General features: G+C 43.9%; 3 protein-coding genes across 7 annotated transcripts; all 3 read right to left on the bottom strand.

The window, feature by feature from the left end:
- Positions 1-6,912: 6,912 nt before the first annotated feature.
- Positions 6,913-15,830, bottom strand: LOC140120720 (cysteine-rich venom protein kaouthin-2-like). 2 transcript variants are annotated; one of them, XM_072139674.1, is made up of 7 exons: positions 15,784-15,830; positions 15,642-15,707; positions 12,442-12,561; positions 10,971-11,061; positions 10,749-10,846; positions 8,380-8,474; positions 6,913-7,187 (listed from the first exon to the last, which is right to left on the bottom strand). In XM_072139674.1, the coding sequence occupies exons 1-7, from the start codon at positions 15,826-15,828 to the stop codon at positions 7,169-7,171; spliced, it is 534 nt and encodes a 177-aa protein (XP_071995775.1). In that variant the 5' UTR covers positions 15,829-15,830; the 3' UTR covers positions 6,913-7,168. The 2 variants fall into 2 exon arrangements, with proteins under 2 accessions (XP_071995775.1, XP_071995776.1); XM_072139675.1 differs by lacking the exon at positions 15,642-15,707 and having other exon boundaries at positions 15,784-15,829.
- An 8,932-nt stretch (positions 15,831-24,762) lies between these two features.
- LOC140120721 (cysteine-rich venom protein ophanin-like) lies at positions 24,763-70,300 on the bottom strand. 4 transcript variants are annotated; one of them, XM_072139679.1, is made up of 11 exons: positions 54,859-55,032; positions 46,597-46,754; positions 41,526-41,593; positions 40,841-40,885; positions 39,530-39,574; positions 35,568-35,687; positions 35,151-35,241; positions 33,835-33,980; positions 28,588-28,682; positions 26,037-26,122; positions 24,763-25,368 (listed from the first exon to the last, which is right to left on the bottom strand). In XM_072139679.1, exons 3-11 carry the CDS (start codon positions 41,583-41,585, stop codon positions 25,244-25,246), a joined length of 813 nt encoding a protein of 270 aa, XP_071995780.1. In that variant the 5' UTR covers positions 41,586-41,593; positions 46,597-46,754; positions 54,859-55,032; the 3' UTR covers positions 24,763-25,243. The 4 variants fall into 4 exon arrangements, with proteins under 4 accessions (XP_071995780.1, XP_071995777.1, XP_071995778.1 ...); XM_072139676.1 differs by lacking the exons at positions 46,597-46,754; positions 54,859-55,032 and adding an exon at positions 70,263-70,300; XM_072139677.1 differs by lacking the exons at positions 46,597-46,754; positions 54,859-55,032 and adding an exon at positions 43,242-43,374.
- A 25,366-nt stretch (positions 70,301-95,666) lies between these two features.
- On the bottom strand, positions 95,667-124,839 carry LOC140120719 (cysteine-rich venom protein-like). The gene is made up of 8 exons (XM_072139672.1): positions 124,583-124,839; positions 118,957-119,020; positions 116,927-117,046; positions 115,392-115,485; positions 112,570-112,715; positions 108,464-108,558; positions 105,901-105,986; positions 95,667-96,188 (listed from the first exon to the last, which is right to left on the bottom strand). Exons 2-8 carry the CDS (start codon positions 119,008-119,010, stop codon positions 96,061-96,063), a joined length of 723 nt encoding a protein of 240 aa, XP_071995773.1. The 5' UTR covers positions 119,011-119,020; positions 124,583-124,839; the 3' UTR covers positions 95,667-96,060.
- Positions 124,840-144,179: the final 19,340 nt, after the last annotated feature.

The raw sequence follows: 144,179 nt of genomic DNA, 5'->3' as shown, positions 1-144,179 counted from the left end.
CCCCCGATTTTGTTAAACTTTTCCATCCATGGGAACATAGAGAGGACGGAAGAATCTATTTCAGACCATGCCCTTACATGAGAAGGGAGCTATAATTCAGAAGATACAAAACCTTACATCTCTTTGGAACTGCTAAAGATGATGAAGCCCTCTGGTCTTCCCATACAGAAGTGACAATCAGATTGCATATGTAGCGGATGGGAAGTTGGATGCTTCTCTTACCTGAATTTGGATCCTGTTGGATTTCGGAGGTGAGGATGTGGTAGAAGGAGCCTCTGGTAATGTACATGAAGCAGAACAGGACGGTTTATAAACCAGGCAGTGCCTGGGAGGACGTTCTGTTTGACTTTTCTTTAATCAAATATAATGGTAAATGCCATTGTGTGAGCGCCCCCTAGCTGTTGTGCTGACAGAACCCCATCTCCAACAAATGTATTGCCATCTATCCCTCAAAGGGTGACAGCACATCACAATATGGCATAACATCCGAAATTGTGATTATTTCCACCTTTATGCTTCCTCCATGTGTGAAGGGGGAAGGGCCTTGCAGAAAAGTGGGCCACCATTGGGTGTTCAGGTGCGCCTGAACACTAGCTGCAGCCAGCGCCTGTTCAGACCTAAACAGACGCAGGTTAAAGTGCAATTCTACGGCAATCAGCCACCTGCCAGATACATCAGGAGGACCAAGCCTACTCATACAATGGGTAAGGAAAGTATTTTTTTTGCTCATTAATGTGCACTCTGCCCCCAACTAAAATGTTTGATAATTTATTAAACTGAAAAGAAACTGAAAAATATCTACATTCCTTTTTTTACTGTCACGATGGGGGCAGAGTGCACATTTATGAGAAAATTGGTAAGAGCAAAAAAGCTCTTACCAATTTTCTGCAATGAAGCAAACAACTCACTCTATATCCGATGTGCTTGGAGCAGAGGAACATCTCTGGTGCACCTTGTGCCAGTGTTACTGGTAAGGTAGTGTTCAGGTGAGGCCAAACTTAAACGGGTCTGTTCATCACTAACCACTAGATCAGGGAAGGGTCTTATATTTATTAATATCATGATAATTATCACAGTGTCAGTGCCTGTACTGGTGTCTAGGAAGCCGGCAGCAGTTCTGAGTGTTGGGTGCCCTGCATGTTATACACATGAGGCTTGACAACTTCATGTCCAAATTGGTATATAGCCCCCTGTAATCCTCTAAAACGTTCCTTTTTTAATGAAAATGTCCTATTCCAGATTTTTAATTTCCGTCTCCTGTCACCCCTCCCTAAGCTCTGGGATAAAGGACAGTGTGACGCGGACGCACACTGGACTTGTAGGGTGTTGTTTGTTGCCTGATGTGCTTCAGCAATTAGTCCTCTGAGTGGTTGCTCTTACCTAGGCAGTTCAAGTCTAACACTGAAGCCCTTAAAGGGCATCTACCATCATGTTCACTAATGGTAGACTATTCCCACTCACAAGCCCCTTTGGAATTCCTCTTCTTGGAAGTTACAAACTCGTCAAGTCCCGCCTGGTGCCTGACGTCACCAGCTCTCTGCAGTCTCAACGGGTGAGACCAGAGGTGACCAGGTGGGACTGGACGAGTGAGGGGGAGTGAATAAAATATGAGGTCAAAGGCCTCAGGTGATGTAAGCCTCTGAATAATTAGCATATTTTTTCTAACTCTATTTCGTTGTTATCGCACCATTAAGGATGATCATAGTAAATAAGGTAAGAAAAAGACATCAGTCAAGTCATAAAGTCCAGCCCAATACATCATACTGCGTTAGGCTATATTCACACTAACGTGTGCCTGCCGTACTGTAGCACGGCGGGCATGCATCGGTGTCAGATGAGAGGAAGAGGGGATGAGTGCCGCTCACCGACGTCCCTCTCCACAGAGAAACATGGGGCACAACGCCGTATTCCGGGGAGAGATAGAACATGTCCTAGCTTTCTCCCAACTATGGAATGGTACTGCTACCGTACAGCGTCGTTCGCCCATTGCCGTCTACGGGGGGCATATATACATTAGCCGTATATACGTCCCTCATACGGCAGTGTGCATGCAGCCTTATTCCTTAATTCTGAAGGAGCTTGTGAGTAGGACTAGTCTACCAACAGTGAAACTCATGGTAGAGGTACTTTAACCTGTCACATGTGATAGGACAGAGAGGGTAGGCTGGCAACTCCGTTACGGTTACTGTTCATTGAGGAAGTTAATGCCACCTGATCTGGAATTCAGACTGACAAGTGTGTGGAGCACCGGGCAATGTTGCCGGGGTGTTGCCTCACTACCATAAACATCCAGCCATAAAGGACACGTATAGTCTCTGGCCATACATAAGCCGACTCTTCTTGGGGTAGCTTGCAGCCACCTTGGTCTTACAACAAAGACAACACTTCAAAGGTCATGAAAGGATCGGGCTTAAAATATTGGCCCCCATTTATCAAAAACAGTGCAGTGTATACTATGTGCAGTTTACCTCTGTAGTGTGCAGAGGCACCAAATTCATGAATTGTGGTGCACGTTCTTCATGAATCTGGCGCCCCCTGCAAAGCTCCGGAAGTGTGCGCCATGGGGGCCATTTATTATATCCTTAGCGCCTTTAAATTTGTTCCAGTTTTGCATTGAGTCGTCTCTAGAACGCCTGTGCCTTATTTTCGTGTTTGTTGCGCCGCTTTTCTTACTATTCTACAAACCTTCTGACTCTTTCCCACGAGAAAAAGGGACACGGCTTATTGTCTTCGCTCTCTTTATGTTGTATTTTTGTTTAATTTATGCCTATTTTGGGCACAATAATAGGCACAAAATTGGACAAGCTAAAACCTGGTCTAAAACAAATATTCCAAGGCTTCGATACCAAATCCATGAAAACCGTGGGAAATTAATGTTACGGCTTTGCTGCTTATCTCCAACAAGTGACGGCTACATTCCAAAGGCCTTTCGATTTCAAATATGCGCCATTCTTTATTGTGTCCTCGGTTGGAATGCAAATCATTTTGAAAATATGTACATTCTTCAGTATATTGATCATTGGAGAGACGGAAAAAAAGCTCTGTAAAGCACTGCTTAGTGGATACAATGTTTTATTCATAGTTCGTGTACAAGGTGGACTACACGTTTCGGGAATGGACCGTTCCCTTCATCAGGTCCAATGATATATTCCTTAATATAGGAGATAGCTTTTCGGGTAACAGGCAGTTCTGTCCCAGGGGATAGTCACATGATCTAGTCAGGAGGGGACCTTCCGTCGTCTGAGAGTCAGATGCCGCGTATACTGATTGAGGATGCAGCACGGGATGAAATGTTGCTCCCGCCGCGAGTCAGCTGGAACGCTGACTAAGCAGTAACAGCCCCTTTAGGTGCACATTTTTTTAAACAAATTAAAGGGGTACTCTCATTTTGGCATTGACATTTAATTCTTCTGTTTGAAGATCATTTCCCATAAATGTAGCCATTACGGTCGCTTAGAAGCAAGAGTATTGTCCTTGGATACGACCACAGCTGCTGAAGTGATTGTACAAAGAAACAAATTGTTTATGCATATAAAATGTCCAGGAGATACTACATATCCCACAGCCTTCCTGTGGTAATGAGCATTGAATCTAGTTGATCTGTCTGGCCCCAATAGCTCATGTGCTTGAAGAGTGCAGGGGTGGTTGTATCCAAGGACAACCAATGACAACATGGCTAGTGTTATTTATGTTAACACTACTACATTTATAATAGCATCCGATTGAAGAAATGTCTGTTTATGGATGAATTAAATTAAATGTGCCCAGATGAGAATACACCCTTAATGAATTCAGATCCTGTTACTTCTTGGAAGTTTGTATGTGGTAGAAGGAGCCTCAGGAAATGAAGCAGTGTAAATAACACAGGGTCCGGGAATACATCCTGGTTGACTTTACTTCTTTAATTAAATCTTCAGGTACATTGTCATCAAATTATCTCATCTCTAGGTAACACTCCAGGAGGAAAGACATTGGGGGTTATTTATCATATGATAGCCCCCGACCCTCCGGTGCGGCCGGATACATAAAGAGGCTTCGGCGTCGCAAGGAGCTGGCATCCAGGGGTAAATAATTGTGATTATTTCAGTGCTACCCTGTGTGGGAGCCCCATGGCTCACACTCTAGCTCCATCAAAAACAGTGCAAACTGAACTATGTGCAGTTACCTGTGTACAGTGCAGGGGGCGCCAGATTCATGAATTGCGGTGCACATTCCTCATGAATCTGGTGCCCCCTTCACTGTTCGGGAAGTGTGCACTAATTTTTTTTTTGGTGCACTTTGTTCCTACCACAGAATTGTACGTTCTATGTAAAAGGAGCACCAAATAAAAGTTGGTGCACTCTGTCGGGGCAGTGCAGGGGGCGCCAGATTCATGAAGAATGTGGGCCTGAAATCCTGAATCTGGTGCCCCCTGCACATTGCACAGGACACTGCACATAGTACACACTGCACTGTTTTTGATAAAGGTGGGCCATTATTCAATCTGCTCAGCTCCACCTGCTCTATAACATGCTGCCTGCAGATAGGACACTATGTACAAACTGCTCAGCTCCTCCTGCTCTATAACATGCTGCCTGCAGATAGGACACTATGTACAATTTGCTCAGCTCCTCCTGCTCTATAACATGCTGCCTGCAGATAGGACACTATGTACAATCTGCTCATCTCCTCCTGCTCTATAACATGCTGCCTGCAGATAGGACACTATGTACAATCTGCTCTAGTTTTCTGCAGAGTTCTCTGAGTTATCGTCTGTTTCCAGATATTAACGTCAAACTATTGTAAAAAGTTGCCAAAAAGTTGCAAATCCATTCCTGCAGATGTCAGGCGTAGGAAAGCTCTTTATGACTTTTTGAGGACTTATTGCTACTTTTGTTCAAATAAGTCACAAAATCACTAAACACTTTTACTGAGGTTGTTTAAAAAGGCAAAACACCTAATACACATCTGACCTGCAGAAAAGTAGAAAAAAAAAAAAAAACAGGAGCACAAAGCCAAAACTAAAGCTACATGTGCTCCTATGCATCATTTTCTTGGATTCTCCTTCCCTATATTATTCTGCTGGAGATGACACATCCTCTATAGAATTAGCAATAGCAATCTAATATTTGCAACTTTAACACCTAAAATAATAATAATAATAATATATCCTCCTATACAGAACCTGTGTGTATGTAGGAGATGGGGCCAAAACAGCAAAATGGGGAAAGGTCTTTAACCCCTTAAGGACAAGGCCCTTTTTTGTTTTTGTGTTTTCATTTTTCATGAGACCTTTTGATCACTTTTTATAGAATTTTTAATATATTGATATTACATTTTGATAGATTGGGCATTTTCAGAAGCAGCGATAATTAATGTGTTTATGATTTTTCCTGTTTATTTATATCAGTTTTAAGGAACTCCCTAGGTTACTTTAACCCTTGGTTGTCTGATTGATCCTACCATTTCCTAGCATACTACAGTATGGCAGTATATTGGGATTTTGCACACCATCTATTACAATGTGCAAGTGGAGAGCCTGCTTCATACTCCCCCATACGCAACAAGACATACAGTAACATCTTTTTGCGTTTTGGGGTTAAAGCAAATCTACCATCAAAATCCAACATGATAAACCATTCAGGCACCGTCACTGCGGTATCTTCTTATATTTGTTATTCATGGCCTTGTTCCTTCTAGAATCAACTTTATGCTAATGAGCCTCCAAGTTGTAGCTTCACAGGCTTTTACACTGTGCAGGAGTACTTCCCTTTCCACTGTGTGAGATTAACATCAGGCAGAGAGAGGGGAAGTGCTGAGGGAGGGGGAGGCAGTGCAACAGCCTGTGAAGCTGCAGCATGGAGGGGCTCTGGTAACCCCTTCAGAGCCCTTTTGGTGCCCCCTGCACACTACACAGGTAAACTGCACATAGTACAGACTGCACTGTTCTTAATTCATGTGCCCCATTGTGTTCAACTGTGTTTTGGATGGGACAGAGTTAAATACCAGGGCATACACCCCACTGCACAGTATAAATGTCCATATTAGAAGCTTATAATACACAGAGGTAATTATATACAAATATATCTTGCATATATATATATACTTTTATTTTCTAGATAAGAAGACATCCAGGTGACAGAGGTAGCAAAATAGGTAATAAAGAGTTAATAAAATAAAATGTAACTTGTACAAACTGTGTGTACACAAAACAATTCTGCGTGCAGCTGGTCACAATGCAGGCAGAATCAGTGTCTAAAGCAATTTGGGGGGCCCAGGAGCGCGAGGCCCTGGGCCACCTCCCATATCATCCTAATGAGAATCCACCATGTGTCCGGATGTGTAAGTTCTGTATTCTCCTCTCAATGTCCTACCGATGGCCATATGGACCTATAGTTCTGGTTAACTTATTAAGAGAATAGCCGAGGAGGGAATTATAGCTTCCGGATGTACCAACATTTTCATCTGCTTCTGTCGTATGATGAAGCAGCTTTATTATTAATTGAGATCTTATTCAATAAAACAAAATTAACAAAAAATAAGAATTGACCAAAGAACTGATTTATTTCACCGCAGTAGAGATATATGAATTATACAGATCATCACAACCATCCTGATTAACATACCGTATATACTCGAGTATAAGCCGACCCCAGTATAAGCCGAGGGCCCTAATTTTGCCATAAAAACCTGGGAAAACCTATTGACTCGAGTATAAGCCAATGGCGGGAAATGAATTGGTCACAGCTTCTCCAGTATATAGCCTGCCGGACCCTGCCCCATAGTATATAGCTAGCACCTGCCCCCCAGTATATAGCCTGCCAGCCCATATCCCCCAGTATCTAGCCAGCAGTGGGGGAATTTTGATATATATATATTTTTTTACTTAAGTATAAGCCGAGTTTGGGTTTTCAGCACATTTTTTATGTGCAGAAAAACTAGGCTTATTCTCGAGTATATATGTAATATAATACTTCCCACGCAGTGAGATACTGATAAGTTTTGCATAAATTGGTTGTGATATAAATGAAATCAAGTGGAATCCGGGGACACAATTTACTTTAGAGATGAAGACACTAAAAATACATCACATCTTCTGATCCCAGATGGTTGATGGGAGTCTTTGTTTTTCAGACATGGGTCAGATGTTTGTTTTTTTTATCGATCAGTGAAGTTTTTATTGAGATCGTCATATGGTGGAAGATTTGCTAAAATAAAAATGTTAAAAGGATGACTTCATTAACATAGAAGAAAGTGTTAAGCTGCATATTGCCTAAAATATAAATGAAATATAATGAAAAAAATTACCAAAGACCAACATTTAAGGGAACCTGTCATCAGCAGTTGGCCAATAAACCACTACCACTATATTGTCAAACAGCGTAAAACCTTCTGGTATTTGTTTCTTTCATAGTGCAGTATGATCGCATCATCTAGAAAATCACCTTTAAAGTGAGATGTAAATTGGTTGTATAAAGTCAAGGAGGCGGAGAGTTAAACATTAAAGTCACAGTGGAAACTCTGAATGCCTCCTCCTCTGTGATTGACATCATGCATCGGACTTCAGGATATCTGGTTAGTGATGCCTCTGGATGAAGGACCATCAATTACAATGAAGGGGCTTTCTGAGGCAGGGAGAGCTTGACTTCAGTGTTAAACTCTCCACCTCCTTGACTTTATACATCCAGTTTACATCTCACATCAAAATTGATTTCCTGGATGATGCAGGCACACTGGGTCATGAAAGAAACACAATCTTGAAAGTTTTCTGCTATTTGGACACTTATTGGAAGTGGTTTATTAGATCAATTTCTGCTGACGGGTTCCATTTAAGGGAAAACTACCAGTAAGAATTACACAAAGCAAAATACACATACTCAGCTAAGGTCCTCTTCATGTGGGAGGTGATGTCATGTGGGAGGTGATGTCATGTGGGAGGTGTGAATAATTAGCAGCCCTGAGTGTCGGACAGCGCGTCCTTGCACTCCGGCCTGCTTTTTAGAAGTCTTTTTTTCCAGGTAATGCCGGCGTGAAGAGGAGCGCAGATGAGTGTGGGTAGTTTGTTTTGTGTAATTCTTACTGGAAGTTTTTCTAGGAGTTTAACAAACAATAGAAATGTTCCTTTCAAAACTGTATGAAGTAAAGTCAGATCTTGGGGAGGATAACCCTGCCGTGAATTCACGGCATAGAGTGTTGTCATCAGCAATTATTCCCTGAGCAGTATATTACGATACAGTGTAGGATCGGAACTGGATCCGGGAGGGGGGGGGGAGGTGAAGCCTGGATACTACTATGTACTTATTATAATGTCATCCAGAAACGTTATATTTTCTCTGGTTTGGAGTCTGAGCTGGATATGAACATGTGATACTTTGATCATTTCAACTTTTTCATACTTACAGCCAACAATAGTTGCAAACGTATGCGATTTTTCTTTCTTCAGTTGTGCAATCCTTTATGCCACATCCAAGTGCAATGGGGAGATCCCATGGCAACTGAAATATGAAATAATTCAATCAACATTGGGTACAGATAACTACTTGGCCTGATTTACAGGGTCATAACTTGAGGGGGTGCAGATGGCGCAGTCACAACTGGGCCCAAATGCTTAGGGGGCCCTTACATTATAGTCAGGGGCCTGGCACAGAGTTTGCACTGGGGCTCATAAGCTTCAAGTTACACCACTGCTGATACATGTCATGGGGTCATCCTGATATATATCTATCTACAAGATTTGTTCACCCCCCTCATGTATTTAGAACTGGTTTCATTAGAATTTGGAGTCCTTTAGGCCATGTGTACACAGGTGCATGTAAAGTCAACAAAAACGTATTGTGCTCCGTTCTTGTAGTATAATAAGATGCACTCAACTGTTTTTGCCTTGAGCTTTCCTTCATAAATCACAATTTCTGTAAAGCAGCTTTGGCTACATTCAGAGTATTGGTCATGGGGTCTCTAGCTCTGGTCACATGATCTCTGATGTTTGTTGTATCTCACACGCACCAACACTCAACTTCCTCCCTCGTCTTCGTTCACACTACTCAGCTTCTATGTGAATACATAATAGCAGAAGGTTTCGCCTCTCCCCTAAGTTACACTTACGAGAAGAAGGGTAACAATGTTTTGCACATATGACTTACAGGCTCCATCTCACCATTCACTAGAGCTCGAAACCTGAGACTACAATCATTTTATAGACACCCATCTTGGCTTTCTCATACATAACTCTGAGTGTATCTATTAAGGATATGCTTAGTTATGTAGATTCATGTCATGTAACTTCATAATTTTTTTAGTATTTTGTAAATCCACCTTTGGCTTTCAACCTTCTGAGCAGGCTCTCAATCCCCATGATCTGATTCCAGCTTCCTTCTACACATTCCCAATGTTGGTGTTTAGTGGTCGACCCACATGGGTACGGATATAATTTTTTCTTCAACTCTATCCACACATTTATGATTTGGTTGAGGTCTGGGAACTGCGGGGTCCAATCCAGCAACTGTCTTCATTCTCATTGAAACATTTTTTTCACCTTTCTCGATGTACTATTCTGGTCATTGTCCTTCTACAACGCTATGTCATCCTTTTTATACCCATACATAAATAAGCTTTACGAAAAAACTCCTCTTGTATAAAGTGTCCAAAACTTTTGAATGAGAAACACTGATCCCCTTATCACGTATTTACATCCATCAGACTCTTCTGAAATTCGACCCATTGGCGGTTATTATAATATCACGGCCCCTCCAGCATGACACCTCTTGATGCTCCTGCCATGCTCTTGATGTATTTAGTGGCTGTTTGCGCAAAGTGGCCACACGCCGACCCACTCCACCGCCAGCCTTGCCCCTTTCACACCCCTGCATGCCTCCATGGAGTGGAGCTGGCATAAAGGAGGAAACAATTGCAAGCGCCGGCGGATCGCGAGTATTTCCGATTATTTCAGGTAATATTTCAGGATAATTGAGGAATGTCACACTGAGCTTTCTGGTGTGAGATGGGAGGGGCATGACTGAGAGTGCTTCACTTGTTAGTGATGGGAATTACGGCTCTTCTAAGTGAGCTGGCTCATTAGGCTCAGCTCACTAAGAATAGCTGACTCTTCTGGCTCCTTAACGGCTCCCTATATAATAGGGAGCCGCAGGCCAGTCAGTCACCCCACATCACACCACATCAACTCGAGTTTATTGGGTTAAAGAGGGCGTGGTGAGCCGGTCTGGTGGCAGGGTTTAGTGAGCCATCGGCGAACGACCCATCACTATGACCTGTATCACACTGAGCTGTCTTCTAGAAATGAGAGAGAATAGGGAGTGACCAAGGGATGGATTGAGCTGTGTCACACTGAGCTTTCTGCTGTGAGATGGAAGAAGACATTGCTGAGCTCCCTGACTTAATCGGAGCACCAGACTGTAGTCGTTTGGAAAAATGTATTTTGAAATTAGTTTTAAACCATGAATTTAATATATCTATAGTCATCATGCCACCTCCATCACAAAGAAAGCTAAGGTTTCACATAGCTGAGATGTGCCATGAGAGTCCTCTATCAGGTCCTTACCTATAAGGGTACACAAAGGGTCCCCCCCTGTCCCATGTGAGGAGCCTAGAACTACAAGTTATCTGTCATATCTTTTTGTTATCATCTCATGTCAGACACCTCATTATATGTCAAGTCAAAGTAAGAAGAGAGATATCTGTAGATATTATAAAGCAAAGATATTGTCCTACCTAAAGTCAGACTCATGTAAAGGATGTAACCAGAAGACACTTACCCTGCTGTAGTGGTTGATCTCATAAGACCAAGTATCTATTACATAATCCCAAATGAGTCTCGATTTAGAGTGAAATACATTGTCGACACATTTGAGTTCTAAAGGAAAAGATGAAATAGTAAATATACATGAAGGAGATTGGGATTCGTCCTCTGCAGTGTAGAATGGGGGTAAAGTGAGAGATAGTTACCACACCTGTTACTGGCTAGAGGTAAAACTTACTCTTTATTTCACTAAAATTTGGAGGACTGTGTCCTTCTTTGCATTGTTTGGCCCATTCCTCAGCTCGGTCTGCGGCGTCTGTGCTCCATATCTGTAACGGGAAATTTTACAACTTTATTATTTGAACCGACACATGGCAAAAAAATAAGATTTAGGACCCTAGGTGTGCTTTCAGATGAAGTTTTTGAAGCCAAAAGCAGGTGGGGATCATAAAAGGTGAGAACATATTGGGGCTCATTTACTAAGGGTCCGAATTGTGCATTTTCATCGGGTTTCCCGAATATTTCGATTTGCAGTGAATTGCTCCGGGATTTTGGCGCACGCGATGGGATTGTGGAGCATCGGTGCCGGCTTTCACGCGACAGAAATGGCGGGGGCGTGGCTGTCAGAAAAACCCACAGATTCAGAAAAACCGCAGAATTTAAAAAAAATTTGTGCCACAAGAATAGCACTCACATACACCGGGATGAAGAAGGTGAACTCCGGCGGACCTCGGCGCAGCAGTGACACCTGGTGGATATAGGGCGCATGACCTTAGTGGATGTCGGCAAACTCAGAATCAACGTCGGACAACGCGCCGCGAGATTGCGAATGGACCGGGTAAGTAAATGAGCCCCATTATTGAGAGAAGCTGCTCCTCCTCTTATTTCACCCCACTCCTGGTTTGGACATCAAAAACTGCATCTGTAATACTGAACATGTGAACGCACCCTTAATCTCAATTTGCTCATTTTTGTAGATATAACATATATCACAAATTTTTCATTTTGCCATCTTCTGATGCTAATAACTTTCGGTACAGAGCTGTGAGGTGTCATTTTTTGTGGGATGAGCTGAACTTTTATTTGAAACATTTTGAGACTGTACGACCTTTTGATCACTTTTTATAAAACTTTTATATGTTGGATGGATAAAAGTGGTGTTTTTTATATTTGGGTGCCATTATTATGCCTAGAAAAACCGCTATTAAATTTTGATAGATCAGACATTTTGGGACGTGACGATACCTATGATGTTTATGATTTTATTTATATATTCATATATCAGTTCAAGGGTAAAGGGGGCGATTTTAATTTTAACTGTGTATTAGACCCCGTGATTGATCCCACCATGAACTGCTATACTAAAGTATGTAAGTAAATGTGGATTTTACACATCATCTGTTACAATGTGCCACTGGCAAATTGTAACAGATCTACTGAAAATACACAGCCTCACCAGCACCAATCCAAACCAAGATGGCGACTCCCAAGTTGATCAATGCTAGTAATATACAGCAAACACCCAACAGCTTGTTGGAAGAGGCCTTGAGCCCTCTACATACTTCAGTAACCAACATGTGGAGTACTAATTCGTCTCACATTGGTTAAGTGGTCAAACAATGCAAAACACCAAATAATGGTTACCAATCGCATGCGTTTTCTTGAAATACACAACGCAAGGGCCACGTGTGGCTGCAGCCCTTACTTACCATCTCTTGCACATTCCCATCAATTGGATTTGCTTTTCTTCTATATTTATTATGATCATCAAGAATGATTTTCTGTACTTCTTGGAGTTGGGGAGACAAAGCTGAAAGTGGGGGTTCAGACTGGAATATAGTGAATATACAAAGTCATTATCTTTTATTCTACCCTATTTAAAGACTGTTACACTCTATAATAAAGCAAAGCTATAAATCATCTTTATTAAAAACCAGCTACGTTTTTGTGTTCCCAGCTCCAATACTGAAATATATGTCTCCATGGTAACAGACTACAAATAAATCCTGTGTAGTCTGATCCTGGAGTTGTGTGTTATGCAATTACCTACTTATACTCTTCAATATTCTTCCAGGAATCCATAATAACAATCCAAGACGTGCCAGGGGATCCACAGGTGGATAACTCTCATTACAAGTTTTGGTTGGATAGAGATGGCCATTGGAATTAATTTGTTATTTTTGTGCAAATAATTAGAAACATCAGAAGATCTACCATCAAAATCCATCATAATAAAAAATATCATATTATATATGGTTTCCAACTACAACGTGATATTTAAAACTTAGAAACGAAAAAAAATAATAAACATTGTTTTGTAAGATAATTTTCCATCTTGTACAGTAAATTGTGCTAAGTAAACATAATATATATTTGTTACATTGTACAAATATCAACCTTAACATTATAGTAAATTTCATAAACACCTTTTCTCTTGATGCCATAGTTTTCGTGTGAGCACAGGTTTTTGCCAAATAATCAAGGTACTATAAAGTGGCGCCACCCCAATTTTTCTATATTGTCTATATTTTCTATATTGTACAGTGTGGCTACTACTATGGGGGCACTGTTAGTATATTGGATAGTGTGGGGGCAACGGTAATATAAAGGATACTTTCAGGGCATTGTTACTGTATTAGATACTGTGAAGGTGCTGTTACTGTATTAGATACTGTGGAGGCACTGTTACTACATTGGCTACTGTGGGAGAATTGTTATTATAAAGGATACTCTTTGGGCATTATATACTATATTGCAGTGATGGCGAACCTTTTAGAGGCCGAGTGCCCAAACTACAACCCAAAACCGTGCTTATTTATCGTGAGGTGCCAACCAAAAATTAAAGCAGTAACTTATTGCTCCCTGTTCAACAACTTTCATATTGGCCTCCCGAGGACAGCAACACAGTAGAAAGATGGAAAATTTTCATCATTTTAGCCTCTTTCCAGTTTTCCTCCATACACAGAGAATCGTAGGGCCAGCAGGAGGTCCTCCAAAATAATTTGACAATGTCTAATTCTCCCTCTTCCTACAGTCCCAAGTAATGAAGTATCAAATTATGACTGAAAGCAGCATCTTTTAAGTTGCTTGGAACTGCAGGAAGATTCTTTAAGTTTGTCTGGTGTGCTGGGGCGATGGCCCGGGTGCCCCCAAAAAGGGCTCTGAGTGCCGCCTTTGGCACCCGTGCCATAGGTTCGCCACCACTGCTATATTGGATACTGTAGGGCACTGTTACTATATTGGATAGTGTGGGGCACTGTTACTATATTGGATAGTGTGGGGCACTGTTACTATATTGGATAGTGTGGGGCACTGTTATTATATTGGATAGTGTGGGGCACTGTTATTATATTGGATAGTGTGGGGGCACTGTTACTATATTGGATAGTGTGGGGCACTGTTACTATATTGGATAGTGTGGGGCACTGTTACTATATTGGATAGTGTGGGGCACTGTTACTATATTGGATAGTGTGGGGCACTGTTACTATATTGGATAGTGTGAGGGCTCTGTTACTATATTGGATAGTGTGGGGCACTGTTACTATATTGGATAGTGTGGGGCACTGTTACTATATTGGATAGTGTGAGGGCTCTGTTACTATATTGGATAGTGTGAGGGCACTGTTACTATATTGGATAGTGTGGGGCACTGTTACTATATTGGATAGTGTGGGGCACTGTTACTATAATGGATAGTGTGGGGCACTGTTACTATATTGGATAGTGTGGGGGCTCTGTTACTATATTGGAAAGTGTGGGACACTGTTACTATATTGGATAGTGTGAGGGCTCTGTTACTATATTGGATAGTGTGAGGGCTCTGTTACTATATTGGATAGTGTGGGGCACTGTTACTATAATGGATAGTGTGGGGCACTGTTACTATATTGGATAGTGTGGGGGCTCTGTTACTATATTGGAAAGTGCGGGACACTGTTACTATATTGGATACTGTGGAGGCACTGTTACTATATTGGATAGTGTGGGGGCACTGTTACTGTATTGGATAGTGTGGGGGCTCTGTTACTATATTGGATAGTGTGGGGTACTGTTACTATATTGGATAGTGTGAGGGCTCTGTTACTATATTGGATAGTGTGGGGCACTGTTACTATATTGGATAGTGTGGGGCACTGTTACTATATTGGATAGTGTGGGGCACTGTTACTATATTGGATAGTGTGGGGCACTGTTACTATATTGGATAGTGTGGGGGCACTGTTACTATATTGGATAGTGTGGGGGCTCTGTTACTATATTGGATAGTGTGGGACACTGTTACTATATTGGATAGTGTGGGGCACTGTTACTATATTGGATAGTGTGGGGGCACTGTTACTATATTGGATAGTGTGGGGGTTCTGTTACTATAAAAGATACTCTTTTGGCATTGTCACTATATTGGATAGTGTGGGGGCTCTGTTACTATAAAAGATACTCTTTTGGCATTGTCACTATATTGGATAGTGTGGGGCACTGTTACTATAAAAGATACTCTTTTGGCATTGTTACTATATTGGATAGTGTGGGGGCAGTGTTAATATAATGGATAGTGTGGGGGTTCTGTTACTATATTGGCTACTGTGGGGCACTGTTACTATATTGGCTACTGTGGGGCACTGTTACTATAAAATATACTCTTTTGGCATTGTCACTATATTGGATAGTGTGGGGCACTGTTACTATATTGGATAGTGTGGGGCTCTGTTACTATAAAGGATACTCTTTTGGCACTGTTACTATATTGCATAGTGTGGGGCACTGTTTCTCTATTGGCTACTGTGGAGGCTCTGTTACTATATTGGATACTGTGGAGGCAAAATAATTTTTTCTAGGGAAACAGGAGAACAGTATTTAGTCTGATTGTAGCTTAATTTTTGTTAACTTTCCCTGAAGAAATGCTCACCACATCTGGGACATTGTCAGGAACTTCTTTATCTGTGTCTTCAGAATTTGTTTCAACAATCCCCCCCTATGAATACACAGTGTTACATTGTATCAGGATCTACACAGAGGAGAACTTGTGATGCAGATTATGTACAACGCACCTGTATTAGGGGCAGGAAAAGCAACTTCACAAGACACAGCTTCATCTCTCTGTAACACAAGACAAGGTTTATAACAGTTTTGCTTTTTTATTTGTTTTGTTTTTTGTCTTGTAGTAAGGAGATGTTTGTGGCAGACGAACTTTTAACAGAATTGCATAAATGATAGTGAAAGTAACTATAAATGATGATAATTAACTGTAAAATAGAATTTATTAAAGAAACGATTTCCTGTGTCCTTTTTTTTCCCCTGCCTTTCTGCCTCTGTGAAAATCAGCTTTATTACCGTCATCCACCAACAGCTGAGAGATGGACGTTCTATCTGGTTTGTACTTTTAATATCTTATACAAGCTGTCCCCTACTTAAGGACACCTGACTTACGGACGACCCCTAGTTACAGACGGATCCCTCTGCCACCTATGACCTCTGGTGACCTCTCTGGATGTTACTATAGTCCCAGGCTGCACTGATCAGCTGTAAGGTGTCTGTAATGAAGCTTTATTGATAATCCTTGGTCCCATTACAGCAAAAAAGGTTGAAACTACAATTGTCACTGGGGCAAAATTATTTTTTGTCTGGAGCTACAGAATGTCAGCATTCTGAATCATTTCAGTACTTTATAAAACTTTATTTCACATTACCTGGATCTCCTTATTAGCAGTATGTGGTAAGTCTTGGGGGGGGGGGGGTTGGGGGCTGCTTCCTGTGAGTGCCTATGTCAATCTCCTCTCCTCCACACTGATGCAGCTTCCTTCCCATTTACTATAGGGAAGAGAAAGAATGCATGGGAAGACTAAGACACAATGGCTGCTGCAGCTGCTCCCCCAGGGCCGTCCCCATATGCTACTGTCAAGGAGCCAGGTAATGTGAAAGAAAGTTTTCTACTGTAGTGATTCAGAATGCTGACACAGGCATTATTAAAAGTGGCATAGTGGTGACAGGTTCACTTTAAAGGGGTTGTCCGACTGTTTAGCAGGTTGGCTGGGGAGGGCTTTTAAAAGAAAATTAAGCTTTACTTACCGTTGTCCCGCGCCACTGGTCTTTCGGAACCGTGCCCCTTTTTGCTTAAAGGGGCATGACAGCTCCGCTTCGGCAACTCCCTGGTACTTGGCATTGTATCAAGCTCTGGGACAGGAGACGGGTGGGTGTGCCAGGCCACTGGAAATCACCAAAGCAGAGCTGTTGTGCCCCTGTAAAGGGCACGGTTCCCACAGACCAGCAGCGCGGGACACTGTGAACCTTGGAGGAGGTGAGTAAAACCTAATTTAAAAAAAAAAAAAATCCCTCTCCAGCCCACCTGCTAAATTTTTCTAATAGTCGGACAACTCCTTTAAGTTCTGGACCTGATAGACCCCGAGAGGAGTCAAGTATCTGGTCAGTACTGTAGGAATACACTGACTTACCTTCTACAGATGAGACATTGGGGCTTATTTACTATTTTTTTTTATTATTACTATTATTTTCCTCGGGTTTTCCGACTTTTGAAGGATCGAAAATTGGTCCATATGGGACCCTAAAATTCCTAATGGTGGTCCATTCTGAACTCTCTGACCTCCGGCTTTTCCCTTGGATTACTCCTTTCCCTATATTCCCCTGAGAGAGAGACTGAGTAACTTGTGGTCATTGTCCTGCACACCACATCCCAGCAAACCCTGACAATGGTGAGAGTTATACTTAGAGGTGAAGTTTTACACCATAAAATGTTACATCGTAAGGGCGAACACCCAACGTCCAAGTCATATGTTTTATATTACAGCAGGTGTCATTTTTCACACAAAACTATAGGCAGTCATTTTAGACACACCCCTGGGTCGAAACCTCGATAGATTGAAAAAAAAAAATTGCTATTTTCTGATCAAACTTTAAAAAACTTGACACTTTCTATGTCAACAAATTCACAACAATAATAACCCATAATAAGTAAGAAATGTTACATTATTGCATTACTTCCTCATATTTTCAATCTCTCACCTGTCTGGAGTCTATGGTGCCTGGTTTGGGTCCTGTTACCTCTCGGAGGTGTGAGCGTCGGAGGAGCCGCAGGTAATGTACAAGAAGCAGGACATGTAGGGTGAGTATATCGGGCAGGGAACGGGAAGTTTGGCTTCTTTTTGTTGCAGAATAATAAACTGTTTCACTGCCAATTAACATGGAATGAGGAATTTCTATTGTGTGAGCGCCCGAGGCCATTGTCCTAACATAATACTGACTACAGATCATCTCTTGTATCTATATCTCACTGCAATATACGGGGTGACAGCACAATATTGTAATAATAATAATAATAATCTTTATTTCTATAGCGCCATCATATTCCGTAGCGCTTTACAAATCATTGGGGACATATACAAATATAATACTACATTACAGAGTAAAAACACAGTCATATGGAACAATAGAAGTGAGGGTTACGTTGCAATATGTTGTGTGTAACAGAATAAGCGTGCATAAACCCCCCCCCCCCCCACAAAAAAAAATCACAATTTATTCAAACACAAAAATAAAAAAAATCCCTCACACCATGTACTTTTCTCTAGGTACATTAAAAAAAAAATATGATATAGTAAGCAGCGTCCAATTCACGTGCTGAATTTGGAGAAAAGACTTGTGGTGTCTATGCTCCTTGCAGTGTTTAGAATCGCATTATCTGATTGTATCAGCGACTCAAGAAGAATCCATTACTATTGCATCGAAATGAATGGTTAATGTTGGTATTGCAACACAAAGGGGCTTATTTACTAAGGGTCCCGGGGATCGCACTTTCATCGGCTTTTAGTAATTTTCAGGATTTCTGACGCGATCGGGTTTTGGCGTAATCGTGCCAACTTTAAAGAGAACCCGTCATGTAAAATAACCCCCCTAAACTAAATATATTTTCATAAACTGCCATTAGAGAGCATTGCCTCTATCCCTTCATTGTTCCTCTACAGGCCTGTAAACCTAAGCAATGAGGTCCTAAAGCTGTATGCAAATGACCTGTGAAATGTCCAATGAAGCATTATCATATTCAAGCTGTCCACTCTATTCATGAGTGGGAGGCACAGCCACACCCCCAGTGCATGACTGACAGCCTGTATAATGATGTGAGGCTGTATAATGATGTGCTTGCTGGTGGCCACGCCCCCTGCAGCCTGTGTGTGTGTATAGGAGAGATACAGCAGCTCCAGGCAGCCATGTTACAGCAGAACATGTCAGGTACTTGTGTAGCTGATGTCTGTGTCTCTCACCTGTATATTAGGAGGATGCAGCACACACACTAGCAATGCTTTACTATACATTACACACAGACATGAGCAGGGGGAGGAGAGGGGAGGGGTAACAGGGGTGACATCACTGCCTCTGACCATGTGACCAGCCTCATTTACATGATAAAAAATAGATGATTTTACAATGAATAATGTATGAAATAACTAGATAAAGGCTGGGATGGGATCCTTGTGAGCTGCTCCAACAGGTAGTAGTGACAGGACAAGTGACACAGACCTGATGACAGGTGTCCTTTAATGCGACGGAAAGCGGAGTGCGTGCCATAGGACGATCCAACGGATTTAGACTGAGCGCAAGATTTAACTTTAAAGTTGTGTCGCAAGACAATACACTTCTATGCACCAGGAAGAAGAAGGTGATCTCCGGAGGACCTGAGCGGGGAAGCGACACATGTGCACAATCTTAGTGAATCACGGCAAAGTTTATTTTCGCCGGACAATGCAAATCAGGAAAAGCTCCAGGGACGGGTAAGTAAATGTCCCCCAATGTGGATATGCACAGATGTCCTTAGTGTCGTATAATTATATATTTCCAATTTAAATTATAACGATATAAAGCAGCACATGCTAAATTACAAAAAAAAAAGAGGCTGAACCTGAATGTACAAACTGGCTGTGTCCTGAAGGGGTTAACAGCATTTGTGTAAATTCTCAAGTTTCTTTTGTTTTGTTACTAGAACTTAATGGGGGTCATTTACTAAGGGCCCGAATCGCGTTTTCCCGACGTGTTACCCGAATATTTCCGATTTGCGCCGATTGTACCTGAATTGCCCCGGGATTGTGTCGCACGCGATCGGATTGTGGCGCATCGGCGCCGGCATGCGCGCGACGGAAATCGGGGGGCGTGGCCGAACGAAAACCCGACGTATTCGGAAAAACCACCGCATTTAAAAACCGAAAAAGTGTCGCTTGGGGAGCGCTCACCTTCACCTGGTCCGAGGTGGTGCATTCCGGCGCGTGGAGATGATTTTCAGCGCAGCAGCGCCACCTGGTGGACGGCGGAGGAACTGCCTTCATGAATCCCGGCCGGACCCGAATCCAGAGCAGAGAACGCGCCGCTGGATCGCGAATGGGCCGGGTAAGTAAATTTGCCCCAATATGTGTTACTGTGTCTGTATTCAGTGCCTGTATGTGTTACTTCTAGTCCAGAGTCTGGATCTCCTGCTCAGGTGTGAGGTGTGGTGCTGCCCTCTGGTGTAAGCTTATGTGTATTACAGCTTTTTATTTTTGATTTTTTTTTTATGCTTTTGACCTACACCCGAGCTCCAAATTAGAGAACAATAAACGATGATCACTTGATTTTTATCGAAAAATAATGGAATTTCCAAGAATCAAAATGTGATGGGTTTTTTTTGTAAAGGATCAGGGTTTTATAAAATTACCAAAGTATCAGGATAAAACTTTTATTTTGAAAAAAACAAAACAAAACAAACATGATGATAAACATTAAAGAACATCAATTATTGTAACACAGATGGAGAGATTAAAATGACATTTTCTGCAGGTCCCAGCAGTCACCGATCAGTATGGAGAGCACAGGACCTCTGCACCGGCCACAGGACCTCAGCCCCAGCCACAGGACCTCAGCACCGGCCATAGGACCTCAGCCCCGGGCACAGGACCTCAGCCCCGGGCACAGGACCTCAGCGCTGGCCACAGGACCTCAGCGCCAGCCACAGGACCTCAGCACTGGCATCAGGACCTCAGCATCGGCCACAGGACCTCAGCACTAGCCACAGGACCTCAGCGCCAGCCACAGGACCTCAGCACTGGCATCAGGACCTCAGCATCGGCCACAGGACCTCAGCACTAGCCACAGGACCTCAGCACCGGCCACAGGACCTCAGCACCGGCCACAGGATCTCAGCACCGGCCACAGGACCTCAGCACCGGCCACAGGACCTAAGCACCAGCCACAGGACCTCAGCACCCGCCACAGGACCTCAGCACCGGCCACAGGATCTCAGCACCGGCCACAGGACCTCAGCACCGGCCACAGGACCTAAGCACCAGCCACAGGACCTCAACACCCGCCACAGGACCTCAGCACCCGCCACAGGACCTCAGCACCCGCCACAGGACCTCAGCACCCGCCACAGGACCTCAGCACCCGCCACAGGACATCACTGGTCTCTCATTCGGCTCTGCCAGGATCTGCTCCGCTCTTCTTCCAGCCTCATCCCCAGTTCTGTAAATGCTGTGGGTTTCTTGGCCATAAATCCAAGGAATAAAGAGGAGCTGTCATTTTAAGTGCACAGTGAGAGGCTTAAAGGGTTGGTCCATTTTTGGCAAATTAATGTTATTGTTTGATGAAAAATGATACAATTTTCCAATATACTTTGTGTATATATTTCTTACATTTTTCTAGATCTCTGCTACCTGTCAGGAAGCTTCAATGTTTATTTCCAGTGGACCAAAATCTGTCCACGGTCACACAGGTGGGCGGCTCGTTACTATCATAGGACCACCTGTTTTTAACACAGAGGCAGGCAGGCGCACCAGTCCACTGCCACCGCACTTTGATAGAGTTGTATTAGTTGTGGTGGCAGGGGACAGGTGGGGCGTAGCAGGAGGGCGTCGACGAGAGGCAACAGGAGCCCCTGAGAAGGTAAGTATTTTTTTTTTTACAGTCCCCTAAGTCAGCTATATATTTTCTTTTTAACACTCAGACAACCCCTTTAAAAGTGATTAACAGTGGGAGGGGTTAAAAATTGCATTTTAAGGAAAGACATTACAAGCAAGGGATTATGGGAAAGGGAGGCATTACAAGTAAGGGCTACAGTAAAAGATAGGCCTCCTTAGTTAGTGGGCCCCATGGGGCAGTATGTGACCTCCATTACTTTTATATGAATTATGTAGCGTTTTTATTTATTTGCACATATATAGTATTATTACCAGGCATGTTTGGCATTGTTCTGAATGTTTGGTATGGCACTGTTATTTATGACCAGTATGGTACTTTTATTTATGTGTACTGCATGGCAATGTTATTTATATCGGACTCTATTACTATTATTTATGTGCAGTATAGCACTATTATATATGCGCAGTATGGCACTATTATTTATATGCAGTATGGCACTATTATTTATGGGCAGTATAGCACTATTATTTATGTACAGTATGGCACTATTATTTATGTACAGTATGGCACTATTATTTATGTGCAGTATAGCACTATTATTTATGTACAGTATGGCACTATTATGTATGTACAGTATGGCACTATTATTTATGTGCAGTATGGCACTATTATTTATGTACAGTATAGCACTATTATTTATGTACAGTATAGCACTATTATTTATGTACAGTAGAGCACTATTATTTATGTACAGTATGGCACTATTATTTATGTACCGTATGGCACTATTATTTATGTACAGTATAGCACTATTATTTATGTACAGTATGGCACTATTATTTATATATAGTAAGGCACTATTATTTATGTGCACTACAGCACTATTATTTATATACAGTAAGGCACTATTATTTATGTGCACTACAGCACTATTATTTATATACAGTATGGCACTATTATTTATGTACAGTATAGCAATATTATTTATGCACAGTATGGTACTATTATATATGTGTAGTATGGCACTATTGTATATGTGTAGTATGGCACTATTATTATATGCAGTATGGCACTATTATTTATGTACAGTATAGCACTATTATTTATGTGCTGTATAGCACTATTATTTATGTGCAGTATAGCACTATTATTTATGTGCAGTATAGCACTATTATGTATGTGTAGTATGGCACTATTATTTATGTACAGTATGGCACTATTATTTATGTACAGTATGGAACTATTATTTATGTGCAGTATAGCACTATTATTTATGTGCAGTATGGCACTATTATGTATGTGTAGTATGGCACCATTATTTATGTACAGTATGGCACTATTATTTATGTACAGTATGGAACTATTATTTATGTGCAGTATGGAACTATTATTTATGTGCAGTATAGCACTATTATTTATGTACAGTATGGCACTATTATTTATGTACAGTATGGCACTATTATTTATGGGCAGTATAGCACTATTATTTATGTGCAGTATAGCACTATTATGTATGTGTAGTATGGCACTATTATTTATGTACAGTATGGCACTATTATTTATGTACAGTATGGAACTATTATTTATGTGCAGTATAGCACTATTATTTATGTACAGTATGGCACTATTATTTATGTACAGTATGGCACTATTATTTATGTACAGTATGGAACTATTATTTATGTGCAGTATAGCACTATTATTTATGTGCAGTATAGCACTATTATGTATGTGTAGTATGGCACTATTATTTATGTACAGTATGGAACTATTATTTATGTGCAGTATGGAACTATTATTTATGTGCAGTATGGAACTATTATTTATGTGCAATATAGCACTATTATTTATGTACAGTATGGCACTATTATTTATGTGCAGTATGGCACTATTATTTATGTACAGTATGGCACTATTATTTATGTACAGTATAGCACTATTATTTATGTGCAGTATAGCACTATTATTTATATGCAGTATGGCACTATTATTTATATGCAGTATGGCACTATTATTTATATGCAGTATGGCACTATTGTTTATGTCCTGTGTGGCACTGTTATTTGTCGACTACTCTAGCTTCGGTATGCTATACAGGACACACACCCCAACTAACCTCTCAAAAGGCCAGTCCTTGCAATTCAGTCAACCAATCCTTAGTAGGCTTTCCTAAGGCACTTTCTCCCATGGGATGGTGCCTGAGCCAAAGGTTCTCAAGCCTTTTGCTGTTGGAGTAGTGTATAATAGCCTCCTAGTCGGCCTATTTCCTGACATTCCGGTCCACATCTTCTCTAGTACAGTTTGTGGAGGTCATGTAACCCACTTACGAACAAATCCGGTGAGTTTTATCATCTCAAGTTCATCTTTATTTTCTCTTAAAGTGGACACAGTGGGCAGGGGGTTTATCAGTGAGGATGACTTATATTAACATATTCAAATAATATGTAAGTCATTCAATTTTTTACTTAAATTATCATGTGACTCAAGATGGGATGTTCCACGGCACGGTGGGGGGCACAATAGGAGGGGTATGATACAGCGTGGGGGTCGTAAGGGATGTGGACACACTATTGGATGGTTTCTCTTTCTGTGAAGTAAATGTTAGGAGGTATAGTATAGTAATACTCATAATGTATTTATAATCTATACAGCCTGTGGACGTGAGTATTGTCTCATGGAAGCTCCTTGGAGGGGAATCGGGCATCAGGTCGGCGTGCCTACACATGAGATACTTCAGGGGGACTTCATTCCCTTATTCTACTTATCTCTTATCTATGGTGGTCCCGGTGGCCGACTCCCATTAATCAGACATTTTTCCACAAAGGAGAGGATTTGGTATGTCTGAGCGTCCTTCCCCTTAATTTAAGGTTCTGCAGAGAAAGTCCAGTAGATGGGCAGCTCCTAGACCTTGTGTTCCCTAGTAGATGGAGCACAGACCACTATTGCCTGGACTTTGTGTGGTTACAACCGGTGTGTGGCCCCCAGTAACTGGAGTTCTATATAACTGCATAACTTGTGTGATCGAGAAGATCTCCCCTGGGGATAATTGTCTTTAGGGACTCTACCACTTTAATAATTTACACCTCTGTATAACCTCCTCATGGTGTGAAGCCAATAATCACACACAATAATTGTTCTTATTTCCATGTAGAATTGCTTTTATTTAGTCAAAAATGAACAAAATGTTATATGGACAAAGTCAAAGCCTTAAAGGGATATTCCAGGAGAACACAAGTGAGTAGATATCCATGTAGTACCTTTTCTGGCCACTACATGATCGAGAGAGCTTTGTTAGTTAGCACTACTGTAGTAGTAGGTTGGAACCTTCAAATCTGGTATTGATGAACAGTTTAAGATAAGGGCTACTTGGGCCCACCCACTAAAATGATTTAATAGACCCTCTTTCTATAAAATGTAGCCCAGTTGGGTACATTTTGGGTTGTCTCTTTCTAGACCTCTAGGATCCAGTAGTGGGGTAGAGTGTGGGCCCACCGGAGGATCCTATGATCCTCCTGTGGGCCAGTCCATGAATAAGGATAAGTTACATGAATAGTGTTATACCAAGAATACCCTTTAATTCACCCCCACCACTTGAAAATATGGAGGCCGACTTTAAATAATTTTGTTTTTGCATCGGCACGAGGCCTTGCATTTAGCGCTAATATGTTCAGACCGCGGGCAGCTCTGCTTTAAGTCTGGACAGTTTGTGTACTTGTTATCATATAGACACGCGTTAGCTGAAAAGAAAAGAGAACAGAAGAACATTGTCAGACTTCGGTGTAACACATCAATTTTTGAGGATTCTATTGGGGGAGATTTATTAGAAGTGTCTGAGAGCACAACTGTTCTAGTCCCCCATGGCAACCAATGAGAGCTCGGCTTTCATTTTCCCACTGCTGTTGGTAAAATTAAAGCTGAGCTCTGATTGGTTTCCATGGACAACTAGAATAGTTTTACCTCACTTCTAAAAAAAAATCTCCCCCAATGTTTTTAGATACTTTTATATCCATTGAAAGGGTTTCCCGATTTAGAAATCAGAGTATTGGTATAGAGTATAGAATATTGGTCACATTAATGAATAACGTTCATATAACGTTCATATAACGTTCGTTATACATAATCATGTAATATCAATAAATTACAACAAAAAATGTGTGTGTGGTCAAAAAAAATGTAACAAATGTTATCATTAGATTTGGACACAACATGCAACAGCTAAAAACAATTAAAAACTACTGCATGTTGTGTCTAAATCTATTAATAACATTTGTTACATTTTTTGCCTATTTACACATTTCTTGTTGTAATTTCTTGATAGTTGAGTACAGTGGTGTTGGCTATACCAGTGATTTTAACCAGCTGTGAAGACCCCCTGTTACAATTCTCATAGTCCTGTAATACTCACTGCACATGCCGTCCTTACAGTCGTTCGGGCACTCTGCACAGTTAGGACCGGATTTATAAGGAAGATTTATAGAGTTCACATTTCCCCTGAAACAAGTAACATACAAATACTGTAAATATCTGAATGTTCAGGTAAGTGATAGATAGATAGATAGATAGATAGATAGATAGATAGATAGATAGATAGATAGATAGGAGATAGATAGGAGATAGGAGATAGATAGATAGGAGATAGATAGATAGGAGATAGATAGATAGGAGATAGATAGATAAGAGATAGATAGATAAGAGATAGATAGATAGGAGATAGATAGATAGATAGGAGATAGATAGATAGATAGGAGATAGATAGATAGATAGGAGATAGATAGATAGATAGATAGATAACTGTAGGAAAGAGGCAGCACTCTGAGGTATGTGGAAATAGGTGAAGCTTTATTTCATGCACATGGAATAAAGCTTCACCCTTTTCCACGTACCTCGGAGTGCTGCCTCTTTCCTACAGTTACCTAGACGGACCCCGGCCAAGGGACCTACGGCTGCTGCACCCTTGCCTACCTGTGCTGCTTCGGACTCTCCTTTTTGTAGATAGATAGATATGAGATAGATAGATAGATAGATATGAGATAGATAGATAGATATGAGATAGATAGATAGATATGAGATAGATAGATAGATATGAGATAGATAGATAGATATGAGATAGATAGATAGATATGAGATAGATAGATAGATATGAGATAGATAGATAGATATGTGATTGATTGATAGATAGATAGATAGATAGATAGATCGATAGATAGGAGATAGATAAATAGATAGATAGGAGATAGATAGATATGAGACAGATAAATAGATAGATAGATAGATAGATAGATATAATATAGATATGAGATAGATAGATAGATAGGAGATAGATAGATAAGAGATAGATAGATAGATAGGAGATAGATAGATAGATAGATATGAGACAGATAAATAGATAGATAGATAGATAGATAGATAGATAGATAGATAGATATGAGACAGATAAATAGATAGATAGATAGATAGATAGATAGATAGATATCACCTGAGTGAGCCCCCCCCACCTTGTTCAAATCAAACAAAATTGGTGTCAAACATTTGTGCTACGTTTGTGCTGGTTTGTGCAGCAGAAATTTTTGTTTGTGCCGCTATCGTTTTTAAGATTTTAATGAAAGTTTCCAGAGGTCATCAGAGGTCAACCAGTCCCCCCACATTGCCCAAATCAAACAAAACTGGGACCGAACAACTCTGCTACGTTTGTGCTGCCCAAATTTTTGTTTGTGCTGCTTTTGTTTTGAATATATGAACAAAAAATTTAAGTTCAAAAGTTCAAGCAGCCCCCCCACATTAACCGAATCAAACAAAACTGGTGTCAAACGTTAGTGCTACGTTTGTGCTGGTTTGTGCAGCAAAAATTTTCGTTTGTGTCGCTATCATTTTTAATATATTCAGACTTTTTTGCAGAGGTCATCAGAGTTCATTTCTTCCAAAGTACAATGTGTTTGCTAGCTCCCCCTGGTGATCAAACCAGGGAAGTGTCACTAGGTTTGTTTTTTACCAGTTCATCCTAAACACCTTAAACACCTGAACATACCTTAAAAATGATAGCGGCACAAACGAAAATTTTTGCTGCACAAACCAGCACAAACGTAGCACTAACATTTGACACCAGTTTTGTTTGATTCGGTTAATGTGGGGGGGCTGGTTGAACTTTTGAACTTTAATTTTTTGTTCAAATATTCAAAACAAAAGCAGCACAAACAAAAATTTGAGCAGCACAAACCAGCACAAACGAAGCAGAATTGTTCAGTCCCAGTTTTGTTTGATTTGGGCAATGTGGGGGGGGCTGGTTGACCTCTGATGACCTCTGGAAAATTTCATTAAAATCTTAAAAACGATAGCGGCACAAACGAAAATTTCTGCTGCACAAAACAGCACAAACGTAGCACAAACGTTTGACACCAATTTTGTTTGATTTGAACAAGGTGGGGGGGCCAACTTCACTCAGGTATAGATATCTTCTATCCTGCTTCACCGGGACACTTTTCTCTTCTCTCCTGCTCTGAGCTGCTAATTTTGCAGATTGTTTGTAAATAGAAGGCCATGAACTGTAAACAGAGGCTGCATGTAATGTCTGTAGTGTCTGCTGAGCTCTGCTGCTGGGGATGAGCTGTTCTGCACAAGAGCTCAGTGTTGCTTCTCTATGCCACATTCAGGCTGGAGTGTTTTTGCACCTAAATTGAACCTAAATCAACCAGTTGCTAATGATGAATGATTATTAGGTGCAGAAAAACATCTAGATTGGTAGAATAAATAAGACAAATGTGGTTATTTTTGCAGCGCGGCTAGTTTGGTGTTAAGGGCGACAGTATGAAAAGGCGCAAAAACAACAGTGGTGCATCTGGCCTTTGGGTTTTCCTGAGGAAGCTTATTTGAATTTGATTGTTTTGAGATAGATAGGAAAATATATACATAATATGAGAGATATGAAAATTAATTCGATAGATAAATATTATATTACTCACGCTGGGCAGTACTGGCATACGTAGAAGTAAAGGTATTCTGCATTGGGGCAATAAGACACCCAGCATCCCACTTGCGATGAGCTGTACCAGACGAGCTGAAAAGAAATTCACATGTGTGACCAGCAGTGATACATCCAGTGTATGATGTCCTGCTGCTGCTATAGTGAGGGGGGAATATATGATGTCTTGCTGCTGCCATAGTGAGGGGGGAAATGTGAGGTCCTGCTGCTATAGTGATGGGGAATATGTGATGTCCTGCTGCTGCTATAGTGAGGGGGATATGTGATGTCCTGCTGATGCTATAGTGAGGGGGAATATGTGATGTCCTGCTGCTACTATAGTGAGGGGGAATATGTGATGTCCTGCTGCTGCTATAGTGAGGGGGGATATGTGATGTCCTCCTGCTGCTATAGTGAGGGGGGAATATGTGATGTCCTCCTGCTGCTATAGTGAGGGGGAATATGTGATGTCCTGCTGCTACTATAGTGACGGGTAATATGTGATGTCCTGCTGTTACTATAGTGAGGGGGAATATGTGATGTCCTGCTGCTGCTATAGTGATGGGGAATATGTGATGTCCTCCTGCTGCTATAGTGAGGGGGGAATATGTGATGTCCTCCTGCTGCTATAGTGAGGGGGAATATGTGATGTCCTGCTGCTACTATAGTGACGGGTAATATGTGATGTCCTGCTGCTACTATAGTGAGGGGGAATATGTGATGTCCTGCTGCTGCTATAGTGATGGGGAATATGTGATGTCCTCCTGCTGCTATAGTGAGGGGGGAATATGTGATGTCCTCCTGCTGCTATAGTGAGGGGGAATATGTGATGTCCTGCTGCTACTATAGTGACGGGTAATATGTGATGTCCTGCTGCTACTAAAGTGAGGGGAATATGTGATGTCCTGCTGCTTCTATTGTGAGGGGGGATATGTGATGTCCTGCTGCTATAGTGAGGGGGAATATGTGATGTACCCCTACTGCTATAGTGAGGAGGAATGTGTGATATCATCCTGCTGCTGCTATAGTGATGGGGAATATGTGAGGTCCTGTTGCTGCTATAGTGAGGGGGAATATGTGATGTCCTGCTGCTGCTATAGTGAGGGGGAATTTGTGAGGTCCTGCTGCTGCTATAGTGAGGGGGAATATGTGAGGTCCTGCTGCTGCTATAGTGAGGGGGAATATGTGATGTCCTGCTGCTGCTATAGTGAGGGGGAATTTGTGAGGTCCTGCTGCTGCTATAGTGAGGGGGAATATGTGAGGTCCTGCTGCTGCTATAGTGAGGGGGAATATGTGAGGTCCTGCTGCTGCTATAGTGAGGGGGAATATGTGATGTCCTGTGAGCGCGGAGCCTGCTGCAGGTGGGTGGAGAGCGGGCATGACCGTCTGGGCTGGAAGGAGCCATATATTTGTGGGTGGACTTATTGGGGGGGTGGAGAATGTAGACCAGGCGGATAGGGGGTGTCAGAAGAGGGGGTGGAGCTAGAAAGCTTTTATAAGTGGTAGTCAGGGAGCTAAGCCTCATTCTGGCTATAAAAATTTTGTCCCGCCCTCCCTCCCATTAGTTTTTGTTTTGTACAGGGTGCACCAATGTGCTGTTGGGGGAGTTGGGGATACAAGTAGCATTAATAATGATTGTTAGGTATGGGTAGTCAGGTTAGTTAGGATGCAGATTGTGAGGTGGCGGGTTCTTGGCAACAGCCAGCTGGAAGGTAAAGCTGTGGTTATACTATGTAGCCACTATAATTCAAAGATGGTGGTCTTGTTTAAAACAAGACATGTTTTACCCAGGGTTTAACCGGGAGGAAGGTATGGTTTTCTGTCTCCAATGGTTGGTCTAGGGCCACATCTTCGTTCGCCACTCAGCTAGGAGGTTGGCCGCGAGTGGAGCTGGGGGTGTGGTCCTCGTGCGCTGAGCGTGCAATGGTGTTTTTATGGAGACTGGTTTATCGGTGAGTTTGTTACAATTAAGTATGACAGGATAATTTTGGTTGTTGCCAATAGCTCTGCTGCCAAAGAATTTATTGTTATAATAATTGATGTTATGTTTTAATAGAGAATTTTTATCCTTCAGATTGTTTTTCAAGAACATTAATAAAGCTGTGACCATTCACCTTTCCAACAAAAAAAAATGTTGTCGTTGTATTTTATTAGTTAGGTGGGTGGTTAAGCTAAGGGGTATATGGTTGTTTCCTGCGTCCAGAACTCAGCCATGGACTAGTCATGCTGCTGCTGCTATAGTGAGGGGGGATATGTGATGTCCTGCTGCTGCTATAGTGATGGGGAATATGTGATGTCCTGCTGCTGCTTTAGTGAGGGGGGATATGTGATGTCCTGCTGCTGCTATAGTGATGGGAAATATGTGATGTCCTGCTGCTGCTATTGTGAGGGGGGATATGTGATGTCCTGCTGCTATAGTAAGGGGGAATATGTGATGTACCCCTACTGCTATTGTGAGGAGGAATGTGTGATATCATCCTGCTGCTATAGTGAGGGGGAATATGTGATGTCCTGCTGCTGCTATAGTGAGGGGGAATTTGTGATGTCCATCTGCTACTATAGTGACGGGTAATATGTGATGTCCTGCTGCTATAATAGTGAGGGGGAATATGTGATGTCCTGCTGCTATTATAGTGAGGGGGAATATGTGATGTCCTGCTGCTGCTATTGTGAGGGGGGATATGTGATGTCCTGCTGCTATAGTGAGGGGGAATATGTGATGTACCCCTACTGCTATAGTGAGGAGGAATGTGTGATATCATCCTGCTGCTATAGTGAGGGGGAATATGTGAGGTCCTGCTGCTGCTATAGTGAGGGGGGAATATGTGATGTCCTGCTGCTGCTATAGTGAGGGGGAATATGCAAGGTCCTGCTGCTGCTATAGTGAGGGGGAATATATGATGTCCTGCTGCTGCTATAGTGAGGGGGAATATGTGAGGTTCTGCTGCTGCTGTAATGAGGGGGAATATGTGATGTCCTGATGCTGCTACAGTGGAGCACACACTCAGGAGGAAAAAAAATAATCTGTGGAAGATTTTTCTCCAAAAAGGCCACTGGCATGATGGTTACAACACATGGGGGCAAGTTTGTAAATCTCAGTCCCTACCCAGTTCAATCCTGACAACGTCAAAAACTAGGTTCCCAGGCAGATCAGCCATTCACAGAGAGGATTTGGGTTGGTATTAAGGTCATAATTTGAGGGGACACAGATGGTCTCAGGAGTCTTGGGTGCCCCACATGGTGTCTCTTTCTCAGATGATAAGACTAGTGCTATAGCTGAAACCTTACAGAGATAGCAGATTACCCCACTGTTACCCCTCTTTTTGATATGTATTTTTATTGTACTCTGCTTCTCCTCCACCCAAGACTTGAAGACCTCTAAGAGTCAGAAAAGTGGTCAAGTTCCCGAGGCCCAGTTGGAAACATCCTTTCATTTTTTATCATCAATATGAGGTAAAGGTATGTTATTCTTCACAAGATCCTGGACCTGAATTTAGATTGTTTTATGTTCTGTGCCCCAATTCTGCCTCCTTGGCGTGCCGCGTCTATGATGATCTTTAATGGATTCCTTCTTTCTACTCAAAGCCATAGACAGTGTTTCCCGGGTGAGCAGTGATGCTGGTGATTTACCTCGAGTCATCATAAAAACATTTTGATCCTCATCAAACAATAATTAAACACTTGTTATCATCTTGATCTTTACTATCATCATTAACATTATTCATCATCATCTTCATCACCAATATCCACAACAAAATTTTCTTAATCATAGTCATCAATGTCATCTTCATCTTCTGGGTATGGCTAAATCTCCATATTTTTAAGTCGAGCCTTCTCAAAAAGTAACTGACTGGTTCCCTGGTTTAGTTTGGTTCCCTGGTTTAGGAGTCTGGTTCCTTGGTTTAGGAGTCTGGTTCCCTGGTTGAGGAGTCTGGTTCCCTGGTTGAGGAGTCTGGTTCCCTGGTTGAGGAGTCTGGTTCCCTGGTTGAGGAGTCTGGTTCCATGGTTGAGGAGTCTGGTTCCCTGGTTGAGGAGTCTGGTTCCCTGGTTGAGGAGTCTTGTTCCCTGGTTGAGGAGTCTGGTTCCCTGGTTGAGGAGTCTTGTTCCCTGGTTGAGGAGTCTGGTTCCTTGGTTGATGAGTCTGGTTCCTTGGTTGATGAGTCTGGTTCCTTGGTTGATGAGTCTGGTTCCTTGGTTGATGAGTCTGGTTCCCAGGTTGAGGAGTCTGGTTCCCTGGTTGATGAGTCTGGTTCCCTGGTTGAGGAGTCTGGTTCCTTGGTTGAGGAGTCTGGTTCCTTGGTTGAGGAGTCTGGTTCCCTGGTTGAGGAGTCTGGTTCCCTGGTTGAGGAGTCTGGTTCCCTGGTTGAGGAGTCTGGTTCCCTGGTTGAGGAGTCTGGTTCCCTGGTTGAGGAGTCTGGTTCCCTGGTTGAGGAGTCTGGTTCCCTGGTTGAGGAGTCTGGTTCCCTGGTTGAGGAGTCTGGTTCCTTGGTTGAGGAGTCTGGTTCCCTGGTTGAGGAGTCTGGTTCCCTGGTTGAGGAGTCTGGTTCCTTGGTTGAGGAGTCTGGTTCCCTGGTTGAGTCGTCTGGTTCCCTGGTTGAGTCGTCTGGTTCCTTGGTTGAGGAGTCTGGTTCCTTGGTTGAGGAGTCTGGTTCCATGGTTGAGAAGTCTGGTTCCCTGGTTGAGGACTCCCAAGCTTGAGTCCTTGAGAAGCAGGGACAGACCACGGGATAGGCAGGTACAGTTGCATAGAAGGGCACTGACCTTCCCTAGAAGCTGACGAGCACAGTATAATCTATGTGCACTTTCTGTGGTTGAAGGACCTGTAATGACCTCATAACAGGTCCATCAGGCAAGACAAAATAACTTCTTCAATATTAGTGGATCTACAAGACTACAAAAATGGTTCCTCAACGAAATTGAAGTTCCTGAAGGTACACCAGTGAATTTCATCTACACATAGTCAGATAACTGAAATATGGAGCAGAAGCCTCTACACGGTTAGCATTGTATATCCAGATGCAGAATAGTCCTGGTATGTACCGCTCAGTATCTATACACCTGTGTCCTCTGACACATATATCTTGATATCATCATTGGACAAATCTATTGGTCATTGTCTTTGCCAACCTGAGCCTAGTTTCGAGTCTATGGTGTTATGAAGACATGAAGCTTTGCAATACATAGAAAGCCAAAGTTTGGACAAAGTGTTCTTATAGATGGCAAAAATATCCATCATGAATCCTCTCACCTGCGTGTAGTGTCCAACCTTGTCTGTCGGTTTCCTTGCTCCTTCTCCATAAATAAAATCCACCTTTTCATCACAAAAACCATTAATGGCTTCTTCCCAGCTGGCAGCATAAGACGCCATGAAAAGATTTTCTCCGCAGCCAAAATCTAGCAGTTAAAAAAACAAAAAAACTTTTAAAATTGTAAAATAAGAACCAGTTTCACAGTCGGTTCTGCTTCTCTCTCCACTAGCCCCATCTCTCTCCCATAATCTTTCCTCTCCTCCTCCTCTCATTCTTCTATCTTCTCTTTTTCCCTTTCATCTGTCTCCAACTTTTTACTTTTTTTGCCTTCTTCTCCCTCCTTCTCTGTCTCATCCGCTCGCTCTTTCTGTCTTTTTATCTCTCCTTCTGTCTCTCTTCCTTTCTCACTAGTTCTCTCTCCCTTTTTCCCTTCCCTCTTTGTCCAGCTCTCTCTTCCACGTTTACTACTTCTTATATTTCTCCCTTGTATTCATCGTGTTCTCCTTCTCTACCTGTCCTGTTCTTTGTCTGTTATGGGTGCCCCTGCGACCCATGTCTTGATCACCTACCACCAGGATGAAGCATTGTAAACCAAGCACACTAACATACTGGCTTTGGTTTTACAGAAAAAGGCTTTAAAAATTATGCAGATGAGCCAGAGGGGCTCCAGGCTCCATAGATGTTAGTTGAGCCCACATTTGCATAATTTTTAAAGCCTTTTTTTTGCGAAAACAAAGGGATAAGAAGCTATACAGAGTAATTCCTGCCAGAGCGGTCACAAACCAGTATGTCAGTATGCTTGGTTTACAATCCTTCATCCTGGTGGTATTTGAAAAAAAATACAGGCAGTCCCCGGGGTTACGTACAAGCTAGGGTCCATAGGGTTGTTCTTAAGTTGAATTTGTATGTAAGTCGAAACTACATATTTTATAATTGTAGTTCTAGACATTTTTTTTTGCCCCAGTGACAATTGGAGTTTCAAATTTTTTTGCTGTAATTGGAACAAGGATTATCAATAAAGCTTCATTACAGACACCCTACAGCTGATTATTGCAGTCTGGGACTATAGTAACATCCAGAGAGGTAACCAGAGGTCATAGGGGGCAAAGGGGTCCATCTTTAACAAGGGGTTGTCTGTAAGTCGGGTGTCCTTAAGTCGGGAACCACCTGAATACTGAATTTCGAAACATTGTAGCATTTATCAAAAATAAAATAAATAATGAAAAAAAAAATAATCTTTTTAAATGTGTAAAATTTGGGTTGTTCCTTAACATGTTACCAGGTGTAATGAACACAAATGGACACATAGACGGACCTTCAAGTTCTCTGAACGCACTCGAGCTGTGTTTGCACGCACATGTGTTGGCCCACTTTTTAGCATTCTCCGCAGCTAATTTGTTCCATACCTGACAATAAAGTAAGAAAGAATACATATTATAAGATGATCATTCTATACAAAAATAAAGAAAGAAAGATCATACAAAAAATTTGGCAAGCAGCTGTTACAGTTTGGTCTTTGTAGGGCTTTTTTCATTGGTTGTGACAACAGGAAGTGGAGCCGTTTTTTCTTGCTCGGCACTTCCTGTAGTCTTGATGTTGATTGTCGGATCCTTATCATTCAAGTATTGTTCGTCTATCCTCACCTTACACTCATCCTCCATGCAGTAGGATAGAAATAGGACAGAGATGTCAGTGTTGAGGGAGGGCACAATGTATATATGACTTATCTTACCGCTTCTAACATGTTGGATGCAGTCGGCTGCACAGTCTTTCTGCATTGGTTCGTCAAGTTGACGATAAGTTGCTGTACTTTAGGGTCATCTGTTGATATTCCTTCCAATGGATTAGAAGGCTGAAAAATATTTTTTTTATACCTTTATTATTTCCTTTTTTTCCACATCAAGGGCTACAAATGCACTTACAATATAACATTGTATTATATCTTATAAATACATACAAAATATACAATCACAGATCAATACCAGACGAAATACATACACTGAACCATCAGGTTCCTACCATAAACAAAATAATCTGCACCCTACCCCTTATTACCTCCTACAATACTTATCAGCTTATACAACCTACCCCACCCACCCATGCCCCAACTAACCCTACGAACAAATAATCAACAAAGGCCCCCCAGCAATCACTATATACAGCTCCCCCAGCAATCACTATATACAGATCCCCCAGCAATCACTGTATACAGCTCCCCCAGCAATCACTATAGACAGCCACCCCAGCAATCACTATATACAGCTCCCCCAGCAATCACTATATACAGCTCCCCCAGCAATCACTATATACAGATCCCCCAGCAATCACTGTATACAGCTCCCCCAGCAATCACTATAGACAGCCACCCCAGCAATCACTATATACAGCTCCCCCAGCAATCACTATATACAGCTACCCCAGCAATCACTATATACAGCTACCCCAGCAATCACTATATACAGCTCCCCCAGCAATCACTATATACAGATCCCCCAGCAATCACTATATACAGCTTCCCCAGCAATCACTATAGACAGCCACCCCAGCAATCACTATATACAGCTCCCTAGTAATCACTATATACAGCTCCCCCAGCAATCACTATATACAGCTCCCCAGCAATCACTTTATACAGCTCCCCCAGCAACCACTATATACAGCTCCCCCAGCAATCACTATATACAGCTCCCACAGCAATCACTGTATACAGCTCCCCCAGCAATCACTATATACAGCTCCCCAGCAATCACTTTATACAGCTCCCCCAGCAACCACTATATACAGCTCCCCCAGCAATCATTATAGACAGCCACCCCAGCAATCACTATATACAGCTCCCCAGTAATCACTATATACAGCTCCCCCAGCAATCACTTTATACAGCTCCCCCAGCAACCACTATATACAGCTCCCCCAGCAACCACTATATACAGCTCCCCCAGCAACCACTATATATACATTAGCTCCCCCAGCAATCACTCTATACAGCTCCCCCAGCAATCACTATATACAGCTCCCCCAGCAATCACTATATACAGCTCCCCCAGCAACCACTATATACAGCTCCACCAGCAATCACTATATACAGCTCCCCCAGCAATCACTATATACAGCTCCCCCAGCAATCACTATATACAGCTCCCCCAGCAACCACTATATACAACTCCTCCAGCAATCAATTTATACAGCTCCCCCAGCAATCACTGTATACAGCTCCCCCAGCAATCACTATATACAGCTCCCCCAGCAATCACTATATACAGCTCCCCCAGCAATCACTATATACAGCTCCCCCAGCAATCACTGTATACAGCTCCCCCAGCAATCACTATATACAGCTCCCCCAGCAATCACTATATACAGCTCCCCCAGCAATCACTATATACAGCTCCCCCAGCAATCACTGTATACTGCTCCCCCAGCAATCACTATATACAGCTCCCCAGCAATCACTTTATACAGCTCCCCCAGCAACCACTATATACAGCTCCCCCAGCAATCACTATAGACAGCCACCCCAGCAATCACTATATACAGCTCCCCAGTAATCACTATATACAGCTCCCCCAGCAATCACTATATACAGCTCCCCCAGCAACCACTATATACAGCTCCCCCAGCAACCACTATATACAGCTCCCCCAGCAACCACTATATATACATTAGCTCCCCCAGCAATCACTCTATACAGCTCCCCCAGCAATCACTATATACAGCTCCCCCAGCAATCACTATATACAGCTTCCCCAGCAACCACTATATACAGCTCCACCAGCAATCACTATATACAGCTCCCCCAGCAATCACTATATACAGCTCCCCCAGCAACCACTATATACAGCTCCCCCAGCAATCACTATATACAGCTCCCCAGTAATCACTATATACAGCTCCCCAGTAATCACTATATACAGCTCCCCCAGCAATCACTATATACAGCTCCCCCAGCAACCACTATATACAGCTCCCCCAGCAATCACTATATACAGCTCCCCCAGCAACCACTATATATAGCTCCCCCAGCAATCACTATATACAGCTCCCCCAGCAACCACTATATACAGCTCCCACAGCAATCACTATATATACATTAGCTCCCCCAGCAATCACTCTATACAGCTCCCCCAGCAATCACTATATACAGCTCCCCCAGCAATCACTATATACAGCTCCCCCAGCAATCACTATATACAGCTCCCCCAGCAACCACTGTATACAGCTCCCCCAGCAATCACTATATACAGCTCCCCCAGCAATCACTATATACAGCTCCCCCAGCAATCACTATATACAGCTCCCCCAGCAACCACTATATACAGCTCCACCAGCAATCACTATATACAGCTCCCCCAGCAATCACTATATACAGCTCCCCCAGCAATCACTATATACAGCTCCCCCAGCAACCACTATATACAACTCCTCCAGCAATCACTTTATACAGCTCCCCCAGCAATCACTATATACAGCTCCCCCAGCAATCACTATATACAGCTCCCCCAGCAATCACTGTATACAGCTCCCCCAGCAATCACTATATACAGCTCCCCCAGCAATCACTATATACAGCTCCCCCAGCAATCACTATATACAGCTCCCCCAGTAATCACTATATACAGCTCCCCCAGCAATCACTGTATACAGCTCCCCCAGCAATCACTATATACAGCTACCCCAGCAACCACTATATACAGCTACCCCAGCAATCACTATATACAGCTCCCCAGCAATCACTATATACAGCTCCCCCAGCAATCACTATATACAGCTCCCCCAGCAATCTAGCAAAAATAATAATTTCTTTACCCTATACTTCCACTCTTGAGCAATCTCATTTTCTATTACTCCCAAAATACAGCTTTTAAGATCAAATACAATCTCAATTCCCCTCCAGAAAGCTCTTATCTTGCACCAATACCCAAGTAGGTGAACATCATTCAACCCCTCCAACCCACATTTTGTACATGTATGCTTCCAGGAGGAAAATTTTTTTGGGGGGTATTATATGCTCTATACAACAAGAAGAGTTATGCAAGCCTGTGTGCCGGATTTTTTAAAAGTCTATCTATATCCCTAAATGCATTAACCCACAACCGACCATCCAAAACACCAATCTCCTCCATCCACCCACTCGCAATTCTTTCTCTATTGGATATTTCCTCTCCTTCATACCAGCATTTTAAAAATAACTTGCTTGAAATAGAAAATTTAAAAGGTAATATTCCTCCTAAGAGAAGATGTTAAGAGCAAAAGTCCAAAACAACAGATTCAGTCCAACTCAACCCAAATCCCAACCCTTGGCATTCACCATGAGAAATTCTCAGCACTGTCATTGCCTGATCATGAATTCTTAGGTGTTTGATGACTCAATTGTCACCCTATAATCTACTCTCCCTATCTGCAGCCACGTGCTAGAGCTTGATTATAGGATGAGTGTTATAATTATAGGCCAGGCTTATCTGACAGCTCGTTAGCAGATGTAATATACGAGACTCACGAGTAGGGAAGGTGAATTTCTATGTCGTTAATCATCTCAGATCAATACACGTAAGGTGAACTCTACATCTAAGAAAAGCCAAAACAACAACAAAAGCTCCACCTAGTTCCTTCGATAGTTTGCCAAAAAAGTAATAACACGGCATGATCGGACCTGCTGAGGCTTCAGGGCTGTGATATGGATGATATTTTGCTTACCTCCTCTCCATACTTTTCATCAGAATTGTGCCACAGACTTGGAAACTGGAAAATAAGAGCCAAGAAAAGTTTAATGCAGTGACGGTTATACATGCATGGTGTCTTTTAGCAGGTTTTTGGGGCACCTTATGCAATTTTTAAACCAAAACAAATATTTATCCATATGACTTGGATTGTGCACCAATTAGGTGTTTCGACAGTCAACAACAGATGAGATGTGGTCGAAGTCCTAAGATGTGGACATCATCTTCTGCTTATGGCTCCAGCCACAACATAGGATTTGAACCTTCCATAACAGCTAATTGGGGTGGGGTCCAAGAGTTGGACCTGGATGGAGCAATTTGTCACCCAAAGGATGTCGGAACAGCTGATCAGTTTAAGGTGTGGGTGCTGGAACCCTACCGAAATTATGTGAATGGTTTATTCTGTGGTCAATAATGTCAAAAACACCTAAGGGACCAGAAAACTTGTTTAAATGTTATAAAACTTGTATAGTTTACATAATTTGGAACCAAGTGCGATCGCAAAGGTCCACATACAGTGACAAAGTAAGGAATTTGTTTCTGAGATGTTTATACATGGTGCCTTATCAATAATTGTAATTCTCTATCTTTTTCTCCAAGATTGGAGTGGGTTTTTTTCTCGAACGCTGAAAGAATGGCGCTGGCTGGTCCCGTAAAAATGATTTATTTCATTGAACGTAAAATAAAGTAAAATATTTAAAATAGAACAACGCGTTTCGCTCTTGGGCTAAGCACTTCCTCTGGTTCATAAACAGATTAGTCATTCTCTATGCTATAGCAGTAAAATATCCACCGTGGAGGCAAAATTTGACATATTTTGGGGCACAATTTTCTGCTTGCCCACGGCCATCTTAGAGGTCTATTTTGCATACTAGAGGTCTATCAGTGTGTCACCACACTATGACGCGATGGACTGTAGCCATGCTGCAAAATATAGAGCAGGTCCTACTCCTGTCTAGGGGGACTGGACATTGTTGGAGGCAATGGTGCCCCCTCTGCCGATGTCCTTCATCCATAACGGGCCTCAAACAATTTTGCACACACATTTATGTGCATGAGGCCTGAATAACCGATATGCAAAATGTGCTTCTTTACAACCGGAGCATAAATTAAACCAAGATAAAAGATGCAGAATACAATTTAGAAGACTAGAACTAGAAAACTAGAAGTTATCTAAGATTTGCTACCAACAGATGGATCCCTGATGGGCTTGCACTGGTGTTGATTTCTCAAAGTGTCCTTCAAACTGATACTTATAAATCAATGTAATTTGGATGTTTTTGCTTACATCAGCTACGTAGTTTTTGTCATATCGATCCCTCGGTCTTATACGCTGGAAAACAAAGGCCAAGAGAAGTTGAATATAGTGACGGGCAAGAATGAATTATCTCACTTTACTATATTTTATAGAGTTGTTGAGCTCCTTTTGTGCTTTTGAAACTTAATAACTATCCATAGAATTCGGACCCTGGCCCAATTAGCTATTCTGGCTTAGTCTTAATTCAATTGGAACTGGAACTGGACTGGGTTCCTCGACCTAACCCCTATACCCTCACCAGAGCCTTCTGCTGATGGTTCAGTACACAACATAGGATTTGATACCAGCTGATTGCTATGGTGTCCATGTGTTGGACCCCACCACCACCACCACCACTACATTTAACAAATGTTCTGGCCTTCTGCTTCTACTTCTGGCTTCATTCAATGTAGATGTTTCAATGTTTCCAACACTTGAGCAGCGCGGGTGCCGGGGTTGGACACCCATTAAACTAATCCTACGGATCTGGATGGAGTCTTCTGCTTTGGCCTCAATCATTGCTTAGGGTTCCATACCCAGAGGGTGCAGTACAGGATCTGGGTGCTGGGACCCTCACTGATCTTGGGTCAGATGTTTTTGTACCCATGATTAAGATAATAGTGGAATTCCACAAATTCTTAAAATGTAACAAATTTGTTCCAAAGATGTTTCATACCTGTGTCTGGACCCCATGCACCATAAGCAGGGCAGATACACACAATCCAATAATCCACATTTTTCTTCCTGTAATAGATCATTTTACTTATTAGAAAATACTTTTTTATAAATATTTCCTACCCAGAAGAAATCCTGACCATTGTGTAAGACGGTCCCATTACAATAAGCTGGTCACGACGTGTTGGGACCTCCAATATTCAGTTGTAATGTACCGGAAAACCTATTTATGGTCCCTGCAGCGCCACCACAGGGGAAATGAAGTATTACACAGTTTATTTAAATCTCTAGAATTGTGTGTTGCCTTTTAATGTGTATTATTAATCTGTTCCTGTGCCCCCTTGTGGCTAATGCTCCTTGTGTAATTGGTTGACCCCTGTGATGTCAGGCTGCTGTATACAGATGCACCCGTCTGTCAGACCTGTCTTATAGATGACCTGGCTGCTGTATACAGATGCACCCGTCTGTCAGGCCTGTCTTATAGATGACCTGATGGGACAGTATTGTGGTTCCCCAGCTGCCATCTATCAGGGTAGAGGATGCCAAGCAACAGCCCCGTGCTGACATATATACGTGTCTAACAATTACTAATTCAAACAGTCAAGTATAGCTAATGTATAGAAGCCAGAGAATCCTTCTTTATATGGAATCCAATCATATAGCACAATGTAAAATACACCTACGTTCATATTAAACGGGAATAAAAATCCATAAAAATCAAGCTCAATAAACTAGGGGCACATACTCATAGATCCAGGCACATTGTGGTAATCTTCTCCATCTACCATCTCCAATCTTTTCCAACCTTATCCATGGCCTTCCATCTAAAAATCAATGTTTATGATTATGCTAATGAGTCATAAAAACTATAGGGGGGGGGTATTGTCAGAGCCCCTTTGTGCTGTAGCTTCACAGGCTGTTACACTGAGTAGAGCAGGTTTCCTTTCCTCGTGCACTTCCTGCAGGTGTTAGATTGCACAGGTAGAGAGAGGAAGCAAAGAGCAGGGGATTGAAAGAGACAGGTTCTGCTCATTGTAACAGCCTATGAATCTACACCACCCCAGAGTTTCAGGCTCATTAGAATAATTTTAAAAGTAGATTTTAGAAGGACGGAGACCATGGATAACAGATATAAGAAGATTATATGTGCCTGGATCTATGCGTAAGTGCCCCTAGTTTATTTATGCTTTATTTTCATGGTGGAAAAATAATAATAATTCATGTTAAAAAAAAAAAATAATATTATAATTATCAATGCCCGAATAATAACAATTAAATCTAAATGTATAATAATAATAATAATAATAATAATAATAGTAATAATAATAGTAATAATAATAATAATAATAATAATAATAATTATTATTATTATTATTTATTATTATTATCATCATCATCATCATCAATGTATAAATAATGCAAATTCTAAATAATCATTTTTAATAATAATAAATGCCTGAATTATTTAAACATAAATGAATAATAAGCATAATTACGGTAATAATAATAATAATAATAATAATAATAATAGCAATAAAATCATGAATAATGGAAATTCTTAATAAATAATAATGGTAATAATAATATTGAAAATAATTTACACTGTAGATCCAATCAAATAAACAATTAGGAACATAGAGTGTGATTGCAGACATAGTATAAGTTATAGTGACCATACATAGAGTATCACTCACACAATTCTCCTGCAGCCTCTCACCTGACTCCAGACGCAGGTAGTGCACACCTGGTGATATCAGGGATGAGGGAGATGTGAGGTCACTGGATCTGCTCGCAGTATTTATAGGGAACGTGTATTAAACACTTCCTGTGATTCGTCATGAACGGATGAAGCAATTTACATTTTAAAAAGCCACAAGACAATAATGACACAGATTACACAAGTGATGTGCAAATATGCGGATAGGACGGCAGACGGTGCACCGGCACAACATACTACATGTCCCTAGTGTTTAATGTCCCCATAAAAAGTTCTTCCGACATTCTGAGAAATGGTAACAAGATGAGGAATAGAGGAAGAGGGGAAGAGGGCGATAGAACAGCCGGGGGGGATCTGGGCATCAGGCCATGGGATGGGTCGGAGAGGAGGAGTATTAGGTAATAAGGTTAGAGACAGTAATGTGATGGGACTGATAGGATGATTGCTGATCCCCCACTGATCAACTATTGAAGACTTACCCTGAGGATGGAACATTAATAATAGTTCATTGCCGAAACTTTGTTTATTGGAAATACAGGTGAATGTAAAGACATTGTGCCGTAGTTACACATAGGGGTTTCATTCAATGGGGTCCATTTACTGATGTCCAGGATAGCTCGGAGGATGACTATCTACATGATCCTATTTGAAATGATACATCTCTATGTTGGCTACAATAAGTTTGCTAAAACTAACCATATTGAAGCCCAGCAGTAGTAAACATTTGGATCTCTCCGGTGGTAATCTTCCTAGAAAATCAATTTTATTACTTTTGGGTACAGTCAAGCTGTTTGTTCCAGCCCTGGACCACCGATGACCACACATTGGACAGTAGAAAGACTAAATTTGCTGTCTGATGAGTGGTCCTGTGCTGGCCATGCATATCTGGGAACACAATATTCTTTAAACCGTAACCACCTGTCAGGGTTCAGGGTCAGTGGACCCCTGGGCCACCGCCGGAGATGGTACAAGCCGACACCTGTGATCGGAGTCTAAGCGGCACCTGGTTTTGACCAGAGCCTGACGGATAACGGGATGGTCTTGCTGTGGCAGCCGAGGTCATGGTACAGAATCGGAGGCTCGAGGTCAGGAATAGGCACGAATTCGGGACAGGCGGAAAAAGTGCAGAGGTTGGGTCCGGGATCACAACAGGAGATCACTGCAGAGGCAAGGAACGGGAACAAGGAACGACACAGGAACTCACAGGGTAAGTTTTCTGAAGGCCAAAAGAGCGCAAAGACCTGGCAGGGAATCCTGGGAACAGCCGGCCTTTAAGGAAACGCAGGATTGCCAGCGCCAATCAGCGGTATTCTGACCCTTGAAATCTGAGCGTGTCGGCACGTGAGCGCCGTGGGGAGCGGGGAGGCGCGAACGGGCCAGCCGGAAGGGAGCAAGAGCATGGAGAGGTAAGAGCGGGGTAGCGCTGCAACAGAGAGGGGCACGGGTGCCATTGCTCGCGGGGGGCACCGGTGACACCGTCATTTGAAATAATTTTGTATGGGAGGACGAAGTGAACATTTTTCTAATACACTTTATTAACATATTTTGTTTTGTTTGTAAAAAAAATCAAGCTACTCGGGGCCGGATTAAAGGAGGGGCTCCTGGGGCTCTAGCCCCGGGGCCCCCACCAATTTCACTTTTTAAGAGGCCCCCACCAGTTTCCGACAGTCAGTGACTCAGCTCAGCTGAGTCGCTGACTGTCTCTGTGTGCAATGCACAGCGGCCCGTGGCCGCCCGCATCGCATATGGGGGTAAAGGATGATAGCTGTGTCAGTGAGACACAGCTGCCATCACTGGGGGAGTTCACTGCTGCACTGTTTTGGCGGCAGCATGTTGTGATGGGACGCTGGCGGCGAGTGATGACGTCATGCTGTCGGCATCCGATCACTACATGCTGCTGCCAAAACAGTGCATCGGCGATCTCCCCCAGTGATGGCAGCTGTGTCTTCAGTGGCAGGCGGCTGCCTGAAGAGCGAGGAAGAGCCTGCAACATCATGGGATCACTGGAAGGGAAGATGAGGGTAAGTATGAAGTTTATTATTTTGTGGCCATTTTCTACAGGGGACTGGCGGCTAAATTCTACAGGGGGCTTGTGGCTGTATACTACATGGAGCTGGTGGCTAAATTCTACAGGGAGCTGGTGGCTGTATTCTACAGGGGACTGGTGGCTACATACAAAAGGGGGTGGCAGGCTATATACTACAGTGGACTGACTGGTGGCTGTATACTAGAGGGGGCTGCAGGCTATAAACTACAGAGTCTGGCAGGCTATATACTACAGGGGGCTGGCAGGCTATATACTACAGAGTCTGGCAGGCTATTTACTACAGGGGGCTGGCAGGCTATTTACTACAGGGGGCTGGCAGGCTATATACTACAGGGGGCTGGCAGGCTATATACTAAAGGGGGCTGGCAGGCTATATACTACAGGAGGCTGCAGGCTATATACTTCCAAAAACATTGTTGGAAGGGCCCCCACCAGTTTTTGCCCAGGGGCCCCCACCACCCTTAATCCGGCCCTTGCTACTCCCCCCCATAGAGATGCAAATTCCAGCCTGTAACAGTGTGTGTCTATGGAGGCTGCATGAGCTCAAATCTAATCTCCCTGTGTTTGGTTAAACAGCTCTGGCAATGAGCCTTAACCCATTTCACTTTCAGCTTTAAAAATTATGCAAATTATGCATACTGCCAGGGAGAGAGCAGAAAGAACAGAGATCTGTCTTTAATCCTGTAGATGGATTGAACACAGAAGTGTGTTGTAACTAGGCGACACTTTACAGCCTGTTACTTTACAAACTAAGGAGAATTAGGTTATCATAGTTTATACAGTTGAAAATAGACACTTGTCCATCAAGTTTAACCGAGGAAGGGAAGGGATTGGATGAGGAAGGGATTTAGGAGAAACCATTCTATATAACAAAACCATCAATGTTATTTAGGTGTAAAAAGGCATCTAGAACCTTCTTGAAGCTCTCTGCTGTCCCTGCTGTGACCAGCGCCTGAGGCAGGCTACTCCACAGATTGACAGTATATTAGAAAAAGGTTCACATCTGCCCCCTCCCCACAATATCAAAAATCATCTGAAATGACGGTTACTCTTTAAATAAACATAAATATTTTAGTCAACACAAAGGTCATGTAATGGACAGGGTTGGACTGGCCCACCAAAGAATCGTGGGATCCTCGGTGGGCCAGGGCTCTACTACAATAATGATCCATAGAAATACATCAGAAAACATTCTGAGACTACTAGATGTGTCCATATGGTAGAATAAGGTTTAGTCTAGAATTAAAAAGTGACTCCGGATGACATAACCTTCTGGATATCATCTCCATATGTAAGAATCACACTCACCGTACGTGGCTAATCCTCGGGGCTTCCTATGGATACAGTAGAATGACTCTATGCACGACGCCACTTTCTCCAGGTAATTCCTACCCTTGAGCTGTCCTCCTTTTCTAGACCTGATTTTCTTTTACGTGTCTGGCGCAGCGTGATTCCAGTAAGCCTAACTAAATAATCAAGGTTTATTAGAGTAAACATGGAGACATCAAAGAGAATGTGAAGCCTATCATCAACAGGATTAGCGGGAGGGAACATCTCATGTGTCCTTCACACGTCCAAGATTATAACAATGACCTTCTCATTTGGAAGCAAACTCTTATTTGGCAAAATTAAAGCAGATTCCAGTAGGTACAAAAACAATATTTAAAGTGGAATTTGGTTTTTTAAGAAAATTCCATAATTACATTATAAACTAGAAATGATGTAACTTTTGAAGGCTCAATTTTTTTCCCGCTATTTCATGGCAATTTTAACCAATTTATTTACCATATTTTTGGGACTAAAAGATGGATCTTACTAAAAGACGCATCCAAAACTATAGCATCCAAAAAAATGAATTGCCACCAAATAGCTCACAAATAGCTCTGCTACATCCAAGCATTAACACACAGCTCTCCTACAACCATTCTTGGCGCTGCGCTGAGCTGCGTAATCTGTGAGCGCTATATAAATAAAGGAATTATTATTATTCACTTAAATGCAGCTCTGTTGCATCAATACACTCACACAGTTTTCCTAAAACCATTCACTCACACGCAGCTCTGCCACATCCATATGCTCACAAACAGCTCTCCTACAACCACCCACTCACACAAAGCTCTGCTGCATCCATACACTCACAAACAGCTCTCCTACAACCACCCACTCACACAAAGCTCTGCTGCATCCATACACTCACAAACAGCTCTCCTACAACCACCCACTCACACAAAGCTCTGCTACATCCATTCATTCACAAGAACCCCTCATTTTGTAGCTTCACAGGCTGTTATATTGTGCAGAAGTGATTCCCCTCTTTCACCGTGGACTGAAACTGCCTCTGCTGCAGTAATGTTACATCAGCAGAGGAAAAGCGAAGAAGTGCCGAAGGAGCAGAATGAAGGCTACAGATTGTAGGGGTTTTGGTATCAAAATTTTATACGTTTATTTATTATTATCCCCACCTGACCAGCACAGAGGGCAAAAATGATACAATTTCTAACGCAGAGCCATGAATTGCGTCTATTTCAGTTGTACAAGCCTTGATAATTGTGGCCAAAAAAAGTAAAACTCGACAGCCTTAAACTACGACAGATTCGCCACCACAATGATGAACGATGAATCCGGTGCAGCACTAATGTTCTCGAGCTCTGAAGGGTGAGAGCCTACAACACAGTGGGGGTCATTTACTAAGGGCCCAATTCGCGTTTTCCCGACGTGTTACCGAATATTTCCGATTTGCGCTGATTTTCCCTGAATTGCCCCGGGATTTTGGCGCACACGATCGGATTGTGGCGCATCAGCGCTGGCATGCACGTGACGGAAATCAGGGGGACTCGCGCTTACCTTCACTAGGAATAGACCGGTGTACTTCAGTGCATTCCTGCGGGCCTCGGGGAACTTGAGCGCAGCGGCGCCACCTGGTGGACGTCGGAGGAACTACCCTAGTGAATCCCGGCCGGACCCGAATCCACCGCAGAGAACGAGCCACTGGATCGCGAATGGACCGAGTAAGTAAATCTGCCCCATTGATGTAGTCCTCCAGATTGGTTTTCTTCTCCTGGTTCAGATCCAGAATCGGGTTAGCATTTGGGCCCACCGGTGCATCCTCCTGTTCTCCAGTACAACACTGCCCCACTTATTTAATATTCATAATATTATAAGATAAGTTATCAGGTTATCACCAATATAATAATTATGGTAACCTATTTTCTAAAATTGTCCATGGAGGGTGGAAAGGAGTTCTGGATGTTCTCGTTCTCTGTGCATATATTTGGCTAAGGAGCTGAACAGGCAAAGCCATGATGGTTCTATTTCTGGATTTTTCGGCCTCATCTATATAGGTGGTGCAGAGATCTGTGGGGACATGTCGCCCTCATCATTAGTGTTGGCTCCATGACATATAAACTCTCCAATGTAGATTTCATTATGGAGAAAATAGAAACAACTTGTACAACGTCCTCCTGGTAATTATCCCTCCTGATGAACCTCCCGAGCCTTGTGTGGTATCCAGGACCAATATCTGCAATACACCTCCCCGTCATCTGTCAGCTTCATCTGCAGTGAGACAGGATAATAGCTAACGAAGATCTCCATAACAAGTAACATGAATAAACCTCCACAATGTGGGGATAAAATTAAATTCCCAAATTTTCAGGCAGTACAGGCAGTCCCTGGGTTACATACAAGTTGAATTTGTATGTAAGTTGGAACTGTATATTTTATAATTGTAGCTCCAGACAAAAATTTTTTTTGCCCCAGTGACAATTGGAGTTTAATTTTTTTTTTTCTGTAACTGGAACAATTATTATCAATAAAGCTTCATTACAGACACCTTACAGCTGATCATTGCAGTCTAAAACTATAGTAAAGCATCCAGAGAGGTCACCAGAGGTCACAGTGGGCAGAGGGGTCTGTCTGTAACTAGGGGTCGTCTGTAAATCGAGTATCCTTAAGTAGGGGACCATCTGTATAGGGTACCCAGTAGGGTATAGGGCACTTACCCAGTGAATCTACAATCAAAATCCATCATTACTCATAGATCCAGGCACCAAGACTGTGGTATCTTCTTATATGTGTTATCCAAGGCCACCTTTCTTCTAAAATCAACTTGTACAATTATACTAATTAGTCGAGGTGCACTGAGGGGTGTTCCCAGAGCCACTCTGTGCTTTAGCTTCACAGGCTACAGGATATAGTGTCTCAGCCTCTTCTCCCTCTGCACTTCCCCCGTCCCTGTGCCTGATGTAATCTCACTGCAGCAGAAGAAGCTTCAGCACACAGAGGCCGGGGGGAAGTGCTCCTGCATCAACATATATTTTTCCGGTTTACAACGAACCATCTCATCCAAAGCCTCATGAATTCTTTAACATGAATTCTTTAATTCTGATACAAAATACGGCAAGAAAAAACATTTTGTATTGCCTCATTCCCTGGAATCTGAAGTCCATGTGAGGGATGTGATAAAGTAAAGACATCGGACAAGTGAGAATACGCATCAATGAACACAGAACTTTTGAGGAAACATCAAGTAGAGAAAGAAAAGTGAAACACGGAACACACAACACAACTCTAAGAGAAAGTTAGATCAACTGGATTGGGGCACATTTACTTACCCGTCCCTGGAGTTCACCGAAAGGGCATTGTCCGATGATAATGCCCTGTGCCGCGATTCACTACAATCGTGCGCCCGATATCCTGCATGTGCCGCTTCCCCGCTCAGGTCCGACAGAGTTCACCTTCTTCCTCCTGGTGCATGTAAGTGCTTGGGCTTGGGACATAATTTGAATGTTAAATCCTGCACTTAGTCCGAATCCGTCGGATCTTCTGATGACACGACCCCTAAATTGTGTTGCATGGAAACCAGCGTGCACCAAAATCACAGCGCAGACAAGGATACTTGTGCAAGCCGTGTAATCCCAGAAAAAGGCAAACAGTTCGACCAAAAGTGAGCAGCCCGACCCTTAGTAAATGAGCCCCATTGTGTCCAACATTAATTTGCTTCTCCAGCACCGTGCAATCTATAGATTCTTTCCTATAAAAGATAGTCAAAAAGTTATTATTATGTTTGCTGGATACGGATGATTTTTTGAGGGTTATTTGGTTTTCCTGAGTTTTTGTGGCATAAAAAGTCTCAGAGTAGTCACATTGAGGTTTTTTGAGACTTTTCACTGATCAAAAGTCTCACAGGACTATTTCCACCTCTTCATTAATCTGATGTAAACATAGAACTTACTGCTAATACAAAGCCAGAGTCATAAAAAGCCTCATAGTCCCTGCTGGTGGATGTGATGGGACTTTTTATGCATTTTGAGACTTTTCTTTGCAACTTTTGGAAAAAGAAAAACATTTATTCAAGGGCCAAAGCTACTTTAAAGATTCTTATGGGCAGTGGAGCTCCAAAAATAAACACATAACTGTCCCAAGGAGCCACCTAATGATAAGTAATCTCCTTTGTCCTCATGTCTTAACCACATGTGAACAAGTCGCTTTTCGAATTCAGACAAAAAAAAAAAGTCTGTAGAAATATGAAAGTAAATATGAAAGTAATTTCTAGTTAGGTCTAAGTCCAGAAACTCCATCACTTGATCTGTGCATTGCTAAGTGTCGCACCTTCACATAACTTATGTGGCGCTGCTGTCAAGATATTGTATGTGTGTGTACAGGCTCCTAATATCAAACGTGCACAAGTGTGAGACTTCCGATAAATCACATTCCTTTAAGTGACTCAAAGAGGCACATTTACTTACCCAGTCCAGTCGCGATCCAGCGGCGCGTTGTCCGACGCTGATTCGGGTTCTGCCGGGATTCACTAAGGTTGTGCGCCCGATGTCTACTAGGTGTCGCTGCTGCGCTGAAGTCCGCCGAGGTCCACTGGAATTCACCTCCTCCGTCTCAGTGTATGTGAGTGCTATTTTTGTGCCAAGTCTCCCCATTTCTGTCACGTGAAAGCTTGCGCCGATGGGCCACAATTCAATTGTGTGCGCCAAAATCCCGGGGCAATTCAGCGCAAATCGGAAAAATTCAGGAAACCCGGCAGAAAAACACGATTCGGACCTTTAGTAAATGTGCCCCAATGGGTTTAAGAAATTTTGACATCACTACTATGCAACACACTAGGGCACATTTACTTACCCGTCCGGAGAAGTTCACAGAAAGTGCGTTGTCTGTGTATAATGTACATCTGCCGCGATTGACTAAGATTGTGTGCCCCATATACTGCATCTGTCGCTTCCCCGCTCAGGTCCCCGGAGTTCACCTTCTTCCTGGTGCATGTAAGTGCATTGTCTTGTGACACAATTTGAATCTTAAATCCCGCGCTCAGTCCAAATCAGTCGGATTGATCGTCGGCACGGCCCCCGGATTGTGTCGTGTGAAAGCAGTGCTGCTGCGCCAAAATTCGATCGCGTGTGACACAATCCCAGCACACACCCCTTTTAAATACCTGTCAAAGCTGCGCAACTCCCGAAACTGGCGCACAGTCCGACAAAAGTGTGATCCGCTACCCTTAGAAAATAAGCCCCACTGTTCTCATTTGTAGATTATTTTGCTTTTCTATGGCAAAGAAGACGCGGCAATTTGTGGAAAATACAACAAAAACTTTGTGGTTACAAAAAAGTTTTAATGCATCAACAATTTAAATGCAATGAGGATCGATGAATGGATTGTTCCATGTTTTTGCTGCAGATTTTCCATGCAGTAGTCATATGTACTGTCGTGTTATACTATCTATGCCTTATATAAACCCAGAAGGCTTGACCCTTCCAGTCTTTACAGTATAGGTAGGGGCCATAGAGGAAAGCAAAAACTGTAAAATTATCCCTCCCTCCATCCATTAATTATCATAACAGTGGGGGCTGCTTTGACTTCCAGTGTGGGCCATTAGGGTTTGGAGCCTGCTCATCCCTTCCCATCACTTGTAGGGTAGAGAACAGTTATGACAGAAGGAGATTTGCCTATGGTACTCATGAAAATTGGGAACACTATTTAGCTCCACATCAGTCATAAAAAATTTGGGTGCACTTGTAGGTTATAGAATGGGATGTCAATCAGCTGCCAAGGTATAAACTCTAAGGATTGGGATGTAATATTACCACTGAGCTCAGTAGCTGGTTATTTCTGGTAAGAGAAGTGTATCTAAGGAATAGCTGAGCTCAGGAGCTGGTTCTTTACTGTAATAGCAGTGTATCAGTTGGATAACTGAGTTCATGCTACTTTTTTTAATTTAAAGGGCACCTACCACCACGATTCTACCTATAAAGGTAGAACGGGTGGTAGGTGGATGAATGGGACGTGAGGATAGCCCTTTTTTGGGCTAATCCTCGTGTCCTGGCTATCTTTTAGAAAACTTTAATACGCCGATATGTTAATTTTCTTAAGTGGCTACTGGGGCGTGGAGTAGCCGGACATGAGGCTACAAGTCGCGGCTACTCCACGCCCCAGTAGCCTCTTTTCTCCGCCTACCATGTCATCTTCGGCGCGCACCCTCGTCTGAATAAATGGCGTTCTGTGCATGCGCAGAACGCAGGCCTGCAGGTGCGCGGCCACGGACAGAACGTCGGGGCCTCGGAAAAGGGCGCGCAGCTACAAGGAGCTGCGTGCCGAAGATGCAATGGTAGGCGGAGAAAAGAGGCTACTGGGGCATGGAGTAGCCGAGACTTCTAGTCTCATGTCCGGCTACTCCAAGCCCCAGTAGCCGCTTAAGAAAATTAACATATCGGGGCTATCCTCACGTCCCAATCATCCACCTACCACCCGTTCTACCTTTATAGGTATGCAGGTAGGTGCCCTTTAAGAGCAATATATCAGCTGCATAGCTGAGCTCAGGAGCTGGTTATTTATTGTAAGAGAAGTGAATCTGGGGAATAGCTGAGCTCAGGAGCTGGTTATTTATTGTAAGAGAAGTGAATCTGGGGAATAGCTGAGCTCTAGTGGTGGTCACAGCAGAGACAAGAGAGACTTCAGAAGTTATGGAATAAGTGTAGAACAGTCACATCTGGTTGTATCTTTAACTCCATCAACCTCAATGTGGCTATTGCAATCTCATCTGTCAATGACCTACTTGCATAAGTATTACATAAATTAACACTGTTTAAAATATCCTTTCAATGTCCTTGTTGATTTAACACTCTAAGACTTTATCCCTGGGCTGAACAGTAGATAGAATAACATTCATCACTTGTGTAAGAGAGATCTGAGCCAATGAGTCATTGGTGTACTTAAGTTTTGGGTATTATTGTATCACTACTGGTTTTTCTAGCCATAATCTTGAAACAAAAATGTCAAATGTCACCTAATCTCCCATGGAGCCTGTTAGCTAAATAACCACCATGAAGGGTGGAGTAGGGTGGCGTGGTTGGCCAAGAATTAAGGGGACCTTACATAACTTGAAAATAGAAGAGTATTCAGAATGTGCCGTCTAATTTAGAAAACCCATTTTCCTATATTAATAGTTGATCATTCTAAATTAATAGAGGGGAGGGGTCTTCAATCCACTGAAACCAAAAGAGAATGAATAGAGTAATCACGGGTACAGTCCCAAGTCACAACCAGATATCAGACCCCTCTCTTGTCCTACTCCTCCAGACTCCTCTGTCCTCCTCCTCCTTCAAACTCCTCTGTTCTCTTTTTCTGTCCTTCTCCTCCAGACCCCACTGTCCTCCTCCTCCAGACTCCTCTGCCCCCTCTACTAGACTCCTCTGTCCTGACACAAATTGTGTCACAAGGCCTAGCCTTCTGATGCATCACTAAAAAAACAGTGAACTCTGTTGAACCTGTGTGGGGAAGCGACACATGCGGAAGCACGATCTTATTGAATCGCCGCACGGTGCATTATAGTTGGACAATGCACTTTCTGTGAACTCCAGTGACCGGAGTAAGTAATTGTGCGCCTATCTGTCCAAACAGTTGAAAATTGAGAAATTTTCTGAATTTCTATTTTTTTCAAAACGTATCTACCATCTTACGAGGGGTACACTGTGGGGCACATTTACTTACCCGGTCCATTCGCGATCCAGCGGCGGGTTCTCCGACAGGATTCACTAAGGTGATTCACTAAGGTCCGTGCGCCGATATTCACCAGGTCCGCTGGAGTTCACTTGCTTTTTTCTGGTGTATGTGAGTGCTTGATCTTGTGACACAAATGGCTTTTTAAATTCCGCGATTTTTCCGAATCCTTCGTGTTGTCCGGCGGCCACGCCCCCCGATTTCTGTCGCGTGAAAGTCGGTGCGATTGCGTCAAAAATCGATCACATGCACCACAATCCCATGAAATACAGCGCAAAATGGAAATATTCGGGAAAAACCCGACGGATTCGCGGCTGCGGACCCTTAGTAAATGTGCCCCTGTGTCTCGAGAAAACAGTCTCAAAGCCCCCTGGATATGTTTAAATGTTCCAAAGTTATAGAACTGGCATAGAATCACTGATAAATCTTCTCCATAGTCTATGAGGTTCCCTAAGTCGCAGGAGGCGGCGGTGCTTGATTTATCAAAATTTTACAAGAATTTTCAGATTGAAGACTATGAAGGAACACATAGAAAATAAGAAGTGAACACAATAAGGATAAACAAACCCAGTCTTGATGGAGTTCCCAGAACTTCTTTCCATTGTGGAGACAATTTCACATAACGTTCAATCACTTTCCTTCTTGGTCAAACAGTCTTATATAAGCTGGATAAGTGTTTGGGTCCATATTCTCAATAAGTGTAAACCAGCAGAGGTTTCAGGCTTTTTTGCTGCCTCCGACCCTGGAACAAAAAAGGAACTATAATATTTTTTGACCATTTGGGTTTAAGCATTATCCTTCATCCATAAAGTATGGAAGATGATGTGACTCTGTACTTATTTTGCATTCTGTCTTTCACTAGTCTGAACTCTACCCTATTTCACTTCTGTCTGTCTTACTTGAATTCCACCACACCCTTCTGTCTCCTGCTGATTTTGTTCTGGGCTGTAGATAGTTAAACTAGTTGTGATAAATAGATGCTTTCTGCACATGCTGGTTTGTTTTCAGTTTGGGAGGGAGACTCTGGAGCCCATAAGAAAATCATTTGCCCACTTTCTATGACTTGCAATAAATTTTTCCTGAATCTTGCTAGCATATTTTGTATTACATCATTTTGGTTCTTTTTCTTTTCTAAAGATGTGACATCATCTATTGTCAGTAGTGATGTAATGATGGGTCAGTGTTATCTATATAGAGGTCATTGTACAGGGAGGGGGAGGAGATAAGCTGTGACATCATCTATTGTCAGTAGTGATGTAATGATGGGTCAGTGTTATCTATATAGAGGTCATTGTACAGGGAGGGGAGGAGATAAGCTGTGACATCATCTATTGCCAGTAGTGATGTAATGATGGGTCAGTGTTATCTATATAGAGGTCATTGTACAGGGAGGGGGAGGAGATAAGCTATGATATCATCTATTGTCAGTAGTGATGTAATGATGGGTCAGAGTTATCTATATAGAGGACATTGTACAGGGAGGGGAGGAGATAAGCTGTGACATCATCTATTGTCAGTAGTGATGTAATGATGGGTCAGTGTTATCTATATAGAGGTCATTGTACAGGGAGGAGGAGGAGATAAGCTGTGACATCATCTATTGTCAGTAGTGATGTAATGATGGGTCAGTGTTATCTATATAGAGGTCATTGTACAGGAGGGGGAGGAGATAAGCTGTGACATCATCTATTGTCAGTAGTGATGTAATGATGGGTCAGTGTTATCTATATAGAGGTCATTGTACAGGGAGGAGGAGATAAGCTGTGACATCATCTATTGTCAGTAGTGATGTAATGATGGGTCAGTGTTATCTATATAGAGGACATTGTACAGGGAGGGGGAGGAGATAAGCGGTGACATCATCTATTGTCAGTAGTGATGTAATGATGGGTCACTATTATCTATATAGAGGTCATTGTACAGGGAGGGGGAGGAGATAAGCTGTGACATCATCTATTGTCAGTAGTGATGTAATGATGGGTCAGTGTTATCTATATAGAGGTCATTGTACAGGAAGGGGAGGAGATAAGCTATGACATCATCTATTGTCAGTAGTGATGTAATAATGGGACAGTGTTATCTATATAGAGGTCATTGTACAGGGGGGAGGAGATAAGCTGTGACATCTATTGTCAGTAGTGATGTAATGATGGGTCAGTGTTATCTATATAGAGGTCATTGTACAGGGAGGAGGAGATAAGCTGTGACATCATCTATTGTCAGTAGTGATGTAATGAGGGGTCAGTGTTATCTATATAGAGGTCATTGTACAGGGAGGGGGAGGAGATAAGCTGTGATATCATCTATTGTCAGTAGTGATGTAATGATGGATCAGTGTTATCTATATAGAGGTCATTGTACAGGGAGGGGGAGGAGATAAGCTGTGACATCATCTATTGTCAGTAGTGATGTAATGATGGGTCAGTGCTATCTATATAGAGGTCATTGTACAGGGAGGGGGAGGAGATAAGCTGTGACATCATCTATTGTCAGTAGTGATGTAATGATGGGTCAGTGCTATCTATATAGAGGTCATTGTACAGGGAGGGGGAGGAGATAAGCTGTGACATCATCTATTGTCGGTAGTGATGTAATGATGGGTCAGTGTTATATATATAGAGGTCATTGTACAGGGAGGGGAGGAGATAAGCTGTGACATCATCTATTGTCAGTAGTGATGTAATGATGGGTCAGTGTTATCTATATAGAGGTCATTGTACAGGGAGGAGGAGGAGATAAGCTGTGACATCATCTATTGTCAGTAGTGATGTAATGATGGGTCAGTGTTATCTATATAGAGGTCATTGTACAGGTAGGGGGAGGAGATAAGCTGTGACATCATCTATTGTCAGTAGTGATGTAATGATGGGTCAGTGTTATCTATATAGAGGACATTGTACAGGGAGGGGGAGGAGATAAGCTGTGACATCATCTATTGCCAGTAGTGATGTAATGATGGTTCAGTGTTATCTATATAGAGGTCATTGTACAGGGAGGGGGAGGAGATAAGCTGTGACATCGTCTATTGTCAGTAGTGATGTAATGATGGTTCAGTGTTATCTATATAGAGGTCATTGTACAGGGAGGAGGAGGAGATAAGCTGTGACATCATCTATTGTCAGTAGTGATGTAATGATGGGTCAGTGGTATCTATATAGAGGTCATTGTACAGGGAGGGGGAGAAGATAAGCTGTGACATCATCTATTGTCAGTAGTGATGTAATGATGGGTCAGTGTTATCTCTATAGAGGTCATTGTACAGGGAGGGGAGAAGATAAGCTGTGACATCATCTATTGTCAGTAGTGATGTAATGATGGGTCCGTGTTATCTATATAGTGGTCATTGTACAGGGAGGAGGAGATAAGCTGTGACATCAAATATTGTCAGTAGTGATGTAATGATGGATCAGTGTTATCTATATAGAGGTCATTGTACAGAGAGGGGGAGGAGATAAGCTGTGACATCATCTATTGTCAGTAGTGATGTAATGATGGGTCAGTGTTATCTATATAGAGGTCATTGTACAGGGAGGAGGAGATAAGCTGTGACATCATCTATTGTCAGTAGTGATGTAATGATGGGTCAGTGTTATCTATATAGAGGTCATTGTACAGGGAGGGGGAGGAGATAAGCTGTGACATCATCTATTGTCAGTAGTGATGTAATGATGGGTCAGTGTTATCTATATAGAGGTCATTGTACAGGGAGGAGGAGGAGATAAGCTGTGACATCATCTATTGTCAGTAGTGATGTAATGATGGGTCAGTGTTATCTATAAAGATGTCATTGTACAGGGAGGAGGAGGAGATAAGCTGTGACATCATCTGTTGTCAGTAGTGATGTAATGATGGGTCAGTGTTATCTATACAGGCGGTCCCCTACTTAAGAACACTCGACTTACATACGACCCATAGTTACAAACGGACCTCTGGATATTGGTAATTTATTGTAGTTTACTCCTAGGCTACAATAAATAGCTGAAACAGTTATCAAAGGTGTCTGCAATGAAGCTTTAGTGTTAATATTGATTCTTATGACAATCCAACATGTTTTAAATCCCATTTTCACAGAGACCAAAAAAGTTCTGGCTGGGATTACAATGATAAAATATACAGTTCCGACTTACATACAAACTCAACTTAAGAACAAACCTACAGACCCTATCTTGTATGTAACCCGGGGACTGCCTGTATAGAGGTCATTGTACAGGGAGGGGGAGGAGATAAGCTGTGACATCATCTATTGTCAGTAGTGATGTAATGATGGGTCAGTGTTATCTATATAGAGGTCATTGTACAGGAAGGGGAGGAGATAAGCTATGACATCATCTATTGTCAGTAGTGATGTAATAATGGGTCAGTGTTATCTATATAGAGGTCATTGTACAGGAGGGGGAGGAGATAAGCTGTGACATCATCTATTGTCAGTAGTGATGTAATGATGGGTCAGTGTTATCTATATAGAGGTCATTGTACAGGGAGGAGGAGATAAGCTGTGACATCATCTATTGTCAGTAGTGATGTAATGAGGGGTCAGTGTTATCTATATAGAGGTCATTGTACAGGGAGGGGGAGGAGATAAGCTGTGATATCATCTATTGTCAGTAGTGATGTAATGATGGATCAGTGTTATCTATATAAAGGTCATTGTACAGGGAGGGGGAGGAGATAAGCTGTGACATCATCTATTGTCAGTAGTGATGTAATGATGGGTCAGTGCTATCTATATAGAGGTCATTGTACAGGGAGGGGGAGGAGATAAGCTGTGACATCATCTATTGTCAGTAGTGATGTAATGATGGGTCAGTGCTATCTATATAGAGGTCATTGTACAGGGAGGGGGAGGAGATAAGCTGTGACATCATCTACTGTCGGTAGTGATGTAATGATGGGTCAGTGTTATATATATAGAGGTCAGTGTACAGGGAGGGGAGGAGATAAGCTGTGACATCATCTATTGTCAGTAGTGATGTAATGATGGGTCAGTGTTATCTATATAGAGGTCATTGTACAGGGAGGAGGAGGAGATAAGCTGTGACATCATCTATTGTCAGTAGTGATGTAATGATGGGTCAGTGTTATCTATATAGAGGTCATTGTACAGGTAGGGGGAGGAGATAAGCTGTGACATCATCTATTGTCAGTAGTGATGTAATGATGGGTCAGTGTTATCTATATAGAGGTCATTGTACAGGGAGGAGGAGGAGATAAGCTGTGACATCATCTATTGTCAGTAGTGATGTAATGATGGGTCAGTGTTATCTATATAGAGGTCATTGTACAGGTAGGGGGAGGAGATAAGCTGTGACATCATCTATTGTCAGTAGTGATGTAATGATGGGTCAGTGTTATCTATATAGAGGACATTGTACAGGAAGGGGAGGAGATAAGCTGTGACATCATCTATTGTCAGTAGTGATGTAATGATGGGTCAGTGTTATCTATATAGAGGTCATTGTACAGGTAGGGGGAGGAGATAAGCTGTGACATCATCTATTGTCAGTAGTGATGTAATGATGGGTCAGTGTTATCTATATAGAGGACATTGTACAGGAAGGGGAGCAGATAAGCTGTGACATCATCTATTGTCAGTAATAATGTAATGATGGGTCAGTGTTATCTATATAGAGGACATTGTACAGGGAGGAGGAGGAGATAAGCTGTGACATCACCTATTGTCAGTAGTGATGTAATGATGGGTCAGTGTTATCTATATAGAGGTCATTGTACAGGTAGGGGGAGGAGATAAGCTGTGACATCATCTATTGCCAGTAGTGATGTAATGATGGTTCAGTGTTATCTATATAGAGGTCATTGTACAGGGAGGGGGAGGAGATAAGCTGTGACATCGTCTATTGTCAGTAGTGATGTAATGATGGGTCAGTGTTATCTATATAGAGGTCATTGTACAGGGAGGAGGAGGAGATAAGCTGTGACATCATCTATTGTCAGTAGTGATGTAATGATGGGTCAGTGGTATCTATATAGAGGTCATTGTACAGGGAGGGGGAGAAGATAAGCTGTGACATCATCTATTGTCAGTAGTGATGTAATGATGGGTCAGTGTTATCTCTATAGAGGTCATTGTACAGGGAGGGGAGGAGATAAGCTGTGACATCATCTATTGTCAGTAGTGATGTAATGATGGGTCAGTGTTATCTATATAGAGGTCATTGTACAGGGAGGGGGGAGGAGATAAGCTGTGACATCATCTATTGTCAGTAGTGATGTAATGATGGGTCAGTGTTATCTATATAGAGGTCATTGTACAGGGAGGAGGAGGAGATAAGCTGTGACATCATCTATTGTCAGTAGTGATGTAATGATGGGTCAGTGTTATCTATATAGAGGTCATTGTACAGGGAGGGAGAGGAGATAAGCTGTGACATCATCTATTGTCATTAGTGATGTAATGATGGGTCAGTGTTATCTATATAGAGGTCATTGTACAGGGAGGGAGAGGAGATAAGCTGTGACATCAAATATTGTCAGTATTTATGTAATTAGGAGTCAGTAGTGTTGGTGATATGTATAGAGGAATTACCACATTTATGTTTTTAAATGTAATAAGGAATCGGCCTTTGTCTTTACTTTATCAGTTTGCCTTCGGTTCATGTGTCATGTCTTCAATATCAGGAAACAAATTAGCAGGGAACGCATAACTTAAAAAAGTGCCGTGTTTATAGAAGGAAAACCGGATCTTGATATATTCCACCCCTTGTCACTTGTCAATTTCAGTTTATTGCATCATATTTCTTTGTAGTGCTAATGGGACTAATTATGTGATTACCCCTCCCAAGATACTTGATCTCTAAACTTATTTTATAGGATTTTCTATAGAGTCTAAAGACTCTACAGACTAAACCCTTAGATATTTCTGTAAATAATATGGGTAACAGTTTACTTTAACACACCCTTACCAAACACTAACACACAGACCCATTACTTATTTGACCGACCATAATTCTTCAGGTAAGATAAAACATCACTATAGTAACTTCCTCCTTCACGGTTCAGCAAATTGTAGGTTGTGGTTCTAACTCTAGGACAAGTCCATCTACTTCACATACTCGATTATAAGTTGACCTGAGTATAAGCCAAGGCATCTAATTGTACCACAGAATACTGGAAAAATGTATTGACTCCAGAATAAGCCTAGAGTGGGAAATGCAATGGTCCTACCCTCCCTGAGTAATGAAATGCCCAGCAGCTTCCCCAAATAATGTAATGTCCAGCAGCCTCCTCTAGTAATGTAATGCCCAGCATCCTCCCCTAGTAATATAATGCCCAGCATCCTACCCTAGTAATATAATGCCTAGCAACCTCCCCAAATAATGTAATGGACAGCAGCCTCCCTCTAGTAATGTAATGGACAGCAGCTTCCCCTAGTAATGTAATGCCCAGCAGCCTTCCTCTAGTAATATAATGGCCAGCATCCTACCCTAGTAATATAATGCCCAGCAACCTCCCCAAATAATGTAATGGACAGCAGCATCCCCTAGTAATGTAATGCCCAGCATCCTCCCCTAGTAATATAATGCCCAGCATCCTACCCTAGTAATATAATGCCCAGCAACCTCCCCAAATAATGTAATGGACAGCAGCATCCCCTAGTAATGTAATGCCCAGCATCCTCCCCTAGTAATATAATGCCCAGCATCCTCCCCTAGTAATATAATGCCCAGCAACCTCCCCAAATAATGTAATGGACAGCAGCCTCCCCTTGTAATGTAATGCCCAGCAGCCTCCCTCTAGTAATATAATGGCCAGCAGCTTCCCCTAGTAATGTAATGCTCAGCAACCTCCCTCCAGTAATGAAATGCCCAGCAGATTCCCCAAGTAATGTAGTTCTCATCAGCCTCTCACAGTACTTAAGTACTCAATAGCCTGTCCCAGTTATGTAATTCCTTGCAGCCTCCCCCAGTAAGGTAATGCCCAGAAGCTTCCCCAAGTAATGAAATACCCAGCAGCCTCCCTGAGTAATATAATGGCCAGCAGCCTCCCCCAGTAACGTAATGGCCAACAGCCTCCCCAAGTAATATAATGGCCAACAGCCTCCCCTAGTAATGTAATGCCCAGCAGCGGCCCAGAGTAATGCAATGGCCAACAGCCACCCCCAGTAATGTAATGTCCTTAAGCCTCCCCCAGTAATGTAATGTCCTGCAGCCTCCCCCAGTAATTTAATGTCCTGCAGCCTCCCCCAGTAAGGTAATGCCCAGAAACCTCCCAAAGTAATGACATGCCAAGCAGCCTCTCTGAGTAATATAATGGCCAGCAGCCTCCCCCAGTAATGTAATGGCCAACAGCCTCCCCTAGTAATATAATGCCCAGCAACCTCCCCAAATAATGTAATGGACAGCAGCATCCCCTAGTAATGTAATGCCCAGCATCCTCCCCTAGTAATATAATGCCCAGCATCCTCCCCTAGTAATATAATGCCCAGCAACCTCCCCAAATAATGTAATGGACAGCAGCCTCCCCTTGTAATGTAATGCCCAGCAGCCTCCCTCTAGTAATATAATGGCCAGCAGCTTCCCCTAGTAATGTAATGCCCAGCAACCTCCCTCCAGTAATGAAATGCCCAGCAGATTCCCCAAGTAATGTAGTTCTCATCAGCCTCTCACAGTACTTAAGTACTCAATAGCCTGTCCCAGTTATGTAATTCCTTGCAGCCTCCCCCAGTAAGGTAATGCCCAGAAGCTTCCCCAAGTAATGAAATACCCAGCAGCCTCCCTGAGTAATATAATGGCCAGCAGCCTCCCCCAGTAACGTAATGGCCAACAGCCTCCCCAAGTAATATAATGGCCAACAGCCTCCCCTAGTAATGTAATGCCCAGCAGCGGCCCAGAGTAATGCAATGGCCAACAGCCACCCCCAGTAATGTAATGTCCTTAAGCCTCCCCCAGTAATGTAATGTCCTGCAGCCTCCCTCAGTAATTTAATGTCCTGCAGCCTCCCCCAGTAAGGTAATGCCCAGAAACCTCCCAAAGTAATGACATGCCAAGCAGCCTCTATGAGTAATATAATGGCCAGCAGCCTCCCCCAGCAATGTAATGGCCAACAGCCTCCCCGAGTAATGTAATGGCCAACAACCCCCCCCCAGTAATGTAATGCCCAGCAGCCTCCTTGAGTAATGTAATGGCCTCTGCCAATAATTAAATGCCCAGCAGCCTCTCCATTAATGTTATACCGAGCAGCCACTTCCAGTACTTTAATGCCCAGAAGCTTCCCCCATTAATGAAATCCCCAGCAGCTACAAACAGTCAGGCGCACAGCAATGGGAGGCGGGGGGGCTAGTGCTCCCACATATGCCAACTTGCTCCTGGGCTGGTGGGAGAACACTGTGCTGTTTGGGGATGTACCCTATCCGGGGATCGAAAAGGCAGAGGTGTTCCTTCGATTCATTGATTGACATCTTTGTTATATAGAAAGGTGATAGAAACAGTTTTGTTGATTTTGTGGAGAGCCTTAATAGAAACTAGATTGGGCTATGGTTCACATATGAGACTGACCCGAATAAAGTTCCTTTCCTAGATGTTCTACTGAGACGGACACAAGGGGGGGAACTCTAGAGACCCACAAATTCACTCTTGAGATGGGAGAGCCACCATTCTCTCCCCCTTCGCAGAGGAATCCCCAAGGGACAGTATATGAGAGTGAGAATGTAATGCCCAGAAGCTTCCTTAGTAATTTAATACCCAGCAGTAATGAAATGCCACATGCAGTCTCCCCCCATTTAGACCAGTGAGCCAACTTGCTTACCAGTAAACTTTCATGATGAGCAGTGATAGTCATTGGGGCACATTTACTTACCCTGCGTGATCCCCGAGGTGCATTGTCTGACTAGGATGAAGTCTGCCGCGGTTCATCAAGATCGTGCGCCGAGATCCCGCATGTGTCGCTTCCCCGCTCAGGTCCGCCAGAGTTCACCTTCTTCTTCCCGGTGTATGCGAGTGCATGTCTTACGACAATTTGACTTGTGTCCAATCCGGCGTGTAGTCCGAATCCGCCGGATCCGATTTGTGAAAGCCGACGCCGATGTGCCAAAATCCTCTGCTAAATGCGGCGTGGATTGGAAATCGTCGGACTATCCGACCAAAGTGCAGCCGCAGGACCCCTTGTAAATGAGCCCCAGTGTGTTACTAGTGAGTTACTATGATGAAAGCATAAACACTGATTACAAAATGAAGATACACACAGCAGTGTCATCCTGTCATGTTACATAGATAGATGTGATTTTCCTCTTACAACTCTCCTCCCTCTAACTTAGTAAGTGACAAACATAATAATTATTACACGTGACTTCCATGTAACAACAACTAAACAGAATGTAGAGCTCTCCATAGATACTGCATAGATTCAGAGCGAAGCACATTGCACAGTCTCCAAGTACACAACAAGGAAAGTGCGATAGTCGTTTTTACTATACGGGAGAGTTTTGAAACATCTTCAGGTATTAGGGGAATTATTTGGCAAAAATGACTGCTCTTTAATTAGGCATTCTTCCTTTTTACAAACTTTTTAGTACCAGAGTCCACCAAAACTATAGCTTCAAAGCGAACCTGTCACCAGCTGAGTCACTATTAAACCACTGTGCATGCGCAGAACAGCAGGCCCGATCCGAAGCCGGAGCTGAACAGGCCTGGGCCTGGTGTTCTGCGCAGGCGGCAGGTTTGTCGGACGAGGGCGCGCCGCTATGAATAGCTGCACGGCGAAGATTGTGGGTAGGAGGAGTAAAGAGGCTACTGGTGCGTGGATTAGCCGCGCCGTGTAGCCACAGCTTCGGCTACTCCACGCCCCAGTAGCCGCATAACAAAATTTACAAAGTGGGATAATAAAAGTTACCAAAGCAGTGCATGGACGTGAGGATTAGTCCTTAAAAGGGCTATCCTCACGTCCTATTGATCCACCTACCACCCGATTCACCTTTATAGGTAGATTTGTGGTGGTAGGTTCCCTTTAAGTACCTTATATTTACATCTCCTGCACAATGAATAATAAATATTTGGTACATTGTTTGCTCATTTTGTACTCTTATATAGAAAGATGAACACATTTTTAACTGATCATAATGCATGTAGCATCTTGTGGGACAGTGGGGCAGATTTACTTACCCGGTCCATTCGCGATCCAGCGGTGCGTTCTCTGCGGTGGATTCGGGTCCGGCCTGGATTCATTAAGGCAGTTCCTCCGACGTTCCTTCCTGCTGTGCTGAAGAGCATCAGAACGCACTCAAGTTCACCGGCCTATTCCTAGTGAAGGTAAGTGCAAGCTCCGCGACACTTTTCTTTTTTCCGGATCCATCGGGTTTTCGTTCGGCCAAGCCCCCCGATTTCCGTCGTGTGCATGCCGGTGCCGATGCGCCCCAATCCAATTGCGTGCGCCAAAATCACCGGGGCAATACAGGGGAAATCGGCGCAAATCGGAAATATTTGGGTAACACGTCGGGAAAACGCGAATCGGGCCCTTAGTAAATGACCCCCAGTATCTTTATTTCTCCTAATTTTTTTTCTATCATTTTTTCCGACTTTTCTCTGTGACTTTTGCTGTCGTTTTTCAAGTACACCTTGGTCTGCACCTTGTGCCTTCTGTATCTTTATTTTCCAGATGTTCTGTGCGAATTTTCACTTTTTTGCTTATTTTTGAGACTTTTCGGGCACAAATCTGCAAATTTAAAATTTTGCACGGTGACCTGTTGGGCATTGATAGTATTTTGCCAGTACCCTTCCAGTCTCACATAGAGGATCACTATGACATTATCTTGCTTCCTCTAATATGTTGGTGTTCCGTATCTGCTATTAACATTGTATTTAACCAGTTCAGTGCCAGAAACTACTTACATAAGAACAATACGTCAGCACAAAGGCAAATGTTACATAAAGAACCGACTGAATACATTATTGGGAAAACCGTTTTCGATAATCCTGTAATTATTTCCTTGTGGCAGTAAACAATACGCCCTGTGTCCTGTATACAGTGCAGTCATTGGTGCTCGAGGAAGGAAGAAGATTTTATAGTCTCCCTACCAAGTAACACAAACAGACCAAGAACGTCTCACATTCTGCAGCACACGAGGTCCAGATTTGGCCTTTATTCCGATGCCAGATACTTTCCCGGTAAGAAATGTCAGACTGGAACCAAATCCAAAGAATCATCCGATCAATGAATGGATTCATTTTTACTGAACAATTACTCATTGATGATCCGGAAATCAGCAAACATCCCCTATAAATGAGAGAGAGAGAGGAAAAATACACAATCCTGGGGGGATACGACTCCCATGACCCCTACGATTGTATAATAGGGGAGTGCTAGTTCCTGGTTTAGGCTATTGGCTTGTCCCATGAAATCTTTGGCGCTCAGGATAAAAACTTGTCAATTAAAGAGAACCTGTCATGCAAAATAACCCCCCTAAACTAAATATATTTTCAATAACTGCCATTAGAGAGCATTGCCTCTATCCCTTCATTGTCCCTCTACATGCCTGTAAACCTAAGCAATGAGGTCCTAAAGCTGTATGCAAATGACCTGTGAAATGTCCAATGAAGCATTAGCATATTCAAGCTGTCCACTCTATTCATGAGTGGGAGGCACAGCCACACCCCTAGTGCATGACTGACAGCCTGTATAATGATGTGAGGCTGTATAATGATGTGCTTCCTGGTGCTGGCGCCCCCTGCAGCCTGTGTGTGCATGTGTATGTGTTTAGGAGAGATACAGCAGCTCCAGGCAGCCATGTTATAGCAGAACATGTCAGATTCATGTGTAGCTGATGTCTGTGTCTCTCACATGTGTATTAGGAGGATGCAGCATGTCAGCAGATGCAGCACACACACTAGCCATGCTTTACTATACATTACACACAGACATGAGCAGGGGGAGGAGAGGGGAGGGGTAACAGGGGTGACATCACTGCCTCTGACCATGTGATCAGCCTCATTTACATGATAAAGGCTGGGATGGGATCCTTGTGAGCTGCTCCAACAGGTAGAGGTGACAGAACTAGTGACACAGACTTGATGACAGGTGTCCTTTAACATCTATGGTATCTTGGCACAAAAAAACTACCAGCTTTACTATGAATATTTTTTATTTTTATCTATGCAGAGTTAACTTTTTCTTACTCGTATTAACTGTTAATGTCAAAAATTAACCTGAGATAGAAAAACTAATAGTAACAGCAGCCAAAAGTGGCTCAATGCTCCCATTGCCTTTGGAGAGTTCCCTGCTCCCCAAGAACAGCTACACAGTCACCAGGTATCATGCCGTGGACAGGGTCGGACTGGGGTGCCTGGGGCCCACCAGAGAAATTGATTCTGGGGGCCCACCATACCGCTGCCAAGAAATATTCGTTATTTCACAGGAGTTCACAGCGACTGCAGTTTGCTTAGCATCAACTTCCCAATAAAAATAACTAACTATAACACTTCAACTCCTTTGTATGTTTTCTGCAGCACATCAGAAGACTAGGCACTGATATTATACAATTACAGGCGGTCCCCTACTTAAGGACACCCGACTTACAGACAACCCATAGTTACAGACGGACCCCTCTGCCCACTGTGTCCTCTGGTGACCTCTATGGATACATTACTATAGTCCCAGGCTGCAATGATCAGCTGTAAGGTGTCTGTAATGAAGCTTTATTGATAATTCTTGGTCCAATTACACCAAAAATTTTGAAACTCCAATTGTCACTGGGGCAAAAGAAAAAAAATTGTCTAGAACTTCCATTATAAAATATACAGTTTCGACTTACATACAAATTCAACTTAAGAACAAACCTCCAGACCCTATCTTGTATGTAACCCGGGGACTGCCTGTAGTCTAGGTAGTTAATCAGTAATTACAGTTATCAGACTCGAAAGTGGGATTCAGTACCTCAAGACGCAAGATAACTTCTCCCTTTTTTTTCCTTATCACTGGAGAATTTTCCACCAGATATCTTCATCTCTCTGTGGCACATCTCCACACTGTGCAACTAAAGATTTCACTGTCACTACAGCATAATGTCACCTGGATAACAATGTCCCACTCGGTGCTCCTAAATAATATTTACCACTCACAAAACAACAGACCACACTGTGCCCCCCCCCACCAATACCAAATATACCCCCATAACAAAAAACATACTGTGCCCTCTCCATAAATGAAATATTACACTGAGCACCTTAGTGTATTACAATCCCACCCCGGGTAAATAATATGATAAACCTAATAAAATAAACTGTACATCATTCCCTTTAATTAATTACATAATATATCATTTCCAATGCTCTCCTTATATTTACTGCTCTGCTTATCAAATATTTTATATAAAAGTCCTAATAAATACTCCTATTCAGGTATTTATTGGCACAGCATAGTACTACTACTCCTATTCAGGTATTTATTGGCACAGCACAGTACTACTACTCCTATTCAGGTATTTATTGGCACAGCACAGTACTACTACTCCTATCCTGTATATATGGACACAGCACAGTAATACTACTCCTATCCTGTATATATGGGCACAGCACAGTACTACTACTCCTATCCTGTATATATGGACACAGCACAGTAATACTACTCCTATTGTGTATATATGGGCACAGCACAGTACTACTACTCCTATCATGTATATATGAGCACAGCACAGTACTACTACTCATATCCTGTATGTATGGACACAGCACAGTACTACTACTCCTATCCTGTATATATGGGCACCGCACAGTACTACTACCCCTATCCTGTATATATGTGCACAGCACAGTACTACTACCCCTATCCTGTATATATGGGCACAGCACAGTACTACTACTCCTATCCTGTATATATGGACACAGCACAGTACTACTACTCCTATCCTGTATATATGGGCACAGCACAGCACTATTACTCCTATCCTGTATATATGAGCACAGCACAGTACTACTACTCCTATCCTGTATATATGGGCACAGTGCAGTACTACTACTCCTATCCTGTATATATGGGCACAGCACAGTACTACTACTCCTATCCTGTATGTATGGACACAGCACAGTACTACTACTCCTATCCTGTATATATGGGCACAGCACAATACTACTACTCCTATCCTGTATATATGGACACAGCACAGTACTACTACTCCTATCCTGTATATATGGGCACAGCACAGCACTATTACTCCTATCCTGTATATATGAGCACAGCACAGTACTACTACTCCTATCCTGTATATATGGGCACAGTGCAGTACTACTACTCCTATCCTGTATATATGGGCACAGCACAGTACTACTACTCCTATCCTGTATGTATGGACACAGCACAGTACTACTACTCCTATCCTGTATGTATGGACACAGCACAGTACTACTACTCCTATCCTGTATATATGTGCACAGCACAGTACTACTACTCCTATCCTGTATATATGAGCACAGCACAGTACTACTACTCCTATCCTGTATATATGGGCACAGTGCAGTACTACTACTCCTATCCTGTATATATGGGCACAGCACAGTACTACTACTCCTATCCTGTATATATGAGCACAGCACAGTACTACTACTCCTATCCTGTATATATGGGCACAGTGCAGTACTACTACTCCTATCCTGTATATATGGACACAGCTCAGTACTACTACTCCTATCCTGTATGTATGGACACAGCACAGTACTACTACTCATATCCTGTATATATGGGCACAACACAGTACTACTACTCCTATCCTGTATATATGAGCACAGCACAGTACTACTACTCCTATCCTGTATATATGGGCACAACACAGTACTACTACTCCTATCCTGTATATATGAGCACAGCACAGTACTACTACTCCTATCCTATCCTATCCACGCTTATTAGTGGTAATTTAGGTAATTTAGTGGTAGTTTGCGTATAGCCCCTATTCATTAATAGCTTTAGGAAGCCCCAGACCCCATACACACACAAGTTATAATTGAAAAAAAATAAACTGTAATACTCACTGCACGCGATCATCCTCTTTCCATCCTTCCTCCCGGCTTCTCCTCTGCACGGAGGAAGGCGCCCAGCGCAGGCAGCATATTGACGTCACACGCTGCCAGCGCTGGGACGCCTTCTTCACGTCCCGTGCGCTTCTGACAGAGCAGTGAAGTGTTTGCACGGCACTTCCTGCTCTGTCCCGGCTCACAGCGATGCGTGCCCGTAGACGGCTGCCTCAGATTGCGGGCATTCTACTCTGCGGCATATTTATGACAGGGGACCCGGACCGAGAGATTCATTATATTACTGTCCCGGTCCGGGCCCATACCTGCCAATGTGCCCGATCGCGGTCGCGACCCCTGCGACCGCGATCGTTACGCCACTGAGTGCGACCCTGCTGTCAGGGCCCTCAGATGGGGATGGAGGGCCCTGCTGTAGCAGAGGTATCGGGGGCCCACCGGAGGATTCACCGGTGCTCCGGTGGGCCAGTCCGAGCCTGCCCGTGGATATACCCTAAAGTCACAATAATACAATCCCTTAAAGAATGAGCTTAATGGTCACCTAATTAGTAGGATATTGTGGAAAGAACAAACCCCAATAATAATAATAATAATGATCTTTAGTTATATAGCGCCAACATATTCCGTAGCTTTACAAATCCTAAGGAACATTTACAAATATAATATTACATTAAACAGAACAAACAGTCATATGGAACAATAGGAGTGTGGGGTACACCTGACTGTTTATGGAAGTACGCCTAGACTGGTAGTTGACGTTATTAGATGCAAAAGGGTTAAAAGTTTGGGTACTATTGCACTGAGGTTTGGGGATCTGTGCCTCTAAGATGTGTTCTTCCCCCTTCCCTCTTACCTTATGATGTTCTCCCCTCCTACAGGACGTGGGGGTTTATATGGCTGATGACTCAGCATTATCTCCCTCTTCGAGGTTGAGGTGACACTCAAGCTGAATCTGTCCCTCTCTATGTTAATGAAGGAGGGACGTGCCTACACCAAGGCTCTTTTTCGTTTTTTGCGTTTTCATTTTTGACTTCCCACCTTCAAAGATCTATAATCTTTTATTTTCCCATATAAAGAGCTGTGTGAGGGCTTGTTTTCTGCATAACAAATAGCACTTCATAGTGACGGTATTTATTATTCCAGGCCGTGTACTGGGAAGCGGGAAAAAAATTCCAAATGCTGTCACTTATTATACTATTTGATGTCACATACTCCAGTATATAGTCTTTTACTAGCCCTTCCAGTATTTTCCCCACAATGGAAGTTAAGCTTACAGGTCTGTAATTGCCTGGCGAAGTTCTAGAGCCCTTTTTATATGTTGGCACCACATTTGCCTTACCAAATGCAGTGAAATTGGTAAAAAAAAAGGCATTTGCACCATTTTCGTGTGGCTTTCACTGTGCACCACAAATTACTTTTCTACTTTATTCTTTAGCTCGGTACGATCACAGGAAGACCAAAGTTATAAAGGTTTTATAATGTTTTTATACATATTTTGCCATATTCTTGCACTTATAACTTTTTTATACTTCGGTGTAGGGTGCTGTAGATGGTGTCATTTTTGGCAACTTTTGATGACATTTTCAATGCTACAATTTTTAGGACTGTACACCTTTTGTTTCATTTTTTATAGACTTTTTTTGAATTTTTCAAAATGGCAAAAAAGTGGCATTTTCAACTTTGGCCGCTATTTTCCGTTGCGGGGTTAAACACCTGTTTAATAACTGTTATTATTTTGATAGATTGGACATTTTCGTGGCAATACCCAATGTGTTTATGATTTTTACAGTTCATTTCTATGACTTCTAGGGGGTGATTTGAATATTTAGGTTATTTTAATATAATATATATATTTTTTTAACTTTTTAAAACTATTTTTCAAAACCCTTAGGGTACTTTAACCCTAGGTTGTCTGATTGATCCTACCATTTTCTGCTATACTACAGTACTGGGGATTTTCCTCCTGATTCAAATCATACATTGTAATGAATAGATTCAAACCAGACAGCCTCAGGTCTTCGGAAGACCTGAGGCTGTCATGGCAACCGATCACAGCCCCAATGTCATGGGGAGTGACGACCTTCAACAAGCGCCACCATCTTTTTGAAGCCGCCGCCAGCTTTGCCGGAGACGATTGACGTGTTAACACCCATGATCGGTGCTAGCCCTATCTGCTCTCTACGGCGGTCATTAAGGGTATTTCTTCTGATGCAACGCCTTTCTATGGTGCCGCGTCAGAAGAAGATTTAGGGACATTGGGTCAGTATGGTGCAGGTGTCGGGCTGTGATATCACATGTTTAACCCCTTACACGCCGCAGTCATGACCGCAGCGTGTAAGGCTCCCCGCCATGGATCGGTCTAAGCCATTTAGGATGTTACAGTTGCTCCCCACGATCAGATGTTACCAGCAGTGACTAGGGTGCTGGTTTACATAGGATGGATCAAAAAGCAGACAGCTCCATCCATTTTATAGCTGCAGTAGGACAATAGTGGCGAACCTATGGCACGGGTACCAGAGCTGGCACTCAGACCCCTCTGTGTGGGCCATTAACCCAGCACAGACTTCACCAGACAGGACTCAAGGCTTCCTCCTAAGTCCGAGGCCACCTGAGATGTGCTGTCTTTGGCTGCCTGGGACTACAGGAGAAGCGGGGAGGTGTGGACAGGACTGGATTATCATTGGAGCTTCCTGTTCACATGACCCTGAAGCAAATCTACAATAGTCAGAATTTCTCAATCCTTTTTTTCTATATGGGCGCCCTAAGGACACCAATACGATTGAAAGCTGTGGCAAACCAGGGAGCATGAGTTACCTCTTATATTGCTGTGTTGGCATTTTGAGATGAATAAGTGGGTTTTTGTTGTTTCTCTAGGGTCCTCAGTCTCTAAAAGGTTTGCCATCACTGTTGGTAGGGAATACATGGGGGCACGAAACCCAGCAACCAACCGATCATCTGCCATAGATTATGGTCACTGAAATGAATGGGTGCATTATCTTCTATGTAGTCAGATGGCTACAGGTGGAGTTATGTTCTTTTGGGTTTGACCATAGGGCATGACAGGTGATTGACAGGCGCGCTGGGTGTTATCCCATATATAATTGTGTTAATGACACAACCCTGTGCGATGTTACGAAATGTTATTTGTGGTTTTTCTCAATATTAAAGCAAAGTCCTTGCATTTGGAACAATAACAATCCTAAAATAGGTCAAAGTGAAAATTATATGGGTTTCTCTATTTTGGATTTGGACAATGTGGAGGTAACGAGCCATCAGTGTTACACAATTTGTCTATTCATACCTGTGGGTTCCACATATTTGCGGCTATGACGCTCCCGCGGGAATGTGTTGCAATATTCAGCATGTTTTTTTTTCTAAGGAAACTTGGCACCAATTCACTCACTGAAGAGGAACAACCGAGAGGGAATCCCCTACAGTATCTATACATGTCTCCATAGTGTGTAATAGTAGGAAAGTGAGGTTTTGTTTCTTATCAATAAAAGGGTTATCACGGATATTGTCAGATTATACTGCTGGTAGAGTATTTTGTAAGAAAGTAACGTAAGGGACTTGCGCTGTTACTGAGACATCACAACAGATTTGTTGGACTTGTGTGCTCCTACATAGAGCGTAACATAGAGAGTAACAGACGACATGGTGTTTCACCTGAAGGTGCACAATCACAGATCCTGTCTCTTGTGGTTCTTCTGCTGAAGGCAGCTCTAGGGTCCACGTCTGGACCAGGGGCTGCCATAGATATGATCGGCACCTCCCAATACCAGCGCGGGAGAGGGGGTTGTGATGGTGACAGGGGCATGACTACGAAGCCCTATCACAATCCCAGCTATTACCATGGGAGCCAAACTGTCGGGTACAGCTGGACTCACATACTGCTGTCACTGCAACAGTTTTCAGGGTGACAGCAGTGCAGGACGAAAATGTACGTCCGGGGGGGGGGGGGACAATTAGCCGCAGACCTAGATGTACATTTTCGTCCAAGGTCGGTAAGGGGTTAAAAGAAAAATAAGTAATTAAGAGCGAAGACCCTTTAATCTAGATAAAGTGCTTCATTTTATTTAATTTATTATTTTGACCCCCCCCCCAAAGCATTAAATTATTGATGTACATATAGACCCTCACCCCAAAACAAGCACTTACCCATCCAACATTATTATTTTACATGTAGCCCCTCTCAAATAAATTTTTTAGATGTAGTCTCCATAAACCTTAGTTTTCCCCAAAATGTGGCTTTTTTTAAAAAAAACAACATTTACTCACCTTTTGGCAATGCTCACCCCACCTCTTCTGCCTCCTTACAGTGGCAGCTTTAGGACATTCGAGGACAGGATGCATGGCCAAGCGACCATGTGATGACATCATCAAGCTGTTATGCATCTTAGGCTGCATTGTACTGTGTGCCAACGGGAACAGGATGCGTGGCCAAGCAACCACATGATGACGTTATCACTAGGCCGCACATCTGAGGGCGCATTGTGCGCCGGGAGGTTTCCTGGCAGTGCCGCACTCACACTGACAATGGCATCTGCGCAGAGTGCACAGATGCCATTGTCTGGTTCAGCTTCAGTGACTGTGCTCCAGTGGCTGTTTCTGGGCCGCATCGAATACTATTCCAGGCAGGGGCCTCTGATGGGGACAGAGGCTCTTTCCATAACATTGTGTGGGCACAGCTATGGGCCCATCGGGGGATCCACCGCCCCACCGGTGGGCCAGTCCGACCCTGCCCTCAATAAGGGCTCTCTATAAATGGCCCTGGCTTTGCTTTGCTGCACCACCATTTACCCAAGGATCACCACGGGGAGAGACAATCCCTGGAAAAAGTCTAACCGTGATTGGTGCCACCACTAGGTTTGAACTTTGGGGCTCAGCTGAACACGATTAGCCTAAATCCTAATGGGTCCACTCATGCCTAGTTATGATAATATCCCTTTGCCGAGTCTACATCTCTACATTGCTGTGACCAAGTCTCTGTGCTGTGCTCTGTGTATTGCTTTGCTGGCTTAGAATTTATCAAAAAATCTGAAAAAATGTTGGCACATTTTTGTTGCTTTGATGCCCACACCCCATTTTATTAAACGCCAAACACTTTTGGGGGCAAAGTATTGTTTCAAAATTTTTTTTTTGTTCTAGTTTCAAATTCATAGTGGAGAATTTATCATGACTTGGAGTATTATATACCAATCATTGGGGTCACATATCTGGTGTACAAGCCTTGATAAACATGCATTCCTGGTGCCTGGCCTAGAATTGCAAGTATCTTTCTATTTTACCACTTACGCCCCTCCACACCAAGTGGATATGGAGGGGCATGAAGGGGGCCGTACTAAGCTGCAGAGTGGGTCTGCCTCAAGGTTATAGCAAGGGGCTTGGCTTATTGGTATATGTGGTGGGAGGGGATAACAAGCGCTGCCGCATAGTGTGCAAAAATGTCCATGTCCAATATTTTAATGGCCAACACGACGGAAAAAATCCCTCATTTAAAGCCATAAGAATATAATAAGAATATAATATTTAACCCCTTAACGGCCCTTTTTTGTTTTTTCATTTCCGTTTTTTCACTCCCCACCTTGAAAAATCTATAACTTTTTATTTTTACATGTAAAGAGCTGTTTTTGGCGTAACAAATTGCACTTCATAGTGACGGTGTTTAATATTCCATGTCGTGTACTGGAAAGCAGGGAAAAAAAATCAAAATGCAGTGAAAATGGTGTAAAAACGTATTTGCGCCATTTTCTTGTGGGCTTTTACGGCTTTCACTGTGTGCCCCAAATGAGATGTCTGCTTTATTATTTGGGTTGGTGCGATCATGGTGATAACAAAATTATAGGTTTTGTGATGTTTTCATACATTTACATAAATTAAAACCTGAACAAAAAATTGGGGGGAGGGGGGGTTTTGCCATCTTCTGGCGCTAATAACTTTTTCATATTTCGGTGTACAGAGCTGTGGGTTGTGTAATTTTTTGCGAATTTTGATGACGTTTTCAATGCTACCATTTTTCGGACTGTAGGAACTTTTGATCACTTTGTATTGAATTTTTTTATATTTTTCAAAACAGCAAAAAAGTGCCATTTTCAACTTCGGGCACAATTTTCTGCTACGGGGTTAAATTCAGGGAAAAACTGTCATTATATTTTGATAAATCAAGCATTTTTGGGGCCGGCGATACCTAATGGGGCAGATTTACTTACCCGGTCCTGTTGCGATCCCGCGGTGCGTTGTCCGACAAGGATTCGGGTCCGGAGCGATTCACTGAGCTTGTGTGCCCGAAAAACGTCAGATTACTGGGAAATATGTTGAACAAGAGACAACGTATGCAGTTGGATTCCCATGTGCTAACAAAAAATATCTAGGTCACCAGGAAGACAGCACTCAACCAGTGAGTCAATACTAGGTCAGGCTTCTATAAGTTGGTAGGGTAATACTATGTAGGTGTAGACTAAGACGATGGGGTCATAGGGAGCAGATGGTGACACCAGTTGACCTTTGTACCTGGATGTGATATAGGAAAACCACCCTATGTGCGTAAGAACTTAAAGCAACTTCATAAAATATTGGGTCACATGAAACGGTCATCCAACCCCACCCATCTGAATGGAGAGCATTCACTCTATATTACATAGGGACATCTATAGGTGAGGAGGCTGTCAGCTTTAATATGTATTTAGATTAAACTAAGGTTTAAAGGTTGGGGTGTCACCCATGTGCTGTACAATTCAATTCACACAGCGGACCAAGTGTTGGACTCCCACCTGTATGATGGCCTAATCTGTGGATAGGTCTTCATCATCTTAAGGAGATATCAATATCTTTAAAGGGATTCAGTCATCCACCATGGTCACCCTTAGGAATACCTGGACCTATGGCCAGCAAATTTTGTGTACATATGTGTTTCACATGGACTAGAACCGGCAAAGCACAGATTTGGGTCAAGATGGAAAGGTCTATTCCCTGTCTGGGTGTAACAGCCCCCAATGTGGTTGCGTGGATGGGACTTAAGACTATCATGGACCCAGGTCTGTAAAGAAATTGTGGCCTCCCCAGTAGTATTAAGATTTTAGATGATTTTACATTTAGTGCATAAAAACTGTGATAAAGCAAAACTTGCTACTCAGAAACTAAACTAAATGTATTACATGGGGACATTCCCAAAAAACAATCTTAATTCATGGTCAAAGCTCCGGAAGAAAGCTAATATATACATTCATTACAAGAATCAAGATTACTACATCAAATCAGCAGCAGAACCAAACTTAGCACATAGATGTGGTACCGTAACCCAGATTACAACATAGACATGTTCCCAGAACCAAGATGAAACAGCCCTGGAACCAAACTTATTATATAGATATGATGCCAGCAGCAAGATCACTACACAAATACATTACCAGAACCAAGTTTATTTAATGAATACCTCTCCAGAACTTAAATTATTGCAAAGAAATGGCAATGCAACCAAGCTTACTACATAGATACAGGACCAGAACCAAGCGTAGTACATAGATACAGGACCAGAACCAAGCGTACTACATGGATACAGGACCAGAACGAACTGTACTACATAGATACGAGACCAGAACCAATCGTACTACATGGATACAGGACCAGAACCAACCGTACTAAATAGATACAGGACCAGAATCAAGCGTACTACATAGATACAGGACCAGAACCAAGCGTACTAAATCGATACAGGACCAGAACCAAGCGTACTACATAGATACAGGACCAGAACCAAGCGTACTACATAGATACAGGACCAGAACCAAGCGTACTAAATAGATACAGGACCAGAACCAAGCGTACTACATAGATACAGGACCAGAACCAAGCGTACTACATAGATACAGGACCAGGACCAAGCGTACTACATAGATACAGGACCAGAACCAAGCGTACTACATAGATACAGGACCAGAACCAAGCGTACTACATAGATACAGGACCAGAACCAAGCGTACTACATAGATACAGGACCAGGACCAAGCGTACTACATAGATACAGGACCAGAACCAACCGTACTACATAGATACAGGACCAGACCCAAGCATACTACATAGATACCGGACCAGAACCAAGCAGATTGTGATAGCTTATACTGCACCCGATTTATGATGCTGATGCTGGATAATAAATCTGATTAATAAATCTGACTGTATCTATGTAGGTCGCCCTCATAGAAGAAGATAAGGTAGTGTCACAACAAAGAGGAAATGCTGCAAAACTGTGAACTGATAAGAAATACCAGCACTTACTATAAATTTGGTGACGTCTTTGTTTGGAGAGGTCACTCTCATTCTCTTCTTCTATCTGCATTCCATGTCAGCCTCTTCCAGCCGCAACACATCTTCAGATTCGGCCACATAGAAGCCAATGTATATTAATAGTCCTCCCTCAGTAGCCAGTAACGGTGCTCACACAGTAGCCAATAAAGTAAGGGTGTCCTAACAGTAGCCAAAAAAGTAGCAATACCACAAAAGAAACCAATATAGTAAGAATGAGCCTACAATGGCTAATATATAAACAATTCTCCCACAGTAGCCAATATAGTTACAGTGCCCCCACAGTAGCCAATATAGTTACAGTGCCCCCACAGTAGCCAATAAAGTTACAGTGCCACCACACTAGCCAATAAAGTTACAGTGTCCCCACAGTAGCCAATATAGTTACATTGCCCCTACATTAGTCAATATAGTTACAGTGCCTACACAGTAGCCATTATAGTTACAGGGCCCCCACAGTAGCCAATATAGTTCCAGTGCCCCACAGTAGCCAATATAGTTACAGTGCCCCCACAGTAGCCAATATAGTTACAGTTCCCCACAGTAGCCAATAAAGTTACAGTTCCCCCACAGTAGCCAATAAAGTTACAGTGCCCCCATAGTAGCCAATAAAGTTACAGTGCCACCACACTAGCCAATAAAGTTAGTGCCCCACAGTAGCCAATAAAGCTACAGTGCCCCCGCAGTAGCCAATATAGTTACAGTGCCTCCACAGTACCCAATATAGTTACAGTGCCCCCACAGTAGCCAATATAGTTACAGTGCCCCACAGTAGCCAATATAGTTACAGTGCCCCCACAGTAGCCAATATAATTACATTGCCCTCAGTGTAGCCAATAAAGTTACAGTTCCCCCACAGTAGCCAATAAAGTTACAGTGCCCCCACAGTAGCCAATAAAGTTACAGTGCCCCACAGTAGCCAATATAGTTACAATGCCCCCAAAGTAGCCAATATAGTTACAGTGCCCCACAGTAGCCAATAAAGTTACAGTGCCCCATAGTAGCCAATAAAGTTACAGTGCCCCACAGTAGCCAATATAGTTACAGTGCCCCCACAGTACCCAATATAGTTACAGTGCCTACCCAATAGCCATTATAGTTGCATTCCCCCCACATTAACCAGGATAGTAACAATTCCCCTAAAGAACATTATATAGTTATAGTGCCTACACAGAAGCATCCATTTCAAGGAATTGTCTTTAGGTATAAGAATTGTCTTTTTTAAGTGAAACACGAATAAAGTACAATTTATAATACTGTATCATCATTTAGTCATCTTATATTTATTTTACTTATAGGTTCTCCAATGTATGGGTGTTGCTTCATTTCTATTTCAGGAGCAGCCCAGTGCAGGAGGGAGACTAGATTTTGATATATTCCACCCTCTTCTCAATTCAGTTGCAAAGATTAGAATCTAGAAGAAGTACAAGATAAATCTTTGTTGCTTTAATGAAGATGTATGACCCTGACTTTCACTTTACAATCCTCCTCCCACCTATAATTGTAAACCAGCACCTTATAAATTCATCGGATTTGACTTGCTAAGTACAGGGAATGTCACCTATTGACAAATTATCCACAGCAGATCCACCACGTGTGGACTTGGCTGTAACAAAGTTAAAAAGGACTTACTGCGTGTGATAACATCATAAAAGACAACAAAAGCTATTGCAGAGATCATGAGGCTCATTTACTAAGGGTCCGAATGCCGCACTTAAGTCGGGTTTCCCGAATTTTTCCATTTTGCACCGAATTCCACCAGGATTTTGGCGTACACAATTGGATTTTGGCCCAATCGCGGCGGTTTTCACACGACATAAATCGGGGGCGTGGCTATCGGACAACCCGATGGATTCGGAGAAACTGCGGAATTTAAAAAACGCAAATGTTTCGCAAGATCACGCACTTACATGCACAGAAAAGAAGGAGGTGAACTCCGGCGGACCTCAGCGCAGCAGCGACACCTACTGGATATCGGGCACACGACCTTAGTGAATCCCAGCAGAACCCGAATCCTGGTCGGACAACGCGCCGCGGGATCGTGACTGGACCGGGTAAGTATATGAGCCCCCATGAATGTGAAGTCTAGTGGAACCCTTCATTTTCTTAAAAAGCCGGAATCCTTCTAATGAACGATAATGAAGGCTACAAAAAGAATTGAGACGTCTGTAAATATTTATTGGTCACTTCAACTGTGAGAGACAGAATCTAAAAAAGAAACCTGGAAAACCATTGTATGATTCATAAATAATCAGTATTGTATTGTTTGAAATAAGTATTTGATACAATAGAAAATCAGAATGTAATATTCAATACAGAAACCTTTGTTTGCAGTTCCAGCGGTTGGAGATTTCTTGTAGTTTGCTCTGTATCAGGAGTTTTGGCCGACTCCTTCATTCAGATCTTCTCCAGATCTTCCAGGTTTCAGGTCTCTTATTGGGTTTCAGCTCCCTCCAAAGATTTTTAACTTGATTTAGAAACTTAACCAACATGGGGAGAGAAAAAGATCTGGACCGCACATGCACACACCACACAATGATCTACTGCCGCTAGGCTACATTATATAACGAACTGGAGGCTCTTAGTCACATTTTGATCAAATTATAAAAACCACTAACCACTTCACGGTGACCTCGCTGTAGTGGGTCCCTACACTATTGTGTGCTGCATAACATGGCATCCACCGCCGCTGCAGCACGTCACCGGCAGGGATCAAGACCTGATTGCCCCCCAGCACCCGTACTAGCCCGTGTAGCCCCCATAGCTCGCCACCAGCACCACAACACCTGTTCACACATGGTGCGGTATTGCATGGCATTCGCTGCTTCTTTGGTGTGGTGCTGGTGGGGACCCAGGGCCTGGAGCCATGCGCCTGCCAGTATGGGTGCTGGGGGGCAACCGGGTCTTGGTCCCTGCCGGCGCTGTGCTGGATGCCATGTGATGCCGCACACTATAGTGTAGGGACCCACCAAAAGGAGGTCACCTTGAAGTGGTTGGTGGGCTTATACAATTTGATCAAAATGTAACTAAGAACCACGAGTTCGTTATATAATTAGCCTAGCGGCAGTAGATCATTGTGTGATGTGTGGATGTGCGGTCCAGCTCTCCCCCCCCCCCCCCCCTGAAGATTTAGAAACTGACAAGGCCACACCAAGACCATAAAATTCTCCTTATGGAACATTCCTTTATTGCCCGGCGTGTGTGTTTCTGGTCATTGTCATTCTGGAGGACTCAGCCAAGACCCATTTTTAGTGTTTTTACTGAGGGGAGTAGGTCATTGGCCAAAATCTTTGCAATACATGTCGCCATCCATCCCCTCTTCAATACGGTGGAGTCATCCTACCCCCTTTGCAGAAGAGCCCCCCCATGTATGATGTTTTCACCACCATACTTCACGGTATGGACAATGTTCTTGTATTGACCCTTCTTCTTCCTCCAAACATAAAAATTAAAGTTGATGTCATAGATTTGTATTTTCATCTCCTATGACCACATGGCCTTCTACCCGCCTCCTCTAGATCATTTAGATGATCATTGGCAATTTTCAAACAAGCCTGGACATGAACTCGCTTGAGAAGGAGGACTTTGAGTGTTGTGCAGGATTTTAATCCATTGTAGCGTACTGAGTAATTAAGAGTAATCTCTGTATAGTTCTGGTCAGATTTCTTTATCAGAATCATCCTTACCGTACAAGGTGAGATCCTCTTTTGAGCTACAGACTGAGGAAGACTACGATCATCTTGTGTTTCTTCCACTTTCTAATAACTGAGCAGTTGTTGCTGTCTCATCATTCGGTTTGCCCATTGTCCTGTATCCTCCCCCCAGTTCTGAGCACCTGGTGTCCTTAGACAGTTCTCTGGTCCTGGACATGGTGGAGAGGTAGGTAGGAGTGTAATTGAGTGTGTGAACAGGTGTCTTTTATACACGTAATGGGGCAGATTTACTTACCCGGTCCATTCGCGATCCAGCGGCGCGTTCTCTGCGCTGGATTCGGGTCCAGCCGGGATTCACTAAGGTAGTTCCTCCGACGTCCACCAGGTGGCGCTGCTGCGGCCCGCCGGAATGCACTCAAGTTCACCCGCCTATTCCTGGTGAAGGTAAGCGCGAGTCCCGCAACACATTTTGTTTTTTAAATGCGGTGGTTTTTCCTAATCCGTCGGGTTTTCGTTCGGCCACGCCCCCCGATTTCCGTCGCGTGCATGCCAGCGTCGGTGCGCCACAATCCGATCCCGGGGCAATACAGGGAAAATCGGCGCAAACCGGAAATATTTGGGTAACACGTCGGGAAACCGCAAATCGGGCCCTTAGTAAATGACCCCCATGAGTTCACACAGATGCACACAATGGACCCCTCATTTTTGTGATCTGTGAGGGGTCTCACAGATCAAGTTAGGCCCGATCCACAGGATAACTAACTTTTATTCGAGGGAAAGTACCCTTTAATCCAGGTAATGAGGGCAGAGTAGGAGGAGCTAAAGGTAACGAATGCACAGCTATGCATGTAAGAGTAGTGCAGAGTAGGAGGGGCTTCTTAAAGGAAAAAGTAACAGCACTGAGAGAGACAGAATTCATGCTGGTTGGTTGGTGATCAAATACTTTCATGCAATAAAAAGCAAATTAATTTTATAGATCATAAAAATGTGATTTTATGAATTTTTTGTTAGATTCTGCCTCTCACAGTTCCCGTGACCTATGATAAAAATTACAGACCTCTCCATTCTTAACCCTCAGCATCGCCACCCACTTCCAGGCCTCTGATTGCTTACAGAGGTCGATGCTTCCATCCCGACTACTGCCACTCGCCTCATACACACTAACTGCTCCTGTAGCAGGGGCGCAATAGTGGTCAGAATGGGAGTGCCGGCCTCTGTAAAGAAACAGCAGTGATGGGCAGAGCCTGGGGTGAACGGGAGTGTTGGGGGAGGTGAGTATAAGATTTTTCTCACCCTCCCAATCCTTATATGAAGAATTTTTTTTAAAGCCCAGACAACCCATTAAACAGGGTGTTCACTCACGTGGAAAGAAATAGGTATTTAAGAAAGGTTAAAAAAAATTACAATTGGTCACCCAGCCACTGTCAGTACCAAATCAATGACATAAAAAGGTTATTTACTTTTTTTTTTTCGATATACCTTGTAATAACTTTAACAGGCAGCAATAATTCTATGGGAAATGGGGAACACACAGAATTTTTGCAAGTTTTTGAAATTTGATCAACTTAAATCAAGAACAGTAATGAGGTCATTTATCTATATTTTTCCTTCCTTTTTTCTATCTTTTTCTAGACTTTTTGGCATATTGCAATTTTTGCGACTTTTTGGGTACTTTTTGAAATGTCCACTGAAGACTGCCGGACATTTTTTTTTCGGCAGTAAGATGCACTTGTCTTCTATTCCCGAGTTCTAACTGTCGCAAATGACATTTATCTTGTCAAATTGTCTACAATTTGCAACATTTTTGGTCCCAAAAAACTCCCGATGAAACAAGATGAAAACTTAGAAAATGATAAGATGCAACTTGAGATATTTTTGAGACATTTTTGAGACTTTTTTTTGCAAATGTCGCAAAAAGAGATCTGAAAAATGAAAAAAAATCGAACACAAGGAAAAAGTGAGATTAATAAATTATCAAAGAAGCAGATGGAAAAAAGACAATGTCAAAAACAAACAGAGATAAGATAAATGACCCCCTAAGAGTTGGTCGGACAATATTACGTATATAATGGTTTCCATCAAATTTTCCGAGCAACTCTACAACTTTGGGAATTTTTTTTTTTGTGTTTTACTGCCTTATTATTACTTCTTCTATTATTTTTATTATCATTTAATATATTGTTCTATTAATTATTTTTGTATCATATATTTATATATATTTATACATATTTACTCGAGTATAAGCCGACCCAAGTATTAGCCGAGGCCCCTAATTTTACAACAAAAACCTGGTAAAACCTAGTTTTTTTTTACTCGAGTATAAGCCGAGTTTGGGTTTTCAGCACATTTTTTTGTGCTGAAAAACTAGGCTTATACTCGAGTATCTATGGTAGTTCTTTTCTTTTCCTTTATAAAAAAACCCCCCAAAATCGAATGAACGTGCTGCAATGTAGGAGAAGGAATCAGCACTGATTAAAAAGATGAAATGGACGGGATGTTCCTTTGGCATGGGCTGAATACTGGGATAATTGCCTGTGTATAACACAGTATTTTTGTTCATCTGTATCTCAGGAACTTGTACTCAGGGAAGTCAAACATCAGTGATATAGAAAGACAATGGCTCAGGAAGTTTACATCTGAACCATCTCGTAAATTGCCAATAAAAGCGTAATATGTCCTATTATTCATAGGAGTAATAATCAGGGCGTGGTCCCCATCACATAGGCAGAATTAATATAAGTAATTATTAGAGATGAGCGAACATGCTCGTCCGAGCTTGATGCTCGGTCGAGCATTAGGGTACTCGAAACTGCTCGTTACTCGGACGAATACTTCGCCCGCTCGAGAAAATGGCAGCTCCCGCCGTTTTGCTTTTTGGCGGCCAGAAACAGAGCCAATCACAAGCCAGGAGACTCTGCACTCCACCCAGCATGACGTGGTACCCTTACACGTCGATAGCAGTGGTTGGCTGGCCAGATCAGGTGACCCTGGGATAGACTAGCCGCTGGCCGCGCTGCTCGGATCATTCTGTCTCTGGATGCCGCTAGGGAGAGAGCTGCTGCTGCTCAGGGAAAGCGTTAGGGTGTTCTATTAGCTTACTGTTAGGCAGGAGTGATTCTCAAAGAACCCAACAGCCCTTCTTAGGGCTACAATAACGTTCTACTTTTTTTATTTTAATTTGCATCTTTTACCATTTTGTGAGGAATTAGCAGGGGGACTTGCTACCGTTGTGTTTAGCTCTTAGTGGCACACATATCCATAGCAAAGACCGAAGTGGGAAAATTCAGTAGGGGTTGGATTTCTATTAGGCAATAACTCAGTGTCATCTCATCTGGCATAGTACTGTGCTTCCTTTGATACTTGGCTAGAAAATAGCCATAGGAGAATACAAACAGCTTCTTGAAGCCTACAGTAGCGTTCTATATATTTGATTTCTGGTTGATCTGCTGGTGACTGTAGTTTCTGCAGTGCATGTACTTGCCAATTCTGAGCAATTTGTAGTGGGACTTGCGACCGCTGTGTTCTGCGCTTAGTGGCGCACATATCCATAGCAAAGGCTGAAGTGGCAAAATTCAGTAGGGGTTGGATTTCTATTAGGCAATAACTCAGTGTCATCTCATCTGGCATAGTACTGTGCTTCCTTTGATACTTGGCTAGAAAATAGCCATAGGAGAATACAAACAGCTTCTTGAAGCCTACAGTAGCGTTCTATATATTTGATTTCTGGTTGATCTGCTGGTGGCTGTAGTTTCTGCAGTGCATGTACTTGCCAATTCTGAGCAATTTGTAGTGAGACTTGCGACCGCTGTGTTCTGCGCTTAGTGGCGCACATATCCATAGCAAAGGCTGAAGTGGCAAAATTCAGTAGGGGTTGGATTTCTATTAGGCAATAACTCAGTGTCATCTCATCCGGCATAGTACTGTGCTTCCTTTGATACTTGGCTAGAAAATAGCCATAGGAGAATACAAACAGCTTCTTGATCTTGAAGCCTACAGTAGCGTTCTATATATTTGATTTCTGGTTGATCTGCTGGTGGCTGTAGTTTCTGCAGTGCATGTACTTGCCAATTCTGAGCAATTTGTAGTGGGACTTGCGACCGCTGTGTTCTGCGCTTAGTGGCGCACATATCCATAGCAAAGGCCGAAGTGGCAAAATTCAGTAGGGGTTGGATTTCTATTAGGCAATAACTCAGTGTCATCTCATCTGGCATAGTACTGTGCTTCCTTTGATACTTGGCTAGAAAATAGCCATAGCAATAGGATAGCATTGTTTGGTTTTAAAAACTCAAAAAAAAACAAAAAACACAAAAAAAAAAAAAAAAAACACAAAAAAAAACAAAAAAAAGTAAAAAAAAAAATAAAGTTATAACTCTCATTTTAAAAATGTTTAACCCGAGGGCTAGGGGTAGAGGACGAGGGCGGGGACGTGGGCGTCCAACTACTGCAGGGGTCAGAGGCCGTGGTCCTGGGCGGGGTGAGACACCACCTGCTGATGAGGGAGCAGGGGAACGCCGCAGAGCTACACTCCCTAGGTTCATGTCTGAAGTTACTGGGACTCGTGGTAGAGCACTGTTGAGGCCAGAACAGTGCGAACAGGTGATGTCGTGGATTGCTGACAATGCTTCGAGCAATTTGTCCACCACCAGTCAGTCTTCCACGCAGTCCACCCATGTCACCGAAATCGCCACTCCTCCAGCTCCTGCACCTCAGCCTCCTCCCCCCCAGTCTGCCCCCTCCCAGGAAAATTTGGCATTTGAACCGGCATACTCTGAGGAACTGTTTTCTGGACCCTTCCCACAGTCACAAACCACTTGTCCGGTTGCTGCTGAGCAATTTTCCGATGCCCAGGTTTTCCACCAGTCACAGTCTGTGGGTGATGATGACCTTCTTGACGTAGTGGAAGTGTGTAAAGAGGTGTCCGACGATGAGGAGACACGGTTGTCAGACAGTGGGGAAGTTGTTGTCAGGGCAGGAAGTCCGAGGGGGGAGCAGACTGAGGGATCGGAGGATGATGAGGTGACAGACCCAAGCTGGGTTGAGAGGCCGGGTGAACACAGTGCTTCTGAGACGGAGGAGAGTCCTCGACCTGAACAGGTTGGAAGAGGCAGTGGTGGGGCCAGACGGAGAGGCAGGGCCAGAGCTGGTGCATCAGCGCCACTGTCAACTAGTGAAGCTCCCGTGGTGAGGGCTCTTGCGGCGAGGGCTAGATCTTCAGAAGTGTGGAGGTTCTTTAAGGAAACACCGGATGACCGACGGACTGTGGCTCAGTCGGAAACCAGGCTCAGCAGGGGTTCCACCACTACTAGCTTAACTACCACCAGTATGTGCAGGCATATGAATGCTAAGCACCCCACTCAGTGGCAACAAGCCCGTTCACCTCCGGCCGTGCACACCACTGCTCCTTCCCCTGTGTCAGCTGCTAGTCAGCCCCCTGCCCAGGACCCTGCCACAAAAACCCCATCGTCGCCTCCACGATCCTCCACAGCATCCACCAGCGTTCAGCTCTCCATACCCCAGACGCTGGAGCGGAAACGCAAATATAGTGCAACCCACCCGCACGCCCAAGCCCTTAATGTGCACATCTCCAGATTGCTTAGCCTGGAGATGCTGCCCTATAGGCTAGTAGAGACCGAGGCCTTTCGCAACCTCATGGCGGCGGCCGCCCCTCGGTATTCGGTCCCCAGCCGCCACTACTTTTCCCGATGTGCCGTCCCAGCCCTGCACCAGCACGTGTCAGACAACATCATCCGTGCCCTGACCAACGCCGTTTCTGACAAGGTCCACCTGACCACGGACACGTGGACGAGTGCTGCCGGGCAGGGCCACTATATATCGCTGACGGCACATTGGGTTAACTTGGTGGAGGCTGGGACCGAGTCTGACCCTGGGGCTGCTCATATACTGCCGACGCCGAGGATTGCGGGGCCTACCTCGGTCCAGGTGTTTCAGGCCTACTATGCCTCCTCCTCCTCCCACCCCTCCTCCACCTCCTCCTCCGAACTACCATCCGTGGGCACGGCGCCATCAGTCGGTAGCTCTAGGCACAGCAGCAGTGCCGTCGCTAAGCGACAGCAGGCGGTGCTCAAACTGCTGAGCCTAGGCGACAAAAGGCACACCGCCCAAGAGCTATTACAGGGCATCACGGCGCAGACTGATCTGTGGCTGGCACCGCTGAACCTCAAGCCGGGAATGGTTGTGTGTGACAACGGCCGTAACCTGGTGGCGGCTCTGCAACTCGGCAGACTGACACATGTGCCATGCCTGGCCCATGTGTTAAATCTGATAGTGCAGCGTTTCCTCAAGACATACCCCAATCTGTCTGATTTGCTCACGAAGGTGCGCCGCATCTGTGCGCATTTCAGGAAGTCCAGCCCAGATGCTGCCACTCTCAGGGCAGCGCAGCGCCGCCTCCAACTGCCCGCTCACCGACTGTTGTGCGACGTGCCCACGAGGTGGAATTCAACACTGACCATGTTATCCAGAGTTTACCAGCAGCGCAGAGCGATTGTAGACTGCCAGATGTCAACTTCCACCAGAACTGGTAGTCAGGTCAGTCAGCTTCCTCAAGTCTACAATGAGGAGTGGACGTGGATGTCTGATATCTGTCAGGTGCTGAGTAACTTTGAGGAGTCAACACAGATGGTCAGTGGCGATGCCGCCATCATCAGCCTCACCATCCCGCTGCTTGGCCTGTTGAAAAACTCTCTGGTCAGCATGGAGTCGGAAGCTTTGCGCTCGTCACAAGAGACGGGGGAAGAATATTCCCTTGTTGATAGCCAAAGCACCCTGAGGTCTGTTTCTCAGCGCATATCGGAGGAGGTGGAGGTGGAGGAGGATGAGGAGGAAGAGGAGGAGAATGTTGGCGAGACACAAGAGGGGACCATTGTTGAGTCCTTCACTGTTCAGCGTGTATGGGCAGAAGAAGAGGAGTTGGAGGAGTTGGAGGAGGAGGAAATGGACAGTCAGGCCAGTGAGGGGAGTGAATTCTTACGCGTTGGTACTCTGGCGCATATGGCAGATTTCATGCTAGGCTGCCTATCCCGTGACCCTCGCGTTCAAAGAATTTATTCCAGCACCGATTACTGGGTGTTCACTCTCCTGGACCCACGGTACAAGCAAAATCTTCCCACTCTCATCCCTGGAGAGGAAAGGAGTGTGAGAATGCATGAATACCAGCAGGCCCTGGTGCACAAGCTGAAACAGTATTTCCCTTCTGACAGCGCTAGCGGCAGAGTGCGTAGTTCTGCGGGACAAGTAGCGAGGGAGAGTAGGCGAGCAGGCAGCTTGTCCAGCACTGGCAAGGGTACGCTTTACAAGGCTTTTGCCAGCTTTATGTCACCCCAGCAAGACACTGTCACCTGTCCCCAGTCTCGGCAGAGTAGGGCTGATCTTTACAGAAAGATGGTGAGGGAGTACGTAGCTGACCATACCATCGTCCTAAATGATCACACAGCTCCCTACAACTACTGGGTTTCAAAGCTGGACATGTGGCACGAACTGGCGCTCTACGCCTTGGAGGTTCTTGCCTGCCCTGCCGCTAGCGTCTTGTCCGAGCGGGTTTTCAGTGCAGCTGGTGGCATCATCACCGATAAGCGTACACGCCTGTCGACTGACAGCGCTGACAGGCTGACGCTTATCAAGATGAATAAAGCATGGATTTCTCCTAATTTCCAATCTCCAGCAGGTGAAGGAAGCTCAACCTGAATAATTTATCCACTCCTCCTCCTCCTCCTCATTTTCCTCCTTCTCCTGCTCTTTGTACAGTAAAGCAGAGGAAACTGGCTATTTTTTGACAGGGCCCACTGGCTCTACCTATAGTACTTTATGCATTTAATTTTTCTGGAGGGCCACCTACCCGGTCCTCTGTTTGAAACAATTTTTGTGAGTGCCACATACAGGCACTCAATCTATTCCATTTTTCTGGAGGGCCACCTACCCGGTCCTCTGTTTTAAAAAATTTTTGGGACTGCCACATACAGGCACTCAATCTATTCCATTTTACTGCAGGGCCACCTACCTGCTCCTCTGGTTTGAACAATTTTTGGGACTGCCACATACAGGCACTCAATCTATTCCATTTTACTGGAGGGCCACCTACCTGCTCCTCTGGTTTGAAACATTTTTGGGACTGCCACATACAGGCACTCAATCTATTCCATTTTACTGCAGGGCCACCTACCTGCTCCTCTGGTTTGAACAATTTTTGGGACTGCCACATACAGGCACTCAATCTATTCCATTTTACTGCAGGGCCACCTACCTGCTCCTCTGGTTTGAACAATTTTTGGGACTGCCACATACAGGCACTCAATCTATTCCATTTTACTGCAGGGCCACCTACCTGCTCCTCTGGTTTGAACAATTTTTGGGACTGCCACATACAGGCACTCAATCTATTCCATTTTACTGGAGGGCCACCTACCTGCTCCTCTGGTTTGAAACATTTTTGGGACTGCCACATACAGGCACTCAATCTATCCCATTTTACTGGAGGGCCACCTACCTGCTCCTCTGGTTTGAAAAATGTTTGGGACTGCCACATACAGGCACTATCCAAATTAAATTGTCTCCATAGCAGCCTCCACACGTTGTCTCCATTGCTACCTCCAAAAGTCGTCCATATAGCTGCCTCCATACATCGTCCCTTTATCAAACGAGGTGTGTCAGGCAGAAATTTGGGTTGTTTTCATGGATTCCACATCAAAGTTGTTAACTTTGTCACCACCCTGCTGTGTAATCCCCAAAATATACTGGCAAACTTTTACCATTTAGGGATATTATTTCAGCGCTTCTTGCGCATCTGTTTACATTCCCCTCACCCGGCATATCCTAAACTTATAAGAACGCTACTACACTTGATCTTATACAAAAGGTTCTTAGAAGTGCTGTTTGGGGAGTAGCCTAGAGACAGGGGCTTGGATTGGCGAAAGCTCGCCTGGCAGCGGAGCGCCAGCTCCATGCCAAGATCCAACTAACATAGTTTTAACTGCAGCACCTTTAATCTACTACTAGTTCACTGCCTCCATACATGGTCCCCTTATCAAACGAGCTGTGTCAGGCAGAATTTTGGGTTGTTTTCATGGCTTCCATGTTAACTTTGTCGCCACCCTGCTGTGTAATCCACAAAATATACTGGCAAACTTTTATCATGTACCGATATTATTTGAGCGCTTCTTGCTCACCTCCTTTGGTTCCTCTCTGCCACCCATTGGTTTGAAGCCTGAGTCCATTTAGGGTATGTCGCCATGACACTCTCTAGCCTGCTGCCGCTGCCTCTGCATGCCGTCCCCTATAGTGTCAGGGTCAATTATTGGATGTTTTAGATGCTATCTAGCTTCATTCTGTCACTCTGTCATGGCCATGCTGTTGCCCATAATTTTGGCATAATGGTGCGATTATGCAGCCTCAGAGGCATCCATGCATGCTGCCCCTGCTGTTTCCTGTCCATTTCCGTGGTGTTTCCATCCTTTTCTGAGGTTCCCAGGTGTTTGGCCAAGCTTCCCTGTGCAGAGCCTTGGTCCCCTTGAAAAATGCTCGAGTCTCCCATTGACTTCAATGGGGTTCGTTATTCGAGACGAGCACTCGAGCATCGGGAAAAGTTCGTCTCGAATAACGAGTACCCGAGCATTTTAGTGTTCGCTCATCTCTAGTAATTATATAGGTAAAAAAGTCATCAAGTTCAGGTCATTACTTTACATTGAGTTGTTCCATACCAGTGGTGCACAACGCGCGGTCCTCACTCACCCAGCCCAGTATATCCATAATGTCTCAATACTGAGAGTTTTAAAAAAAATAATGATTCAACATCATTTATCAGATATTAGTAATAATTATGTCAATGTAGAAGCTATTACTAAACATTTAAGGGATATGCAGGAAAACAAGACTTTGGAAAGGGTCCTTCAACCCATGAGAGGAGGAAACATTCAAGGGCATCTGTCACCAAGATGAAGGATTGTACACCCAGTACACTGACATACTGGTGTGCACCTGCTCTGGCAGGACCTGTTCCTATTTAAGACTTTAATGCTCTGGTCTTTAAGAATAAAAAGCTTTTAAAATTATGCAAAGTAGCCTGAGGGTTCTCCGGGTTCTATTAAAACCTATGGAGCTTGGAGCCCCTCAAACTAATTTGCATAATTTAAAAGTCTCTTTTTTGTAGAAACCAGGGCACAAGAAGCGAAAAGAAAAGCAGATCCTTAATAGGGAGCACACACCAGTATGTCAGTGTGCTGGATGTACAATCCTTTATCCTGGTGGTAGATTTCCTTTAAGCATTGTAAACCAAGCACACTTACATACTAGTGTGTATCTCCTCTAGTAGGATCCGCTCTTCATAATCTTGTTTTTTTAAAAAAAAAATGCTTTAAAAAATATGCAAATGAGCCTGAGAGGCTCCGAGCTTCACAGCTGTTAATGGAACCCGAAGCGCCTCTGGCTCATTTGCATAATTCTAAAAGCCTTTTTAGTAAAAATAAGGCATAAGAAGCTAAAATCCTACCAGAGAGGGCACGCACCAGCATGTAAGTGTGCTTGGTTTGCAATCCTTGATACTGGCCAATCCCTGGTCCTCCTTGGCTGTCAGCTCTGGGTCCTGGCGCATGCTGAATGCACAGTTTATTCGTCAGTGAAGTTACAGCATCACTTTTAGGGTGTGCCATAATCCCGAAAGTAGAAGAGGAGTGATGAATTTGTTTTTGTCTGGCCTGGGGTCTGTATTATCGATTATTTATTGGTCTAGGGTCAGTATTATTAGATATGGTGTGTGAAACATCTGTGTCAGCGCCATCCTGTGGTATGGTGGTCTGTGGTCTGCAGTTGAGGAGGCGCTGATTGTATCTTTGTGCTTTTCTGACTGATTGCAGTGTGAACATGGCGTTGAGCAGACAAAAAATTGGCAAGTTTGAGTCCGAACTGAACTTTGGAGGTTCGGGTCCCCTCCATTAGAAGTGCAGGCCCAGCTCAACATCCTTCTGAAATGGGTGCAAATGGTTACAGTGATACAGGCTCATATCTTGTTTAATCCCTGTGCTGAGTGGTTTTGCTAAAAAAAACTATCATAAAATTATGATAATGAGTCTCTGTCGCTCCTTTGCCTGGATCCGGCGCTTCTCCTCTCACATTATTTATACACTGCACCAGAGAATGATGTAATCACTATGTTATCCCTGAGCGGCAGAAGTAATCAATCGCTGCACCATCCCCCAGATGCTGTAAATGAGTCATCCAGCTCAGCTTGATTAGTTCTGTCTGCACAGTTCAGAAAGCGCCATGTGTAATGTGTGCAATGTGGATACAGTTTTCCCAAGGTCCTGAATTTTATAATAGTTTGTTCAGCAAAACCACTCAGCACAGGGATTAAACAAGATATTTTTCCGCATCAGTGTAGCTACAGCATTCTTAAGGTATGTTTGGCTCATAATGCATGAAATCAAATGATAGATGTTCGTTAAAGTGGCTTTGGCGCTTTAAAAAAATGTTCTTATGGTCTACTTTATGTCTGGGATTTTATTTTTCAAAAAGTCCCTTAAAAGTCTCAGAATGCATAAAATATCACAGTGCAATTATCAGCAGGAGGCCTATGAGACTTTTTTTGGGACTTTTTGCAAAAGTCTCAAGTAATGAATGCGGTTTTGCACAGTGTTGCACTAGCAGTAAGTTCTATGTTTACACCAGATTAATGAAGAGGTGGAAGTAGTCCTGTGAGACTTTTTAGCAGTGAAAAGTGCCAAAATTAGACTTTTTAAAGACTTTTTTATGCCAAAAATACCAATGTTGAATAACCCCCATTGTGCCCATTTTTATAGTGTACCTGGCCAATACTGGAACCTCATTGTTTATTAAAAGGTTTCCTCCTCTCTTATAAATACTTGTCATTGGTGTTGAGTAGGGTTTATTTTGCAAATTTGGCTCGCCCCCGGACAAGACCCCAAAATTTGAATGTAGTTTGTTCAATATCCCTGAGTTTGGCTCAACTACCCCCCCCCCCCCCATTGAGCCCTGCACCAGCACTGATAGCGGACACTAACTCTTCAATTGCTGCTGCCATGTAATTCGCAGTGGTCCTGTTCTGCCATTTTGGAAAGGATTGTCGCTCCGATGCTGGCTTGTCAGCACCGACGCACACACGTGGCCGCAATACTATAAATGCCTCATTTGAACAGTTGTAACCCACGATCAGTTCCAGGACCAGGTATTATTAGCGAGGGGTTTAGGTCCGGGCTCGGTAACTCTATCCAAACAGAATTTTAAATTTCGTGTCCGGTTGAAATCGTCTGGACCCCTATGTCTGCTTTCTGTCCTCGTTGTCCTTGAATTGACCTAATGGGGCAGATTTCCTTACCCGGTCCATTCGCGATCCAGCGGCGCGCTCTCTGTGGAGGATTCGGGTCTTCTGGCGATTCACTATGGTAGTTCCCCCGGTGTCGCTGCTGCGCTGAATTCCGTCGGAGTGCTGTGAAGTTCACCAAGCCAGGCCGGGTGCAGGTAAGTGCGTGTCAAGCGACATATTTTTTGTGGTTTTTCCGAATCCAACGGGTTTTCTGATGGCCACGCCCCAGATTTCCGCTGCGTGCATGCCGGCGCCAATGCGCCACAATCCGATCGCGTGGGCAATTCAGGGAAAATCGGCGCAAAACGGCCCTTAGTAAATGACCCCCAGTGACTTTGCTACTAATCAGGAGTTCTTCCTTATAACCTTTATGCTACATTCACATGAATGGAGCCTAATGCGAGTTTTCCGGCAGTAGCTGCGGCGAGTATTGCGTTGGAGAGCTGGAGTGGAGGTGCCATAGAAAATAGCTCCACAATAAGTTCTTCCCGTGCCACGCAGGCCGACCATTGCATATCTATGGGGATGTATATACGTGTATTTAGTGTAAGTCCTGTAAGACCTTTGACATGTACTTTGGACCTTGAAGACTTTTCCTAGTTTGAACCCATGGTGCCTCCTAATCCATATGGGCCAGCTGCCCCTAGTACATGACCATGTGAAGTATTGTTATATGTTTAATGAAAATGTTTTTATTTTTTATATGATTGCTGAATGCTGAAAGTAAGAGGACGTTTGACTATGGATAAAGCTGATCAAAGTCATCTCCTCTGCACCAAGGAATGCCAGACCCGCTTCACCAATGTTTACATATGTCACAAGGTATTTACGATACTACCCACTCCAGGGAAAACAGAGCCTTTGTGTCTGCGATGCCCAGATAGTAATTTACTAACCAATGAACTATAGACATTACATTTTTATCCCTAAGTAACCAAGCCCAGGTCCTGCCACAATGAAGGTCTTGGTGTGATTTCTTTGAGCTCACTCAGTGGATTTTATTAACAATTAGAGAACCTGAGGTTGTACAAACAGGGGCAGAGCTCAACAACCACACTGAGTGGGAGAAAATAATAATAATAATAATAATAATCTCACAAAAATAAAACAAAATGAGCCAAATTTTTGGTAATTTAATTTTATTAGAGACAATAATCCATTTCTAGTCAAACCCATTAGTAAAATTAGAAAAGATAAAAGAATAAAAGATTTTTTTTAAAGTTAATGTTCACAGCAAAATCACAAACACATGATGTAGCCCCCCGCTTTGCTAAGAATTGCAGGTAGGTTGAACAGTTATACTGGACTTATGTGAATGAAGCTTGATTGGTGCTGATTATATAATTGATACATTTTGTTACATTTTAGATATCATCACATCGAATCACAACCCAGCAGATCCCAATTCTGTATTTTCATTTAATTCAGATTAAAAAAAAACCTCTCTGTCTATAAATCTATGTCATGATTATTGCTCAGATCCCTTGGTGGTTGTTTGCGTTGTGACACTGAAGAGTTACCAGATTCCGTCTCGACAGTTGCACGTTCCTGCACAATTGCTTCTCACCACTTCGATTCCACAATTACTCTGGTAACTTTTGCACATATCACGAGATGCGATGTTGTAATAATTACAAGCATTAGCTGAAAGAAAAAACAAATATTTTTCACATAATAATGTAATAATAATACCTACATTACCAGTGTAATACATTTATGATAGAGTCCCGGTAATAAATAAACAGCCATAATATAACAACTACACTGCCTGGACACTGTAATATATCGTCTACACTGTAATATACCATCTACACTGTAATACACCCCCTACACTGTAATACACCCTGGACACTGTAATATATCCTCTACACTGTAATATACCTGTATACACTGTAATATACCTCCTACATTGTAATACACCCCCTACACTGTAATATACTCTACACTGTAATATACCTCCTACATTGTAATACACCCCCTACACTGTAATATACTCTACACTGTAATACAACCCCTTCACTGTAATACACCCTCTACACTGTAATATACCTCCTACATTGTAATACACCCACTACACTGTAATACACCCCCTACACTGTAATACACCCCCTGCACTGTAATATGCCTCCTACATTGTAATACACCCACTACACTGTAATACACCCCCTACACTGTAATACACACTCTACACTGTAATACACCCCCTACACTGTAATACACCCCCTGCACTGTAATATGCCTCCTACATTGTAATACACCCACTACACTGTAATACACCCCCTACACTGTAATACACCCCCTGCACTGTAATATGCCTCCTACATTGTAATACACCCACTACACTGTAATACACCCCCTACACTGTAATACACACTCTACACTGTAATACACCCCCTACACTGTAATACACCCCCTGCACTGTAATATGCCTCCTACATTGTAATACACCCACTACACTGTAATACACCCCCTACACTGTAATACACCCCCTGCACTGTAATATGCCTCCTACATTGTAATACACCCACTACACTGTAATACACCCCCTACACTGTAATACACCCCCTGCACTGTAATATGCCTCCTACATTGTAATACACCCACTACACTGTAATACACCCCCTGCACTGTAATATACCTCCTACATTGTAATACACCCCCTACACTGTATTATATCTCCTACATTGTAATACACCCTCTACACTGTAATACACCCCCTACACTGTAATACACCCCCTGCACTGTAATATGCCTCCTACATTGTAATACACCCACTACACTGTAATACACCCCCTGCACTGTAATATACCTCCTACATTGTAATACACCCCCTACACTGTAATATACCTCCTACATTGTAATACACCCTGGACACTGTAATATATCCTCTACACTGTAATACACCCCCTTCAATGTAATATATCCTCTACACTGTACTACACCCTCTACACTGTAATATACCTCCTGCACTGTAATACACCCCCTACACTGTAATATACCTCCTACATTGTAATACACCCACTACACTGTAATACACCCCCTGCACTGTAATATACCTCCTACATTGTAATACACCCCCTACACTGTAATATACCTCCTACATTGTAATACACCCCCTACACTGTAATATACCTCCTACATTGTAATACACCCACTACACTGTAATATACCTCCTACATTGTAATACACCCTGGACACTGTAATATATCCTCTACACTGTAATACACCCTCTACACTGTAATATACCTCCTGCACTGTAATACACCCCCTACACTGTAATACACCCCCTACACTGTAATACACCCCCTGCACTGTAATATACCTCCTACATTGTAATACACCCACTACACTGTAATACACCCCCTGCACTGTAATATACCTCCTACATTGTAATACACCCACTACACTGTAATATACCTCCTACATTGTAATACACCCTCTACACTGTAATATACCCTCTACACTGTAATATACCCTCTACACTGTAATACACCCCCTGCACTGAAATACACCCCCTACACTGTAATACACCCCCTGCACTTAAATATACCTCCTACATTGTAATACACCCCCTACACTGTAATACACCCCCTGCACTGAAATACACCCCCTACACTGTAATACACCCCCTGCACTGTAATACACCCCCTACACTGTAATATACCCTCTACACTGTAATATATCCTCTACACTGTAATAAAACGTCTACACTGTAATATACCCTCTACACTGTAATATACCCGCTGCACTGTAATAAACCCCGTACACTGTAATACACCTTCTACACTGTAATATACAGTCTACACTGTAATACACCTCCTGCACTGTAATACACCCTCTATACCGTAATACACCCTGTACACTGTAATATACCCTCTACACTGTAATATACCTCCTACATTGTAATACACCCCCTACACTGTAATACACCCCCTACACTGTAATATACCTCCTACATTGTAATACACCCTGGACACTGTAATATATCCTCTACACTGTAATACAACCCCTTCACTGTAATATATCCTCTACACTGTACTACACCCTCTACACTGTAATATACCTCCTGCACTGTAATACACCCCCTACACTGTAATATACCTCCTACATTGTAATACACCCACTACACTGTAATACACCCCCTGCACTGTAATATACCTCCTAAATTGTAATACACCCCCTACACTGTAATATACCTCCTACATTGTAATACACCCACTACACTGTAATATACCTCCTACATTGTAATACACCCTGGACACTGTAATATATCCTCTACACTGTAATACACCCTCTACACTGTAATATACCTCCTGCACTGTAATACACCCCCTACACTGTAATATACCTCCTGCACTGTAATACACCCCCTGCACTGTAATATACCTCCTACATTGTAATACACCCACTACACTGTAATACACCCCCTGCACTGTAATATACCTCCTACATTGTAATACACCCACTACACTGTAATACACCCTCTACACTGTAATATACCCTCTACACTGTAATATACCCTCTACACTGTAATACACCCCCTGCACTGAAATACACCCCCTACACTGTAATACACCCCCTGCACTTAAATATACCTCCTACATTGTAATACACCCCCTACACTGTAATACACCCCCTGCACTGAAATACACCCCCTACACTGTAATACACCCCCTGCACTGTAATACACCCCCTACACTGTAATATACCCTCTACACTGTAATATATCCTCTACACTGTAATAAAACGTCTACACTGTAATATACCCTCTACACTGTAATATACCCCCTGCACTGTAATAAACCCCGTACACTGTAATACACCTTCTACACTGTAATATACAGTCTACACTGTAATACACCTCCTGCACTGTAATACACCCTCTACACCGTAATACACCCTGTACACTGTAATATACCCTCTACACTGTAATATACCTCCTACATTGTAATACACCCCCTACACTGTAATATACCTCCTACACTGTAATACACCCAATACACTGTAATACACCCTCTACACTGCAATATACCTCCTACATTGTAATACACCCCCTACACTGTAATACACCCCCTGCAGTGAAATACACCCCCTACACTGTAATACACCCCCTGCACTGAAATACACCCCCTACACTGTAATACACCCCCTACACTGTAATACACCCCCTGCACTGTAATACACCCCCTACACTGTAATATACCCTCTACACTGTAATATACCTGTATACACTGTAATACACCCTCTACACTGTAATATACACTCTACACTGTAATATACCCTCTACACTGTAATATACCCCCTGCACTGTAATAAACCCCGTACACTGTAATACACCTTCTACACTGTAATATACATTCTACACTGTAATACACCTCCTGCACTGTAATACACCCTCTACACCGTAATACACCCTGTACACTGTAATATACCATCTACACTGTAATACACCCTCTACACCGTAATACACTCTCTACACTGTAATACACCCTCTACACTGTAATATACCGTCTACACTGTAATACACCCCCTGCACTGTAATAAACCCCGTACACTGTAATACACCTTCTACACTGTAATATACAGTCTACACTGTAATACACCTCCTGCACTGTAATACACCCTCTACACCGTAATACACCCTGTACACTGTAATATACCGTCTACACTGTAATACACCCTCTACACCGTAATACACTCTCTACACTGTAATACACCCTCTACACTGTATAACCCCCTGCACTGTAATACGCCCCCTACACTGTAATACTACATCTACACTGTAATGCACCCCCTGCACTGTAATATACCCCCTGCGCTGTAATAAACCCTCTGCACTGTAATACACCCTCAACACTGTAATACACCCTCTACACTGTAATAAAACCTCTACACTGTAATATACCCTCTACACTGTAATATACCCCTGCACTGTAATAAACCCCGTACACTGTAATACACCCTGTACACTGTAATATACCCCCTACACTGTAATACACCCCCTACACTGTAATACACCCTCTACACTGTAATACACCCCCTGCACTGTAATACACCCCTACACTGTAATACGCCCCCTACACCGTAATACTACATCTACACTGTAATGCAACCCCTGCACTGTAATACACCCTCTACACTGTAATATACCCTCTACACTGTAATACACCCCCTACACTGTAATACACCCCATACACTGTAATACACCCTCTACACTGTAATACACCCTCTACACCGTAATACACCCTCTACACTGTAATATACCCTCTACACTGTAATACACCCCCTACACTGTAATACACTCTCTACACTGTAATACACCTTCTACACTGTAATATACCCCCTACACTGTAATAAACCCTGTACACTGTAATACACCCCCTACACTGTAATACACCCCCTGCACTGTAATATGCCTCCTACATTGTAATACACCCACTACACTGTAATACACCCCCTACACTGTAATACACCCCCTGCACTGTAATATGCCTCCTACATTGTAATACACCCACTACACTGTAATACACCCCCTGCACTGTAATATACCTCCTACATTGTAATACACCCCCTGCACTGTAATACACCCCCTGCACTGTAATATATCTCCTACATTGTAATACACCCACTACACTGTAATATACCTCCTACATTGTAATACACCCTGGACACTGTAATATATCCTCTACACTGTAATACAACCCCTTCACTGTAATATATCCTCTACACTGTAATACAACCCCTTCACTGTAATATATCCTCTACACTGTACTACACCCTCTACACTGTAATATACCTCCTGCACTGTAATACACCCCCTACACTGTAATATACCTCCTACATTGTAATACACCCCCTACACTGTAATATACCTCCTACATTGTAATACACCCCCTACACTGTAATATACCTCCTACATTGTAATACACCCACTACACTGTAATATACCTCCTACATTGTAATACACCCTGGACACTGTAATATATCCTCTACACTGTAATACACCCTCTACACTGTAATATACCTCCTGCACTGTAATACACCCCTACACTGTAATACACCCCCTACACTGTAATACACCCCCTGCACTGTAATATACCTCCTACATTGTAATACACCCACTACACTGTAATACACCCTCTACACTGTAATATACCCTCTACACTGTAATATACCCTCTACACTGTAATACACCCCCTGCACTGAAATACACCCCCTACACTGTAATACACCCCCTGCACTTAAATATACCTCCTACATTGTAATACACCCCCTACACTGTAATACACCCCCTGCACTGAAATACACCCCCTACACTGTAATACACCCCCTGCACTGTAATACACCCCCTACACTGTAATATACCCTCTACACTGTAATATATCCTCTACACTGTAATAAAACGTCTACACTGTAATATACCCTCTACACTGTAATATACCCCCTGCACTGTAATAAACCCCGTACACTGTAATACACCTTCTACACTGTAATATACAGTCTACACTGTAATACACCTCCTGCACTGTAATACACCCTCTATACCGTAATACACCCTGTACACTGTAATATACCCTCTACACTGTAATATACCTCCTACATTGTAATACACCCCCTACACTGTAATACACCCCCTACACTGTAATATACCTCCTACATTGTAATACACCCTGGACACTGTAATATATCCTCTACACTGTAATACAACCCCTTCACTGTAATATATCCTCTACACTGTACTACACCCTCTACACTGTAATATACCTCCTGCACTGTAATACACCCCCTACACTGTAATATACCTCCTACATTGTAATACACCCACTACACTGTAATACACCCCCTGCACTGTAATATACCTCCTACATTGTAATACACCCCCTACACTGTAATATACCTCCTACATTGTAATACACCCCCTACACTGTAATATACCTCCTACATTGTAATACACCCACTACACTGTAATATACCTCCTACATTGTAATACACCCTGGACACTGTAATATATCCTCTACACTGTAATACACCCTCTACACTGTAATATACCTCCTGCACTGTAATACACCCCCTACACTGTAATACACCCTCTACACTGTAATACACCCCCTGCACTGTAATATACCTCCTACATTGTAATACACCCACTACACTGTAATACACCCCCTGCACTGTAATATACCTCCTACATTGTAATACACCCACTACACTGTAATACACCCTCTACACTGTAATATACCCTCTACACTGTAATATACCCTCTACACTGTAATACACCCCCTGCACTGAAATACACCCCCTACACTGTAATACACCCCCTGCACTTAAATATACCTCCTACATTGTAATACACCCCCTACACTGTAATACACCCCCTGCACTGAAATACACCCCCTACACTGTAATACACCCCCTGCACTGTAATACACCCCCTACACTGTAATATACCCTCTACACTGTAATATATCCTCTACACTGTAATAAAACGTCTACACTGTAATATACCCTCTACACTGTAATATACCCCCTGCACTGTAATAAACCCCGTACACTGTAATACACCTTCTACACTGTAATATACAGTCTACACTGTAATACACCTCCTGCACTGTAATACACCCTCTATACCGTAATACACCCTGTACACTGTAATATACCCTCTACACTGTAATATACCTCCTACATTGTAATACACCCCCTACACTGTAATATACCTCCTACACTGTAATACACCCAATACACTGTAATACACCCTCTACACTGCAATATACCTCCTACATTGTAATACACCCCTACACTGTAATATATCCTCTACACTGTACTACACCCCCTACACTGTAATACACCCCCTGCAGTGAAATACACCCCCTACACTGTAATACACCCCCTGCACTGAAATACACCCCCTACACTGTAATACACCCCCTACACTGTAATACACCCCCTGCACTGTAATACACCCCCTACACTGTAATATACCCTCTACACTGTAATATACCTGTATACACTGTAATACACCCTCTACACTGTAATATACACTCTACACTGTAATATACCCTCTACACTGTAATATACCCCCTGCACTGTAATAAACCCCGTACACTGTAATACACCTTCTACACTGTAATATACAGTCTACACTGTAATACACCTCCTGCACTGTAATACACCCTCTACACCGTAATACACCCTGTACACTGTAATATACCGTCTACACTGTAATACACCCTCTACACCGTAATACACTCTCTACACTGTAATACACCCTCTACACTGTATAACCCCCTGCACTGTAATACGCCCCCTACACTGTAATACTACATCTACACTGTAATGCACCCCCTGCACTGTAATATACCCCCTGCGCTGTAATAAACCCTCTGCACTGTAATACACCCTCAACACTGTAATACACCCTCTACACTGTAATAAAACCTCTACACTGTAATATACCCTCTACACTGTAATATACCCCTGCACTGTAATAAACCCCGTACACTGTAATACACCCTGTAAACTGTAATATACCCCCTACACTGTAATACACCCCCTACACTGTAATACACCCTCTACACTGTAATACACCCCCTGCACTGTAATACACCCCCTACACTGTAATACGCCCCCTACACTGTAATACTACATCTACACTGTAATGCAACCCCTGCACTGTAATACACCCCCTGCACTGTAATATACCCCCTACACTGTAATACTACATCTACACTGTAATGCAACCCCTGCACTGTAATACACCCTCTACACTGTAATATACCCTCTACACTGTAATACACCCCCTACACTGTAATACACCCCATACACTGTAATACACCCTCTACACTGTAATACACCCTCTACACCGTAATACACCCTCTACACTGTAATATACCCTCTACACTGTAATACACCCCCTACACTGTAATACACTCTCTACACTGTAATACACCTTCTACACTGTAATATACCCCCTACACTGTAATAAACCCCCTACACTGTAATACACCCCCTACACTGTAATACACCCCCTGCACTGTAATACACCATCTACACTGTAATACACCCCCTGCACTGTAAAACACCCTCTACACCGTAATACACTCTCTACACTGTAATATACCGTCTACACTGTAATACACCCTCTACACTGTAATATACCCTCTACACTGTAATACACCCCCTACACTGTAATATACCGTCTATACTGCAGTACACCCCCTACACTGTAATACACCCCATACACTTTAATATACCGTCTACACCGTAATACACCCTCTACACTGTAATACACCCTCTACACTGTAATAAAACCTCTACACTGTAATACACCCTGTACACTGTAATATACCGTCTACACTGTAATACACCCATTACAATGTAATACACCCTCTACACTGTAATATACCCCCTACACTGTAATACACTCTCTACACTGTAATATACCCCCTACACTGTAATACACCCCCTGCACTGTAATACACCCCCTACACTGTATAACCCCCTACACTGTAATACACCCTGTACACTCTAATACACCCCCTACACTGTAATACACCCCTACACTGTAATATACCCTCTACACTGTAATACACTCTCTACACTGTAATACACCCTCTACACTGTAATGTACCCCCTACACTGTAATACACCCCCTACACTGTAATATACCCCCTGCACTGTAATATACCCCCTAAAATGTAATATACCCCTTACACTGTAATATACCCTCTACACTGTAATATTACAATATTACACTATTAATATTACACTGTGTATTACAGTGCAGGGGGTGTATTACAGTGTAGAGGGTGTATTACAGTGAAGGGGTATATTACAGTGTACAGGGTGTATTACATTGTAATGGGTGTATTACAGTGTAGACGGTATATTACAGTGTAGGGGGTGTATTACAGTGTAGGGGGTATATTAGAGTGTACAGGGTGTATTACAGTGTAGACGGTATGTTACAGTGCAGGGGGTGTATTACAGTGTAGGGGGTATATTACAGTGCAGGGGGTGTATTACAGTGTAGGGGGTATATTACAGTGTAGGGGGTATATTACAGTGCAGGGGGTGTATTACAGTGTAGACGGTATGTTACAGTGCAGGGGGTATATTACAGTGCAGGGGGTGTATTACAGTGTAGGGGGTGTATTACATTGCAGGTGGTGTATTAAATTTGCAACATTTAGAACATCTGGAATAGAAGATAAATGTGTCTTACTGATGAAAAAAAAAAGTCTTGCCCGCTTCAGCGCACTTTACAAAAAGTCCACAAAAAGTGGCAAAAATTGTAATGCCCCAAAAAGAGTCTAAAAAATTACATAAAAATAATTTGGTTTTTAATGAAAATACTTACTGCACAACTTATCATCGCAGTCGTTGGAGCAGGCTCCACAGGATGTTCCAGACACATACGGATATTCAGTGGGAACAATATTCCCTCTGAAACAGATAATTAAGAGCAACTTAGTGAAGTTCCCTCTTAACAGTATATACTAGTGCGGTCTATGGGCCATTGGGGTGTAACTGCCATATGAGATTCATTTTTGTCAATGTCGTGACCCGGGAATGAAAGGGGGTCTGCACGAGGTCTTGTTTTTTACAGGTCAAACTGTATTTGTTTTAATGGCAAAGATTTGGATTTCACATATTGGGGCAGATTTACTTACCCGGTCCATTCGCGATCCAGCGGCACGTTCTCTGCGGTGGATTTGGGTCCGGCTGGAATTCACTAAGGTAATTCCTCCGGCGTCCACCAGGTGGCGCTGCTGCGCTGAAGTTCCCCGAGGCCCGCCGGAATGCACTGAAGTTTACCGGCCTATTCCTAGTGAAGGTAAGCGCGAGTCCCGCGACACTTTTTTTTTTTAATGCGGCAGTTTTTCCGAATCCGTCGGGTTTTTCGTTCGGCCACGCCCCCCGATTTCCGTTGTGTGCATGCCGGCGCCGAGGCGCCGCAATCCGATTGCATGCGCCAAAATCCCGGGGCAATTCAGGGAAAATCGACGCAAATCGGAAATATTCGGGTAACACGTCGGGAAAACGCGAATCAAACCCTAAGTAAATGACCCCCATTGTCCTGATGAACTTTTTTTCTTTACAGTATATCTAAGAAACGATGGGGATCTGCCTTTTTTTTTACTGATAACATTTTGTTTCATTTACCTTCTTCATAACAAAAGAAAACTTTTTTCTCTGGGTCCATAGAATAAACTTTTACAAAAATGTTTTCACTAAATTTACAACCCTTAAAACCCCTTTTTTTCCCCGCATCATCTGCTTCAAGTGCCATAACTTTTGCAATGGTTTGCCAATTATACTCTGTGAGGGCTTGTTTTTTGCATCAAGACCTTCATTTTTTTTTATTTGTACAACCAAGGAGTTCATTAAACTTTTCGATCCCATTCAATCCAATTTTTTTGTACGATAACGTGAGTTTGGCCATTGTTTTTCCTTAGATTTTTTTTTTTTTTAATTTCTTGAAAGACTTGATAAAAACCAAAAAAATACCAAAATGTCTGTGCTTTAATGTACTCCCGGCTGCTGTGTGAAGCATCAGAACCCAGCGATTGCTGCTGCAGGTTGCTGATAGTAACAAAGGTAGACCTTTTACTCAAAGCCAATTAGACACTGCAGTCCATGTTTGACCACAATGTATAAGGGGTTAAACACCCGGGATAAGAGCTTTTACAATCAGCGGTGATAGCGCGGCTGAGCACATAAAACAGCAGAACACATACATTCCCTGCCATGTTCTTCTGAAGCACTGCCCTAGGTGCACAGCAAAGTCCATCAATGAACTCTGTTGAATCCCCATTTAGTGGATTAAAGGATAAAAAAGTTTCTTCTATCTCACCCATTTTTCCAATTTTAACCCTACGATTTCCAAAATACACTTATTAACCACCATTTACAGAAGCCATTGTCTGCTGCTGCCAGGGCAGTTAGATGCTGAGCCGTGATTGGCTGCTATTCTGCCACCGGTCATTAACATGAGCTCTGAGCTGTGATTGGTTACTATAGGCAATGAGTATAAGACGCTTATGTGTGAGGCAAGATGGATAGAGATACAGAGATATGGGGGAGATTTATCAGAAATGTCTGAGATAAACTGTTCCAGTTGCCCATGGAAACCAATCAGCTGTGGGAAAATTAATCTTGAGCTCTGATTGCTCGCCATGGCCAAGTAGAGCAGTTCTGCTCTCAGACTCTTCTGATAAATCTCCCTAGACAAAGTGACAAAGTCATAGACAGCCACTGAAAGAGATAGTCAGAGACAGTCACTGAAGAGACGTTCAGAGAAAGAGAATGTCATAGACAGAGATGGTCAGAGACAGTCACAGAAAGAGATAGTCAGAGACAGTCACTGAAGAGGCGTTCAGAGAAAGAGAATGTCATAGACAGAGATGGTCAGAGACAGTCACAGAAAGAGATAGTCAGAGACAGTCACTGAAGAGGCATTCAGAGAAAGAGAATGTCATAGACAGAGATGGTCAGAGACAGTAACAGAAAGAGATAGTCAGAGACAGTCACTGAAGAGGCGTTCAGAGAAAGGGAATGTCATAGAGAGAGACAGTCAGTGACGGTCACTGAAATAGACGGTCAGAGACAGTCACTGAAAGAGACGGTCAGAGACAGTCATTGAAAGAGACAGTGAGAAAAAGAGAAGGTCAGAGACAGTCAGTGAGAGTCAGAGAGACACAGTGAGAGTCAGAGAGAGAGAGAGATAGATACATATAAAATATTTTTTGTTAACCCATTCTATTTTGTTATAGTGAAGAGGAGTTATTTCCTATTCCGGGCAGCACCGGGATCTACAGATAGTTTTAAATAAAGGTAAAAAATGAAACAGAATGTATATTTTGAAGTCATAGAGCAATAATGGAGACACAATACAGAATTGGATACGGTAAGGTACTTACCTTGGACACTGATGGCACACGAAGAACCACCTGTATGCTCCGGTTGGACAGTAAGCAACTGCACACCCGAGCCGATGGGATAAATACCAACAAAGCTGAAAAGAGGGTAGGGGGGGGGGAAGTACATGTTATTCACTTGTAAAAGATAAGGGAGAAAATACATTTTTTTTGGTTGTGATTAGAGATGAGCGAATCAAATTGAACGACGTGGAAATATATATGAAGTCCCTTCTTAGAAGTTCAACAACAAAAGGACCCGGTTCTCCCAGGCTCCAGGAGGGAAGCTACTTTTGGAAAGACTCTTTCTGGTCTTTGCAGAAATTTTTCCGTGATTGGGACCAGACCCCAGGAAACTCCGGAGGGGGATCCAGCAGGTGAGACAAAGCTTCCACATTCCTCCATCCTGGAGGAGCCCCAAAAATCCCCCATTTCTATTACCACATGCATTCTCTTTGAGTTTATACTAGACCAGTTAAGGGCTCCATGGTGAGATTTCTTGGCCTGGAAACTCGTCCCCGTCTTGTCTGAAAAGGGCTCCAAGAGGTGAGATAATGCTCCCATAACCTGACGTTGACGTTGTCGTGGGGAGCCATGTGTGGCTTTGGTGCATTGTGTGACTGTGCCAATTATACAAGGTTTACATAACGGTGCCAATCACAAGAACCATGTACAGGCGGAATCGGTTTGTGTGAACTGACAATGCTACAATGGGGTCATTTATCTTATCCCCATTATTAATGGGGACACTGTGGCTTGGACTGTATTGGGGACACTGTGGCTTGGACTGTAATGGGGACACTGTGGCTTGGACTGTAATGGGGACACTGACTGGAACTGTAATGGGGGCACTGTGGCTTTTAATGTTATTGGGACACTGTGGCTTGAACTGTAATGGGGACACTGTGGCTTCTACTGTAATGGGGACACTGTGGCTTGTACTGTAATGGGGACACTGTGGCTTCTACTGTAATGGGGACACTGTGGCTTGTACTGTAATGGGGGACACTGTGGCTTGAACTGTAATGGGGGCACTGTGGTTTCTACTGTAATGGGGATACTGTGGCTTGTACTGTAATGGGGACACTGTGGCTTGTACTGTAATGGGGACACTGTGGCTTGTACTGTAATGGGGACACTGTGGCTTGTACTGTAATGGGGACACTCTGGCTTGTACTGTAATGGGGACACTGTGGCTTCTACTGTAATGGGGACACTGTGGCTTGTACTGTAATGGGGACACTGTGGCTTGTACTGTAATGGGGACACTCTGGCTTGTACTGTAACGGGGACACTGTGGCTTGTACTGTAATGGGGACACTGTGGCTTGTACTGTAATGGGGACACTGTGGCTTGTACTGTAATGGGGACACTGTGGCTTGTACGGTAATGGGGACACTGTGGCTTGTACTGTAATGGGGACACTCTGGCTTGTACTGTAATGGGGACACTCTGGCTTCTACTGTAATGGGGACACTGTGGCTTGTACTGTAATGGGGACACTGTGGCTTCTACTGTAATGGGGACACTGTGGCTTGTACTGTAATGGGGACACTGTGGCTGGCACTGTTTTACAGATGGGTTATCCGAATATTTCCGATTTTGATGATTTTCCCTGAATTGCCCCTGGATTTTGGCGCACACAATCGGATTGTGGCGCATCGGCGCCGGCATGCATGCAACGGAAATCGGGGGGCGGGGCTGTAAAAAAAAAGTACGGATTCGGAAAAAACGGTCGCTTGACACATGCTTACCTGCACCCCTTTGAGTTTATACTAGACCAGTTAAGGGCTCCATGGTGAGATTTCTTGGCCTGGAAACTCGTCCCAGTCTTGTCCGAAAAGGGCTCCAGGAGGTGAGATAATGCTCCCATAACCTGACGTTGACGTTGTCATGGGGGGCCATGTGTGGCTTTGGTGCATTGTGTGACTGTGCCAATTATACAAGGTTTACATAACGGTGCCAATCACAAGAACCATGTACAGGCGGAATCGGTTTGTGTTAACTGACAACGCTACAATGGGGGTCATTTATCTTATTTCCCCCTCCTCTGCGCTCTTTTTGTGTCTGTTGTGAGTCTATTTTTTGCACCTCATTTGTTTTTGTTGTTTCGGCTCTTTGTCAAATGCAGGGGTTTTTTTGAGCCTTATTAGGCGCAAATTTTAAAAAAGGCGCAATTAGTTGCGCAAATCACACCATTGCCTTTGATAAGCCTGGTAATGACTGACGTGTTATTGTGCAAATATTTGCACCCATTTAGCCGCAATAGTATTAAAAATTGGGTGCAAACATCTGTAAAAAGGCGCAATGTAATAACAAATAGGGCGCAACAACACACGGCAAGTCGAGGTGCGCAAAATAGGTGCAAAACAGCCATTTACCAAGCAATGGCAAAAGAAAAAAAAAAAATAAATGACCTCCAATGTGTTGTAGCTGAAACGGTTGTGGGGATACTGGGCGTCTGGAACTGTAATGGGGACACTGTGGCTTGGACTGTAATGGGGACACTGACTGGAACTGTAATGGGGACACTGTGGCTTCTACTGTAATGGGGACACTGACTGGAACTGTAATGGGGACACTGGCTTGGAAGTAATGGGGACACTGTAGCTTGGACTGTAATGGGGACACTGACTGGAACTGTAATGGGGACACTGACTGGAACTGTAATGAGGACACTGTGGCTTCTACTGTAATGGGGACACTGTGGCTTGGACTGTAATGGGGACACTGACTGGAACTGTAATGGGGACATTGTGGCTTTTAATGTTATTGGGACATTGTGGCTTATACTGTAATGGGGACACTGTGGCTTATACTGTAATGGGGACACTGTGGCTTGTACTGTAATGGGGACACTGTGGCTTGAACTGTAATGGGGACACTGTGGCTTGTACTGTAATGGTGACACTGTGGCTTGTACGGTAATGGGGACACTGTGGCTTGTACGGTAATGGGGACACTGTGGCTTGTACTGTAATGGGGACACTGACTGGAACTGTAATGGGGACACTGTGGCTTGTACTGTAATGGGGACACTGTGGCTTGTACTGTAATGGTGACACTGTGGCTTGTACAGTAATGGGGACACTGTGGCTTGTACGGTAATGGGGACACTGTGGCTTGTACTGTAATGGGGACACTGTGGCTTGTACTGTAATGGTGACACTGTGGCTTGTACGGTAATGGGGACACTGTGGCTTGTACGGTAATGGGGACACTGTGGCTGGCACTGTTTTACAGACGGATTATCCAATTATTTTCGATTTTGATGATTTTCCCTGAATTGCCCGGGGATTTTGGCGCACGCAATCGGATTGTGGCGCATCGGCACCGGCATGCATGCAACGGAAATCGGGGAGCGGGGCTGTAAAAAAAAAGTACGGATTCGGAAAAACCAGTCGCTTGACACGTGCTTACCTGCACCCAGTGTAGAGCAGTGAAGTTCAGTGCACTCCGACGGACTTCAGCGCAGCAGCGACACCTAGTGGACATCGGGGGAACTACCTTAGTGAATCCAGGTCGGACCCGAATCCTCCACACAGAGTGCGCCGCTGGATCTCGAATGGACCGGGTAAGTAAATCTGTCCCTCTGTGGCTTGAACTATAATGGGGACACTGTGGCTTGTACGGTAATGGGGACACTGTGGTTTGTACTGTTATACAGACACTGTAGCCACTGTATTGGAAACTCTCAACACCTAATGCAATAAAAGTGGGGATCTTAAATGGGGATGGGGGGAGATGGGGGGGGAATCTGAATTGTATATGAATCCGTTTTCTAGCGTTCAGGCTTTCCCCGCAGATAACTTCAGTGTTAACCCTAAAAAATTGCAGCGGTGTTTAAATTCTGGTGCCAGCTGTAATTTAAAGGGTTAACACGTGCAAGCACCGTTAGCAACCATGTTAGTGGTCAGTTCGGGTAACTCAAGTGAACCTTTTTTCAACTAGTCTGCTGAACTTGACCCGGACAGCTCATCACTAGTCTTGGGATCACTCCTGCCATGTACCTACAGTACTGGGTGCACAGGAGGGATCCGTCAGCGGGGTGGGACATGTAACATGACATTATGTGAGGACATGTTATACTATTGTGAACAGCGTCTTACCTGGGTGTAGTGCAGATATTCAGCCCCTGGATATGTTGCGCCTTTTCCAAATATAAATTTATCTTTTTCATTCCAAAAAGCTTCGAATGCTACATCCCAGCCAACAAACACAGTGGTCATGTAGAGGTTTTCACCACAAATAATGCCTAGAAAGATTTGTAGAAGTGTATTACACTCATGCATTATTAGGGTTATGCCTTAACTAGGGATGAGGGGATTTATTTGGTTTGACAAGTTCGGCTAAACTTTGAACCATTTGGTTTAGGTCTGAACCCGGACAAACGGATAATACCTGTGATTGGTGCTGGCATTAAATGCCACCAAAGCCGCCAATTTCCCGAGGACTATCACTCCCCGTGACGTCATCAGGAAGTAAAGATTCTAGGAAAAGTGGTGGTTTACATACGTCGGAACCATTTAGGGTTAACATTGATGATTAGTGCCAGCACAGATTGCGGGTGTTTTACCCTTGGGTGTTGAGCCCCACTATGTATCCTGAACCCGAACTTCTAGCTGAAGTCTTGGTCCGGGCTCAGAGATGTCCGCTCTTCACTAGACCTAACACAATGGGGCAGATTTACTTACCCGGTCCATTCGCGATCCAGCGGTGCATTCTCGGCTTTAGATTCGGGTCCGGCAGGGATTCACTAAGGCAGTTCCTCCGACGTCCACCAGGTGTCGCTGCTGCGCTGAAGACCATCGGAATGCACTGAAGTTTACCGTCCAATCGTGGGTGAAGGTAAGCGCATGTCGAGCGAAACTTTTTTTTTTTAAATGCGGCGGTTTTCCTGAATCCGTCGGGTTTTCGTTCGGCCACATCCCCGATTTCCGTCGTGTGCATGCCGCCGCCGATGCGCCACAATCCGATCGCGTGTGCCAAAATCCCGGGGCAATTCAGGAAAAATCAGAGCAAATCGGAAATATTCGGGTAACACGTCGGGAAAAAGCGAATCGGGCCCTTAGTAAATGACCCCCAATGACTGGCGTCTGGCACCTCCTCCTGCATCTCTAGATCCCTTAGACACTTCACTTAATAAATGTAGTGAAGGCTGCATCACACGCCGGCTATGGATGTATGGGCTATGTCCTCTCCATATAAGGTGAGTGTTTACTGCATATTCCAGCAAACACTCACCAGTAACACCCGGTTGGTGAAGATCTGTTTCTATGACTGTAGTATGACAGTATCAACTTAGTACCCTAGGTGGTATGAAAAGTAGTACAAAAATGTAAATAAAAGCTAAAAAAAAAAAAAAACTAAAAATTCTAATCACCCTCCTTTCCCTAGAACTAATATAAAAATAAACGGTAAAAATCATAAACTGATATCGCCACATCCTAAAATGTCCAATCTATTAAATTATGACAACAGTTATTCCTGGCATTTAACCCCGTAACGGAAAATAGCGAACAATTGTCCAAAACGTCACTTTTTACGACATTTTGCAACATATAAAAAATTTCATTTAAATGTGATGAAAAGGCTGTACTGTCCTCAATAGGGTAGCAATGAAAACGCCATCTCATATCGCAAAAATTGACACCACACACAGCTCTGTACACCGGAGTAGCACAAAGATATTAGCGCCAGAAAATTAAGATTTTTTTTTTTTTACAGTACATTTTAATTTTTTTTAAACTGTATTAAAACCCAATAAAACCTGTATAAATGTGGTATCTTCGTTATTGCATCGACCCAAAGAATAAAGGTGACCTGTCATTTGGGGTGCACAGTGAAAGCCGTAAAATCCGAGCCCACAAGAAAATGGCACAAATGCGGTTTACCACCACTTTCACTGCATTTGGAATTTTTTTTTTCCGGCTTCCCAGTACACTGTATGGAATATTCAATACCGACACTTAGGAAGTGCAATTTGTTACGCAGAAAACAAGCCCTCACACAGCAATGAACATGGAAAAACGTGGGGAGGGAAAAATGAAAACGCAAAATCAAAAAAGGGCCTTTGGCGGAAAGGGGTTAAAAAATGTACACTTTGGGCAACTGCCCATGGCCTGAGACCTGGATGGGACACATGGCTGCCCAAACTGCCCACAAACTGTATTTTGACACTACAATTAGCAAGAACTGGTCCTTCTCATCCTATATATTCTTAATTTTGTGCTGTATAGTGCTGTATACGGACAATACACAGAACTACTACTCTCATTCTTCTGTTGTAGAGACCGCAAGTACTTTTACTTTGGACTACACTGATGAGCGGATGTGCTGAACGTCAGACATCCAGACTCCATATCTCATCATCCTCTATAGCTCTGAACTTGATGCTACCATCATTGTTCAGACAATTATTTGAGGTATCTCATAAATAATATCTGACTTGTAACTATTATCTACCACCAGGATGAAGGATTGTAAACCAAGCACACTGACATCCTGGTGTGCACCCCTTCTAGCAGGATCTGCTCTTGTTTTAGATTCTTAGGACCTTGTTTCCTTGTTTTTACAAAAAAAAGTTTCTAAAAAGTATGCAAATGTGTCTGAGGGGCTATTGGCTCGAGCCCCTGAGGCTCATTTGCATAATTATCTATAATTTCTGCATGGTACCATTGCTCTTGTCCTGTACCTATAGTTTGGTTCTGGTTTAGCACCTTTGGTTTTGTCATTGTTCTATATACATTAAGTAACTGTCCTTCATGTATGGTTTCTATATTGTGAACTTTCTGATAGTATGGCAGGATACCAGATGTAAGAAGTAAGTTTGGTGCTGGGACTGTATTTATGTAGAAAGTGTCATTATGTTTGGGCTGGGTCTTCTCCTATATAGATGGGATGTAATGATCAAAGCTTCAGATTCACTCACCTGTTGGTAAGGTTCTCTCACTCTCTGGGCTATGGTCGAATGTACACTTGTTGGCCCAGGCAGCAGCAGTTTTTGCAGCCTCTGTATCCCACCGCTATAGAAAATCAAATACAAATTTAAATTACAAAAATGGACACTTATAACACTTATCCGTATTCTGTGTCTGACTGCTAATACCTCCTGGGTACACGAGGCCACCAAATGATAATGGAGAGCTACAACATTTTGCTCCACTCACTTCTATGGGACTTCTTTGACTACTGGAAGTCATTCATTTGGGAGCACCTCAAGGGTTGTGCCTCGCCCCATTAATGTGTGCTGGGCAGCAGTGCACCAGTCATGAGGTGAGTTGAGCCACTTGCCTCAGGCAGAACCACCTGTGGCAAGATGGGAGGCAACATCAAGGTGCGGTCATCTGCTACAAAGCTTAAAAATAGTGTGTCTACACAGTTGTGGTCAGCGTGGTATGAGACACTGCATGGTGAACCCACTTACCAAAAAATAAAAATACCCTGATACATTAATATTGGGTGGGGTGCAGAAGATGTCGTTCTATAGGTCGCATCAGGCAGAAGAGAATTTAGGTTCCCCCTTGGTTCTAGTTGTCCCATCAGTCAAACCCTCAGACAAGACACAAATCTTGTAAGTCTTTAAAGGGCACCTACCACCCCGATTCTACCTATAAAGGTAGAAGGGGTGGTAGGTGGATGAATGGGACGTGAGGATAACCCTTTTTTGGGCTAATACTCACGTCCCGGCTATCTTTTAGAAAACTTTAATGAAGGCATATGTAAATTTTTTTATGCGGCTACTGGGGCGTGGAGTAGCCGGACATGAGGCTAATATTCGTGGCTACTCCACGCCCCAGTAGTCACGTTACTCCGCCTACCATTTAATCTTCGGTGCGCAGCTCCTCGTAGCTGCACGCCCACGTCCGAGTCCCCGTCGTTCTGCGCATGCGCAGTTAATATGATGCAACATCAAAAGTGTCCACCCATAAATCCCACCTCATCCCATCTCTTGTGTACGGGAGCAGATTTGGCATTTCTAGTAATGCATAGCTCCTCTTCGAAAGGCAAAAAGTAGCGATGAACGGACCTTAACAGCAAAGTTCGGCTTTGGTACTGAACGTTGAGGGTTTGGGTTCCCCTAAACCTGACCTTGACTTCCATTGAAGACTTAACCCCCCCCCCACCACCACCATTAGCTCTTGCACTAATAGTGGGGATAAACTCTTTCAACTCTACTGGAAAAGTCATCGTAGATCGTCATTGAGAAAGACAAACCTACCCAAAATGGTGGCACTGATCGCGGGTGTGGCTGGTGAAGAAGTCCAGGTTCAGCGCCCCATCCAGACCCTGATAGGGTTTTAAAATTTTGCCTGGTCCGCTCATCACTACTAAAGAGTCTATTGCTCCCTGCTCCCTTGGCTTCCGGAAGATCTCACGATAGAGCCCCCTGATATCTGTGACCTATTTCCTAGTTAAATCCCCAACAATTTTTATTGTCCTTCCCTGAGCAAATTATGACCTTACCACTTTCAGCATGTTCTGTGCAGATGGTTCCACTATACTTCGGTACCCGTTGACTCTGTCCAGAATTTGTTGTTGTATCTCGGGTCTATAAGTGGATATTTGATCTAATTGGACTTCAACCTGTAAGAGACAATTAACAAACTTACTACAGAGACCTAACTGCATGTTAATAAAAAATGTACATAGTTTATATGTGTATTGTGAAGGTAAACCCTCCGAATTTATGTTAGGTTTGGTGGACCATGGGACATGTGTAAGATAAAGCTTGTGGCCATGAAGATGGAACTTACATTGTACTTTGTAGGCGTGTGGAGACTTCCAGCCATTGCCACTCCACTAGGGAATTCTGGAATGTGCAAATATGTTTTCCAGTAAGGGATAAGGGAAACAATGGAGCTTATTTACTAAGGGTCCGCGGAAGGCACTTTAGTCGGATTTGGGAAATTTGGGAAATTTTCGGGATTTGCTCCTCTGTGACAGCTATTTAGAAGGGGATGGTGTCACACGCGATCAGATTGTGCTGCTTTAATGCGACAGAAACCGGAGGGGGGGGCGGGCTGACGGACAATTCGACTAATTCGGACTGAGCGCAAGATTTAACATTCAAATTGTGTCGCAAGAACAAGCTCTTAGGGTACATGCACCAGAAAGAAGAAGGTGAACTCCGGAGGACCTGAGCGGGGAAGCGACACATGCAGGATATCGGGCGCACGATCTTAGTGAATCACGGCACAGTGCATTCTGGTCCGGCAATGCACATTGGGGAACGTGCCAGGGACGGGTAAGTAAATGTGCCCCAATGTCTCTCAGCTACCTTAAATGTCAGCACCTTTAACAAAGTATCATATTATATAAGGCTGGAAATAGAGGCAAGACATCAAGTCCAACCTTTATTTTCCATAACCTGTGATATTTTTGCACCCCAAAAAGGCATCCAGGCCTCTCCTGAACATGTATAAAGCTTGACTTACAAGAAGCCTAATGACAGTTTCCATAATACTAGAGATGAGCGAGTATACTCGTCCAAGCTTGATGCTCGAGTATTAGCGTACTCGAAAAGGCTCGTTGCTCGGACGAGTATTTCCCCTGCTCAAGATAGAACATTTACTTAACAAAACACAGTGAAGAACAGTGAAGAATACAATGAAAACAGTTAACACAGTGAACACAGGATCAGTAAAGTGAAGAACACAGTGAAGAACACATTGCAGATGTTTCCGTACATCTGTTAACTTATCCGAAGACATGAGCGTCGAACAGTGTTCTTCACAATAGTATGTAAAGAACAATGGGGCAGATTTACTTACCCGGTCCGTTCGCGATCCAGTGGCGCGTTCTCTGGGGTCTGGCCGGGATTCATCAAGGTAGTTCCTCCGCCGTCCACCAGGTGGCGCTGCTGCGCTGAAAAGCATCTGAACGCACTTGAATACACCGAGGCCGGCTGAGTGAAGGTAAGTGTGTCCCAAGCGTCACTTTTATTGTTTTAAATGCGGCGGTTTTTCCGAATACAACAGGTTTTTCGCTCGGCCACGCCCCCCCATTTCCGTCGCGTGCATGCCGGCGCCGATGCGCCACAATCCGATCGCGTGCGCCAAAATCCCGGGGCAATACAGGGGAAATCAGCGCAAATCGGAAATATGCGGGTAAAACGTCGGGAAAATGAGAATCAGGCCCTTAGTAAATGACCCCCATTATGTGTGAAGAACACATTGCAGATGTTTCCATACATCTGCAATGTGTTCTTCACACATATTGTTCTTCACATACTATTATGAAGAACACCGTTCGGCACGCATGTCTTCCGATAAGTTAGCAGATGTACGGAACATCTGCAATGTGTTCTTCACTGTGTTCTTTCAGTGAAAAATGCTCGAGTCTCCCATTGACTTCAATGGGGCTCGTTATTCGAGACGAGCACTCGAGCATCGGGAAAAGTTTGTCTCGAGTAACGAGTACCCGAGCATTTTAGTGCTCACTCATCTCTACATAATACTATCATTAGTAGGATATAACATCTGCCATGGACTTACCTCTGCAGCACTGTACACCACCAGGGAACACAAGCACAATACAGGAAGCCACATTTTGTTGAACCTGTGAATTTTTGATAACATACATTTATGGTTTAATGGCACAAGGTATTTTAACCATGTACATTCTAGAGGAAAATCACTAAATAGTTTGTCATTGTCTATAACTTTGGTATTAATTATTTAATGACGTAGAAGGTTTGAAGGAGTGAAAGTGGTGACTCCACGATGGAAACGACTTAACTGCGAAGGTCACAAAATCTACAAACTTATGTGCACAGAAAAGATGTTGAGCTAAAAGTCCTGGTTGTCAGCCCTGCCCTCCCTTCCCGCCTCCTAGATGAATGTGAGGGCAGTAGAGGGGGATATACAATGTACACTTATAAGTGTGGGAGATGTTATTTTTGGGATGGGGTCATTAAGAGAAGGTGATTTATGTTAATTTGTGGCTGTTTTCTGTTATTCAGAGGTTTGGTTGATGCTGTGAAAATTGGGGTTGTGGTGTTTTATTTATTATTAATTATTATCATGAATATATATACACTCAAATATAAGCTGAGGCACATCATTTTATCACAAAAAAACTGTGAAAACTTATTGAGTTGAGTATAAACCTAGGGTGAGAAATGCATAAGTCAAAGGCTCCCGGAGTAATGTAATGCCCCATGGAGCCCCTCAGAAATGAAATGCTCCGTGCAGCCTCCTCAGTACTGAAATGCCCAATGCAGCCTCCTCAGTAATGATATGCCCTATGCAGTTCTCCCCCAGTGATGAAATGCCCCATGAAGCCTCCCCAGTAATGAAATGCCCCATGAAGCCCCCCAGTAATGATATACCCCATGCAGCCTCCCCAGTAATTATATGTCCCATGCAGCCTCCCCAGTAATTATATGTCCCATGCAGCCTCCCCAGTAATGAAATGCCCCATGAAGCCCCCCAGTAATAATATATATTATGCAGCCTCCCCAGTAATTATATGCCCCATGCAGCCTCCTCAGTAATGATATGCCCCATGTAGCCTCCCCAGTAATGATGTTCCCCAAGCAGTTCTCTCCCAGTAATGAAATGCCCCATGAACCCGCTCCCCCTAAATGATATATCCCATGCAGCCTCCTCAGTAATGATATGCCCCATGTAGCCTCCCCAGTAATGATATTCCCCAAGCAGTTCTCTCCCAGTAATGAAATGCCCCATGGACCCGCTCCCCCTAAATGATATATCCCATGCAGCCTCCTCAGTAATGAAATGCACCATGCAACCTCCCCAGTAATGATATGCCCCATGCAGCCTCCCTCAGTAATGAAATGCACCATGCAACCTCCCCAGTAATGATATGCCCCATGCAGCCTCCCTCAGTAATGAAATGCCCCATGCAGCCTCCCCAGTAATGTAATTCCCCATGCAGCCTTCCTCAGTAATGAAATGCCCCATGCAGCCTCCCCAGTAATGTAATGCCCCATGCAGCCTCCCCAGTAATGTAATGCCCCATGCAGCCTCCCCAGTAATGATATGCCCCAAGCAGCCTACTCAGTAATGAAATGCCCCCTATAGCCTCCTCAGTAATGAAATGCCCCATAGATCCTCCCCAGTAATGATATATCCCATGCAGCCTCCCCAGTAATGAAATGCCCCAAGCAGCCTCCCCAGTAATGATATGCCCAATGCAGCCTCCCCAGTAATGATATGCCCCATGCAGCCTCCCCAGTAATTATATGCCCCATGCAGCCTCCCCAGTAATGATATGCCCCATGCAGTTCTCCCCCAGTAATTGAATGCCCCATGCAGCCTCCCCAGTAATGATATATCCCATGCAGCCTCCCCAGTAATGATATGCCACATGCAGCTTCCCCAGTAATAAAATGCCCCATGCAGCCTCCCCAGTAATAATATGTTCCAAGCAATTCTCCCACAGTAATGAAATGCCCCATAGATCCTCCCCAGTAATGATATATCCCATGCAGCCTCCTCAGTAATGAAATGCCCCATGCAGCCTCCTCAGTAATGAAATGCCCCATGCAGCCTCCTCAGTAATGAAATGCCCCATGCAGCCTCCCCAGTAATGTAATGCCCCATGGAGCCCCCCCAGTAATGATATATCCCATGCAGCCTCCCCAGTAATGATATGCCCCATGCAGCCTCCCCAGTAATGTAATGCCCCATGGAGCCCCCCCAGTAATGATATATCCCATGCAGCCTCCTTAGTAATGATATGCTCCAAGCAATTCTCCCACTGTAATTAAATGTCCTATACAGCCTCCCCAGTAATGAAATGCCCCCTGCAGCCTCCCCAGTAATGACATGCTCCATGCAGGCTCCACCAGTAATAAAATGCCCCATGGAGCCCTCCCAGTAATGATATATCCCATGCAGCCTCCCCAGTAATTATACGCCTCATGCAGCCTCCCCAGTAATAATATGCTCCAAGCAATTCTCCCACAGTAATGAAATGCCCCATGTAGCCCTCCCAGTAATGATATACCCCATACAGCCTCCCCAGTAATTATATGCCCCATGCAGCCTTCCTCAGTAATGAAATGCCCCATGCAGTTCTCCCCCAGTAATGATATATCCCATGCAGCCTACTGAGTAATGAAATGCCCCAAGCAGTTCTCCCCCAGTAATGATATACCCCATGCAGCCTACTCAGTAATTATATGCCCCATGTAGCCTCCCCAGTAATGATATATCTCATGCAGCCTCCCCAGTAATGAAATGCCCTAAGCAGCCTTTCTCAGTAATGATATGCCCCATGTAGCCTCCCCAGTAAGGTAATGCACCATGCAGCCTCCCCAGTAATAAAATGCCCCATGCAGCCTCCCCAGTAATGCAATGCCCCATGCAGCCTCCCTCAGTAATGAAATGCCCCATGCAGCCTCCCTCAGTAATGAAATGCCCCATGCAGCCTCCCTCAGTAATGATATGCCCCATGCAGCCTCCCCAGTAATGTAATTCCCCATGCAGCCTCCCTAGTTAATATATGCCCCATGCAGCCTCCCCAGTAATGAAATGCCCCAAGCAGTTCTCCCCCAGTAATGAAATGCCCCATGGAGCCCCCCCCCCCCAGAAATGATATATCCCATGCAGCCTACTCAGTAATTATATGCCCCATGCAGCCTCCCCAGTAATGTAATGCTCCATGCTGCCTCCCCCAGAAATAAAATGCCCCATGGAGCCCTTCCAGTAATGATATATCCCATGCAGCCTTCCCAGTAATTATATGCCCCATGCTGCCTCCCCAGTAATGATATTCCCCATGCAGCATCCCTCAGTATTGAAATGCCCCATGCAGCCTCCCCAGTTATGATATTCCCCATGCAGCATCCCTCAGTATTGAAATGCCCCTTGCAGCCTCCCCAGTAATGTAATGCCCCATGCAGCCTCCCCAGTAATGTAATGCCCCATGCAGTTCTCCCCCAGTAATGAAATGCCCCATGCAGCCTCCCCACTAATGAAATGCCTCATGCAGCCTTCCTCAGTAATGAAATGCCCCATGCAGCATCCCCAGTAATGAAATGCCCCATGCAGCCTACCCAGTAATGATATTCCACAAGCAGTTCTCCCCCAGTAATGAAATGCCCCATGGAGCCCCCCCCCCCCAGAAATGATATACCCCATGCAGCCTTATCAGTAATGAAATGCCCTATGTAGCCTCCCTCAGTAATAAAATGCCCCATGCTGCCTCCCCAGTAATGAAATGCCCCATGCTGCCTCCCCAGTAAGGTAATGCACCATGCAGCCTCCCCAGTAATGTAATGCCCCATGCAGTTCTCCCCCAGTAATGAAATGCCCCATGCAGCCTCCCCACTAATGAAATGCCTCATGCAGCCTTCCTCAGTAATGAAATGCCCCATGCAGCCTCCCCAGTAATGAAATGCCCCATGCAGCCTCCCCAGTAATGAAATGCCCCATGCAGTTCTCCCCCAGTAATGAAATGCCCCATGCAGCCTCCCCAATAATGAAATGCCCTAAGCAGCCTTTCTCAGTAATGATATGCCCAATGCAGCCTCCCCAGTAATGAAATGCACCATGCAGCCTTCATCAGTAATGTAATGCCCCATGCAGTTCTCCTCCAGTAATGAAATGCCCCATGCAGCCTACCTAGTGATTATATGCCCCATGCAGCCTCCTCAGTAATGAAATGCCCCATGCAGCCTCCCCAGTAATAAAATGCCCCATGCAGCCTCCTCAGTAATGAAATGCCCCATGCAGCCTCCCCAGTAATTAAATGTCCCATGCAGCCTCCCCAGTAATGTAATGCCCTATGCAGCCTCCCCAGTAATGTAATGCCCTATGCAGCCTCCCCAGTAATGTAATGCCCTATGCAGCCTCCCCAGTAATGTAATGCCCTATGCAGCCTCCCCAGTAATGTAATGCCCCATGCAGCCTCCCCAGTAATGTAATGCCCCATGCAGCCTCCCCAGTAATGTAATGCCCCATGCAGCCTCCCCAGTAATGATATATCCCATGCTGCCTCCCCAGTAATGATATGCCCCAAGCAGTTTTCCCACAGTAATGAAATGCCAAATGGGGCCCCCAACCCAGCAATGATATATCCCATGCAGCCTCCCCAGTAAAGTAATGTCCCATGCTGCCTCCCCAGTAATGAAATTAGTTTTTTGTGTTGAAAAACTCGCCTTATGCACGGTGTGTGTATATATATAGTCGTGTGAGGTGTGAATGGCGCTGGACCAACAGATTGTAAATATTATTGATTTTGTAAATATTTTGTATACATTATATATAACAGGGGAGGGATTAGCAGTGCTTGGTTTATGTTATATATTTAAGGATTATTGTCATGTTTTATACTTTAACGTTTAATAACAGACATACCGGGCGTAGTTATGATGGGGCACTTAGTTTTTTGTAATTATTAGCCCAAATTTAGAAGCTTATTTTTCAGACTTAATATATAATAATAAAAACTAGGAATTGTGGTAAATATAATGTGATTACAAGTACATTTAGTAAATATTCTAGGTGAATTATATAACTAATTACATTATTTAGTTATGATTATAGTATAAAACTATTTTAGTAAATAAGGTAGTATTTAGTAATAGTAGTAAAGGAAATATACATTCATGTATTCAATCTTTATGATAAAAATAGTAACCATGGTGATAAGTAATATTGATATTAATCATTATAAATATGTAGCAAAATAAAACCATGGTTAACTTAAAGGACATCTACCACCAGGATGAGGGACTGTATGCAAATGAGCCTGAGGGGCTCCAGGCTAAATTAACACCTATGGAGCCTGGAGCCCCTCAGGCTCATTTACATACAGTCCCTCATCCTGGTGGTAGATGTCCTTAAAACAATAATAACAACAACAGTGACAAACAACACATGATGACACACAAATACATAAAATTACCCTGAAAATAAAACAGTCAAACCAAGAGATAATATAGTAGTAATAACAATACCGAGATAAATATGAATACTATAAACAATAGAATGGTATAAGGCAAAAAATATTATTGCAATTAAAACTGTATAAATTGAAAGATAATGCAATTTGATTCATTACAATAGAAATATGTATTTTTACTAAGATAATTTCCCCCCAGTTATGCACATGCTACCAGATCAATGCATAATATGTCTGGATACTCACCCCAACCTTTCTCCTGGCTCTAAGAGAAGATTCAGTTCTTGTGTCTGGTGTTGGATATTCTTGTGTCTGGTGTTGGATATTCTTGTGTCTGGTGTTGGATGTTCTTGTGTCTGGTGTTGGATGTTCTTGTGTCTGGTGTTGGATGTTCTTGTGTCTGGTGTTGGATGTTCTTGTGTCTGGTGTTGGATATTCTTGTGTCTGGTGTTGGATATTCTTGTGTCTGGTAGTTGGATGTTCTTGTGTCTGGTAGTTGGATATTCTTGTGTCTGGTGTTGGATATTCTTGTGTCTGGTGTTGGATGTTCTTGTGTCTGGTGTTGGATGTTCTTGTGTCTGGTGTTGGATATTCTTGTGTCTGGTGTTGGATGTTCTTGTGTCTGATGTTGGATATTCTTGTGTCTGGTGTTGGATATTCTTGTGTCTGGTGTTGGATGTTCTTATGTCTGGTGTTGGATATTCTTGTGTCTGGTAGTTGGATATTCTTGTGTCTGGTGTTGGATGTTCTTGTGTCTGGTAGTTGGATGTTCTTGTGTCTGGTGTTGGATGTTCTTGTGTCTGGTGTTGGATGTTCTTGTGTCTGGTGTTGGATGTTCTTGTGTCTGGTAGTTGGATGTTCTTGTGTCTGGTAGTTGGATGTTCTTGTGTTTGGTAGTTGGATGTTCTTGTGTCTGGTGTTGGATGTACTTGTGTCTGGTGTTGGATATTCTTGTGTCTGGTGTTGGATGTTCTTATGTCTGGTGTTGGATATTCTTGTGTCTGGTAGTTGGATATTCTTGTGTCTGGTAGTTGGATGTTCTTGTGTCTGGTAGTTGGATGTTCTTGTGTCTGGTAGTTGGATATTCTTGTGTCTGGTGTTGGATGTTCTTGTGTCTGGTGTTGGATATTCTTGTGTCTGGTAGTTGGATATTCTTGTGTCTGGCGTTGGATGTTCTTATGTCTGGTGTTGGATATTCTTGTGTCTGGTAGTTGGATATTCTTGTGTCTGGTAGTTGGATGTTCTTGTGTCTGGTAGTTGGATGTTCTTGTGTCTGGTAGTTGGATGTTCTTGTGTCTGGTAGTTGGATATAAGTTGGATATTTATGGGGTGAGATCAGTTAATGACTTCTTGTTGCCTTCTCTGCTTACCTCAGGCAGGTGACTTCACGGGTGTTTTTAGAGGCTGTTCGCCAGTATTGCCCATAGTTATTGTGCAAAGATGTTCATGGGAACTCAATAAAAATCTGTAATGGAAATATTCAATTGTTGATTGTCTCGTTTTGAAACATTCACTGCATCCAACAAGACCCAGGAGAAAAAAAACAACAACTTGGCTCTTAACCAGAGTTATATAAACATATGGAATTTTTCCAGTTTTATGTAAAAAGATTAGAAAAAAAAACTTACCAAGAGTGAAAATAGACCCATCACTTAATTGATAAGACAGAAACATGTAATTTACTTTATGCTGTTCTGGGTGCACGGTCTACCAGGCAATTATCATACAATGAAGGGTGTATAAGCATTTGAGGGGAGGCCTGAGAGTAAGAGAACACTTTCCATATTGTATGGTTGAAAGAATAATAATAATTTATTTATTTATATAGCGCACACAGATTAGGCAGCGCTGCACAGAGCTTTCCAAACTGGTCCCTTTCCCCATGGGGCTTACAATCTAATCTACCTACCAGTATGTTTTGGAGTGTGGAAGGAAACCGGAAGAAACCCACCCAAACACCGAGAGAGCAGACAAACTCTTTGCAGATGTTGACCCCAGGACTGGAACCCAGGTCCCTAGCGTTGCAAGGCTGTAATGCTAACCTCTGTGCCACCCTAATGAATCTGTTAGAACCCATACCAGCTGTTTCCTCACTTCTATCTTAAAGAAAGGTTGTAGCTATGTGTCGAGGAAATCCAATACCCTTGGTAAAATACTAGCTCCAAATCAGTTTTATGATAACATTATTAACACCTTTTTAACAGGCAATGTCAAGGCCTGTTGATGCGATAGATTGTTGACTAAGGTGCAGTCCTTCTAGCTGCGATACTCTTCCCTGTTAGGCCAGTTTTGTGCAGTGCAATGATGACTGCACGTATTTCTTTAGAGATAACCATGGTTAACAGAAGAGAAACAATGATGCCAAGCACCAGCCCCCTCTAAAGTGTCCAGTGGTGTGATTCTTTCTTAATCATGACAGATAGATCTCCAGCCCTGTCCTCATCAGCACCCGCACCTGTGTTACTGGAGCCATCACTGACACCATGGCAGCTGCTCCTTTTAAGGCACCTGCAATGAAGTTGAAATGTGTTTTGGGTGAAAAAGTTCATTTTGTAAGCAAATATTGAGGAGAGGATATAAACCATGTGAGGGGTTATATACAGGAGAGGAAACAAGCCATGTGAGAGGTTACATACAGGAGAGGATATAAGCCATGTGAGGGGTTATATACAGGAGAGGGTACAAGCCATGTGAGGGGTTATATACAGGAGAGGACACAAGCCATGTGAGGGGTTATATACAGGAGTGGACACAAGCCATGTGAGGGGGTTATATACAGGAGAGGATACAGCCATGTGAGGGGGTTATATGCAGGAGAGGACACAAGCCATGTGAGGGGTTATATACAGGAGAGGACACAAGCCATGTGAGGGGTTATATACAGGAGATGACACAAGCCATGTGAGAGGGTTATATACAGGAGAGGATACAAGCCATGTGAGGGGTTATATACAGGAGAGGATACAAGCCATGTGAGGGGGTTATATACAGGAGAGGACACAAACCATGTGAGGGGTTATATACAGGAGAGGATACAAGCCATGTGAGGGGGTGATATACAGGAGAGGGCACAAGCCATGTGAGGGGGTTATATACAGGAGGGGATACAAGCCATGTGAGGGGTTATATACAGGAGAGGATACAAGCCATGTGAGGGGTTATATACAGGAGAGGATACAAGCCATGTGAGGGGTTATATACAAGAGAGGACACAAGCCATGTGAGGGGGTTATATACAGGAGGGGATACAAGCCATGTGAGGGGGTTATATACAGGAGAGGGCACAAGCCATGTGAGGGGTTATATACAGGAGAGGATACAAGCCATGTGAGGGGTTATATACAGGAGAGGACACAAGCCATGTGAGGGGTTATATACAGGAGAGGACACAAGCCATGTGAGGGGGTTATATACAGGAGGGGATACAAGCCAGGTGAGGGGTTATATACAGGAGAGAACACAAGCCATGTGAGGGGGTTATATGAGGGAGTGGAGACTACTTTAATTTTAGATTTGAGGCTGTGTCCTCCATTTTTAAACACTCTAGTCACATCCCAGGGAGATGACGACATATGAGGCTGCGGTCACAAGTGTTGCTAAGGGTGGGGCCACACGGGGGGTTACTCAATATAAATGCAAAGTTAACGCATGTGTTTTGTAAATCCTCAGCTGCTGTAATGTGTTTCAAAACACAATAAAAAAAACAACCAAAACTCAATGGGGCTCATTTAATAAGGGTTCGAACACCGCAGTTTCGTTGGATTTACCGAAAATTTCCGAATTTCCCTGCGATTTTGGTGAACGCGATCGGATTGTGGCGCATTGGTGCCCGCTTTCACACAACAGAAATCGGGGGCATGGCCAACGGACAACCCAACGGATTCGGAAAAAATGCTTAATTTAAAAACTTGTGTCGCAAGATCACTCACTCACATGCACCGGGGCGAAGAACGGGAACTCCGGCAGTCCTCGGCGCAGCAGCGACACCTGCTGGATACCAGGCGCACGGACCTTAGTGAATCCCGGCAGACCCGAATCAGCGCCGGACAACGCACCGCGGGATCGCGACTGGCCCAGGTAAGGAAATGTGCCACATTGTGTGACCTCACCCTTAGACATAACTAGAGATGAGCGAACACACTCGTCCGAGCTTGATGCTCGTTCGAGCATTAGCGTACTCGAAACTGCTCGTTGCTCGGACGAATACTTCGCCCGCTCGAGAAAATGGCAGCTCCCGCCGTTTTGATTTTTGGCGGTCAGAAACAGAGCCAATCACAAGCCAGGAGACTCTTCACTCCACCCAGCATGACGTGGTACCCGTACACGTAGATAGCAGTGGTTGGCTGGCCAGATCAGGTGACCCTGGAATAGACTAGCCCCTGCCGGCGCTGCTCGCGTCATTCTCTGTCTGGATGCCGCTAGGGAGAGAGCTGCTGCTGGTCAGGGAAAGCGTTAGGGTGTTCTATTAGCTTACTGTTAGGCAGGAGTGATTCTACAAGAACCCAACAGCCCTTCTTAGGGCTAGAATATTTTTTTTTCTATGCTTGTGGCTGGGCTTGCTGGCACTAGTAGTGCAGCTAGTACCATATTGTGACGAATTTGCAGGGAGACTTGCGAACGTTATATTTAGCTCTTAGTGACACACATATCCATCTCAAACACCTAAGTGGGACAATTTATTAGGGGTTTGATTGAATAAAGCACAGTCTGACGATTTTTTATTTTTTTTTCAAAACTTAAAGTGACTTAAAATCCAGTTGTTGTGTGCTGTCAGTGTAGGCTATAAACTAGCCATACAAGAACCCAACCGACTTTCTTAGGCCTACAATAACGTTATTTATATATATATATATTTTGTTGATTTGCTTGTGGCTGGCCTTGCTGGCACTAGTAGTGCAGCTAGTACCATATTGTGACGAATTTGCAGGGAGTCTTGCGAACGTTCTGTATAGCTCTTAGTGACACACATATCCATCTCAAACACCTACATTTATTAGGGGTTTGATTGAATTAGGCACAGTCTGCTTTTTCTTTTCTTTTTTTTTTTTAAAACTAAAAGTTATCAGGCACAGCACAAAATCCTGTTGTGTGCTGTCAGTGTAGGTTAGAAACTAGCCATAGCAATAGGATAGCATTGTTTTGTTTAAAAAAAAAACACAAAAAAACCACAAAAAAAAACACAAAAGAACCACAAAAAAATTTTACAGTTTACACTTTAATTTTGAAAATGTTGAACCCGAGGGCTAGGGGTAGAGGCCGAGGGTGTGGGCATCCAACTACTGTAGGGGTCAGTGGCCGTGGTCCTGGGCGGGGTGAGACACCACCTGCTGATGAGGGAGCAGGGGGACGCCGGAGAGATACAATCCATAGGTTCATGTTTCAAGTTACTGGGACCCGTGGTAGAGCACTGTTGAGGCCAGAACAGTGCGAACAGGTGATGTCGTGGATTGCGGACAATGCTTCTAGCCATTTGTCCACCAGTCAGTCTTCCACGCAGTCCACCCATGTCACCGAAATCAGCCCTCCTCCAGCTCCTCCACATCAGCCTCCTTCCCCCAGTCTGCCCCCTCCCAGGAAAATTTGGCATTTGAACCAGCATACTCTGAGGAACTGTTTTCTGGACCCTTCACAAAGTCACAAACCACTTGTCCGGTTGCTGCAGATGCCCAGGTTTTCTTTTCCGATGCCCAGGTTTTCCACCGGTCGCAGTTTGTGGGTGATGATGACATTGTTGACGTAGTGGAAGAAGTGTGTAAAGAGGTGTCGGACGATGAGGAGACACGGTTGTCAGACAGTGGTGAAATTGTTGTCAGGGCAGGAAGTCCGAGGGAGGAGCAGATTGAGGGATTGGAGGATGATGAGGTGACAGACCCAAGCTGGGTTGATAGGCCGGGTGAACACAGTGCTTCTGAGATGGAGGAGAGTCCTTGACGAGAACAGGTTGGAAGAGGCAGTGGAGGGGCCAGACGGAGAGGCAGGACCAGAGCTGGTGCATCAGCGCCAAATGTTTCACGTAGGGAAGCTCCCATGGCGAGGGCTAGATTTTCGGAAGTTTGGAGGTTCTTTTTTAAGAAACACCAGATGACCGACGGACTGTGGTGTGCAGCCTGTGCCACACCAGGATCAGCAGGGGTTCCACCACTACTAGCTTAACCACCACCAGTATGCACAGGCATATGAATGCTAAAAACCCCTCTCAATGGAACCAAGGCCGTTCACCTCCGGCCGGGCACACCACTGCTCCTTCCCCTGTGTCATCTGCTAGTCAGCCCCCTGCCCAGGACCCCGGCCCAAACACCTCCCGTGCGAAAACCACACCTTCGCCTCCACGATCCTCCACAGCATCCATCAATGTCTCCTTGCGCAGCGTTCAGCTCTCCATACCCCAGAGGCTGGAGCGCAAGAGGAAGTACAGTGCGACCCACCCACACGCCCAAGCCCTCACCATCCACATCTCCAAACTACTTAGCCTGGAGATGCTGCCCTATAGGCTGGTAGAGACCGAGGCCTTTCACAACCTCATGGCGGCGGCCGCCCCTCGGTATTCGGTCCCCAGCTGCCACTACTTTTCCTGATGTGCCGTCCCAACCCTGCATCAGCATGTATCAGACAACATCATCCGTGCCCTGACCAACAACGTTTCTGACAAGGTCCACCTGACCACGGACACATGGACAAGTGCTGCCGGGCAGGGCCACTATGTATCGCTGACGGCACATTGGGTTAACTTGGTGGTGGCTGGGACCGAGTCTGACCCTGGGGCTGGTCATATACTGCCGACGCCGTGGATTGCGGGGCCTACCTGGGTCCAGGTCTCTCAGGCCTACTATGCCTCCTCCTCCCACCCCTCCTCCACCTCCTCCTCCGAATTACCATCCGTGGGCATGGCGCCATCAGTCGGTAGCTCTAGGCACAGTAGCAGTGCCATCGCTAAGCGACAGCAGGCGGTGCTCAAACTACTGAGCCTAGACGATAAAAGGTACATTGCCCAAGAGCTATTACAGGGCATCACGGCACAGACTGATCTGTGGCTGGCACCACTGAACCTGAAGCCAGGCATGGTTGTGTGTGACAACGGCCGTAACCTGGTGGCGGCTCTGCAACTCGGCAGACTGACACATATGCCATGCCTGGCCCATGTGTTAAATCTCATAGTTCAGTGGTTCCTCAAGACATACCCCAATCTGTCTGATTTGCTCACAAAGGTGCGCCGCATCTGTGCGCATTTCAGGAAGTCCAGCACAGATGCTGCCACTCTCAGGGCAGCGCAGCGCCGCCTCCAACTGACCACTCACCGACTGTTGTGCGACGTGCCCACGAGGTGGAATTCAACATTAACCATGTTATCCAAAGTTTACCAGCAGCGCAGAGCGATTGTAGACTGCCAGATGTCAACTTCCACCAGAACTGGTAGTCAGGTCAGTCAGCTTCCTCAAGTCTACAATGAGGAGTGGACGTGGAGTCAACACAGATGGTCAGTGGCGATGCCGCCATCATCAGCCTCACCATCCCGCTGCTTGGCCTGTTGAAAAACTCTCTGGTCAGCATGAAGTCGGAAGCTTTGCGCTCGTCACAAGAGACGGGGGAAGAAGATGCCCTTTTTGATAGCCAAAGCACCCTCAGGTCTGTTTCTCAGCGCATATCGGAGGAGGTGGAGGAGGATGAGGAGAAAGAGGAGGAGAATGTTGGCGAGACAGAAGAGGGGAGCATTGCTCAATCCTTCACTGTTCAGCGTGTATGGGCAGAAGAAGAGGAGTTGGAGGAGGAGGAAATGGACAGTCAGGCCAGTGAGGGGAGTGAATTATTGCGCGTTGGGACTCTGGCACATATGGCAGATTTCATGCTAGGCTGTCTATCCCGTGACGCTAGCGTTCAAAGAATTTATTCCAGCACCGATTACTGGGTATTCACTCTCCTGGACCCACGGTACAAGCAAAATCTTCCCACTCTCATCCCTGGAGAGGAAAGGAGTGTGAGAATGCATGAATACCAGCAGGCTCTGGTGCACAAGCTGAAACAGTATTTCTCTTCTGACAGCGCTAGCGGCAGAGGGCGTACTTCTGCGGGACAAGTAGCGAGGGAGAGTAGGCGAGCAGGCAGCTTGTCCAGCACTGGCAGGGGTATGCTTTACAAGGCCTTTGCCAGTTTTATGTCACCCCAGCAAGACACTGTCACCTGTCCCCAGTCTCGGCAGAGTAGGGCTGATCTTTACAGAAAGATGGTGAGGGAGTACATAGCTGACCATGCCATCGTCCTAAATGATCACACAGCTCCCTACAACTACTGGGTTTCAAAGCTGGACATGTGGCACGAACTGGCGCCTTGGAGGTTCTTGCCTGCCCTGCCGCTAGCATGTTGTCTGAAAGGGTTTTCAGTGCAGCTGGTGGCATCATCACCAATAAGCGTACACGCCTGTCGACTGACAGCGCTGACAGGCTGACGCTTATCAAGATGAATAAAGCCTGGATTTCTCAGGATTTCCATTCTCCACCAGGTGAAAGAAGCTCAACCTGAATAATGTATGCACTCCTCCTCATTTTCCTCCTTCTCCTCCTCTTTGTACACTAAAGCAGAGGAAACTGGCTATTTTTGCCAGGGCCAACTCAACTGGCTCTAGCTATAGTACTGTATGTATTTAATTTTTCTGGAGGGCCACCTACCCGGTCCTCTGTTTTAAATAATTTTTGGGAGTGCCACATACAGGCACTCAATCTATTAAATTTTTCTGGAGGACCACCCACCTGCTCCTCTGGTTTGAAAACTTTTTTGGACTGCCACATACAGGCACTACCCAAATTTAATTGTCTCCATAGCAGCCTCCACACGTCGTCTTTATAGCTCCCTCCACACGTTGTCTCCATTGCTACCTCCACACATCATCTCCATAGCTGCCTCCCAAAGTCGTCCATATAGCTGCCTCCATACATCGTCCCCTTAGCAAACGAGCTGTGTCAGGCAGAATTTTGGGTTGTTTTCATGGCTTCCACATCAAACTTGTTAACTTTGTCGCCACCCTGCTGTGTTATCCAAGCAGGTCGTGCGCCTGATATCCACCAGGTGTTGCTGAGGTCTGGCGGACCTCAGCAACACCTGGTGGATATCAGGCGCACGACCTTAGTGAATCGCCAGAAGACCCGAATCCTCGTCGGAGAACGCACCGCTGGATCGTGACAGGACTGAGTAAGTAAATCTGCCCCATTGTGTGTGGGGGCCTTTCCCAGAGGCCATGCCCCCTTAATCAGACAAAATTTGTCTTAAAGCCTTGATAACTGTGGTGCTAGGCATTTTTGGGGCAAAACCACCAGAATTGTGGCGCAAGTGCGTTTATAAATTTCCCCCATTGTTTTGCTTTTCAGAATCTATTCACGCTTACACTCACCTATAGTAGTATACATAATCTGTGTCTTCTGTTTTTTCTGAAACATAAACTTTGTACATTTAAACATGTGATTTGTTGAGGAGTGGAACCTTACTGAATCTGAAACTTGCAGTTTAGTTTGTTTTACGCCTCCATGTGCTAAACAATTCCTTGTCTACCATTAAGAGTCAATTAAGATTTGCAACGCGTCACATTGATTTTATCCCTATGGCCATATCTTGATTTTAATGCTGAAATAATAAGTAAAGTATTTTTAGTCATTTTTCCACTGTGCCAAATTCTGCTGGACACTTTTTCTTTTTTTTAGAGAACACACATGTCTACAGAAAAGTGTAAAGACAGAACCAAACAAACCTGGCACAGGGGAACCGAAGTAACACTGGGAGATAACCCTGAAAGACAAACAACAGATACAGACAGACAAGCAGAGTCAGACAGAAGTGGGTCAAAACCAAGATGGCAGCAAAGGTTCAGAATTGTAGAGCAATAGATTGCTCAGTAAGCGTCTCAGAGGTCAAATACACAGAATAGCAAACAAAATAGCAAAAGAACTAGATAGCAAAAGAGACTGAATAACCAGCACCCTCTAAAGGAGATGGGAAGAATATAAAGGAGTAATGGACACTGCCCCCAGCACTGACTGTTCCAACCGTCCATCACTGAAAACACAGCTGCTGACAGAACAAGCTCCAAAACACACCCAGCTTTCCTAAGGAAAGATCAGAAAGGGAGCTGTCAATCACGGGCATTTCTACGTGTGGTTTATAAGCACAGAAGTCTGAACACATTCAGAACAATTTGTTCTGACACCCCTCCTTCCAATAGTTATAGTGTTTACATTTTTCCATTTTCAGAGGCAAATGAGATGCCTAGTGGCACAAATTAATTTTATGTTGAATGTGTTACGAAGAATTCCTTAAAATTTAACATGCAGATGTGCCATTTACTTGCGGACTTACTTTTTGCTGTGTGGTCCATATAATACATCCCCTATGTAGACAAAACCCAAGAAATGATCATCGATCTGTGAAGGAACAAAACAGGCCGCCATCAAAGGTCCGGCCAGTGAACATATGTCAGGCTTCATGGTTCGTGACACAAGTCGACACCTAGGACCTGAATCTAAGTGGCACCCGGGCTTCACCAGGGCCTGCTGCAAAGCAGGATGGTCTTGCTGTGGTACCACCAGGTTGGCACTAGAGCAATGGCCCTTTAAATCTGTGCTCACGCCCTGGGGAGCGGAAACGTGCACGCTGGCCAGGCGGGATGTGAGCAGGAATGCGGAGAGGTAAGTGAGGCAGTATAGGGGTGCCACCAAGGAGAGGGGCACGGGGGCACCCTTGACAACTTAAAGCCCTAACTTACAAGTACCTTGGTGTCCTCATTGACGACAGACTGGATTGGGTAGCCAATAATGATAATCATAAAAGCAGCATTTCCTCAGGAAACTCAAATCTGTCAACATATGTAACAAGATCCTGAGGATGTTTTATGAGACATCAACTGAAAGCATCATATTCTTTTCCGTTATCTGCTGGGGAGGTGGTATCAAAACGAGGGAAGTTTGCAATCTATCCAAGATTATTAAGAGGGCCCAGGGTGCAATGGGCTCATGCCTAGGTCAGGTTGGAGAAATACGGCAAGACAGAAACATCTACAAATTCACTGATATCACAAATAACAAATCGCACCCCATGTACCCTAATATAGCCGATCAACTGAGTACAATCAGTATTCTCTACCACCATACCACCCTGAGAGGTGCAGGAACTCCTAAAGTGATCAGCACTAAAAGACTCCCCCCACCACCACCCTCTGCCTTACTCACTCCACACAACCCTTCCAAGTTATATGTTCTTCGTCGTAATACTCTTAGACTTGTAATCTTTAACTTTACAGTCTACTTTTTGTGGGAGGAGTTGACATTTGTATCAATACCATATTTGGAGATCTAAGACTTTTCTATAATTTTTAATTCCAATTTTTATAGGTTTCACAGGTTTTCAAATGCTGCTTGGGTGGGGTCACCCATTGTTGGTTTCCAGCAATTTATTATCAGTCTACAGTTCCAAAGAAGACGTCTCCATCTCCTAAGCTGTGGTGGTGCTGAAGCAATGAGGCTCAGCTGTCAATCAATTGAAGGTCATAAAAATAAAGGATCTTTTGTTACATGAAGTTAGTACATGTGAACTTTTTGTGTCTTAATTACTTTTTCGGTTTTGGCCAATGTGGGGCTTTCCTGTCTCTCTCTCTTGTCCCTGTTCCTTCAGCTACTGTCTCCTGACCTACTTCTTCAGCTGGATATATAAACATCAAGTCATCATATAGAGATCCTTTTGTATGTGAAATCTTCCTCAACCAGTTTAGTTGGCAGTGAACATCACTACTTGGTACATCTGGTACTTACCACAAAACTTAGAAAAGGTCATTGAAAATCACTTACGCAAAGGAATTAATAAAGATGAGCTTTCCGTTTCCACTTAATACCAGTTTAATTTTGATAATGATTCCAGGACATGAAAATAATTTTCCAAGTTTAGGATATTGATGACCTCAGGAAAGGTTGTGATTGGTAGATGATGGTAATTTTGTTGGGTTTGCCCCCTAACTTCTTACAGACAGGTATGGTACCGTACACTAACAGAATGTAAAATCTTGCCCCCCGGGCTGAAAAGTTGATGACCAAAGTCACAAAATATGACCAGTGTCTAGGTGCTGTGGCTAGGGTCCCCACTTGTGGAGGGGGCATCCTCAGGGTTAGGAAAGTGATAGGGTTTTATGTTTTTAATGGACTGACAATGTGTCAAAGGTGTTTAAGGACTAATTCTAGCTGCAGAGGCAGGGCACTGCCATGGGGGCAGCACAGGCGCCAACCTGTTCCAAGGTTACTGGGAGAAACCGTTTTTTGCAGGGGGGCGTGAATGGCGTTGACCATGTGCAGTGCTGTCTTCTGTATATGGCTGATGTCCAGTTGATTTTGAAGGGATCAGAGAAAGGGTTGATGTCTTTTATGCAGGATTTGACATAATTGACACATGAAATGCAAAATAGATGTGAATTTTCTGGACATCCAAACATGTCCAGATCTGAGAGGGCACCTCAAAACATGAGAGGCCACCTCAAAGACAGCTGTTAACTCTTTAACGCACAACACACCCGCCCGTCCTCAATCATAGACATCACAGCTGGTCAATTTTTCAAAATGAGTTGAATCTGTCCCTCAAAATAGAGATTCGTGGAACAGGCTTGGGATTTAAAACAATGTTTTTTTCAACAGAGGCTAAAGCCACCACATTAGACAGGGATATGGCATCGGCTCTGTGTCCATCGGCACTGTCCATTGCATATTACAGGGGGATGGCTGGCTATATACTACAGGGGGAGGCAGGCAATATACTGGGGGGCTGGCTGGCTAAATACTACAGGGGGCTGCAGGCTATATACTAGGGGGCTAGCAGGCTATAGACTACAGGGGTGTGGTGGTCAATATATTACAGGAGGCTGGCAGGCTATATATTACAGAGCCTGGCAGGCTATACATTATATGGGCTGGCAGGCGATATACTACAGGGGCTAACAGGCTATATACTACAGGGACTGGCAGGCTATATACCATTGGAGGCTGGCAGGCTATATACTACAAGGAGCTGGCAGGCTATATATTACAGGGGGCTGGCAGACTATATACTAGAGGGCCTGGCAGGCTATACATTATATGGGCTGGCAGGCAATATACTACAAGCTGTCAGGCTATACTGTATACTGCAGAACCTTGCTATATACTACATGGGACTACCAGGATATATACTACAGGGGCTGGCAGGCTACATGCTGCACGGGCTGTCAGGCTATATACTGCAGAACCTTGCTATATACTACATGGGACTGGCAGGATATATACCTCAGGGGCTGGCAGGCTATATACCAGAAGAGAAAAGAGATTGTACAGCTCATTGCTTCCTTATGCTACACATGCAGGAGGTTCACACTTGTGTCTGTGCAGTCCATAGAAGAAGAAAAAACGAGTCTCTGCAGCAGTGCAGGTTAAAAAAAGTTGTGAAGAACTTTATTTCAATGCAATTTCTTGAAAAGACAAGCAAGCATTAATCCCAGAGTATGCACACGAGGGAGAAAAAAGCCTACGTGTTTCTGGTACTGATTAGCATGGCTGATTAAGGGTGCATTTAGCACCAGAAACGCGTAGGCTTTTAAGGGTGCGTTTAGGGTGATTATGGCTGATTAAGGGTGTGTTTAGCACCAGGGACGCGCAAGTTCATTTCTCCCTCCTGTGCATACTCTGGGATTAATGCTTGCTTGTCTTTTTATGAAATTGAATTGAAATAAAGTTCTTCACAAAAAGATTTTTAACCTGCACTGTTGCGGAGACTCGTTTTTTCTTCTTCTACAGGCTATATATTGCAGGGGCTGGCAGGCTATATACTGCAGTACCTGACTATATACTACAGGGGCTGGCAGACTACATACTACAGGGGGTGGGCTCTCTATATACTACAGGGGCTGGCAGGCTATATACTACAGGAAGCTGGCATGCAATATATTACAGGGGTCTGGCAGGCTATATACTACAGGGCCTGTCAGGCTATATACTACAGGGGCTGTCAGGCTATATACTACATGGGCTGTCAGGCTATATACTACATGGGCTGGCTATATACTATAGGGGGCTGGCTATATACTACAGGGCCTGTCAGGCTATATACTACAGGGGCTGTCAGGCTATATACTACATGGGCTGGCAGGCTATATACTACAGCGGACTGGTGGCTATAGACTACAGGGGGCTGGCAGGCTATATCATACAGGGGCTGGCAGGGTATATACTACATGGGCTGGCACGCTACATACTACAGAAGACTGGTGGTTATATACTACAGGGGGTGGGCAGGCTGTATAATACAGGGGCTGATTAAAAGCAAAAGACACCAAGACTGTACACGTCCCAAAAAACTTCAAATACCCTCAGCTTTCAAGAAACTAATAAATTTTAATCCTTTTGTAAAAATAAATCTATATAAAAATGCCCAATCGTGACACGTTTCGGGTGTTGAACACCCTTTCTCAAACATAAAACAGTGTCCTATGTTTGAGAAAGGGTGTTGAACTCCCCAAACACGTCACGATTGGGCATTTTTATATATTTTTAGAAAAAGATTCAAATTTATTAGTTTCTTGAAAGCTGAGGTTATTTGAAGTTTTTTGGAATGTGTACTGTCAGCGCCCCACGACAGTCTTGGTGTCTTTTGCTTTTATTCTGCTGTTTCACCAGACCCCTTGTGGTGTTGCCGGTTATCCAGACTGTGGGAGCTGCATACACAGGGACACCCCCTACAAATACTTTCAGCCACCTTTATTACCCGAGGCTCTGTCCTCTGTTGTGCCCCTTTTTTTTTCTTCTTTGTCTTGAGTTTAATACAGGGGGCTGGCAGACTATATACTACAGGGGCTGGTAGGCTATATACTACAGGGGCTGGTAGGCTATATACTACAGGGGGCTAGGAGCTATATACTGCAGGGGGCTGGCACGCTATATACTACAGGGGGCTGGCAGGGTATATCCTACAGGGGGCTGGCAGGCTATATCCTACAAGGGCTGGCAAGCTATATACTACTGGGGCTGGCAGGATATATACTAGAGGGGCTGGCAGGCTATATACTACCGGGGACTGTCAGGCTATATACTACAGAGGGCTGGCAGGCTATATACTACAGGGGGATGGCTGGCAATTTACTACAGGGGCTGGGAGCTATATACTGCAGGGGGCTGGCAGGCTATATACTACAGGGGGCTGGCAGGCTATACACTACAGGGGGCTGGCAGGCTACATACTACTGGGACAGGTAGGCTATATATTAGAGGGGCTAGCAGGCTATATACTACAGGGGGATGTCAGGCTATATACTACAAGGGCTGGGAGCTATATACTGCAGGGGGATGGCAGGCTATATACTCAGGGGGCTGGCAGGCCATATCCTACAAGGGCTGGCAGGCTACATACTACAGGGACTGGAAGGCTATACACTGCAGGGGGCTGGCAGGCTGTATAGTACAGGGGGCTGGCAGGCTTTATCCTACACGGAACTGGCAGGCTATATGCTACATGGGGCTGGATGGCTATATATTACAGGGGACTGGCAGGCTACATACTACAGGGGCTGGCAGGCTATATATACTACAGGGGAATGGTGGCTATATACTACATGGAGCTGGCAGGCTATATGCTATATGGGGCTGGCTTGCTATATATTACAGTGCGCTGGCATGCTATATACTGCAGGTGCTGGCAGGCTATATATTAAAGGGGACTGTTGTCTATATACTACAGGTGGTGGCAGGCTATATCATACAGGGGCTGGCAGGCTATAGACTAATTGGGCTGGCAGGCTATTTACTGAAGGGCCTGTCTATATAATACAGGGGGTGGCAGTCTACATACTACAGGGGGCTGGCAGGCTATACACTACAGGGGCTGGCAGGCTATTTACTGCCGGGCCTGGCTATATATGACAGGGGGCTGGCAGACTATATACTGCACAGGCTGTCGGGCTATATACTGCAGGCCACCTTATTGTGGAAGAGGGCATATAGCAATGGTCATGGTGTCAGGGTATTATGTGGTTAGAGCAGTGGTCATGGTGTGCGGGTATTTTGTTGTAAAAGCAGTGGTCATGGTGTGGGGTGTTATGTGGAAATAGCAGTGGTCAGGGTGTGGGGTGTTATGTGGTAATAGCAGTGGTCAGGGTGTGGGGTGTTATGTGGTAATAGCGGTGGTCATGGTGTGGGGTGTTATGTGGTAATAGTGGTGGTCATGGTGTGGGGTATTATGTGGTAATAGCAGTGGTCATGGTGTGGGGTGTTATGTTGTAATAGCAGTGGTCATGGTGTGGGGTATTATGTGGTAATAGCAGTGGGCAGGGTGTGGGGTGTTATGTGGTAATAGCGGTGGTCATGGTGTGGGGTGTTATGTTGTAATGGCAGTGGTCATGGTGTGGGGTGTTATGTGGCAATAGCAGTGGTCAGGGTGTGGGGTGTTATGTGGTAATAGCAGTGGTCATGGTGTGGGGTGTTATGTTGTAATAGCAGTGGTCATGGTGTGGGGTGTTATGTGGTAATAGTGGTGGTCATGGTGTGGGGTGTTATGTGGTAGTAGCAGTGGTCATGGTGTGGGGGTGTTATGTGGTAATAGCGGTAGTCATGGTGTGGGGTATTATGTGGTAATAGCGGTGGTCATGGTGTGGGGTATGATGTGGTTAGAGCAGTGGTCATGGTGTGGGGTATTATGTGGTAGTAGCAGTGGTCATGGTGTGGGGTTGTTATGTGGTAATAGCGGTGGTCATGGTGTGGGGTATTATGTGGTAATAGCGGTGGTCATGGTGTGGGGTATTATGTGGTTAGAGCAGTGGTCAGGGTGTGGGGTGTTATGTTGTAATAGCAGTGGTCATGGTGTGCGGGTATTTTGTTGTAATAGCAGTGGTCATGGTGTGGGGTGTTATGTGGAAATAGCAGTGGTCATGGTGTGGGGTATTATGTGGTAATAGCAGTGGTCAGGGTGTGGGTTGTTATGTGGTAATAGCGGTGGTCATGGTGTGGGGTGTTATGTGGTAATAGTGGTGGTCATGGTGTGGGGTATTATGTGGTAATAGCAGTGGTCATGGTGTGGGGTGTTATGTTGTAATAGCAGTGGTCATGGTGTGGGGTATTATGTGGTAATAGCAGTGGTCATGGTGTGGGGTGTTATGTGGTAATAGCAGTAGTCATGGTGTGGGGTATTATGTGGTAATAGCGGTGGTCATGGTGTGGGGTATTATGTTGTAATAGCAGTGGTCATGGTGTGGGGTATTATGTGGTAATAGCAGTGGGCAGGGTGTGGGGTGTTATGTGGTAATAGCGGTGGTCATGGTGTGGGGTGTTATGTTGTAATGGCAGTGGTCATGGTGTGGGGTGTTATGTGGCAATAGCAGTGGTCAGGGTGTGGGGTGTTATGTGGTAATAGCAGTGGTCATGGTGTGGGGTATTATGTGGTAACAGCAGTGATCATGGTGTGCGGGTATTTTGTTGTAATAGCAGTGGTCATGGTGTGGGGTGTTATGTGGCAATAGCAGTGGTCATGGTGTGGGGGTATTATGTGGTAATAGCAGTGGTCATGGTGTGGGGTATTATGTGGTTAGAGCAGTGGTCATGGTGTGCGGGTATTTTGTTGTAATAGCAGTGGTCATGGTGTGGGGTGTTATGTGGCAATAGCAGTGGTCAGGGTGTGGGGTGTTATGTGGCAATAGTGGTGGTCATGGTGTGGGGTATTATGTGGTAATAGCAGTGGTCATGGTGTGGGGTGTTATGTTGTAATAGCAGTGGTCATGGTGTGGGGTATTATGTGGTAATAGCAGTGGTCATGGTGTGGGGTGTTATGTGGTAATAGCAGTAGTCATGGTGTGGGGTATTATGTGGTAATAGCGGTGGTCATGGTGTGGGGTATTATGTTGTAATAGCAGTGGTCATGGTGTGGGGTATTATGTGGTAATAGCAGTGGGCAGGGTGTGGGGTGTTATGTGGTAATAGCGGTGGTCATGGTGTGGGGTGTTATGTTGTAATGGCAGTGGTCATGGTGTGGGGTGTTATGTGGCAATAGCAGTGGTCAGGGTGTGGGGTGTTATGTGGTAATAGCAGTGGTCATGGTGTGGGGTATTATGTGGTTAGAGCAGTGGTCATGGTGTGCGGGTATTTTGTTGTAATAGCAGTGGTCATGGTGTGGGGTGTTATGTGGCAATAGCAGTGGTCAGGGTGTGGGGTGTTATGTGGTAATAGCAGTGGTCATGGTGTGGGGGTATTATGTGGTAATAGCAGTGGTCATGGTGTGGGGTATTATGTGGTTAGAGCAGTGGTCATGGTGTGCGGGTATTTTGTTGTAATAGCAGTGGTCATGGTGTGGGGTGTTATGTGGCAATAGCAGTGGTCAGGGTGTGGGGTGTTATGTGGCAATAGCAGTGGTCATGGTGTGGGGTGTTATGTGGTAATAGCAGTGGTCATGGTGTGGGGGTGTTATGTGGTAATAGCTGTGGTCATGATGTGCGGGTATTATGTGGTGCAGGCAGTGGTAATGGTGAGGGGGTATTTTGTTGTAATAGCAGTGGTCATGGTGTGGGGTGTTATGTGGTAATAGCGGTGGTCATGGTGTGGGGTATTATGTGGTAATAGCAGTGGTCATGGTGTGGGGTGTTATGTGGTAATAGCTGTGGTCATGGTGTGGGGGTAAATATGTGGTACAGGCAGTGGTCATGGTGAGGGGGTATTATGTTGTAATAGCAGTGGTCATGGTGAGGGGGTATTATGTTGTAATAGCAGTGGTCATGGTGTGGGGGTATTATGTGGTACAGGCAGTGGTCATGGTGTGGGGGTATTATGTTGTAATAGCAGTGGTCATGGTGTGGGGGTATTATGTGGTACAGGCAGTGGTCATGGTGTGGGGGTATTATGTTGTAATAGCAGTGGTCATGGTGTGGGGGATATTATGTGGTACAGGCAGTGGTCATGGTGTGGGGTATTATGTGGTACAGGCAGTGGTCATGGTGTGGGGTATTATGTGGTAATAGCAGTGGTCAGGGTGTGGGGTGTTATGTGGTAATAGCGGTGGTCATGGTGTGGGGTGTTATGTGGTAATAGTGGTGGTCATGGTGTGGGGTGTTATGTGGTAATAGCGGTGGTCATGGTGTGGGGGTGTTATGTGGTAATAGCAGTGGTCATGGTGTGGGGGTGTTATGTGGTAATAGCGGTGGTCATGGTGTGGGGGTGTTATGTGGTAATAGCGGTGGTCATGGTGTGGGGTATTATGTGGTAATAGCGGTGGTCATGTTGTGGGGTGTTATGTGGTAATAGCAGTGGTCATGGTGTGGGGGTGTTATGTTGTAATAGCGGTGGTCATGGTGTGGGGTATTATGTGGTAAGGGTAATGGCAATGGTCATAGTGTGGGGGTGTTATGTTGTAATAGCAGTGGTCATGGTGTGGGGGTATTATGTTGTAATAGCAGTGGTCATTTTGAGGGGGTATTATGTTGTAATAGCGGTGGTCATGGTGTGGGGGTATTATGTTGTAATAGCGGTGGTCATGGTGTGGGGGTATTATGTGGTACAGGCAGTGGTCATGGTGAGGGGGTATTATGTTGTAATAGCAGTGGTCATGGTGAGGGGGTATTATGTTGTAATAGCGGTGGTCATGGTGTGGGGGTATTATGTGGTACAGGCAGTGGTCATGGTGTGGGGTGTTATGTGGTAATAGCAGTGGTCATGGTGTGGGGTATTATGTGGTAATAGCGGTGGTCATGGTGTGGGGTATTATGTGGTAATAGTGGTGGTCATGGTGTGGGGTATTATGTGGTAATAGCAGTGGTCATGGTGTGGGGGTTTTACGTTGTAATAGCAGTGGTCATGGTGTGGGGGTGTTATGTGGAAAT

The sequence above is a fragment of the Engystomops pustulosus genome, chromosome 3, assembly GCF_040894005.1.
Source record: "Engystomops pustulosus chromosome 3, aEngPut4.maternal, whole genome shotgun sequence".
Taxonomy (NCBI): Eukaryota; Metazoa; Chordata; class Amphibia; order Anura; family Leptodactylidae; genus Engystomops; species Engystomops pustulosus.
Note: the sequence above shows the minus strand (reverse complement) of the source record. Positions and strands in the feature narration are given on the sequence as shown.

Coding starts and splice junctions, on each gene's coding strand:
- LOC140120719 (XM_072139672.1), bottom strand. CDS start 119,010: ATGTGGCTTCCTGTATTGTGCTTGTGTTCCCTGGTGGTGTACAGTGCT. Junction 115,486..116,926: donor CACAGAACATGCTGAAAGTG/GTAAGGTCATAA, acceptor GATTTTCTATAG/CGGTGGGATACAGAGGCTGC. Junction 96,189..105,900: donor CTGCGATGATAAGTTGTGCA/GTAAGTATTTTC, acceptor TTTTTCTTTCAG/CTAATGCTTGTAATTATTAC.
- LOC140120721 (XM_072139676.1), bottom strand. Junction 35,242..35,567: donor CATCCAACATGTTAGAAGCG/GTAAGATAAGTC, acceptor CTTTATTGTCAG/GTATGGAACAAATTAGCTGC. Junction 25,369..26,036: donor CTGTAAGGACGGCATGTGCA/GTGAGTATTACA, acceptor TTTTCTTTTCAG/CTAACGCGTGTCTATATGAT.
- LOC140120720 (XM_072139674.1), bottom strand. CDS start 15,828: ATGAAGCTGTGTCTTGTGAAGTTGCTTTTCCTGCCCCTAATACAG. Junction 15,708..15,783: donor TTTTCCTGCCCCTAATACAG/GTGCGTTGTACA, acceptor GTGTATTCATAG/GGGGGGATTGTTGAAACAAA. Junction 10,847..10,970: donor AAATTTTAGTGAAATAAAGA/GTAAGTTTTACC, acceptor CTTTTCCTTTAG/AACTCAAATGTGTCGACAAT.